The 144,179-nt window shown below is 39.9% G+C and overlaps 1 protein-coding gene across 1 annotated transcript; it reads left to right on the top strand.

Annotated features, from left to right (window-relative positions):
• The first annotated feature begins 36,401 nt into the window (after positions 1-36,401).
• Positions 36,402-122,843, top strand: PREP (prolyl endopeptidase). Its single transcript, XM_071446573.1, has 15 exons — positions 36,402-36,631; positions 37,903-37,977; positions 41,819-41,952; positions 44,781-44,911; positions 48,352-48,561; positions 49,795-49,916; positions 58,727-58,832; positions 74,593-74,784; positions 83,190-83,387; positions 86,890-86,993; positions 106,771-106,907; positions 112,569-112,663; positions 115,764-115,895; positions 120,196-120,352; positions 121,124-122,843. The coding sequence occupies exons 1-15, from the start codon at positions 36,416-36,418 to the stop codon at positions 121,416-121,418; spliced, it is 2,304 nt and encodes a 767-aa protein (XP_071302674.1). The 5' UTR covers positions 36,402-36,415; the 3' UTR covers positions 121,419-122,843.
• The last annotated feature ends 21,336 nt before the right edge of the window (positions 122,844-144,179 follow it).

Raw genomic sequence — 144,179 nt, 5'->3', positions numbered from 1 at the left:
TGAATCCAGCACTACCTCAAGCCAGCGTTCAAATCAGGACTGGCTGTCAGCCAACAGATCTGGAAAAAAGGCATCAGGAAATGCATCTTTGAATAGAAAGACCCTTTTCAAAAAACAGCATCCCCAAGCCCTCCCTATGGCCCATGCTCTTGAACCTGCTGCCCTGACTAGCTAAAGCTCCTAGCTCATTAAAGAACGGTGTGCAAAGAAATTCACTTTGCAGGCTGCCTGAGGCAGCTCTGGGAACATCTCAGACACACTGAAAAACAAAGCCAGTAATCATTTAAATTATTACCAGGAAACCCTGAGCACCATTTTTGCAAATAAAAGAAGCAGTGGCAAAAGGGGTGCAACTCCCAGGGCTGAGGTTTTCCTTCTCAAAGACAACTTCCCAAGACATCTCTTAGGATATCTCCTCAGAGGCATTTCTTAGAAACCAAAAGAGCACAGAAGTGTGACTCCTTCTCAAACACAGCAGCCTGAGTAAGTTAGAGGTCCTGAGAAAGGCCGGTCCAGATGAAGGTATTAGTTAGAGGCATCAAGGGAGTGTTTTGGCTGTAATTTTAAGATGTGGAGGAAGTGGGGGAAAAGGTGAGCCTAGGAAGAGAGCACAAAATAGGTCCAGACCAACTGTTGACAAAGGTCAGAGCACTTCTAGAGGGTAATTCTCAGTCTTTTTAGGTTCTTCCCACCCTCTGATCACCAGATGTGTGCCCCAGCATGCTAGTCCTGGGGGTTTTAGGAGGAACTGAGCCTAGCCCCACCATGCTGGCAGCAGGAGGCCAGCTGGCTTGTGGTTCACCTCTCTGAGATGAGACTCACACCTAATTAAGCCCCAGCAGGGCCTTTTCAGAAACATTAGCATCACTTTAGCCTCTTCAATACCTTCCAGCCTTGGAAAGGCTGATGCCAACACCATGACTACCCAGGTGCAAGCAGTGCAAGCCAGGAGCCAGGCCAGCACCCTGCCCCACTCCTTGGAAGCTGTTCTGGGCAGCTCTCTGTCCTCCTGGCCAGCTCCCTGTCTCTCTAGAGCACAGACAGCTTCAGAGCCTGCTTTTCCCAAAGCAGAGGAATCTGTCTGAACCAAGACAGCTGGGCTTGGCTGGCTGGTGGAGGACACGGGAGGCAGAAAGTGGAACCTCTGCCTAGGAGTGTTTGGCAGGACCTGGGGGAAAAGGATGAGTCCTGTGCTGTCTGGCAAGGAGTGATGGTGTCAGGTTAGGGTGCTCTGGCATGTGCTCATGACAAGTGTCCCCAGGAGCTGGACAATCAGGCTGAAGCACATAGTGTGGGCAAAATTTGTCTCACTCCTCTCCATACCATTCTTGCTGCTGCTCTGGGGGTGAGCTGGAGAGAAAGTACCCAGCATGTCAGAACACCATGTCCCAAAATCCTTACCTCATGGGGTGTATTTTGCATCCATTGAAAAAGCAGACCCTTTTATATATTTTGTTTGCTGCCTGCCTGCTTGCACATGGTGGCTGCAGGCAGTGCTTTTGCATATTCACAACACCAGCCTGATGGGAGCAGCTTCTGCTGGGCCTGAGCAGGGGATGGAGGAGTGTTCTTGACCAGCCCATGCCAGTGGAGCTGCACCAATGCACAGCTGCACCCTGCAAGAGTCATCCTCATCTCCATCCTCGTGTGGCCAGTGGCTCATCAAACGTGGAAGGCCTGGGACTGGTGCAGAAGGGTGTCAGGGAGTCTTTGCAAACCAGGGTCCAGGAGGGGAGTGGGCTTTCTGGCTGTGTGGGTCCCACTCAATGCTAGTGGGGCTGAGGAGAGCCCTGCTCTGATGCATGGACTGCTTTTGCAATGAGACTGGGGCAGCAAGAAGTAAAGTGGGCTGTCAGGGTGATAGTGGTTTTTGGGGTGCTGACAGTGATCCTGGTACACAACAACAGGGACAAACTCTGAAAGTAGCCAATGGTGGACAAGAACTCAACAGTATCTTGCCCATGAATTCACAATAAATAAATCTCCTTTCACTCAGGTGAGAAGGTCTTTTGTTTTAGGCCAGAGGATGAAAATCTATCCATGGTAAGGCCAAGTAAATATGCAATGACTTTCTGTTTTTTATAAAGATGTTTCAAAAATCATATTTGAAAGTACCCAAGAACTTGTGCCAAGAAATTTCCGTGGGGAAAACATTGCTTCATTCATTATTTTAAATTCTAATAAGAAACGTGCCATAAGTTTAATTTATGAATACGACTGATGAACACCAACACAACATTATGTGAACTTTGGCACACATCTGCTGGAGTGCTTAAATTTAGCTCGTCACGCTAGGGATGAGTGAATGGGTAAAACATTTAGGAATATCCCTTCTTCTTACTTCACACCATTAACTTCTGCCTGGATTACCAGTTTATAGAATATTCTGATTGCTCTGATGACTAGCATTTGAGTAAGGATTTTGAGTAAGGATTTGCCTGTTAGGGGAGAGATCAGAGGCTGATCTGCTGACTCATCTCATGAGATCCCTTTTCCAGGCAAATATTTGTCTCATTCTCCAGTGACTAATTGCTCACTGACATTAAGTTCTGGAAATAGTAGATCCAAGCATAACAGCGCTGTTTCATTTTCTTGTGGATGTACCAAAGTTAGGAAAACCACTGCCCATCCACCAGAGCTCTCCACTACTCCTCTAGTGACAGCTGAGGGGTAGTGGGGAGCCTGCTTTTGACCAGAGATCAAGCAAATGGTTTCCAGCATTCTGGATAAAAAAAGTAAGGCTAAAGTCACAAAATAATTGACCAGCAGTGCTTCATGTTGATCTTACTCTGATTTGAGCCCTTAGAAGGCCTTTAGAACAGCAGTCCGAGCATTTTGATGGCAACAGGGATTCCCTGTGAGAGCCCAGAGCAAACCCACTCTGGGAGGCAGAGGAGGCTGGCCCCACATGCCCCCGTCACTGCCACTGCACAAAGAGGCCAGGCTGGCTCAGGGTGGGTTTGCCATGCCAGCCCTGCAGTGCCTCAGAGCAGTGTCAGTGTCACACAGCCCTGCGGGGAACAATGTCACACAGCCCTGCGGGGAACAATGTCAGTGTCACAGCCCTGCCTGGAGCAGTGTCAGTGTCACACAGCCCTGCCTGGAGCAGTGTCAGTGTCACACAGCCTGCCTGGAAAAATGTCAGTGTCACACAGTCTGCCTGGAGCAGTGTCAGTGTCACAGCCCTGCCTGGAGCAGTGTCAGTGTCACACAGCCCTGCCTGGAACAATGTCAGTGTCACACAGCCCTGCCTGGAGCAGTGTCAGTGTCACACAGCCCTGCCTGGAACAATGTCAGTGTCACACAGCCCTGCCTGGAGCAGTGTCAGTGTCACACAGCCTGCCTGGAAAAATGTCAGTGTCACACAGCCTGCCTGGAGCAGTGTCAGTGTCACAGCCCTGCCTGGAGCAGTGTCAGTGTCACACAGCCTGGTCTGGAGCAGTGTCAGTGTCACAGCCCTGCCTGGAGCAGTGTCAGTGTCACAGCCATGCCTAGAGCAGTGTCACAGCCCTGCCTGGAACAATGTCAGTGTCACACAGCCTGGTCTGGAGCAGTGTCAGTGTCACACAGCCCTGCCTGGAACAATGTCAGTGTCACAGCCATGCCTGGAGCAGTGTCAGTGTCACAGCCATGCCTAGAGCAGTGTCACAGCCCTGCCTGGAGCAGTGTCAGTGTCACAGCCCTGCCTGGAACAATGTCAGTGTCACAGCCCTGCCTGGAGCAGTGTCAGTGTCACACAGCCCTGCCTGGAGCAGTGTCAGTGTCACACAGCCCTGCCTGGAGCAGTGTCAGTGTCACAGCCCGGCCTGGAGCAGTGTCAGTGTCACACAGCCCTGCCTGGAGCAGTGTCACAGCCCTGCCTGGAGCAGTGTCAGTGTCACAGCCCTGCCTGGAGCAGTGTCAGTGTCACACAGCCTGGTCTGGAGCAGTGTCAGTGTCACAGCCCTGCCTGGAACAATGTCAGTGTCACAGCCCTGCCTGGAGCAGTGTCACAGCCCTGCCTGGAGCAGTGTCAGTGTCACAGCCCTGCCTGGAACAATGTCAGTGTCACAGCCCTGCCTGGAGCAGTGTCACAGCCTGGTCTGGAGCAGTGTCAGTGTCACACAGCCTGGTCTGGAGCAGTGTCAGTGTCACAGCCATGCCTGGAGCAGTGTCACAGCCCTGCCTGGAGCAGTGTCACACAGCAGCACAGACTCCTTGGGCACAGGCCTGTGTGGCAGGCAGGCAGCTCCTCTGGGGAGGGAAGGGTGTCTGCCTGCTGAGTGCCCTGAGAGCAAGGTGGGTGCGTGACACCCACACCTTGGCATCCCAGGGCCAGACACAGCCTTTAATCATCCCCTGACCTGCCTCTCACCTTGCAGCGTGCATTTACCTGAAGAAACTTTGGTTGATCTGGTAGGACATACTATACCTGGCTAAACAGCGGCTGTCAAAAGAAATGCAATTTCTTCTGAAGGATTTGGTGAAATCAGGGGTGAAATTTGTTGCCAAGCTGTCAGACAGAGAGTAAACACTTGCTTATTTGTTCATGGCTGGATCAAAGATTTGTTAGTTGAGTCCCCAGGGCTGTGTTCCTAACTGTCCTTTCAAAGCTGGGAGAACAAATGTCTGAAGGTAAGATGAACAGTGTGGAGAGTTACACTATTTAAAATGACATGAAATTGTACTCTTTGACTTATGTAACCCTACCTTAGTGATCCCTATGGCATTTACTTGCTTTACTGATGGAGAGTTGCTCAAAACCTGCAAGACAAAAAAGTTGGGTATACCCAGGGTATGTAAAATTACCTTAGAAGAAAGAATCAATGAAGGGAAAAAATGTCTCCTACACAGAAGAGGAAATAGTTTCTGTTAAGTAGCCTTTGGTTAAAGTGTAGAAGTTGCATGTAGTACTTAGAGTTCTTCTTACTATGCATTGTCAATCTGAAAAGCCTGGGGTGTTCATAAAAATGCTTTCCCCCTTCATCAGAAAATAATCTGCTGTTGCCATTAAAAGACTGAATTGTGAGAGCTTTGAAAAATCTTTCCACAGATGAATGAAGCAAATCACAGAGGTAGGCAGGCTGCTGATTTGGATTCAATTTCTTTTATGTGCACATGCTCTGGTGGTGGTTATTCAGGAAGCCAAACAAGAGAGAAGAGACTGTTGAATAACACACCTCATTCAAATTTACATGAATAACCTTCTTTGACCACTATATATTGTAATGACATAAATTTGTGAAGCAGACTTTAATACGGGCAGATTAAAAGAACCCCAGCTTTGAAACGTGCCAGGTATTAGGATTATCTGGTCACCAGTGAGCATGAAAGATTCCACCCAAATACTCTGTTTTCTATGTAAAGGGAAATAGGAGATGCCTTTACAACGTGAAGGTATTTCTAAACATCAAATACATATCAGAGGCTGTTGCTGGCACCTTCTAAAGCCACCCATTTGTTCATTCCCACACAGCTGAGGTCTGTTAAAAATATTGCCTCAGAATAAAATAAACCCCTCTTTCAGCAGATTTAGTTCTTAAAGATGCACTAGGTGAATTTGTCTGAACCATTGACAAAAACTGCTGTAGATCAAATGCATTTATTTAACAGGTTGTTTCACTGAAGAGATGTGCTAATTACCAGAAAGGACATAAGGAACTATGCAGTGTGAACAGGCTTTTAAAATGTTTTTCTTTCAAACTCGGTCAGGAGTGTCTGACACACCACAATCAGCTTATTCGTTTTGAAGGTTTACATCTCATACTGGATAGCTGCTGAAAATCTGCAAATGTTTTTTAACCTAAGGTTGTGCTGGCTATTTTCCTGTAAATCACCTAATTAAGTAAGGCATATTGCCTGCTGACACGGCCATCCTCCATTTCATTGGAACTCCATGCAGGGAGAAGACCTTAGCATCTGGGACCTCTTCATCACTAAGAACATAATTTGCTTTTGCCATTACTCCCACTCTTTTCTCTCATGATCAGTGACAAGACCTAAGGAAACATCATGAAGCTGAATCAGAGGAGGTTAAGATTGGATATCAGTAAAAAGTTTTTCATGCAGAGAGTGACTGAGCACTAGCACAGGCTCCACAGGGAAGTAGTCACAGCACAAGCACAATGATTTGATGTGTCTCCAAAAGAGAATTTTGCTGAAGTGTCCTTGAAGATATTTATCTATACTATCCACAGGCACACATCCTCACTTTGTACCATGGCCATGGCTCCATCTGGCTGTAGCATCTCTCTTTTACTTAAACCAGTGCAGCTTCCATGTTATGAAGCCCAAGCTGCAGCCTTTATGAAGGTGGTTGAAGATCACCCCACCCAAGTTTAGATACCTGCACATGTAATTCCTCTGACTTTAAACACGCACCTGCAAATGAAAAGAGCTGAATCCCAGATGCGCCCATGTCTCTTCACTGCCTCTAAAAAGAGCCTTGAGACCTAACTCAGACATAGATGCCTACATTGTGTACCTCTAACTTTGGACCAGAAGTCCCACCCAGTATTGCAATGCAGCTGATTCCTACGTGGCTCCGTTCTGAGCTAGCCAGGCATACACCAGGTCTGCTTTGAAAGTCATGGGCTGTGCTATCATGGCAGCAAGCCCAGCCCAATAAACCACATTGCTGGAAGAGTATGTGGCAATAATAAAGTGGCTACCTGTCTTCTGGAACAGAGTGAGCTAGGTAGGGTGCTGTCTGCTCTAATTATAAACAGAGGGAAAAGGCAGCTGTCTGCACTTGTTTGTGTACCTTTTCTGCATTTTTCATTCTTTATAAAAACTTGTGATTGGCACTGGATGTGTTATGAATGTAAGATTTTGATTTAAGCATCTGAACCACGCACCTTCTCCAGTGTGCTCATTAGGTAAATTCTACTGTATCATCTTAGTGCAGAGCAAGTCAAGAAGCTTACGCCTTGCCAACTAAAATGTTATCTAGCCTACGACTTAATAACCCTTAAAAGTCTTGCCAGCTTTGTTATAATGTGTGAAAATTCACCTGAAGCACATAGTTATGCCAAAAGGACTCTAATGTAGATATAATTATATCAACAAAAAAATATCCTTCAGCGAGTGTAGTTTATTTACGTCAATAAAAATGATGGTTGCTTATAGGTGTACTTAATATGCATCCTTGTGTACACACTCTTTTATATACCATACATACATCAGCTGCTGTGGTATAGGCAGGCATACAGCACAGTGTCATTAGTGAACACTAAGGTTCTGCTGAAGGAAGATTCCTGGGTATGCTTTTTGCCATGTTTGAAATGTGTGCATTGTGTCTATGGAAAAACTGTATGCTTTTCCTATTTTTTCTTAACATGATGTAGGTATAGTGTTTCCAGGGCAGGTTTTTAACTTGTTGGGGGCTTTTCATAGAAACTAATTCAGTTAAATTTTCCTAAATGAAGGGATCTAAGTTATTCATAGCTTTTCTAGTAAACGTAGAATGAAAACAAAGTATGGTCTGAGATTCAATATAAAACAATTCAAGTATTTGAGTTTATTGGTTTGTCCTAGACTAATTAGGGCCTGATCCAAAGCCCATTTCAGGACAATGGGAGTCTTCCACTGGCATTAGTAGATTTTGGATCAGGATTGGATGGCTATAGAAAAAAAAAATGTTGTCACAATTCAGCCAAATAAATGAAAGCATCTGTCACTTATCATGATTTGAAACTAATTGCATGGAAAATTAGATTTATGTCCCTTAAAGATTTGTTATTGCTTGAATCTGGATTCAAGCATTTTTCTGTAGTTTACAATATTTTATTTTCACTTTGTTTGCTCATTTTCAAGAAAGTATCTCCACCCCTTCCTGTAAAAAGAACAGCTTCATCCTATAAGAGCCAAAACCAGAACCGATATTAAAGGTTTTCCAGAAAACAAATTCAATTCCAGCTTTGTTACTGTGATAATTGCAAGCCTGGTTTTGTGTGTGAGGAGAGGGAAGGGAGAGAGCTGAGTAAACAATGGGCAGGGGTGGCCTTTTGCTGCTCCTGTGCACAGTGGCACAGCACTGGCCCTTCTGGCACCTGTGTCTGAGACCCTGTCCCTTGCTGTGCCATGGGCAGGGACCCCTCTGCTCTGGGCCCCCCCACTCTCTGGGAGCCCCCACATCAAGGGACTCTGGCTGCTGCCTGCAGCCCCAACATGCTGGGGGCACAGTGGAAAATATCTCCCCCTGATGTCTCAGGCTCCAGCACCCTGGCTTTGCTCACTCTGACACTGTTTAAACTACTTTCTAACTAAATAAAATATATTTTGGCCTCAGCTTGGATGTGATTTTTGAAGACAATGAAGGGATGGCACGCGACTTTCTTGGGCAGCCTTAAGAAATTGTTTATAAAAAGCAAGAGAATGAAAACTGGGGAGCCCTTTTAATTTTGTTTTCTCACTCAGGAAAACAAAGCTCTATTTGGTTGTTTGGGTTAGATTTTCAGCTTGGGCCAAGCAGATTTGCCAACTAGTCTATTCATTACCCTAAAAAATTACTCCACTTAAGCAATCAACAAGACTCATCCTGCCATTTCCATGTGCTCACTATCAAAGAAGGTGAGCTGAAAAACCCTGTGCATGAGATGTGTGTGGGGAATCCAGGGTGTCCTTCTAACAAACCATGTTGCAACAGGCTTCTTGGTACCCAGCCACATTCCAGTGTTTCCCTTATGAAAGGGAGACGTGCAGCAGCACATCCTTCTGCACACTAACCCAGGAGGCTACAGCAAGCTGTTCATCAGGGTCCTAAACAAGGGATGGGTGAAATTGTTTTGTCTAATTTCCAACCCACTTGAATGTCATGGGTTTCAAAGTTCACCAGTCTTGAATGGTTATTTGGTTTGCATTCCTCTGAGGTGAGGCTGCAAGGGTGGGGTGAAGCAGAGAGAGGTCCTGGATGAAAAATGGGGCAGAGAAGACAAACAAAAACAGAGAGATAATGAAAACAGGAGAAGAAAAGAGGAAGGAAAACAGTTTAAAAAATGAAGCATAGCCTATAGGTATCCTGTGTATGGCATCTTATTGTGTGGGGCTGATATGTGCTTCAAAGCCAAATGCAATTATATTAATGTTTATAAGCCTTGGAGCCTTAGGGGCAGTTAGGGGGTGAGAGGGAGAAAGAAGAGAGGTAAAAGAGGTTTAGAATAGAAACAGGGAATAATGGGCTTTCCCCACCTCAACAGATTAGGGTTTTTAGTGTATGTAAACAAACTAGAGATGGGGTAAGGGAAAACTAAAGCATAAAGCCAGGGAGAGCAATGATTAATGGATTTGGGAGTCTGGTTCTTGGGATAGGGTTTAATTAGGAAGAGATTAGTTACACAGAAAGAAAAGGAAGGGAGTGAAATCAGAGGAGAAACTCCAAAGGCAAGGGAAAGAATAGGAGGGAATAAGAAGGTAAAAATAGTGAGGGCACTGACTGAAAGTGGATTACCCGGACTGGCAATGAATTGGCAATGAGCTGGACTAGCAATGAATTGACTGCCAGCTAATTACAGTGTCCCCATTTCTGCAAATTCTACTGTCATGTAATGATTGCTACCAGTTTGGGGGCATCATAAGGACTCCTCCATGGATGCTTTTTTACTCTATATCTTCTTCCTCATCTTCTGCAGGAGGAATGAAAGTCTATGCTTAATCAGATGAACAAACAAGGTCAATCTGTGCTTGCAGAAATGGTTTCAAATTCTGGGAAAGGAAAGCTCTAAATCAGTCTCCTGAGCAAGCCTAAAGAACCAGCTCCCAGTGGCTCTTGCTGTCCCACTGCCATGACTGTGATTCTCCAGAAAACAAACAAACAAACAAACAAAACCTTGGAATGCAGGCAAATGCCTTTCTCCTGTTTCCGGGGAACTCCGGAGGGCAGAGCCAGGGACACAGCAGAGCTGTCCTACTGTCGTCTTCCCCTTTGGCTTTCCTGCTCTGGAAGAGCCGTGCAGTGAGTGAGGATGGGGCTGCAGACCCTGCCAGGTCCCCCTGGCAGCTGGTAATGACAAGAGGAGGATCCTCACTCTGCTGCCTCCTTCCCCTGAGCTGCCCCAGGGCCAGCAGAGCCCCACACCACCCTTGCTGCCAGCCTGTTTAAAGAGTACATTGAGTTCCTAGGTACTGGAGAGGGGTCTGTGGGTGCTGAGTGTGCTCTGGGACAAGTGCAGCACGCTGAGTCACTTTCCAGTAAAAGGAGCACCATTCACAGCTGCATGGGTGCTGTGAGGCCATGGAGCACTGAAAGAGCATACAATTCTCTGGTAAGGCCTGAGCAGAGCTCTTGCATCACCAGCAGCACTTGGCTGTGCTGAGAAGGGCGGATCAGGCACCTCTCTGCAGCCTCACCTGCAGCCTGCACTTTTCCCTGGCATGGGAGTGCCCTGACTGACATGCAGCCATCAGCACCTGTCCTCCCTCTGCAGGAGCGGCCGGCATGCAGAGGTGCTGGAGTTACCAGCTAGTCTGTAGCTTTCTGGTAGGATGCTAATGAGAACTGACAGCAAAGTGGGTGCAGTAACAGAACAAATGTTAATGGGATAATGTCCTGCTTTCATTATCTCCACCTGCCTTCTATGTTCCCTTACCTTCAGAGATAATCCCTAGCATTTAATTTAATGAGCTTTTGTGTGTGCATCGTAGCTTTCCATTGTATTTTCAAAGCAGAAAAGCAATCTTATCAGGCAAGATTTTTCAGTCTCTTGCAGCTGCAATTAAAATGTTGCAGAGAAAAAAAGAATAACCAGGTGGTAAATTTCTGATGATATAGTTGTGGTCTGCATTGTTTTCTGGATTAAAAAAAACCACCACTCTCACCTCACATCATAAAACCTGACAGACAAGAAATCTGTGCACGATGTCTTCCATACATTCTCCAGAACAGAGGTTTGAAAGCACTTCATTGGTTTTTTGTTTAGCCTTTTGAATGAAATTTTTAGATTACCTTCACCTACTAAAAACATTTTAGGAGGCACAAAACAAATGATACTAGAGAAACTCTCTCTTATCTTCATCCCACTTATCAATGGATATTTGGGTAATATATGTGTTCGGCTCCTAGCACTTTCCCTTTCTGACATTCCTCTGTGTTCAACAAAGACCTTTGTTTTTTAATCATTAACTTTCAATTAGACATCAGAGAGCCTGGCAAAAGTCTGCCACTAAAAATGAAACTGATTATTTTTCAGATCTAGGGTTTGATAGGTAAGTGCATTAATTAGCAGTAAGGCAGATGGATGTAAGAGTCTGTCTCTGTTATTGTTATGGCAGTGTGAGACCCAGCATTGCTGTGCCATGTGGAGTATTAACACCCAATGTGAGACAGTGCCACAAACCTCTTGCAGCTGAATGTATCATTTAAAGGACAAGGAGAAAGCAAGAATTCTGGTCACAGGTGGAAGCTGAGCATTCCAAGGATGCAGTCAGTGTAATTCTGTATCAACACAAAATCCAGGACAAGTCTTCTAAGTTCCCAGTCAGTGCACCTGGCTTAAGGTCACATGTCTTCTGCTCCCATTAATATTGCTTTAGTGATTTGGGGTTATGGTAGCAAGAATACTACCAAGCACTTTGACATCCTAAAAGCAGACCTAGGCAACTGTAAATGTTATCTGACAATGTTTTCTGAAATCTATGATAGCTCCTGGAGTTATTTTTTGACCAAAGGCGTTGCCTCAGACAGCCCAGAGAGAGGAAAGTGCTCGCTGCTCCTCAAAGGAGCAGATGTCACTGACTGCTGCCCTCTTTGCCTGCTTCCTATTTCTCACAGCAATTGCAGAGGATTGCTCCTGACCTGTCAGGAAGTGTCTGTGGCAGTGTTCCAGGCAACTAAACAACACTGGACAGTTTGGGAATATCAGACCAGGAAGGGTTTAGAAGCACCATCACGGGCTGTCTCCTTCATTGTGTTAGCAACTGAACCACCCAGTGCTTGTTTCCTCCAAATAGCAGCCCTATAATTGTTTCCTCTTGTCCAGTTCATTTTTAGAACTGTTTTAATTTTGCCTATTGTTGACCCTCCTAGTTTAGTCTATTAAGCTTTACATACACATGGAAAAAAATAACAGCACCTAACTTCCTGCCTTCCACTAGCCTCAAGAGTAACTCTCAGGGTAGCAAACATAAGGAACCAGGAAAGATATATTTTAAGCTGTGACATGACCACTGTGGCAATTTAGAAGGGCAGGATTTAAGGTATGAAAGGGCAGCTCACCACATGTGCTGTTGACTTCTGTCACATATTCTGTGGGGCAATCCATCTGGTCTCAGTAGCTGCAGTTCGAGATGATGCCCAAAGACTTGCTTGCTGCAGCATTATACTACAGATTTATCAGTCTGCTCTGGTTTTATTTCACACTCCCTTTTTCCCCAGGACAAAAAAATCCAGGCACCTGGTGAAATTCTTGGAAGACGCTGCCTATTTCAAAATGTTATAATTTAATATTTTATTCAAGCTCTCTTAAAATTTCCTTTAAGGTGTATTCTTACCCCTAATGTAGTGTAGTCAATTTAAAATACTTTCTTTTGATTTCCCAATAATCTTCATATTCGTCTGTTCTAAAGTTTTGACTGTGAAGTGGCTTAATGTTGCTTTTGCACAGCAAGCCTGTCCTGAAGATTTTTTCCCTGTGGCTAATGGAGTGGCTCCTTCACACTGAAGACAGCAATATCTGTTTTGACTCCTACAGGCTTTGGGTTGGATTCTGGTTACTGCAGATCTGAGGTTTTTTTCTTGCAAGAGCTCTGTGTCCAGCTGCATCCAAACCTGCAATCATCCCTACCCTTCCAGGCGACCTCGTGGTGACCTTCAGCACTTGATGGCACATGTTGTCCATGACAGAATGGGAATGCACTGAAGCAGCTGGCTCACACCAGTGCTGAGTGTCTGTTACTTAAGAAGAACCTCGTTGAGGCCAAGGCACCAGAAGGAATTTCAGCCTTTAATAATAATAACCCACACTACAGGCTGGAACACCTGGCTGTGGAGGGGGATTTCTGGGTGAGGTATCTAGCAGGCTGACTGGAGAGGTAAGCACTCAAAAATTCCTGTCTGAGTGCTCTACTCAGCATGATAGGGCTTTCTAAACAAACTACAACGAGCACTGAAAAAAAGAGGTGTCAATAATATTTTTCTCTTGCTTGTGTATGGCACCCTTTTGTAACAGCTTCAGAGCTTCAAATGATTTTCTGTGCTCAGGGAAGAAATGTTATGGCCTCTATTAACTTAAGCTTGGATGAAGAAGAAAGTAGCTGTGCTTACATTGTGCATGATGCCATAGTCCCTTCATCCAGGAAGCAGGAAATCTGGGTAGTATCTTCAGCTGCAGAGAATTTGACTCAAAAATTCCCACATCCCAGAAGAACCCTGTAACCACCAGATCAATTCTTCTGGGACAGAAAAACCTTCACCCTTCCCACTGGAGATGAGCAATGACAGGTCAAGCCAAAGGTCCAAAAGGAGAGCAAATGAGCAAATACCTGATGCTGTGCTCCCTTGAGGAGCACACACACAGGTGAGAGGGGGTGTTCCCATCTGCCAAAGAGCCTTGTGTACAGGGTCCCACAGCACAGAGACCTAGAAGCAGTGGTTCACTGAGAACCTTCTCTGATCAGAGGACTGATTCCAAAGAGAAGCATTTCAGTTGCAAAAATTGTAGTGGGTTTTGTTTTCTTTCCCTGAGTAAAATCTGTTTTCAGTTAACTTCACATAAAAACCCTAGAAGAAGCTGTAAATTTTAGGGGTTTATTATACTCAAACGAGCAAGCATAGAATATATAGACAGCAAGAGCAGGAGATGAAATATGATACATTAACATACTTAGCCCTTTTGTTGACAAAGCAATTTTACTATCAAGAAGAACTCTCATGACTAGTAACCTTAATGACTTTCCTTTTGTGTACAGTAGGGTGGCAAGAAATATACACAAACCCCTGACTTGGGTTTTCCATGCATATTTCTACTTTTATAATTTCATGTCTTTTTGCTTTCCCAAAACCAGCAAGTGAAGCCTCCAGGTCTTTTCCATCTCATTTTTCTGATTCCAATTTAATTTCTAATTTTGTTTTTAAAATGCATCGCAAAAAAAAAAAAAAAAGGGCCAGAAATGTATAAAAATAATCAAGGTCAAATTGGGGTGCACTCTGTGAGCAAAGGCACGGATGGAGAACAGGGACAGGTCTCTCTTCCATGTGACACACCCAGTGCTGGAAGCATGGCTCAGGGGCAGTGGGAAGGAGGCTGAGCACCGTTAGCTGGCAAGAGGAGCAGAGAAAATATTGTGTCACTGCTCTGATTAGGAAATGCAGCAAGTTCCATTCCTGGTTATCTTGGCTACCTAGCTCACTTTGGTCTGCTGCAGCTACTACAAGCTCTTCAGTATTTTCAAAACATGGTTCCAAAAATATTCCTGTAGAAGAAAAGAAGGACACTTCTTTCATGTGTTCCATTGGTATTGATGCCAAGCTCTGATTCAACAGCAATGCAAACACATTTCTGAGAAATGTTTATTTCTATTTCAGGGTGCTACATTAGTTTATCATAAAATATGAATCATATGACACCAACATTAATTTGAAGTACAAGAACAAATCTAATAGCTCCCAAGTGCATTGAGTTATCTTCTCTTTTTTCTGTGTTTATCTCACCAAATATTTCTAAATACTACTCTATACTTCCTCCACAATTTAGATTTGAATGAAACATAGTACTCAATATAACAATGAATTCTAAGTCAACTCTGACATATATTTGGCTGTTATTAAAGAACATGCTATCCACCATATCAGACATCTAAACAATGAAATAAAAATCTGGAAGCTTTCAAGTATTTTAAAACTGCATTCATGAGGCCTTATATTAAAATAGGGACATATGGTTTCTCTGCTCACCAAGAATGCTTCTACCTTCCTTGTAACTACATAGCTCTGAAGAAATCATGACCTCTTAAGCTCTTCATAAAGATAGTTTTTAATAGGTAGGTACTTCATCTGTTTGAAAAATTGCAAGCACTAACAAGTTGCACTCCTGAAACTCCAGTGCCTTATCTATTAACCTGAACAATGTGAGTGATGTATCAGGTAGAACAGAGTGACAGTGTTTGCTGACATTCCCATTAGTAGAAAGCAAGAGGAAACCTAATCCTAAAAAGATCCTGACAACACTGGTTGCCACACTTCTTAATTTTCAAGGAAGGGAGAGCTAGCAGGTGTTAAATTGCACATGCCTGCATGCTGCTCCTTAGAGAGTAATGCATGGAAGAAAATCCATTTATCAAAACTCCAGTTGTAGGTTCATGTGCCCTAAGAAAAAATACATGACAGCTTGTCTCTAGTCTCTGTGCAAGCTGGTACAACTAGAGTTCTGTTTATCCACCTGCACGTGGCTCAGCACGTTGTACAGCCCCTGCCATGATATCATAGCTGGTGCTGTGTCACTTGAATGCCATTCAGTGCATCAAATGACACAATGAAATGAAGCAGAAAGACTGATGTGACATTTCTCAATAGGAAGTGTTTATCTCTGTTCCATCAGTGGTTTAATTGACTTGCAAACCACTCAGGACTCTACAAACATTTAGTGAAGAGATCTTCAGCAGACAGTAACACTTTACACTAAAGTGTCTTTAAGTACACTTATTCATAGTACAAATGGTCAATAAATAACATAATTTAGATACACATGCTGGGAATATTAACAATTACATTTACCTTTGACTCCCTCTATCTATGTAATTGAAGGAAATTTATGCTTAGCATTCTAAAAATACTGAGGGTGCTATACAGTGAAATCTCTGTTTCTCTGTGCTACTTTCCCATACTTTATTCTAGTCTGTGCTTTAGAGTCTTACAGCTCAATCACCAGAAGTTTGCAAGTAATTGTCATTAATGCATTAAGTAGCACAGGTAGTGTTCATCATATATGCACAAAATGTTTTCTTGTCCTCTTCTCCTCCAAGAGGAGAGGCACACAGTGCATTGTTTGGATTTTCTGTTTACAGAATGTGGGACTTTTTCCTTTTTAATATACTGTGAGATCTAAGACTATCACACAGACTGGGGTCCAGACAAAAGGCCTAAAAGGATGCTGAGCACACATATTCCACATGTCTCCATCTACCACAACCCATAAAATTCCCAGCATACCACAGAGAAAAGATTTGTGAAGATTCTTGCAGGACCATGTAGTGCAACAAGAAGGGAGCAAGGGAACTCAAGATCACTGGCCATGTTCTGTTTATGTTTGCTGTTTGGTTTGCTCACAGGGCTGCAGGAATTTATTTATGTGTGCCTCTGTAGAGAAGCCCTCACTCTCTCCAGACACCTATGGGCCTCACCAACTGGGCATGAGGGAAAATCTGTTCCTGATCCCAAATCTGGTGGTTACTTATGCACCCAAGAGCAGATAGGACCCCCAGCATATCCTATGTGATATCCTTTCTTACTGTAGGTAGGTTATTGCTGCAAAAAGGAGCAGGAAGAAATTATCTTCAAACACAAAATAAATTTGCAGTCATGTTTAATATCAAGAAGAAAAAAATCTTTGGTCTCTACTAGTGGCCAGCAGAAAAGTAAAGCCTTTCCTTAAGGTGACACAATTCATTTAATGAACAGAGATCACATTTATTTTAGTGCTGATCAGAAGGTCCAGACATGAAACTAACAAAGCCTAATGGCTTAAATATTAATGTCCATGTTTGGAGATCATCATCATCATAATCTCTTGCTGTTTAATCCCATTGATAAATTTATCTTAGAGGTAATTTTGTATTCTTTCTCCATCAACTCTGGCAGCTGTTTCAGAACCTGTTGTTTCAATGGTTGAAAAATATATTCTAATATTTGTTCCAAATATGATTAGGTAAGGCAAGCAAGTCCAAAAAATGGGCCCCAAGGTGCTAGGCCCTTGGAAGGGAAGTTGGTGGAACTCTTTAGACTGGAGTTCACTCATGGATCTGATCATTTGTCTTCCTCAAAGACCATCATCCTTATTAGACTTAGTTTCATTAGAGCAGGGGAAGGGTTGGCTGCCCATGGTTTGTACATGACATAGGAATCTCTTGGTTTGTGCATGTAATGGTTTGTAGAAGCTGAAAAAGAAAAGTTTTCCAGTTGCTTTAGATAATTTATATGCTGTAGTGTCCCATGCCATCTGATGCTTCAAAATCCTGTGTACATCACATTGCTGTACAATATGTGTACAATATCTATGCTGTACACATAGATAAGCAAAGCTGGGTCATCATCTGCTGAGATTAGATGGAAACTCTTCACTGGAAAGAGATAACAGAAAAGTGGCAGCTGTGATGCCATGTAGGGTGAGCTGGACTTATGACAATATTTCTAGGTTGCAGTCTAAATCAAGCTATCAAAGCCAAGAGAATTATTCACTATGGCCACAAAGCCATTAAATACTTCTACAATTCACTTACACATTTTTTGGCATGACTTTATGTCAAATCAATGACTCCTTACTATGATTTTACCTCTCAAATAAGGGGACTATTCTGGTAGAAATAGTGTAAAAGAAAAGTGGACAAGATGTAAAGATTTGGACTTCCTCCAGTGAGATATTAGTTTAATTTATTGTCCTGAAATCCTACCACTTATCTTTGTTGGAGACAACAATGTCTTGGTCATCATGTTTATAAGATAAACACAGGATTTGGGGTACAGAAATGCATGCATATTCCTATAAGTATGTCTATTCACTGGAGTTATGGAATAATCCATAATTTTAAGAAATTACTATTTGAAAAAGCAGTTCTTTCTGGACCTAAAATATTGTTTTGCAGTAGGTGTTCTTGCAAATGGCATATTCTTCCACCATATTTAGGAGAGGGGTGTTTATCTAATGGCATTTTACAATGGTAGAGTCAGACATCGATGCATTAGTTAAGGGCAAGGAATACTTTTTCTCTGCATGAAAATTGACAATTTCCTTTCAGAGGTCTCCCAGTAAAATTTTCAGGAAGGACACACCATATCTGTAATTCTTGAGCTCAGATCTGCCTTGGGTGTTAGGACCGTCAAAAGTAAATTAAAGAGCAAGCAATGCAGACAAACCACTGACAAATAGATACCATGATGTTTGAGAAGGCAACATGTATGTGTACAGAATTATTTACAAATACACTTATATATGTGTTCAGAGCTTCTATGCCCATCCTGAAAGGCTGCAGGTACTCGGGGCTGAGGAAGAGATTTTATCTTCAGTAGAGTGGCTATAAGGATGCTCCTAAATTGTAACATAGCTTCAGCAATCAGAGTTTATTTTGATTCCTCTGTCTGTACAAGCTGAGATATCTTTTTGAAGTCAGGTACAGCATTGTAGCAAAGTGAATGGAAGTTTTTAGAGATTATCTGTCTGTCCTAGGAACATTTTTAAGGTATTTTACTACAAATGCCTTCCTTTTAAATAGGCCCTACTCTCTTTTTTACTTAATCATAACTGAATTTTCTTGGAGAGTCTGGTCAAATATTTCAGCAGGAACTGGGGAACAGTTAATTACAAAGTCTGTTAAATTCTGTGCACTGCTCATCATATTTCTATTAGGTTAAGAATTTTCATTTTGTTTGCTTGCTTTTTTTCTAATGTGAAACATTCTTCAGGTAGGAACATGATTTGGATGCCACAGATTTTTCCTTGTGTTTATGCTGTATTGCAGCAAAACAATGTAGCAATGCAGGGAAGAGAAGAGGTTGCTGTTCCTCCTCAGTGCCATCAGTGCTGTGGTGTGACAGTGCCCAGGGTGCTTTCTCTGCCACAGGTACCATCGAGAGAAGGGACTCAGCTACTCCCCAAGGTACCTCTGCAGACAGCCATTAATTTGCACAGGATTGGTGTCTGTGAAGAGCAAAGCCCAGCCTGCCTCCCCCTCCCCTGCCAGCCACCAGACTGGTCCCCACCTGAGCAGGTGTTTGGGAGGCCCTGCTAGTGGCAAACACTGCCAGCAGCAAAAGACCCACTGCTGGCACATCTGTGGGAACACGAGACACAGGTGGCTCCGTAGCCCCAAGCACAGCTATTGCAGCAAGGATGGTTTCTTCATTTCTGAAGAAAATTTCATCAAGACTTTATGACCTAAAAGTACATTAGAAATTACTTTTCTTCCAAAGTAAAGTACTGAAACCAAAGTTTCTATTTCAGGTTAGTGAAGTTTCTTGGTACCCGATCTACCACATAACACAGCGTGTTACAGAAGCAATCTGCTTCTTTCAAATACACAGATCCCTCTGAAAAAAATTTGCACTGCAAACTTAAACAATTACTTTTTTATTGCTTAAAACATCCTTTTCAACTTTCATTGTCATCAAGGCAAAACAGCTTCAATCAAAAAAATCCCCTTAAAACAAACAAATGAATGAAGGGTCACGAATACTCAAAAATAACAATGCAGGTCTATTTTGGTAATCCACTTGGCAGAGTAATATGGAAGCTTTTCTCCAATGAACTGCTTCCAAGTTTTCAAGGGTACAGATCATAAATAGATTTTTCAGGAAATTCACAAAGTTTGGGTATGATAAGGAGAGAGTAGATAATTAAGAGCAATTTTTGATTTTACCTATGTGAGTAAATAACAGAGAGAGTGGATTTGTTCCCAAAACAGGGCACCAGCATGTTTCTTTTTCTTAACCCTTTACAGTGTTTTTTTTCCAAATTAAATCTCCTTCTTAGTGGAGACTTTATCTCCAGAGTCAGAGATAGCCTTTGAGCCTGAGAGGAGACAGTACAATAAAGGACATAGAGGTCTTGGTGATGACAACAGGAAAAGCTCTAGGAAGAAAAGAGAGTGGCGCTGAAGGATGTGTGCCAGAGAAGGACCGGGGAGGGAAGGGATGCCGGGGCCCGAGAGGGAAGAAGGTGAAGGAGTCCTGGAAGTCGCTGTTATTTCAAGAGATGGCACAGATAGGCAGAGAGCCGACTGCAGAGCGCGGCCGCTGACCTTTCCCGAGCTTCGTGTTACAGCAGCACCGACAGAGCTGCTCCGAGCCCAGCTCTCGCTGCCTGCCGGGGACTCAGGGCTGCTCCGAGCCCAGCCCCCGCTGCCTGTCGGGGACTCAGAGCTGCTCCGAGCCCGGCTCTCGCTGCCTGCCCGGGACTCAGAGCTGCTCCGAGCCCAGCTCTCGCTGCGTGCCGGGGACTCAGAGCTGCTCCGAGCCCAGCCCTCGCTGCGTGCCGGGGACTCAGAGCTGCTCCGAGCCCGGCCCTCCCTGCGCGCCGGGGACTCAGAGCTGCTCCGAGCCCGGCTCTCGCTGCGTGCCGGGGGCTCAGGGCTGCTCCGTGCCCGGCTCTCGCTGCGTGCCGGGGACTCAGAGCTGCTCCGAGCCCGGCTCTCGCTGCCGGCCGGGGACTCAGAGCTGCTCCGAGCCCGGCCCTCGCTGCGTGCCGGGGACTCAGAGCTGCTCCGAGCCCGGCTCTCGCTGCCGGCCGGGGACTCCGCTCTCCCTGCAGCGCCAAACCCGCGCTCTCCATCCAGCCCGTCCCAAACCCCTGGGCATCTCCCGGCTTTCATGCAGGCTGCGCTCGCCCAGCACAGGGCTGGCAAAAAATTGGACTCCACAGGGTAAAAGGCGATTTCTTTACCAAAACATACCAATTTAGCTTTAATCATTGTCAAAGAAATAAAAATGGATGTCCGAAGCATTTCCAACTTTCCTTTTCTTATCAAGGTGAAAACGCGCGTAGAAATGATTCACAGAATAATTTAAATTGACAAGAATTATTTGGGAATGCTGTTGCTTTCATTTCAAGACTTTTTTTTCTGCTGAAAAAAAATCCACAGTTTTTTTTTTTTTAATAAAAACACGGGAAATAGGCACTGTTCAATTAATTCTCTATTTTAAATTTCATCTGAGCAAGGAAGGCTAGCTTTATTCTGACCATCTCTCCCTATACAGGCATATTAAATGGAGAAAAGACACAACATGATTGGCATTGTAAAGACTTTTTTTTCATTAGTAGTAAAAATAAAATGACAGATTCAAACTTGTAATTTTATTAATAAAATTACAAGTTTGATTAAATTAATAAAACTTGTCATTTTCTTAATAAAGAAAAAATTTGGATTAACCAGGTCACTTTCTCCTAAAGGATCCTAAAGCATTGTAGGAAAAAACTCTAAAGGATAAAGGATGTGCTGTTGACAGTCAATCATTCTTCTGCTGAAAGTCAGCACCTTGTTGGCAGCAGTACTCCCCAGTTATTTAAGACAGGAAGTGAAATGCATTTAATTTAATTGCAGGAATAATGTATGTGGCTAGAACAGTACTTTGATATGGCATTTGGTCACGTCACACATTTAATAGCTGTGTTATTGTGACAACTGCTATGCCATTCTCCACAGCCCAAGTGGTCAGCACCATTACATCTGAATTAAACAGATTGGCACTACCCTAAACATCAGCTGGGACACTGATTCAGAGCTGACTCAGAGGGGATATGCTCACATGCTGGATTACAAACATTGTTCTCCACACAGTGGACATTTTCTCCTCTAAGCAAAATCTTCGTTTCACATTAGTTTTGAGAATTGAAGGGTACTGTAGGGTGTGAAAGCCTCCTTCAGAGAGCTGGAATTACCACTCATTCTTAGTTTGTTCTTCTGATCTAGGTAGGCTGCAAACCAAAACCTGAATAGAAAAAGTGCAAGTTCTGTGACATTTCAGACACTTTGTATTGAAGTCTGGATATAGCCTCAAAACAACTTTCACTCCATTTTCCAGAAATATTTCAAAGAGTTTGCTTTCTTTAAAAGTGGGATAAGCAGGAAGTTAAATTCTGCAGCTTGGCTTGTTCAAACTTGCATGCAACTGTTCACCTCAGTAAATACACACACAGGCACCACAAATAGAGAGTATCACATCAAAAAGGTGCAAGGCAGCTTCTTTTCTCACCAGAAAGCCTGTTGTGCTTGTTGTTTAGGATCTTTTTGTGTCTTTTGGGTGTCTCCTTGTCCTGGAACTGTTTGCCAGGTATGTGAAGAAGCATGGCCTCTTAGTTGTATCCCCCAGCCCATTTTGTGAGAGTAAGACAAGTTAATTGTGCTTGACGATATGGATGACCCTTTCAAGTCATGTAAAGTGATACTGCTCTGCTTATCACAGGTAGATAACCATTAATATTACGTGGACTGTCTATGGGAAGAGAAAGGGTCTTGTTTGTTTTGAATGTTTTCAAAGGTAGGAAACAAAGTGTCCTGTGGGGACACCAGCACCCAGCAGACAGTGCAGCTATACAAATCAAAGTTAAAAGACAGGAACCTGCAGTAAAAAACAGGTGAAAGACAAAAATCTGGCTGTTTCTTTATAATAAGCCTAACACATTTCACTGAGGTGTAGAGTGGTGAAATAAAATATCATATTTAACTCATGCAGAACTCCTAACTGGAGCTCACTCCTGGCCAGTCACTATTTTTACTGAATTAATTCCCCAGTTCTCATTCATTTTAACTGGGTTCATGTGTGTTATATAAAATTCCTTTAAAAAATGGGCATCTCTCAGAGTATGGTTCAGAAAATACTTTGTCATTTTGTTTATAAAAGACCCAAAGAAAAGGGGGTCTAGAGCCTGAAACATTTGCATTATTGTATCATTTACTATTACAGCTTAGGAGCACAGGTCACTAAATCTAACAATGAATAAATTGCCCCAGTACAAGGGTGTTTCTTTGCAAACATGGGCACCAGTCAACTTATTTTCAATAGAAAGGCAAAGCAGCATGAGGAAGGATCTAGTCAGCTGGGTAAGTGATGGGTGCATTTATGAGCTGAATTTTGCCTTAGTGAAATATCAATACTCACAGAACAGAATTTTCAGCTTGATTCAGCCTTCTGAGTCCAGTGGACTTTGGAACTAGCCTTTAAGCTGATTGTTTAAAAATACTCCACACCACAACACCCTAAAAAGCCTGAAAGTAAAATGCACCTATTTCTTTATAACTCATAACATGTTTCACTGAGTCATTCTTAAGTCAGTGGAAAATGTCTCATTAGCTTGAGCTGGCTTTGGATCAAGCTTCTGAAGGTTTTCAAAAGACATTGCCAGCATCTGTGGACTTCAGACAGCCTCACTTTTGGAAGCAGAATATAATAGTTTCTGGTGCTATTTTAGAATTGTATACCATGCACTGCATCATTTGTGGTAAAACAATATGATAAGAAAGATCAAGTATATATCTCATTTGACAGATTTTCTGTTATCTGCAAAACAAGAATGTAAAGTATAGAATTGCTGGGGAGGCAAAGAGCTGATTGAGGAAAGGGATCTCTCAACAGAGCTCAGTGGAAACACTGCATTTTGGAGAATAATGAAGATCCCAGATCCCCAGTGCCTCAGTCTTTTGGAATAATTAGGGGTTCACTTACTAAGGGTCAGATCATCTCGTTGACCTCTAAACTTTCTGATCTTTAAGAAGCTCCTCAAAAGAGGCATAAATCAAACAAGAAAGTACTATCTGCCTTTTAACATGAGTTTCCAGGAAATCAAAAATACATGATTTCTCTGAAGTTAATTAAAAACACTCTAAAAATTTTTGGGTTTGAAGCCTTTCAAAAAGGCAATTATTGCCACAGCTGAGTGAAAACTAAATCTATTTGTTGTATGTTACAGAGAAGAAATGCATTTTAAATTACTCCAAATGAAAATTACCATAGTTTTAGAAGAAAACTTTTTAAAGATGAGTTTTTCTTTACATTTTGATATTCAGGTTTTATGGTGGAAAAGCTGTTAATTTGAAATTTCTTGGAAAAGTGGAAATTTGGGGGAAAGCTATCAAATTATTGGGGCTGATTTGTTTTGAAAATCCTGCTGAAATATCATAGTATTAGTTAGTAGATTTGAAATAGTAGGCACATATTAAATGTATGATTAATAAAATGTGCCACGTAGTGAAAATGGATTAGGATGGTGAAATAGGAGCAAATGAGTGAGTCAAAATATTCAGTACAACTTTCATCTTGGAAATATGGACATTGAAATGCTCTGAATCCTTTTGATTTCAACAAAATATCTATAATTTCTTTTTACCAATAATAGAAAACCTCAACATCATAGTGACTGAAACACTTTTGTAGCATGAAAAAAGAGACATAAAAAATTATGTGGTTGAAAATTAATGTTTTGCTAAAGCTATAAATGCACACAGAAAAATATTTACTAGTTATGAATGGTATGTGTTCACTTTATTTACATAAGGTTGAAAGAAAAAACTATCACAAAGGATCTACAGGGTGATAAAATTCAATATTGATAGCACTGTGTTGTATCTGAGTGTAAACTTACCATATTGGCTGCACAAGTTTAGTTCACTTGCAGTATGAGACACTAAAGATTTTAATTAGGAAGATAATTACACCGTGATGTGCTTATACATCATCCTGTGTTTAACAGAACAAATGGATCTTCTGACTTTCATCTGACCCCTGATACTGCCATGAAACATCTCTTTAAAATATTGCATGGAAACTTCCTTCTTTTCAAAACAAATCCTAACATTGTACTAATTGCTGTAACAGTGTGCTTACCTTTCTCTGCTGTTAAAACAGAATATTAAACCAGCAACTTCAGACATATTAACAATTTCTCTGCTACTCAGAGAAAATCTCTCACAAAAAGAAGTGTCAGAAGCATCACAAAAACCCTTTCACCTTGCTACTGCCCTTGATTTTATGTAGAAGGTACTAAGATTTCAAAGATGCTCATGCACCCAGTCTCTTTGAAATCACAATACTTGTTAGGTACTTAAATACTTCCAAGCATTTAAGCTTTACACTGCAGTGATAGGCTGTAGTGTGCAATTCTTAGACAAACAGCAGTGCTCTTCCAAATTCAACAGGAATAGGAATAATTGATTACTTTCATATTCTGAAGTAAAAGTCCTCCTTCTAATAGTTTTCATGTAAGGTTTCATCTTATCTACATGAAAATCCTCAGATATTTTGCTGAACCCTTTAGGAAAGGCTCTTTTGACCTACATGGAAAACAATTTGCAAGAAAACAGTGCAAGCATAAGTTTTAGAGCTCCCATAAACCATCATGCATGGGACAAGTGAGGCCATGTTACACAGAAGAACGGACTCTGTCCATAGGGTTATCAGTTAGGCCTGTGGTTAATGTGTAATCTTCAATCTACAAACGCTGAAAAACGAACTCTCTGCACTCCATATCACCTCGAAAAATGTGTGGATATAGTCACTTTCCATGATCTCATAACTTAATTGCAGATTTTCTTAACTTCACACTATTAAGCAGAACAAAAGTTCTCCCATCTATCTTTCTGCCACAGAGAAAATTTTCATGCTAAAAACCTACTTTCAAATTCTCCTGATACATGCAGTTTTATTCTAGCATTTTTTACCTAGATAGAGCATGAAAACTATTTTAGATTTTCCTAAGTTATATGATCCATATATGCAACACATAACTATATTAAAAATTAGATGTATTTCAATTAGCTTTTTCAAGGATTTGATACATCACATATAAGAAATGGTACATGCCATTCTAATGAAATTGATCAAGCAAGGTGCCACTAATTTTAACATTTTTGTTAGCATCTTTTTAAAAGCTAATCTGTGTTATGCCAGCCAAGCTTCCATGACAAACATGATTTAAATGCAGATTTTTTTACTACATTTTCTTCTCACAAGCCATGAGATAGACATATAATGCAGAATTATGCAGATACCTTTGTGACTATTTTGTTTGTTGCTACTTCACACTAGAATTAGAAGTCTTACAGAAATACTTTTTGTGCTAGGCAAGAATGGATTTGGCTTTGTTATTTTCCTTTAGCATCATTCATACTCAGAGGAAACTTACTCAAATAGAAATGAGATTCAGGGGGACATTGTGTTTCCTGGAATCCCTAAATAAAGACCCTTTCCCTAAATTATGACCCTGTTCCCTAAATAAATATTCAGCCTTCAGAAGTGACTGAACTTTTATTGAACCCCAAAGTTTTGGCTTATCTCTTAGGCAATGGCCGGGCTGGTTCTTATTTATATCCCTATTTAAAACAAGCTGGTTAATTCTTGGGTTTGCTTTCAAATTTAGTCACACATGGAATGTCTTAATTGTTTGTTAAAGGAACAGCAGGTTGTGGTCAGGGTCAAATGCCCTTGTGCTCAACAGATTTTAACTTTGCATAGCACTTACTCCTGAGACTGTGATAAGCAAACCTAGAGGCAGATCATGCTTTATGTGAGGGAAGTGCTGAGTGTGCAGGTATGCAAGGGCAGGGGAAAGGAGGAGGGCACCTGACTTCATTGGATTGGGCATTTTTTTAACATACCAGACATCATAGTATGTACTGGTAAATGAGCTTTCAGACCACACTTTTTGGACAGCATTGGATTCTGCAAGATTTGTAGCAAAACAATGCAAGATGTCTCTACTTCACAGTTAAATTGGATGTTAGCAGAAAGGTTTAGGTATATGGGCCAGAAACATGGTTATGTGTTCAGTCCTGCTAGTTACTCAGCACCTGCTTTGTAGGTGCAAGCTGGACCATAGACCTGCTGATGGTCCTCCAGTGGTGCCATTCCAGAATTCCATTTTCCCAGACTAGGTGGGGTCCTCCCTGAGTCGCTCCAGAAGGGTCTTCAAGTAGTTTAATCAACACAGCATAAGGTAACATAAGATTTCTGCTCACATGTAGTGAAGATGTCCTTTGATGTACTTGAGGAAAGATAAGGATGTTGTGGAATGACAGAAGCATGAGGTTCCAAGGAAGACCTTCCTATAACCATGATCCCAACAATTTCACTTGGGCAGCTGTGAGCCATGAGCTGGTTGGGTGGTTTCTAAGGCAGACTCCCAGGGAGCTGGGCAATCAAGGCTCTCCTCATTTCCTTGCTTTCATTCCAAACCTGATCTTGCCCATTCAGGGACAGATTATGAGGGGAGTGGAGGAGTTGAATAGCAGTGGGGAAGACACAGATAAATATTATTTTAATGTGATTTGTGAAATGTCAGGCTCAGATGTAACGCTCTGTCTTATCACTGAGTGCCTCTCCTCACTGGTGAGCAAATAATCCTAAAATGGAGAAGTTAAGAGGAGCAAATCAGAGGGAGTTGACCTCCCCTGGCTATGGTGGGCCGTAGGAAGTGGATGGCTCAGCAGGCAAGGCATCTGCTCCAGGCTGGTGGTTGGCACAGAGTCTATTTTGTAGATCAGGCTGCCTCCAGGGAATAAAAAAGGGTTAACTCAGACAACCATGATTTCAGGTCTGTGCTCTGCAAAAAGGAAAAGGAAGACTGCCCTGGATTTCCAACCAAGGGACTTGCTCAGCGTGATTTTCCTTGGAGAACACTGCTTGCCAACTTTTCCACACCCTGGAAAACTAGGGGTCTGGCTGAATTTATTTTCAGCATCCTCCAGGAAATGAGGCTGTTAGGTTTATTAACCTGAAACTAGAAGACAAATTCAGTTTCTTTAGTAGGTGTAGGGGCATGGTTACTAAATTTACTGTGCTTTTTCTGAAGGTTTGAGTCTTGGAGCAAGTCTGTCTGATGCTCCAGTGTGTCTCTGGCTGAAATCCCCCAGCTCAGAGCTGCCAGTGTGAGCAAAGACCTTACATAGGCAGCCACCTTCAGTTAGCTCTGGTAAAAGAGAAATCCTAAGAGCTGTGCAGAAATGTGTCTTTCTCCATGTGAGTAGTATCAGTAAAAGGGCAGTGAGTGCACAAGTGATTAAGAAGGCTGGTTTACAGCAACATGCCAGTCTCCCACGAGACAAAAAGAAAATCCAGGTAGCATTACACAAGAGAAAGGTACATTTCTTTCTCTGATCTCTTTAGTGCTTGCAAGATTTAGATAACATGCTTATCATGAAGCAAAGGGAGATATTTTGCAAGTTTTACTTGGTGTGGTAACAACTGTTACCCTTTATACCTTTGTAAATACCCTGAAGTTCGCAAGAGTAAGCGCATAAATAAAGTGAACAAACACAGCCTAACTCCAAATACCTCTTGGCTTTTCACATACATCATTTAATTAAATGATGAGGATGAATTTTTTTGTGAGGTTGTAATAAAATAAAATTATTTAAATAAATAACTGACAAAATAGTCATACGGTCAGAATAAATTACCATGATGTTTTTAATTACTAAAGTAAGTTTTGGTAGGAGGGAATGAATAATATTAAAAGATTTAATTAGTGAATTCAGAGGGATTATTTACAGCACTAACATCAACAACTTAACATCTAACACAATTAGAGATCAAAGAAAGTCTAGCAGGCAAGCAAGACCCTTCTTGCAGAAGATGTGTCCTTGTCTTTAATTCTTGCTTTTTTCTCATTTAGGTTTCTTTCCCAAGTACTTTTATTTCCTCTGGAATATTTAACTGTAGATAATTAAATAATTTTTGTAAAGGATCAGATAACCCGTAGGAGTTGTCTGTTGGTTCTACAGAAACTAAACATCAGAAATAGGTGAAGAATATTGACATCACAATCCCACTTCATATGAGAGGACAGGGGAGAAGGGGAGCTAAATAACACCACTGTTATTTAGTACAAATGCTTGTTTAAATTTTTTTCTCAAGATTCACAAAGGGCTCTTCTGACCTGGGTAATTTCAGCAGTGCTTTGGAATAGTTGGTCTATGAAATTATAGGGCAGAGGCCTTGTTTTACCTTGGCCCTGTCCTGTGTATTTTGATGACTCTCAGGCATGTGCAGAGTTTAGAACAGGAGGCCTGCCAAGAGACAAAAATAAATTAGATTAATTATATACAATGAATTAGAGAGAAGTTTGTGAGAATTTTTTGTGGAATTTTTTTTCTACTCAAATGTGTCATACTTATTTCTGCAATTTCTCTGATTTGCTCCATGTTTTCTGGCTGTACTCAGGAACTGTTCCAGGCATTGAAAAATATCTTCTCTGTCTAGACTGAATGCAAAGGAAGAACATCTAATAAAAATATTCAGAAGAGGAATTTATTTCCATGAAATCTCTCTCAATTTCTCCTCCTTCACATTTTGTCAGAATTTGAAACCATAGGGTTAAAAAACCAAAAAAAAAGTTTGCAAAAATTGAATTAAAATTTCCAGGTGAAGAAAAATATTCTAATACACATTGGATCATTGAAATTCCTGCACAATTTTCCAAGAGAAGGAAATAACAGAATTAATTAAAGACATTAATTTTCAGTAATATTGTAACTTGAAAAACTTCCAATTCTTCTACAAAAGTTACTATTTACTGAATTAATCACATAGGGCTTCTGTACCAGCCCCACAGTACATCAGAATGTATCTCTTGAAAAATTTTGGTTGTATGGTTTGAAATTAGTTATTAAAAGCTTTTCTTATCAACAAATTGCATATTGGAGCAGGAGAATAACATGACCCCATTTTTCTCCAGCTTTCTGTGAGCTCCAGAGGGCTCTGTCCTTGCTCAGCTTCCCTCCTCCCCCTGGGGAGGGCAGCTCCTCTCTGGAGAAGGTCGTCTGCGCACACGAGCCCAACTGCTCACACCGATGACTCAAATCCACCCGTCTGCTCCAGTCTGTCCAAGCCCAAAGCTCAGTCTGCCTCTCTCAAAAAGTCTCACCATGGGCTCAAGCTCAGGATGGCACACCAGAGCTCTTAATCTGTCTTCTAAGCTCTCCTAGCTACTGCTTTTTCCACTCACTCTGGTTAACATCACTGGCTGTTCTGTTGTTTGGCCCTTGAGCTTTTCCAGCACCCACAGTCTAGGACTCTCAAGGCTTTCTGTAAATTTTGATACACAAAACTTCAAAGCTTTGACCTTCCTCATACTTCCACACAGCTAAAATTACCAGTCCAGCTTTCATCCTTTCACCACAAGATGCTTCTCCCTGATTTGGATGGAGTCCATTTCCTGCTCATTCCTCCATGCCCACAGCTATAAGCAGGCTTCCCCTCTCCTGCCATGTTCCCATCCACTCCCCTGACATCAAGCACAACACAATTCCCCTGTGTACAGACTGCAGCCATGCTGCCATCTTGGACAACCCATCCATGGCACCATCTGTCATCACACATTCAGGAACCTTTGACATCAGTAATGTCCTCTTTCCACATTGCTCTGCCAGTCAAGGTGAAGCTCTCTGTAAAAACATAGAGAACTTTGCCATTATGCACCTTCAACCTTTCCCCGGGAGCTTTCCTTTTTCACAGTCTACAAAACACCAGATTGTGGGCATGCTGCAAGTGTTACATGCACAGTGTAACACATTATTTTCCTCTATGTCTCTGAATGCAAGCTACCTGTTGTCTTGTGTTCTTCACTTTGACTGAAAGTAGTAGATCATAAATGCATGGAGCATCTCTAGCACCTGGCCCTGTGTGGAAAATGGCACAGTGATGACTCAGTCCACATCTGAATTGCACAGAGTCTGAAGTACTAGAAATACAGAGATTTGATATTCAGCATCTTTGGAATGTGTTATTCAGTTTCAGGACTAGGTTTGACTCACACTCCTTCAGAGAGGAGTCTAAAGTTATCCCTAAATATTTAAAAAGTGAATTATAATTATTTTGATTACTTAGCATCTACTGAAATCAGGTGCCTTTCTTTAAAAAGCAATTCTGGAATTGGATTTTTTTCATTCTTCTTATTTTTAAGAAGTATTGTAGGAATTGTAGAAGTAATATTTTAAATGAATTGCTATACAGGGTGGCTAAAGCACTACTTTGTGGGATAACTTTGCACAGTGTTTACGTTGAATTTCAGATTTGGTGATCACTGAATTACATATAGTTTTCTTTCTTTCTCAAGTATTGTGAGGCTCTTCTCAAAGGTTCTTCTCAAGTGCAAGTCCCTCTTGGAAGCACATTTCTGGTGCTCTGACTCCAAAGTTTATTCTTTCTGCAAGGATCTATAGTTTCTATATTTTTATAACCCAAACCAAATGTTTTCTGAGGCATAACAGAAAGTTTTATTTCTAAGTCATTTGAACACATACATTCAAAACATATTAAACGTGGGTAGATGATGACTGCAGAAGATATTTCTAGACGTGGAGTCTTTTAAAAAGAGCTAAAACTGTTTTCCTTTCCAAGAAAAATATATCCGATTCCCTATGTTTAGTGTATTTCAAATTCTGTCATCATGTCATAATCTGTTAACAGGAAGCTGCCTACTGGTTTGCTCACTGCCAAGATTAGGGGTGACATTCCTACACTCTTGAAATCAGTGACAAAACTTCCTTTGACTTCAATAGGCAGAAGGTTTCATCTAAAGCAAGAAAATTTTTATCCTTACATTTTCAAAACGAAAAAGAATGAAAAGCCTTCTTCCAATTCATATTTATTTCCATTTTCAGATACTGCCATGTAAGAATTATTTACACTGCCATCCTTTTCTATATAAAGATTATCTTAGCTGCTTTTGACACTGAAGGCAGGAGTTAGCATATAAGGTGTTTTTGCAGCATACAATAACAACAACAACAAAAGATACTTTGGAAAGGCAAAAGCAAACACTGAAAATTAACACTTATATTTCCATTTTACTAATATGGATTTGCTACCTTTCCACACAAAAGAATGAACATAATTTCTTTAGATAGAAAAATATATTTGTAAAGATAATTTTGTTTTCAGAGTGATGTTTGGTGGGAGGAGGTGGAGGAAGGGCTGATTCAAGATTCAGTGAAATAGGTGCGGGAAAAAAGCAGACACAAAACCTTCTATCGACTTTGTTGGACTTTGTGTCACACCCTAGTCCCCTGTGTGGCAATAAAATACTGTGCAGCAAGAAAATTTCAACTCCTTCTAACTTTTCTTCTGCAAGAGCCTTCTTAAGAAGAATTTGGCAAAATACTTGAGCCATGAGTCCCAGCCAAATTGCATAAGATTAGGATTAATTTCCAGAAATGCTGAAGTAAGTACAATCTAAGTATCAGGAACACAGTGAATTGGTGCATAAGTAGGCACCAGACCTACAAATCTTGCAAACACTGAAGGTCTCTGTGAAAACTTATTAAACAACCCAAGCACACCACATGAAGTGAGACCTGAATATTGACTGTCAACCCAAGGACACAAGGACAGAAGGCCACAGATTTTACTGTGTGATCTCTGTTTTTTGGCAAATCCTTCATGTTAAAATTTAATAATAATAATAAAGAGTCATCAGTCTTGACTAGAATTAGAATTGTATTCGTTCTTTACCTCAGGTCACTGCACAAGGAAAAGGTGAACCTAAAACACCTTAACTTTCATCTGTCTGAAAAAAGTTCCTTCACAGAAAAGTACTTTTGGATTGGGTGTACTTATGCTATGATCTCTGTGTTCATCCTCCTACAACAGTTTAGATATGTTGGTTTAGATTGCAATACCTTTTAATACTACTTTGTAATTGCAATGCCCCGCTAATGCTTTGTGGAATCACTGAACTGACTTCACAGCGGTGTAAGCACAGGTAAGCACACCAATGCACATAGCCAGGACAAGGCAGAGGATGATTCTGCAGTGTGACTGACTGACTTCAATGAACCCATCCTGTCCCATGGTGTACAGAGAAGTTTGCCACAATGAAATACTGTTTTGTTTGATTGTACGTTAAAATATCGGCCAGACCTAGGACATGTAGAAGTTTCTGTGACTGAGATAATAAAACCATATTTTATTATGTAAGCCACTCCATAATTCAGCTCAAAACCGAGCAATCCTTTAATTACCTATAAACAATACAAAATTATCATAATTAATGTGTAGGCTAGATGAACATAATTTAGGAATCAAAGGATCACGGAAAATCAACAGGACTTAGGCTCCTGAGTCAGTGCTTCCAAAATAGAAACCCATCAGGGCAGACAATTTGAGAGTCACATTCCTCCGAAACTGGAGTTATTCGTACACCTCAGCACACGCTCATCGTAGCACAAGACTGAGGTTCTGCTGACACCTGTAGGTAAACGTCTGAACAGCAGAACTGATGTCACACAATTAAGTAAATGAAATAAAAAACATGTATAGAAAACAGGAGTAAAGGTACAGACGTGTCTTCATTCTATAACAGAAAAGTTTCCAGTTATTGGTAAGTCATAGTGCGAGTGAAGTTGGGGAAAGGGCGACAAGGAAAGGTAAAAACAAATTTTGCTGCTAGATTTTTTTGTCAGATCTTCCCTGACCAAGATGATGAGTTCACTTCCTACTGAGTCAATGTACTACTTGCAGTGAGTCATTGTGGAGATGCTGACTAAGCTGAAAGAGATTTGCTAATGACTGGATGATCAGCAGAATTATAATTAATATCAGCAGAGACCGGTATCTGTTTTGCAAATGATCAGAATCACGCTAACACGGGAGTGTGATAAGATGACAAACACTATTGAGAGATTTTCAAACTTTTTATGTTATATATATGGGAAGATAAAATTCTGCTTACTCAGCAATTTATCTTCAAAAGACAGCAAAATATCAAAGATGAACTCTCTTAGTTAGGCCCAAGAAAAGGTAAAATTTTAGTAGAAATTTACTTTCTGCTACAATACCAACAATTAAGATAGGCTTCAAAATTTCAGATATAGCACAGTCCTATTGTGAATAACTTAATTTTGTGTTAGCCAAACAGCTCAAAAAAGGCACAAGAGTGCTACCCCTTTCATAGTAAGGATTTCTGTTATCAGACTGCACACTGCACTCTCTTTCATTTGTACAGGGGGTGCATGGTCTCTGGTAAAAAAAGATATGTTTTGCACAGTGTTTTAGACACGATGTGAACCTGCATTAACTGCTTTCCTGATAAGAAATGATCCAACAGTGTAGATTTGCTCCTTCTGCTGTTGTTTACTTCCTTCTCCCCTCACTACCCACCAAAAAAAACAAGGGAGAAGTTTACAGTACAGAGAAAATTCACTTTCAGTCCCTGGTGCTCATCTTGTAAAATTACACGCCCAAAGATCTTACCCTGGACCGCTATGTACTTGGGGTTTTTTGTATATTCCCACCTTTGTCCTGTATCCAGGAGGAATTGAAAGGTATTGTGATGGATAATTGCTATGCTTACTGGATGCTTGCCAACCATTCAGGAATTGCCGTGCCCTGCTCCGAGAACGCTGCTGGAGCCTGAGGAACTCTGGGCGCTGCTGTGTGGAGCACCCGTGTGCCCAGGCTGCCCTCTCTCGCCAGCGCAGGGAGCTCCAGCTGTGTGGAAGAAGCACAGCTGCCCAAAACTTCCACTGCAACTCAGGCTGGCTGCTTTTACAGCATGAAGCTGATCTTCGGAGGCGTTGTGGAAATGCCCGGGATATTGAGATGTAGGGCTGTTCAGTCAGATATATGACAGACAGCCCTGCCCGAGCTGCTAAACAATCAGGTGTTCTGGATAAACATAAATGCATTCATCCCGGCTGAAAAAGACATTTTCACAAGGCAAACTGCAGCTCTGAATCAAATGCATGGCCTCTACTGTCTACAAAATAAATTCACAGTAAGCTGCCCAAAACTCCCAGACAAGCTGAGGACATATTGTTTGTGTTGCACACTGGCAAGCAGAACGCTTGACAGAGGTATTGAGCTAATAATTCTCCCCATGATGCAAATTTGTGTGCATATACAATTCTGTCTGGGAAGCTTTAGACAGAAACAGCCTTGGCTTGCCAGTATCTACCTAAGCAAGTTGCTCAGACAATTAGCAAGCTTTTATCAGCATCGGGCATGTCAAGGCATTGCCATCAACTTCCTTGCTGGTGGCATGTTCTTGAGCCCCAGAACAAAAGGTGCAGTTGTAGTCAGCAGCCGTCCTGCTGCCTTGCAAAGGGAGAAGATTAACAAAGAAACAAGGTAAGAAGGAAAAATGGCAAAAAGAGAAGGGATAAGAGAAAAGAAGCCACATAGCTGTTGTTTAGGATGTCAGCAAAGATGATGAGCATGGTTACGTCGCTTTGTAATCATGGCCATTGCGGGGCTGGCATATTTCATATGTACACAACCCTCAGTCTCTACAGAGGATGTCCAATTAGAGATGGTAACTCTTTCCATTAAGAGAAGGCAATCAAGACACAGGTCTGAGCTGGTAACTATAAAGGTTTGATGCCATTTCCAAAATGTTTTAGGTGATTGTCATTCCAGGTGGTTATTTTACTAACAACCATGAGCACTCTTTGGGCTTACCAGACCTTTTAAGGCCACACACAAACTTCCATGTCTCCAGCTGGTGCTACTAACCACACATACACATGAGTTTACCCTGGATGAAGAGCTGCAGTGAAGTCCTCCCCAGGCTGACAGAACAGCTTGGAAAAGGCTGTGGGCAGCAGCTTCATTCAGAAGAAAATTGGTTCAGCCATGCTGCCAAACCGCCTCTTGTCTCGTCCATTGTGCAGGAGGAGTACGCCTGGTCTCTCCCTGGAGGAAAAATGTTTGCAAGTTTTCTGACCCAGAAAACCCTATTGTAAAATAAATACCCATAGATGAACCTGAAGCCATTCATTTGAAGCACTTTTACGGGTGCCCTTTCATCCAGCCTGGCTGCACAGGCCAGAGTGGGGGCTGGTGTGGGACTACACACCATGACTCTGGGGGCGAGGGTGACAAGCACCAGCCAGCCAGGCTGGTGTTCTGGAGTTCACTGGGACCACGTGGCCAACTTGTCCTTTGCTTTTAGGGTGAAGGGGAGTCACTGGAAACTTGTAGGGGTATGTTCAATGGAAATGCACTAGAGGTTTGAGTGGACCAAGCCAGGTTTAGCCTGGAGAAGAGAAGGCTCAGGGGTGATCTTATTGCTCTCTACAGCTCCCCAAAAGGAGGTTCTCTCCAGGTGAGGGTCCATCTCTTCTCCCAGGCAAACAGTGACAGATTGAGAGGACTCAGTATTAAGCTGCACTAGGGTAGGTTTAGGTTGGACATCAGGAGGAATTTCTTCACAGAAGGGGTGATTAGACATCAGAATGGGGTGCCCAGAGAGGTGGTGGAGTCACCATTCCTAAAGTGTTTAAGGAAAGACTGGATATGGCACTTAATGCCACGGTTTACTAGACAAGCTAGAGTTCTGTCACAGGTTGATGATCTCAGAAGTCTTTTCCAACCTAATCGATTCTGTGATTCTGTGACCTGGCTTTGAGCTGCCTGAGTCACAGAATCAGAATCAAATAATCAACCCCATCGAGGAATCAGCTCTAATTTCGGGCCAGCGCGGAGGGGACCTCAGCAAGCCAGACCCGAGCCTCTTCCCTCACTGTGTGCCAAGGCTGGGGAGCCGGCCGAGCGGGAAAAGAATGAGAACCTGCGATTTTATTTTTTGGCAAACGTTTACTATAAGGAGGATGAAACCCGGGTGCAGCCGGGTACCGAACCCTGCCTGAGCACCGGGAGCGGGGAGCAGAGACCAAGGCCGGCGGGGCCGCACGGGCAGGCCCGGCTCCTCAGCGGCCGCCATGGCGCCCGGCCCCGCTGCCGCCCGCGCGGCAGGAGCCGGCAGGGGGCGCTGCGCGGCGCACGGCGCTGGCGGGGGGCGGCCGTATGGCGGCAGCGGCGCTGCGCCTGTGCCGCGCCGCGCGCCTGCTGCCGGCTGCTGCCGCCGCGACCCAAAACACGGCCCCAGCCCCGCGGCCGCTTCCGCGCCTCGCCTCCTCCTCCTCCTCTTCCTCCTCCGCCTCCTCTGCTTCCCGGCCCTCTCCGCCGCAGCCCGCCATGCCGGCCTTCCAGTACCCCGAGGTGTACCGCGACGAGACCGCCGTGAGTAGGGCGCTGGCTGGGACAGCACCCGGCGTGCGGCGGCCGCCGGGCCCGGGGCACCCGGCTCGCCATTGCCGGCGGGGCCGCCTCGGGGCGGCGGTGCCGCCTCGGCTCTCGGGGCTTTGTTCGGCTGCGGCCGCGGAACGCCCGGCGTGCTCCGTGCAGAGAGCCTCGGGTTTATCGCGCCCGCGGGCCGCGGCGGCTGCCGAGGGCTTGTTAGGGCGGGATTGGGGCCCTTGCGCCGGTGCCTCCGGGCACGTCCCGCGTGTGCGGGGCCGGGAGCCGGTGCCGGGCGGGCGGCGGGAGCGGGGTGCGGGAGCAGCGGCCCCACGGCGCATCCCGGAGCTTCAGTACTGGTGCTTGTGTCAGGGAAAGCCAGGCCTCCGCCCGGGCTGCAGCAGCGTCAGCAGAGGAACAAATAGTCTGTTTATATAGGATGGCACATCTGTAACATAGTCTCATCTCCCTGTGTTTCCACCGCATCTGGATACACAAGGGATTACAGTGTAAGTTTGGCTAAAATGGGATCGATTTTCTTTCCCTTCCACAAAGCACTGTGCATTGTGCCAGGAAGGATTTACATTGCATTTAAACCAAATTGTTTGCCAGTATGAGCCAAAGCTGGAAAAAATCCTAAAGTATTTACTTTCCTACTTGACTGTAAGGCTGAACTGTGCAAGCCCTTGTAGCAGGTATCTAGTCTTTTTTATGTACTGGAGGAAGGAAGCAGGTAAATTCAACCACGTGGATTAATCTTCTGTGGTTTATTTGTTTTGTTTGTTGTTTTGGGGGTGGGCTTTTGCTTTTCTAAAATAACGATTTATATATATACACATTATGGACATATTTGTGGGCAACAGTAGTAGGGAGGGCTAAACCAGAGATGGTTTGTGTAACCAGGAACCATACCTTGGGTATATCCAGTAATCGGGTTTTATAGTTTGGCTTGAAAACCTTAAGGGTCTCGGTTTGATTGGTGGGGTTTCTTTTTTGCTTATTAATCTATCTTGTGGAAGGAATTTATGTGCATTTCACCATTTTTCTGGTGCTCTGTGTTTTTTTCTGAGAACTACCTGCTGCTGTGGTGTATCACCAAAGAGTGGTAATACTTGTAACTCACCTGGGAGCAATGTGTTCTGTCTTTGCTCCTTAGCAGTGTATGCTTTTGTGAAATTCCAAATGCCCTTCCTCATGCTGACTATCATTCCTTGATGGATAGAGTCTGTTTGTGTGCATGTCTTTTTTTAAATTACTGTCTTTTATAAATTCAGGTGTCGGATTACCATGGATGTAAAATCAGCGATCCGTACTGCTGGCTCGAAGATCCCGACAGTGAGGAGACGAAGGTAACCCTTCTTTGCATAGGAATGGCTGCTTTCACATGCTTCTCTTTTATAGACCAGATGTACTGGTACTCTGCTTCTGAAGAACCTGCCAATACATTTTGAAAACTTGCATAGTAAACAAAGGTGTAGTTCATGTGGTATTTCATGGCACCAACAGCAATGCTATTATTTTCTCCCTGTGTTTTAATGGAGGAAAGGTTGAATGGGGCTTTGAGCAGCCTGATTTACTGGCAAATGTCCCAGCCCATGGCATTGAACTAAAGGATCTTCAAGGTCCTTTCCTACCCAAACCATTCTATGGAATACTTAGTATAACTTAGATCACAGAATTTTTAAAACTAAACCCATGATTATCTTGCCCCCATTTTTCTTGGCCAGTTTGAATGTTCAAGGTGGTGGTGTCATACTGGAGAGAAACATTAATTTTTTTTTCCCTGTGTGTGCTTGGTTGTCAAGGGCACCCAAGCACACAAACCAACTCCTCCAGATATGTAAGGTAACCAAACTCCCTCCTCCAGATATGTAAGGTATATAATGTAATAAAAATGAATCTGTGGTCAGGTGGGGAAGTTCCTATCTCACTTTATGGAAAGGTAGTGCAGAATGTGAGTTCATGGTCTGCTTGGTCTGCTGCTGTTTGGCCGTTGATGTCTGACAGATTGAGGAAACATCCCTGGCACAGCTGAAATGTCCTGCCCTGGTGAAACGCTTCTGGTAATGACATAAGCCACAACTGCAACACTGCACTTTCACTGCTGTTTGGCTTTGGCTTAGTTGGACTTCCAACTTCTTGGTTTGTTGTAACACTTTGTGGGAAATAAGATCACTTTTAAACTACAGCAAAGCCTTCTGCTGCTATTTTAGTCATGTACAGTACCTTAACTCACTGACAGTGTAGGCAGTAATGCTGAGCTTGTTCCAGACATGAGGGATGGACAAGTGATGAAAAAGCAGAGATCATGTGGGGTTGGGTTGTACTGTTCTGAACATGTGTGTATTTGAATTAGGACTAGAACTGAAGCTCTCAAATCTACAATTAAATGTATTTGATTATTATCAAATTGACCAGTGTTTTGTTCATGTTTTGATAAATTTTCCAATTGCCCTTGGAAGTCACAAGAACTCTAATTAATTTTTCTTTGTAACACTTAGGAAAGGTATGTGCTCTCTTGTAGGAGTTCACTGAGCTCCCTTTGGCTGAATATATATATGAACTGTAAATGCTTTGCAGAGTAATAACAAAGACATATTTAAACAATTTCTATTCTGAGGCTTTTGCATGGAAAGTATATACTGTCAGTGGAACAGTTATGTTGATAGAGTAGCTTAGTAGAATGTAGAAAGGTGATAGGTTGTAGAAAAGCATGGTTAAAAAGAATTTAGGGCATGTGTTTCTTAGATGGAATTTAGTTTGACTGTTGTTTTAGAATCACAGTTGGCCTACTTAATGGCCAGACACTTCAGCCTCAAGTAGACCATCTCTACTGGTAGCACAATGCTTTAAAAATTGTTTTGCTTTTCAAATTACCTTAGCTTCCAAAGCAGCCATAAGAAGTTGCTTTACTTGGACCCTTACTCTTTACTTTCTGCTGCTAGCAAAGTCTGCCCTGGTTCAAGGCTTATGATACATTGCAGATACCTACAGGTACAATAAAAATCTTTCTCTCTAGGTTCATGAAGGTGTACAGTTACTGTCAGACCTCTAGCCTGGGTGGCATCTCTTTAGCTCAGCGTGGTGGGTGGAGTTGTTTACTGTGAGAGTTTCTGCTGACATACATTCTTGTACTTTATCTAGAGCAATATTTCAATTATGTATTGCTTTTTAAACATGAGTGTAACTTCACGCTCAAAAGTGTGGAAACAGAAAGTTTCCAAAGTGGACTGTATTCTTCTCTACAAAACTCTTTGAAAAATCTGTAATTTCTTGCTCCTTTCTCATGCAGCTGTGGCATTCCATTTACAAATAATCTAGGAATCTTTGGTGCATACTAATTGGAAATGAGAAAAATACATTAAGTTCCTATAAAAGCAAAATTAAGAGTGATACAGTTGTGAGTGTAATAATTAGTCTGTAAGCATGCTCTTGGGCAACAAATGCTTCTTGTAAGGAAAAGTCTGTGTTTCTCTAAATATCACTAATGAAAGCAGATGTGGTAAGATGTGTCTGTGCAGTTAAAAGTGGGTAACACACAGTTCCAGTATACCCTTGCAGCAATGTTGTCATTTTGGTCATGTTGTAGATGGATGAGACAAAGCTGTGTGCCAGTTTCTGTTCCCTGCATGTAACTGGAAAGTGCTTTTAGCTGTCCAGTACACTAGATGGTCTTACACATGTTTTTAAAATCAACTGTTTCTCTGAAAATGTCACAGGACTGGGAGAAGTTAGTTTATTTGTATAGGATCCACAGTCCATGTTTTTGTGCATGTAGTCTTTGAAATTCACATGTTTCCGTTTAGAGAAACCAATTCAGATACACATAATTTTGGGTAGATTTGATTAAGTTCTTTCACCATCTGATGGGGGGACAGTTATAGTGATACAGTGTGGAGGCTGCATGACTTACCAATGGGATGTGCTGTGCATGTCACCTGAAGAATTAATACACAACTAAACACTGATAGCAGCTGGTAAGTGTGTGCCAGGTACTCTGCCTGTACAGCCACTGGCTTTTCTGAAGATCTGTGGAGCACAAGTTGTGCAATGTGGATTGTAGCCCTGCTGTTCCTGTGGGTCATGCCCTGCAATGAAGGTGTAACTCAGATGTTAGAATGCATTGATCTGATTGCCTGTAACAGATTCAGAACAGGTAGAAACAATAGGCTCTTTCAAACCCTCTCCTGGAAAAGAGCCCCATGTAAGCAAGGGATGAGTGGATGGGATTTTGTGCTGGAGGTGAGGAGCTAGAGGTCGAGGGTGACACTGCAGCTGCCACTGCGACATTTGGCTGTGAGTTACAGCCACACACAGTGTCCTCTCCTACCTGCTTCATGTTAGAGACAGAAAAGCTTTTATGTTAGAGACAGAAAAGCCTGCATGTCTGCTTGTTGACAGCTGTGATTCACCTTAAGATGCTTAGGTATTAATTTTAGGTTAATGTACCATGCTATAAATAGGGATGATGAAACACCAACAGAGCACCAGGTTTTCCATGCATGCAACAAACAGCTGGAGTGGTAATGGTTTTGATCACTGTCCATAAGTGTTTGTGATGGGAGCTGGAGTGTTCTAAAGAAACTAGACTTCCCAGAGTTTGCAGAGATTAGTATTTTTTTCCTAAGGACTGATCTTTGAGCAGTACTTTGGGCTTATCATGAAATACTGACTGGGACTAATTCTGTGTGTTATGTTAATAATATGAACAGATGATGCACATGGCAATTTTGTGTCATCTTAAAGCTCTTCCCAGCTCCTGAAATAATAGTGCAGTCTGTGGGCAGTATTTGACATTTAGGCAAATATGAGAGTTTTTAAATGCATAATGTGCTTTTGGAGATTGTTACCTTAAGTTTTGGGGATTTTTTTGTGTATTTGTTTGGGTTTTTGTTTGCTAAGGTTTTCTTTGGTAGTTGTTTCGGGGTTTTTTAAGGGGAAAGGCAGGACTGTCTTGTCTCTTGGCTGGTTATTCCAGTGTATGCCCTTGAGAGTCATTATTCAAGATATAAATTGAGCCCTATTAAAGAATTGTGGCATAATGCAAATAAGCATGTAAGATTCTTCAGGTGTGACACTGCATAATCTATATGGGGGAAAGATGTCTGTGGTGCATTGCTTCTGAAAATGTTTTCTGTAGAAAATAGGCATTTCTGCTTGAGTTTATATTTTTTGGTTGTTTTCTTTCAGGCATTTGTGGAGGCTCAGAACAAGCTCACAGTACCCTTTCTTGAGCAGTGTCCTGTTAGAGGACTGTTCAAGGAACGAATGACTGAACTCTATGATTATCCTAAGTACAGCTGCCACTTCAAGAAAGGAAAAAGGTATGTGAGGAATGTCTTTGGAGGTGGTGATGAATGTGAAGCAAGTCAGAAGCAACTATTAATTAGGAAAACAAATTATATTTGTGTTTATTTTCTTAGAGTTGCGAAGTAAGACAACTAAGCCAGTGTTAATTTGTGTGGTTGCATGATGCAGAGCAAAAGGTGCTTCACTCTCTCCAGTTCCCAATCATATTATCTTCTTCTTTTATTGTCTTGTCTTTCATAAGAAGAATTTGTGAGTTTATCAGAACTCAGATATTTTGTAGAATAATTATTGTAAAAGAAAAGCTTTGAGGAGTTCCTTTCAGAAAGGCTTGATCACTATCAGTATAGTTAAAGGCATGTTGTCTGAAAACAGCATAAGCCCATCATGTGTGTTCTGTTCCACATACTTGCTAGAACCCTGCTCTTACACTGGTCATTTATTGAGCAGCTGGTAGGCTTTTTTTGTTTAGTCTTAGCCAGTGAAAAGCAGTAGGAATTCCCTTGTGAAAAACTGTTCCTGTAGCTGCAGGGTATACAGGAAAAATCACTTGGAGGACTTAAAGCAACTGATGGAAAAAGATCTGTTTTCTTAGAAACAAAGAAATCTTGCTATATTCCAGTGCCTTACCTACTCATATCCCTGTTTTAAATCTGTGGCTAGGTGAAGAAATGGTGTTTCTGTGTCTTACCCAAGATTTGGAGACTGCAGCTTCTACTGAATTTAATGTGACTTATTTTAGAAATGTTAGCAAGCTTCTAGAGAAAGGGAGTAAAGGGACTTAACTACATCTAAAGGTTGTTCTAGCAGTTAAAAAAGAGGTAGTGCAAACAACCAGCCACTCTTAATCATGGGAAACACAGATAATATTTTTCAATATTTTCAATTTGTTTTATCCTTGTTGAGTGGGCACCCAGGTAAGTCATACATGTGTTCACCATAATCTACAGATAATGAGAAAGAGAAGATATCTTGTTGCCTTAAGATTTCTATACAGATATTGAAAGGGATTTGTTTTAGTGATCTGTGCTGTGAGGAAGGCACTGATACTTATTACCAAGAGAGGCAAATTCTGTATTGTGTGGGGCTTGTTGAAGGTATATGGTGGGGAGTGAACCCAAGCTGTTGATGGATTTAATGTGAATTTTAATCGTCATGGATGTGGCACAACATATCAGTGTATGGAAGTGTGAGGTTTAAGCCCAGAGGCAGTGGAGCTGCTTGGGACAGTGCTGCCTAAACAGCTCCCTGCTGGGGAAGTGTGCCTAACTGAGTGAGTCAGGCAAAGCTTGTTAGTTTGTATGTGATGCTCATGCAGATGTAGCAGGTGACCAGGTCTGGTCAGTGTCTGCTCTGGATTCTCTGACCCATTCTCCCTGTGCAGTGCAAGCATGTCAGGATGTTGTTACCTTCAGTGCTATAAAGGCTTAATGTTGCAGAAGGGCTGGCAGTGATAAATACAGTCTCTGCTAACAGGTACAAATTCTTAATTTAATGCAACTGACTGTCCTCCAGGAAGAACATTTGTGCCAAGAGCTTGATGTGCTTGTAATTCATGACACTTTACTTCAATTTTAATAGATTTTTTTTTAGTCTTTCTGAGGGATACTCTGTTTCTTGGCATGTGCTGGATTTAAATCAGAGCAGTTTAAATATAATACAAATATAATAGAAAAGCCCTATGTTGTGGTATTTGAGGTGATCAAGAGGTCTCTACCAATTTAAATAACAGTTAGTAAGGTGTGGGGAAAGGAACTATTATATTTGAAGAATTTTCTGAACTGCTCATGATGCTTAGAAATCCTTAAATTTCCCCACTCTGGTTTTCTGATGAAGGATAGCTGCTGAAGGACAGTGTCTGAAGAGTTGTTCTGTGGAGTCTGCAGAAAGGAAGGGTGCCCAGGGAGGTGCTGTGTCTGTCTCATTGCTTGACCTTTGCTTCCCAGCTTGTTGCCCAGCATTGCAGAAATGAAATTGGCAAGAAAATGGCTGATCAAATAGAAAATTACTTTTCTTTTTCTTCTATTTCTTTTAATCTTTCAGTTTTGCACTTGCTGAACATTATTGTTATTACTTGAACGTATCACTAGCTGATATTGTTAACCAAGCCCTTGTGAGTATATTTTCCCCTTCTGGCTTTACCAGGTTCCCATGTTTGTACCCAAGTACTTGTCAGTCTTAGGGAATAGATGAACTTATATTTAGATTTGAATGTTGCTCTGTAAATTCTCCTGTTCCCCCAGCAAAGCTGCTGCCTGGTTTTTTAAGACATGTGTTTGTATAGTAAAGTACTGTGAAGATGGGTGTTGATTTCTGTGAGCTCAGTGGTGTCTTAGGATGTGTCTTAGAATGATGAAGAGTATCACTCACTAAAGACAGCTCTTTAATTGTCTGTTCCTACAACTTTTTCAAACACACATTTGTAAGGACATTGAAACAGTTTTGGTTCTATTTGATTTGAACATAAGTCTGTCAGCTAGCATGGACTGAAAGCAGCTGTGTGAATGACAAAGCTGAGAACATAAGGGATGGGAACCTGTGCCAGTGCTTGTAACAGAGAAATGCTGCAGCTGCCAGAGTTGTTTAACATAGACAGTTATGTGGAGTTTATAGTATACTTAGAATTCTTTGAAATGCACTGTGGCAAATGCAACTTTTATTTTTAAAGGATATTTTGGATCTATCCTAGCCATGACTCCTACTCTGCTGTAAAACTTGTGTTTCCCTAACCTGTTGATCTGTCTTTTATTCACTTCATGACAACTTCATACAAGTTTTTTTGTGCTTGCCTAACTGAAAATCAGAGTTCTTCCTACTTATTTTTTCCCTCTTGTGTTCTGTTTAGGTATTTTCACTTCTACAATACCGGGCTCCAGAATCAGCGAGTTTTATATGTACAAGATTCCTTGGATGCTGATGCCAAAGTTTTTCTTGATCCAAATAAGCTTTCTGATGATGGCACAGTGGCCTTACGAGGTTAGTGAGACAGCAGTTCCTGCTGAGTAAGTCTCAGTCTTCAGCAGAAGCTGAAAATTTATTCTAAGTAATTACAGTAGCCCTATGTGGATTTATAGGGCGTTTCAGAAGAACATTTCTAAATCTACATTGTATCCACAATTAACTTGGTTCAGTTTCCCAATGCTTTTTTTGACAACTCTGCAACAGGTTTCCAGTGAAATATGAGCAGCTCTTGAGGCTGTCCATAGCAAAGAAAAAAAGTTTGTTTTTATATTGATTAGTTCTCTCAAAATTGTATTTTGAAGCTTTAACACAAGCCAACAAGTTAAAGTAAGAGACTGTGAAGGAACATAGCATTAACTTCTATGATCACAAAACTGTTTGTGTTCACTAAGGCTGTAACTTCTCTTAGCTGTCAATTTCCACTCCCTACTTGCTCATTTTTAGAAGCAGACTCTTGGACCTAGAGGTCCTCTAAGTCTGTTCAAGATCCGTTAATAAAAACAGCCGTCAGAATTAGTGAATGTTTCTCTAAAAGTGACCTGGCTGAAAAGAATCAATATGGCTTTCTTTATGGTGAAGTCCTGCCTTAATCTGTGTATATTGCATTCATATAATCTCTAGAATTTTCTAGAACTTCTAGAATTTCTAGAAGTCTTAAGGCATAGTCTCCTTCCAAATGCACTTAGAAAACCAACAGCTGTGTAACAAGAGGGAAAACTCCCGGTGTTGATTAATAATTGATTTAAGGGCAAGGAAAGGAAGAACTGAATGGCTGTCAAGTAAAGTCCTGTCAAGGACTGTGCTAGGATTTGCAGTGTTCATCTGCTGAACATACTAGAAAAAGGAGTGAGCAGTGAGGTAGCATAGTTTGGTGACAGTACAAAGTTACTCCTGGTTGAAGCATGACTGAAGAGTTGCAGGAATACCTTAATAATAATTTAAGTGGGCAATAAATTAACAGGTAAAAGTCTTTGTGCAGATAAATTAAGCAATGCACAGGGGATAAACAATCCTAACTTCATGTATGGAGGAATGGATGGAGTGAACTCTTGAGCTCATGATGATCTCTTGGGAACAACGTGTAACACATAATTCCATGAAAATGTTAACTTGGTTCTTGGTAGAAGCCAAACAAGGACATCAAATACCAATTTATTCATCAGGAAGAAATTTCTCCTTGGAAGCGTTCAAGAAAAACTCAGTGTGGCACTCAGTGCTGAGATTTAGTTGACAAGGTGGTGATCAGTCCAAGGTTGATCTCATGGAGGTCTTTTCCAGCCTTCATGATTCTGTGATTATATGAAATAGAGAACAAAACAAGGAGACACCATTACATTAGCAACCCAGGAGTTTATACATTGAACACTAAATCAAGTCCCAGTCTCCTCAGCCTGAAAGGGGCTCTGAAATACAGGTTGGAGGAGGGCAATAGGAACAATCAAAGGAAAAACTGAGTGTGCCTGGATTAATCAGCTTGGAAAAGGGACGGTTTAGCAAGGATGTTAGAGGTCTGCAGAATCATTTGTGGCATGCAATAGGATAGAGAGAAGGAGTAAGGGTTGATCAGTCATTTTTCTATTACTAGCATGAGGGAATATCAAATGAAAGCAGTGGGAGTCAGGTCCCAAGCAAACAGAAGAAGGTGATGGTTCATGCTGCATGAAGTAGATCTGTAGAACCCCTTACCAACGGATGGTGTTGGTGGAAAAAAGCAAGCTGAACATAATCAAGGAGAAGGGAAGCATTCAGGAGTATTAGCCAGCTACTGCATGGAAAAGGAGTCTGCTAAACTAAATATGGTTGGAGGTGATAAGAATATTTGAGGGAAATACTACATGTGCTTGCATTGTTCTTGCATTTGTTCCCGTGTTTTGTTCTTGTGCTTGCATTGCACAGTATCAGCACAGGCTGGGGAATGAAGAGATTGAGAGCATCCTTGCTACCAAGGAGTTGGGGTCCTGGTGGATGAGAGGCTGGACATGAGCCAGCAATGTGAGCTTGCTGCCCAGAAAGTGATTTAATCCTGGGCTGCATCCAAAGCTGTGGGGCCAGCAGGGCAAGGGATGGGATTCTGCCCCTCCACTGGGCTCCTGTGAGACTCTGCCTGGAGCACTGCATCTAGGCCCCCACTGTAGGACCTGTTGGAGGGAATCCAGAAGAGGGCCATGAAAAGATTAGAGGCCTTCACCTATGATGAAGGGCTGAGAGAGCTGAGATTATTCAGGCTGAAAAAGAGAAAGCTGTGGCATGACCCTCTAGTAGCTTACCTGTACCCAAAGGGGGCCTACAAGAAAGCTGGAGAGGGACTTTTTACAAGGGCATGTAGTGATAGGACAAGGGAGAATGGTTTTAAACTGAAAGAGAATGGGTTTAGATTAGATATTATAAAAAAATTATTTATTGTGAAGGTGATGAGGCACTGGAACAGGTTGCCCAGAGAAGTTGTGGATGTCCCATACCTGAAAGTGTTCAAGGCCATGTTAGACAGAGCTTTGAGCAACCTTTGTCTTGTGGAAGGTGTCCCTGTCTACAGCAGGAGGGTAGGAACTAGATGATTTTTAAGATCCCTTCCAACCAAACCATTCCATGATTATGTGGTTGTTCTTACTTGTGTAGGTATCACATTGTGGTTACTCCTGAGGACAACTAGATGGAATTGTGTTCTGAATCAGAATTGCCACTCTTACATTCCTACAGGAGAGAATATATTGGGCTGGCACAGTGCTGCCTCTCAAAACTGCCATGTCTGTGAAATGCAACTTTTTCTTAGGTTGTTTTTTGGTAGATGCTTTCAGGTCTGTACAGGCCTGTGATAATTCAGTCTCTTCGCTTGACTTGATTTGCAAGCATGAATTTGATCTTCATCAACTAAAATGGAAGCTCTTTATTGTCTTACTGTCTTATCACTGTTTGGATAAAGTGAAATATATATCACAGGTCTTAGCTGAGAACACTGGTAATTAACCATTTGCATGCTAGTGGTTTCCCAGTTACTTCAGTTTTCAGGGTTTTAAAGGGTCTAGTTTTCAGTGACTCCATTTTTTAAGTGGTATTTACACTATTTCGATATACAGCTTGCATCTTTGTTAGCTTCTTTGGTACTGTTTCTCTTAAAATTTCACTCAAGTTCTCCGCCTATTTTAATTTTCCAGCTCTTCCTGCCAAGCTTAGGGCAGGCAGTAGAAGAAATATGATTCGAACCATAATTGGTTTGGCACAACTTATGTTACTGAATATGGATACACTTACTGAGTATCTGTGCCTAAACTTGGATCTGCAAATTAATTGAGAATTCCACAGAGTTGGACAAAGTGGTGTGACTCCTAAGTGATAGCAGATGTAGTGTCTTGCAGTGTTTTTAGAAAATAAACCTTCTCTTAGTGTTTGGTGAATGGTTTCTTTAACTAGTATCCCAATTTAATCGCTCTTCATTTTGTTTGTTTCTGATTTCCTAGGTTATGCATTCAGTGAAGATGGTGAATACTTTGCATATGGCCTGAGTTCTAGTGGCTCTGATTGGATTACTATTAAGTTTATGAAAGTAGAAGGTCCTGAGGATCTCCCAGATACACTGGAGAGAGTTAAATTCAGTTGCATGGCATGGACCCATGATGGAAAAGGCATGTTCTATAACTGCTACCCACAGCAAGATGGGAAAAGTGATGGTAGGTATGACCATTCTAATTGCATGCTATGTGGAAGCAAAATCACTTTTGCAGTGAATTGGTGCAACAATTAGCTCTACAAATCTATATTGAAACAAGTGGCTGTATTGGTTCTGCAATTAGAGATCAAATTATGTCTTGTATGTAAGCCTATGTTCAGTTAGTGTGAATCACTTTTTGTCTGCCTGCCCCTCTTTTTCTCAAAGTTTGCTGCTCCCTTTCTTTTCCTCTGGGATGATTTACTTAGGTTCCATATTGTTGGTGGTGTTGATTAGAATTTGATGCCTGCTGGAAGCTTACTTAGATCTTTCCCCTAATGCATTTGTGTGGGCATAGATAAACTACTTTGGGAGATTGACCTGATAAGTAGCAATGTGAAGCATAAGGTTTCTCTTGTTCAAACAGATTAATTCATGTGTGGTTCACAGCAAAGCAAAACAAAATGTTTATGCTAGCAAAATTCAGGGAGCACTGCACAAAGTGGAATAAATTGCGGAGGAGCATCATTAGGGAAGGAATTTAGCAGCTTTTATTATAAGGCAGAGCTACTGAAAAGTTTCTTCTGGAGATGTGCTCTTCATTAAACTGGAGAGAGCCTGAATTTTACCTCTGTATTTGCTTTTGAAGGCTATAATTTTGCCAGACTGGCAATATAGACACCAACCTTGTTGTGTTGAGGTTTTTTTTACTTCCTGTTTGTAGTTCAAAAACTGAGGTGTTGGAAAATATTGCAAGAATGAAATTTTTAAAAAAATTAAATCAAGTGGCACCTCATACAGTGCTTTAAAATACATCACTTTTATATTTTCAGCAAATGGAAGCATGAAAGTTTCTAGGAGTGTAATTAGCAGTAAATCTCCCCTTAATTGCACTGGGTGAAATGGAAAGGAAAATGTCATTAGAGAGTGGCAAGGATTCTTGGTTTTCTTCTCTTTGCTTGCTTTTATTTCTAGAAGGCTAAGCTTGAAATTATACCTTCTTCAAATGTGAAGATTTATTATCAACAATAAAAGGAAAGGGTTACTTTTGAAACAGGTTTCCAGCATGAAGTTTTATCTTGTTTAGTAGGACGGTGTTTGTTTGGAGGGGAATGGTTGTAGCTTGGAACCATTCCTAGTCCTCTCTTCTGAATTTCTCTTTCATATACAAAGGGATACACAAATTTCTAAGGGTTTCATATGATTGTTGCATTTCTTTGAGAACTTACTGGTTGAAATATCTGCATTTCACTAGGTACTGAGACCTCCACTAATCTGCATCAAAAGCTGTATTATCACGTATTAGGAACTAACCAGTCAGAAGATATCCTATGTGCTGAATTTCCTGATGAACCAAAATGGATGGGTGGAGCTGAGGTATGGTAAATATCCTGCACCTTACCATTATCATATTCTGTTTTTCAGATTCTAACAACTGATAGTGGATATTAATTTCAAAACATTTTGTTAAAAGAACACTTTTTATTAGTGTTGTAGAGTTGACAATTGAACTAAGAATCATTGATTAAGAATTCCTGAAAATAAGACTGCCTTCAGCCTGCAATCACAATAAGAAATTACTCCTCCAGCCTGATTATTGACACTGGGGTCATTCTTCCTGATACAAATTCCAAGACAGAGAAGATAATTTGATGGACAGTGTGTAACTGTTCTTGCTTCTTCTTGGTCAGTGTCTAGCCCCAGCTTGTACTTCTGGCACAAAAAGCTTATTCTAATATCCAGTGTCTGTTTATTCCTTGCCTTATGTTTATTTGGTTATATTTAATTTTGCAATGTCTTCCCTGAAAAATAAATATATCTGTTCTGCTTAATTGAGGAACGGAGATACACAGATTAACAAAATCTGTTAATACTCTGGGTATAATTGGGGAACTCTAAATTTCCCTATGAGTTTTATCAGCACACATATGGTACAGACTGTGTTGTTGGAAATGGAATTTATTTCCTTAGCTTATTTTGTTGAACTACTACTAGATAGTGCAAAATCCCAATAAACCTTTTGTAATTAATGTGTTTTATTCCCCATATTAGATTTGGCAATGTGCAGTTGAGCGCCCTTATTTGAAGTGCTGCTGGAATGTAGTGATGGTCATTCTGTTTATCAGGGAACTGACGTTTTCTCTGTGGATGAATGCTTGTAATAATTTGTACTCTCTTGCCTACTATGTTTGATGAGTACATTTTGTTTCTATATTGGTCTCTTTTTTGTCTGATGCTTTTGATGAATATGAAGTGGTTTTAGCCTGGTTTGGGGTGATCAGTTCCTGCAAATACTTTCCTCTGCAAGAATCTCTTTTGAAAAATCATCAGTTTGTGTCACGTTTCAACATATTAACCCATGGAAATGTTAGGGCTGTCTTTGCTGTAGGCTGACAGAAAACAAAGGTACTTCTAATGGTCAGGAGAAAAATATTCTGCAGTTTAAAAAAAAGAAAGATGTGGAAGGGGCTAACAGCGGGCTTGTTAGCTAAAGGAGCGAGAAGAAGCTGAGAAGTAAGAAGAAACTGATAAAGAGCTCTTTCTAAAGCTGTAACTAAAGAGACTGAGAGAAGAAAGATAGAAGAACTTTGCAGCTAGATGAAACATTTTTAGAAAGTTAATTAAGTCATTATAACTTTTCACTAATAGTATTATGTTGATTTATTGTGGCTAATAGTAAAGATAGAAGAAAGATAAACAATTGGAAAGTGTATAAAAATCAGCCATATTCAATAATAAAATGTTGCCAACTGAGACTGCTTGTAGTCTCTGCTTTATGTCGTGACAGCAACAGAAAGAAACAACAAAACCCAAAATAAAACAGTGCAATTGCAAAATGTTGTTTTGTCCTTGTGCAATGGATCAAAAATCTTTGCAGGCCATTTCAATAAGTTTTCTGGTCAGCTTTTTTTAAGTGTCTAAGAAAGTGGAAGACCAGAAAGTAGTGGGGGAAAAATTAAAATATTGTTAGTCAAAATCAGATTATATGGCTGTTTGATGCTATCCTGAATATATTTCCTTGATACTAAGATGCTGCTATAGGTTTTAAAATACAACTTTGCACAGCGCAGCATGTTGTAAAATGCATGTTTTCATGTGTTTCTGTCAGATAAAAAAAAAAAAAATATTTTACCAGCTTTGCTAGTGCTGCTAACTGGAGACATTATGTTTTTACATAAGCTTCCATGAAAACAGTTCATTTGTAGTGTAGGTGTTCTAGTACCAAACTTTTCTCCATGGTGGAGGGAGAGTTGAACTTTCATACCTAGGTTTGAACAGAATTTGCAGGTCTTGCAACCAAGGTCAAGGAAGAGAAATACCTCACTTGCAAGTGAAAAGCACCTGACAAGGAAATTCTTCAGAGACTGCAGAATTAATAATGTTGCCATGATATTTCAGAAAAAATAATCTCAGGTGCACTGTAGGGAGTCAGAGTGGTGTGTATTCTCAATGGAGATAGGAAACTAGGTCATTCATAAGGACAAAAGAGGGTTGTCTAAAATTTTGTCAGCTTAATATTTTTACAAGACAGTATGCAAACAAATAGCTTCAGGGTGCTTTTCCTTATTATACATTCAACACCAACCCCAAGTATGCTTGATTTAAACAAAATCTGTGGTGCTGAAAATGGTGTTGGCAGAGAAATACAGATGCATTTCCAGCTCTTCACTTGAATGGATTGTTTCTGAGGGAAAAAATCTGTTTTTTTTTTTTTAGTCAGATATGTGAGTTTTGAAAAAGAAAATCTTTTCATTAGTCTAGAAAAAGCATAAGCATTTCTGGGAGATTTGTGAAGAGCAGGGATAGAATTTAATTGAATAACAGCCCAGCAGAGGGCAGTCTGGTATGAAGATTTTTAAAGCCTTGGCAATGTCATAGGTATTCTGGGAAAACAGGAGCTTCCTATGCTTTTCTGTTTTAAGTGGCATTTTCTTGCTTCTTTTCCAGACTGACTGAACATATCTCTCTTTCACAGACAGACTGTTATTCTCAAAGTTAAACAATAAGTTATGTAACAGTCTTTCACAGTTGATAGTGCAAGAAGTCCCTGTGGTACCAGCAGGAAAGTAAACAGAACAGAAAGGAGTGGGTGAGAGGAACCCTCCTATCCCAATTCTGCCAGCAGTAAAATAAGTACAATTTTTCATGTTTTCTAACAAACACTGTCTACTGTCTCTGAATTTACAATTTTTTTTTTTTTTAATTCTTCATTTTGTATTTAGAGCTATTAGTTAACATCAGTGGTTCTAACCCAGGTAGGTGATCTTGCACATGAAATGCAGAGCACAGAGGATCAGGCTGTGCCAGATGTGTGCTGGCTATAGTGGTTTCACTGCAGCAACATAGAAGCATCCACTAGGGAAGAGTGAGCAGCATGGAGGGCTGAAAACATTGCCAGTTCACTCAAGTGAGACACACTGCTGGGTAAAACAGGGCTGTGGGAATTTTTCTAAAGCCTTACACTGTCTTAATCAAGAATGAATCTTGAATAGAAGACTAGTATGAATGTCTTCCTGCAGCCCTGGCAGTAGGCCCAGAGAATTGTACTTGTAAGAAAGAGGCAGGTAATCATGGCTGCATGTGGGACTATGGGGGCTGATAATTTCTTACATAGCCAGGTTCCAGATGCTTTGGTGCTTTCATTGCTCAAAAGCAAGCTGAAAGCTACAGTAAATATTCTGTGTGATGTTTGTCACCCCAAAAGGCTACTGATTCTGTTCTGTGCTAGACTTAGGAAAGAGAATGCATGTAAATATGTGTGTGCATATTGCTGTGATGATCTAGGGTCAAAATCCCTGTTCTCTGCCTTTGGTGTGGCTCCTTCAACCCTAAAGGTCACAGAGGCTCAAAAGGATATGATCAGAATAGAAGTGCTGGTTTTACCAGCACATTGTATCTAAAATCCAGGAACAAAAACCCAGCTGGAATAAGAGATTTGAATTAATGCCCAGAGCAAGTTTTCTAACCTGGGGAGTGGGTGGACAGACCACATCAGAATGTTGTTTGCATATAAACGTGTCCACGTCCTGCATAAAGTGTCAGGCCTTTGCCTCAGAATGTAGGAAGGAGATTCTGCTGGACCTCATCCTGAAATTTTGCTTTCCTGTGATCACTCATCATTAGGGCTTCTGAAATCTGCTTGATTCTGAAACCGGTACTCTGCAAACAGAAAACAAAGCGGCACCTTTACAGCCTGAGAGTAGCAGCTTCAGGTGGCTTGGATTGTGCAGGCAGTCCCTGGAGGTTGCTTTGTGAGAGGGAGTTTGTGCCCCAATCCTCAGCATCTTAAAAGACTGCAAGAACATAAAATGTGATATGAGCTATTTGCAAGCTTCAGTGATTTTCTGGCACCGCTGCAAAGATAATATCAGAACATAGCTGTATGTTCCCTTCATTAAAAAAACAACAAACCAGTACAACACCCCACGACTCCATAAAAACCCCACAAAAACCCACAACTCTTTACAAAAGAGTTTCCTATTCTAGGAAAGAAAATAGCTTTGATTTTTCTAATAAATGTGAGATAATAAAAGTGGAATTTGAAAGGCTAGGAGACTACTGTGGGAGTTCTTTGTCATCATGCAGGCAGATCCTTGCAGCACAGGCGCATGTGCACATCTGTAGAACACTTGAGGCTGTTCAGACAGTGTGATTGCTCTTTACTTGCCAAATAGTTTAGCAAATTTTACAGTAATTTTTTTTTCTCTCTGTAGAACCAACATGCTTTGTGGATTTTTGTGCGTAATATTTTTGTTTGTTCATCTGATTAAAAGCTTAAAAATACTCATAAATAACAAAAGAGGTCATTTCTGCAGCAAGTGAAAGGTTTCTTGCATGTAAATTCTTAGTAGAGTCATATCCAGGGTTAGTGGTGTTATGCAAAAGTCTTTGTGCAGCATATATCTAAAGTTAAGGAAGTAACTGCTGTCATTAATCTGTTTTATTGTGGTGACTGGGTACATTCCTAAATAAGTATTTAAAAAAAAAATCTATTCAGTCTCTCGGGGTGGTTTTAAGCTGCTACATCCATGGCATATAGTGAAAATTGTAGCAGTGTTAAAATCCAGCTTATTGATGCAGCGAGTTTTTAGTTCCATGCATTGCACGGTTGCATCTTTATTGCCGCACATCTTTCTTTTTCTGGATGATCTGATCTTTCATGGCTGGATACATTACAGTTAGTAATTTGACCTTTTAGCACTGTTGGAAAGCTTTGATTCTGTCTGTGATTTTTTGGAGCTTTGCTTTTTTTTTTTTTTTGGTACTTGATTCATTTGCTGTGCTTCATTGGAAATGCATTAGATAGCAGTGACAATTGTTCAGTTTCATATGCAAAGGGCACCAGTGCATGAGGAGCTGTAGTTTTTGAAATAACTGCAGATGCAGATCAGGTTGTAGATTACCATAGTGTTAATGCCTGCAGTTAAGAAGAGAGTTTATCTTTTTCTCAATACAGGCATAGGATCTAATAACTGAATTTTATTTATTTTATTTTCAGTACCTTGTTATGCAGAAACAAATTACACAGTGATTAGATTTTTTCCACTTTGATAATAAAAAAGGGCAAAGGTAGTAAAACTTTTATTATCTATAAAGGAATGATGTGTGTATATAGTTGCCTTAATAGAATACAATGTACTCTAAGGGCCCCTCTTTGTGAACTGAATATAGACTGCTCTTCCTTACCCTGAACCTGGCAATTGTGACTGTTCAGGTAGCATTCACAGAACTTGCATTAATATTCACTGTTAGTATGCACATGACTTGAAAGTAGAGCACTCTACTATCTCTCACATTGACATTTTAGTTGAGTAATACATAAAGCCAGGAAGTCTAAAAACTCAACAGCTTTCTCATGGTCATTCTTTTTTGTTGTTGTTTGTTCAATTATGTATGAGTTTTTGGTCTGAAATCTGCTGCTGCTGCTAGACAAAATATTTCACTTTGTTTTTGCTGTGGATTCTCATAACCCTTTGCAGTTCTTTATATGGCTTGTATAATGAATTAGTTGTATTTTGTAACAAAGATGAGATTTGAGTAGTTAGTTTGTTTTTACTGATTAGACTTCATATGATTTTTTTATTTTGGTGTTCATTGATATATTGAAGTTACAGGTTCTTCTCTTAATGTTTGTCTTAGCAGTGGTTACTGTTCATCAAAATGGAGAGAACAGGTAGCATTGAAACCACTAGGCAGAAAAACAGCCCAGAGAAAACACTCCAGTATAAACCAGAATTCTACTATAAAGGAGAATGTGAAGGTTTTGATGCCTGACAGACTAGATAAAATAGTACTTAGGAGTACAGCTGTCTTAGTGATACTGTTGTTTATGTTTGTATGGTGTAATGATGGTCACAACAAATATTTAAGAAATAGTAGGTCTAACAAACTCAAAATTGCCAACCAACAGTAGTAGTGACACTAAAAGCTACATACCAACATCAGTTCTTTGAAATAATCCTTCCTTTACTGGTGCTGTGTTAGGGATTAGTGCTGTGTTATGCCAGTAAAATCATTGTTATGCTGAAGGTTTTCAAAAGCTCCAGTTGCAAGGCTACAGGATTTCTTCTGTCCTGTTTTGACAGATACTAAATGTTGTTTTAAGAGGTGCAATTGCTTTATAGCCTGCTTACCTTTTACCAGTGGGTGTTGTTTGAAATGATAGTAATTATTTTAATGAGGGAAATGTGCACTGACTGGCATTCCAGATCTCTCTCAGACATTTTTGAGATGTTTCCTTTTCATCCTAAATGTGGGAAATCAGGTCTGACATTGCAGCTGTCCCCCTTATGCTGAACCATGAATGCATTCTGAGATTCGAGTGAGGTACTAGCATGAAATTTCAGTTCATAAATTTGTGAGCCAAGAGCAGGGATTGCAGCTCAGCTCATGAAGATGATGTAGCAGTGTAAGAATAATTCAAATGATAGTTGGTAAATCCTATTTCCTTTTGCTGTCCTGAAACCCAGACTCTTGTCTGTTTACAGTGTAGGGTCAGTGGCATTTGGGCTGTGATTACACATTCATCAGTGCTGCAATCTGAGCTGCCTTAAGCAATCTCTACCCCTGTTATTCATGTTTCCAGCTGTTTGGTGCTGTGTGTTAGCTTGGCCATTTGTGCAACTGAACAGTGAACTGATTGAGATACTAATCTGGCAGAGGGGCTTCTTTTATTCTTCTTTGGTTTTTTATTGTGGATTGTTTAAGTATTTTTCCTCTTTCTTTCTCCTTCCCCTCCTGGATTCTTTGTTTCGTTTGGATGTTTTGTTCTTTTGGATTCTTTCTTCTTTTCTGGTTCTTGGAGGTTTAAATTTCTTTGTTGTTGTTGAACATGCCATTTTATCAGTTGGATCAGTTCCCTGAACTGGTGTGCTTCACAAATGGTGGATGCTTGTACTGGCATGACATGGGGATTGAATTTACATGGACACAAGCAACGATAGCAGTAGGAAGAGCTAGAGGTGGAGACTGCATAAGGTGATGCTGCTGCCAAGATTGCTCATCAAACTGTAACTTTGCAGTGTAGATGTCTAAATCTGCAGTATAATACTGAACATTTTAGCATGCTGCAGTCAACCATCTTGTCCTGTTTCTGTCAAAATCCTTTGGGTTGTGGAACTCACTGGTATAAGAATAGCTTTAGTGATAGAGACACACTTAATTGGTATCCCACAAGCAAGATGCTTTGGGAGTTCTTACTTCAAATTAAACATAAACTGCTATCAACTCTTAACTAGTCCAGCTGGGAATATGGAAGGAAAAATTAGATGTACTCAGATTTGCTGTCATCAGAGATCCTGAATTGCCCTTGCAACATCAGAAATTTGCACATCTCTGTTCTTTCTTGGGTAAAGTTATCAGTCTTCTCTTAACTGTTTTACTCACAGAATCAAAGAATAAATTTATGTGGGTTCTGACCGTGACTAAAAGAGTTTTGTGTGACATACTCTTGAATATAACTGAAATCTCTATGTTTATATATAACTTAAAATTATTTGTTATATTTTTTTCAGTTGGTGAGGAAGTGAAGGGAACTTGGTACTTTCACAAGTATGGACAGATGTTTAAGCACTATATTGCAATCATTTTCTTAATTAAAATTTACACCTGCAATTATTGCTTACCTAAAACCACTGAAGATGTATCTTTCAAGAAAGATCACCCAATCTTAGTTTCCATTTTTAGATATACTTGTTTCTAGGTGCAGGGTGCCCTGTAAAAGATGGCTTTGCTGTTTCATATAAGGGAGTGGGTTTTTGGCTACAGTAGGAATCTTTTCTAGAAAAGGTGTTCTTTTCTATTTGTCTTGTGAGCTTTAGGCTGTATAGGCTTTTTTTTTGTGGTATAATTAGATCAGAACAAAATACCTGTAAAAATACAATTTGGAAACATGCATTTGGGGATTGTTTTTGTTTCAAGGAGTGTTTGGTTGTTGGGGTTTTTTTATTAATTTTCATACACTGAGATTTGTTTCTATTCTACTAGGTCCCTTTCTTGTGTCCTTAAGATTGTGGCTCTATTGGAATAGCAGTATAATTAAAACTTAATTATTTTGAAATTTATTTTGCACAACTCATTCTATACATATTTTGCATAACAAATGATACAAATATAAACTGAAATGTATCTAAGAAGAAATTACAATATAAGAATTGTTTTGAAGCTGTGTATAGTGCCAAGTGGAAAATGTCCAGAACCCAGATTTGTATTTTGTGACTTTAAATTCCCATTAGATATGGTCATATAAGAATGTGGACAGTAGGCAGCATTCTATGTCAGCTCTGTTAATAAAACATCAAAATTTGGTAATTTTGGAATATACTCGAAACAGCTCAGTCAGGAGAAGGAGACTTTAAGACTTCTTGTTACTTTCTGCCTTTTCTTGTTGGATTTGCACTTTCAAAAGCTTTGTCAAGAAATGTATGTTTGCAAAGCCTGAGTAGCAAGAAGGATTAATTGATGACTTTCTGTACTAGCAGACACCATTGCAGAAATTCTGTTGTGTGTGTACATGCATGTGCAAAAGCAAACCAAGAAGCTTCATCAGATAATTTATAATGTGGTTATAGCTTGTAGTGTTCTTTTAACAGCAGCACTAGATTTTTCTGCATGTGTGAACTTTTTCATGTTGGAATTCTCTTTTCCAGAGGGTGAATTGTCTTTGATTTTTCTGTTACTTCTTACAGGTGTCGGATGATGGTCGATATGTCTTGCTGTCTATCAGGGAAGGCTGTGATCCAGTGAACAGACTGTGGTACTGTGATCTACAGAAGGAGTCTCAGGGTATATCAGGTATGTGTTGCTTTGTAAGCTTGCTTCCTTTTAAGGCAATATAAAATTTGAAATACTTTATGTTTGAATGGAAAAAAAATATATTTATTGAAATACATATATATATTGAAATACATGTATTGCTTAACCACCTTCATGCAGAAATTAGATAAAATAAGCACTGCTAGCATTCCATTTTCTGTTATGTATCAATAGATGAAAAACTTCATTCTTCATTCTGTAGTTTGTTTAAAAGGTCACAAGGAAAAGTTGGTATAGTAGAAGCAGCTGTACCAGTGTATGTTCAATTTCATTCTACACCACTAATACTTTTCCATGTAAAAACTTTTTTTGTATTTTAAAAATTACATGTATCTCCCTTCAAGCACTGATAGCACTTTTTTACAAAAAGTGACTAACTTATAGATAACATATTTTTTTCTATGTATAGTGCTAGGAAATAAAAATCCTCCAGTGTTATTTGGTAGCACCATTGTTGTTACAGTAGAAGTATCAACTCATATTTCAAATGTGCTCTCCTGAAATGCTCCTTTCTTGCCTTCTAGTTGGAGTAGCCTTTGGCTTTTGTGTATTAGGCTTTGTAGCCACAATGGTGTGAGCTGAAAGTATGGCACTTTCCACCATATGGCTGTTGTTAATTGTTGGCATAGTTAGCTGGTTTACTGATTGGTAGTTTTGTATTTCCAGAGTATTGGATTATGGAAGGGTATTCCTCAATGTGTGTTTTGCATAGAACACAACTTAGCTTTTTTGATTCTTGCAGCTTCTCTCTTCAGAAACTTCAGAAACAGAATAAACACTGCAGTGGCTCTTTGTTGAATATTGGATCTCAAGAAACTTGTTCTCTTGTTTATTAACAGCATATTTCAGGCTAAGGAGGGGACACTACTACTGACTTGTCTACAGCCAAACGTCAGCCAAGGCTGCCAGCAGCTTCCACAGAATTGCACAGCCAATTCTTCATTATTTGTACATACTGGGTCAGGCAGGGCACCTTTCTTTCTTTGGCTCCATTCTAGATTGCTTGACCCTAGATTACATTGTCCTTCCACACAGAAGGCATCACAGTGGCTATAACTTCCACTGTAAGGAGTATGGCCTGTGAACATGAGTCATCTTCCAGCTGTCTGAAGAAGTCATCATCTACTTCTTCCTACATAGGAAGTTCATAGCATGTACTACTACATACAGTAGACTACTACTATGTGCTCTATAGCACATAGTAGTATTTACCACTGCAGTAGTACCCATGCTAGTCTGCCTGTTAATCTTAACCTTTGAGCTACTTACCATCTCCTGAACTGTCCTAAGGCAGAACTCCACAAACTCCAGCTGTTCTTTCACATAAAAGACAACTCACCTCCTCACCTTGCCAACCTATCCTTACTAAACAACCTTTACCTGTCCTTGGTAGCACAGCATTCCTGTGAGCTATCCCACCATGTCTCCATTTTCCCATTGAGGTCATAGTCCAGAAACTGCACGTGGACTTCTAACTCCTCCTGTTTGTTCCCATGTTGTGTGCATCAGTGTACAGACAGTTCAGGCAGGCACCCAAGTGTGCTGGTTCCTCACTACAGGTTTGAAAGCTTTCTCCATGAGGCTGTTCTTCTGGCACTTCCTTCTTCACATGGCCATGCTTGGAGAGACTCCACTTCAGCTCTGTTTTGTGGATTGCTGTGTTCTTTCATTCTTACCACCCAGGACCTTGGCTTGCCTACCCCAGCCATGTCTTCCTTACTTGTTGAGGAAATCACTTTCTCCTGTTTTTTCTAGTTTAAAGCTCTGCTTACTGGGTTGTCTAACCTGCAAGGATCCCTTTTGTCTTGCTTAATCCAGTGGACAACAGAATGGGGTAACCTATAATTGCTGCCAAATCATTGATTTTTCTCTTGGATGTGTATGGATAAATGTCTCCTGTTCCTTATTTGCAGCCTGCTTTCTGTGGAAATAAGAGATGCTTAATCCCACTTTGCTTTTGGAAGCATTGGCTCCCAAATGCAATTAGTGGTAATGGAAAAGCAGGAGTCCCAGTGGTCCAAGCCTAACAAGAGTGTGTGCAAGGTCAGCTGGCCAGGCAGACATGAGACCATAAGCTTGTGGCATAAATTTAATCTTGTTATACCTTGAAGACTCCCTCAAATGGAGGGAACCCTTATGGATTCCTCAGATGTGGAGAATATTTCAGAAGAAATTTTTATCATCTTAGACTTGAGCCACTTTCAGTCAAAGTTCTCTCTCTTGTGGATTCTCAGAGATATGAAAGTCAATGAAGATTTGTCTTCCAACTTTGATATTCATAACAGCTCTCTCCTGTGTGAATTCTTGGATGACACTCTGTTTATGCTGAATCTTGATATAATTAAGTTAGAATGTCAAATGACTTTATACAAACCCATACACCACTAGGTTCTGCTGTTTCCAGTGTTCAGAGACTTGTGTCTCTTTGTTGCATACAAGACTCTGTGTACCCACTTAAGAGGACTTTTAAGATGCACCCTTCCTGTACATCTGTTTATTTGGATCATTACGGTGTTCAGCAGGGCTTTGTCATCACTGGGAGGTTGTGGTGACTTGAGATGATGAAGTTTCAGAACCCATCTGTGGATTAAAAGGAAGAGTTATAAGCATAGCTACATTTCTATAGAGCTCCTTAAACAACCTGTTTTTATTCTGATTTTTCTCAGAAGTGCCATCTGTAAGTCATAGATCAGTTCACAGTTTGTTAGACAAGTGTGCTCTCAGAGTTGAAATAAAGTCTAACAGGGAAGAGTGTTAAATAAATAGGGAAATGCATTGTAATATTGTAGGAAAGTAATGTTGGCTGATAGGGAGGTGTATGATTTAAAGGACCCATAGGGTAGACAAGTGGAGTAATTCTGTTAGGTTTTAAATTTGTAAACCCATCTGCTTGAATGAGCTATTGGGTATGTAATAATAAGGCTAAATTAGTCTAAGCCACATGTTCATCCAACAGCTGTTACATCACTGACTGGTTTGAGATCTAAAGTGGATGAGATGATTAATGAATTTCTTACCTTGTGCTGTAGTGAAGGACTCTGCTTGCTGCCAAATTCTGTGTTGGAGGTAAAGTGAGAATCACCTCCAGAGAATCACACTGTAAGTGTGATAAGGTGATGGACTGAATGTACCTGTTTGGACCATTAGCTGAGGCTCCTGCTCTCCTGTGCTCCCTCAGGATGATTCAGTCCATGTGAAATACAAGTATCTCTCTGGACAGATTTGGATCCCTGTGCTGGTTGCAAAAAGTGGCTTGTAGCTCACATGCTTCTAAGATTAAAGGGAGAAAAAGAAAAGAGAAATACCTCAAAACTGAAAGCAACTTGAAAAAATTAAAGCAGGAAATCTGAAAAAAATGTACAAAGTTGAGGGGAGGGAGAAAATTAACTGATTAAGACACAGATGTGTTTGAAGAAGCTGTCAGAAAAAAGAGAACTAGTTTCAGGACTATCTGAGTGAGTATTGGTTATTTCAGAAATTGTACTGACTGGCAAAGGGGGAATGAGGGAAGCTGAAAAATGAAAGAAAATGGATGATATTATAGGTAGTCTAGGATCTAGCAGATAACACATCTGATATAGATGATGTTTTAAGGACAAAGTGATTTTACAGTGAAGCTTCAATTCAGTAACCATAAAGAAAAAGTGAAATAATATTGGAGAGGCTCTGCTTAATTCAGTCAAAATGCTTTTGCATCCTGGAGATGCTTGCTGTAGGCAGAGGTGCAAATAAGTCTGATTTTGCAACTGAAAGCTGGAAATGACAATTGAATTCTTAGTTACTTTTGTTTTTAGCACCTTATTAAAGTGATATTGACTACACTGCTTCCTGAATTGTTGAAATTAATTGACCAAGGAAAAGTTCTGTTAAGAGGCAGGACTATGGTTTTGTAATGACGAGGAAAAAAGTAACAGAGCTAGTAATCAAGGGAAAGGACCTAATGTATGGAATGTACCTCAGAACTGAAGGGACAGAGCTGGTATTACAAACAATCTTGTAGTAATTTTGCACTTAGGTTGTTCTGTCCTCCTCTTCTTTTTTATCCTTCCTTCTGTAATAGACCTCTTATATCCATGTTCCTTATATCACTTCCAGTGTTTGGACTTGTCCTTGAAAATCCCACAGAGGCTGGTTATAGAAGTGTCCTTTATACTGTTCAATTTCTATGATAGATCAGAATTAAGTCCTGTTTGAGCAGCAGGTCAAGATAAATGCACCTGTGTGTATTTGTGGACTAAAGGCACACAATGCTCATAGAAGCTCCTGTGCTCAATGTACTGACTGTGTCACTCTGCAGCAGCATCCTGGCTGTAGCAGCAAGGATAAATAGGCAGACCTGACTTCCCTTGTCTGGATGGAGCAAAACAAAGATTAGGACTTCCCTCAGCTATGAAGGAATCACAATAATAAACTATTCCTGTATAGGTATTTTATAGGCTAGTTACCTGGTACTAGCTCTTCTTGTACTTGATAGCAATATTGTGGTTTCTAAGTTGAGGTTCTTGGATTCAGTGAAAGCCATTTGTGTTTCCATGAAGTGATTCATAGTTTGGATCCTTTTGATAGTATGATGTACAGCTTATTTAGAAATAGTGATTGTTTTTTATAATTTTCTCATTTCACTGAGACTGAAGAAAAAGATTTTGAAAACTTCATGCAATTTGGTAATATTGCACTGGATATATAGAGTTGGTATGTGGCAGATTTCATATGATCAAATAAAAATTAAGTCTTCTCTTTCATCTATAGACTTTATTGATAGAGTTTTTCATTATTTTCATTTTTGGGGACTTGTTTGATTTAGCTGAACTAGTCTACTTCTGCACACAGCTGGACATGAAATTATATGCTCATTAAATATTTCAAGTCTGGTGTCAGCAAATTTCTCATACTTCTGAGTTTATTTGTATTGTAAGATCATAGTTTAGAATGAGTAAATGTGCTCTACTTAAGGATTGCTAGAATTAAGGTTGGCTAGCTGATTTGTGGGCTTTGCTTCTAACTTTCTGTAGGTAAGAGATGTGGCATAATTTTTAAAAAATATTTCTACCCATATGTTAGGAGACTTTCTTGCTCAGAATAAAGTTCATTTTGTCTGAGGGACAAAAAGAGGACTTTTCCCTCAAAGAGCACAGTAGCTGGTTGAATTATTTTGCTTAAATTTGCAGGGTAGAGTGGGGAAGCAGAGTGAAAAGGGGGGGTATCCATCTTGGGAAAAGAAAGAAGAAACAGGAGTGCAAAATTAAACAGTGTGTTTCATGTGTGGAAATAAAAAGTGGTTAATAAATATCTGCCAACTTGAACTTGGAAGATGGCTGTGAATTTGGGGTGAGTCAGCTACTGTGGGATTCATCAAGCAACACAATATAGCCCATAACAAGCTTGCAGGAGCTCAGATATTTCTTTCCCCAGCAGGTGAAAGGAACGTGTAATCTTCCATTTTTACTCTTATTTATATATGGCACAATTTTATAGCAAGAAATTATTTCCTTTTTAAATTTCAAATTAAACTCAACAGTTTGTGGCTGTTTTGAAAATCTTAATCCAACCAGATAAGCTCATTCAGTTGAAAAAATAAAGCTGTAAAGCCCTTTTTTTTTTGCCTTCTTAAATTGTGAACTTCTTCTATATTTATGCTCAATTACATGCCTGTCCCATTTTTGCTGTCTGTCTAGACAATACAAATAAAAAAGTAAATTTGCACCTTTTCAATCTGAGACACTGAAAGGGATGATCCAGATTGTTCCACAAGAATCATCAAGAAATGGAACAGAATGATTTTGCTCTCAATCTAAAGTAAATTGCTTTGAGGAAGAGGAAGCCTCTGGTTTAACTTTCTCACAATTTATCTTTTTATGAAACATGATTTGTCCGATATTTGCCACTTAATTATTGCTTTAGTAATCTTGAGTTAATGCATTTCATTACCTTCCTGCACAGCATGAGTTGTTGCTCCTTTTTGCCTATTTAAAATAATAAGTGAGATGATAATGATGTCATCAAAGACTCTCTGGAAGAGAGAACATTATATTAGTTTTGTTGTACTGAAGGAAGTTGTGTCCTGTGCATTCATAGATTGTTCATGCATTTCTCAGGCTGTGAGTCAACAGATGTTAACTTGTCCTGTGTTGTGTGGGAAATCATCTTAAGGAGCTGAATGGAGATCACATCTAATAAATGAGAGTAGACTATTTCTAAATGTTCAGGAGACTTAAAAGGATTTAACTTGTCTATTTCTGCATCTAAAAATTTAGGTGCGTCAATAATCTTCCCCCTTTACTGTGTCATGACATTTTTGTCAACAGCTGTAGACCAATCAAATTGGCCGTGCAGTCTCCTGTGATATTCCTTGTCAGATTGTTTTCCTCAGAAGATAATCTACACAACAGTGTTTCTGTTTCTTTCCATGAATGGTACAGGAAGCATCTGAGCATCTTTTCTGTCTCCCAGATTAGCTAAAATGTTCTTCATGCTTTCCTTTCCCCCCTTCACAGGGTTTCTACTGTATACAGACTGAGTCATTTTCCTCTTCAAATGTTCAGGTTTTTAAGGAGGCCATTGTGAGCTACTTGTGCCAAGAATGCTCCTTTTTAGAATAGAAAATCACTGTGCTAAGTAAGCTATGACAAATATGTAATAGCTTCATTTTAATGGAGATTTTAAATTAGTCTGAAAAGATAAGAGATTTGGGGAGATATTGTTTCCCTTCCTCCCCTACTACCATAGGAGTTTTGTGAAACCCACCAGAGTAACCCAGTCCAGTTTTTGTGACAAAGCTCTTTGTGTTAGAAATGACCAGGTTTACCAATTGGAATTTTATATTTACAACTAACTTAACCAAACATACCTTTAAAAATATTTTTATCTCATATCAGTATTTTACAAATACTCTATTTCTCAAGACCTGAGGTCATAATTCACAGTATTGTGGCAAGACAATGCTGTGAGAAGACCCCCTGGGAGCAGACAGCTGGCTGCTCTTTAAGCTTTTGGGGTAACTCCCTTGCTGTACTCTGCTTCAAGTAACTGTGGATATGGATAACTCTTCCCTTTGTGCTTTGTTCTTCCTCTTTAGTTCCTTGTGGGTTTAGAGGTTTAGAAAGATCAGGGACAAAATTATGGGATTTTTGTCTGGATTTGACCACTGTCAGCCAACTGATAAAGTTTAATTTTGCCTTATGAATCAGTAGCAGGAGTGCAGTGCCTGCTGGGTCAGGAAGGACAGCACTGTGGGTTCATGAAGGTTATTCCCTCATTCAGTACTCCAGATTTCCCTACTTATCTTGCTAAGCTGCTCATAGGCTTTTCAACTCTTGGCTCCTGTAACAAACAGTTAAAAGTGATCTAATGCTAAGTCTTTCTTAAAAAACCCACATATTTATCCAGGAGCTGAGCACTGTAAGGCACAATTTTTGGTAGTTATTTTATCAAACTTGGCTTCCACAAGACAGACAGCACTCAGGTTTGTTTGTTTGTTGAACCAGTCAAACAAGAAAACTTCTTTCGTTAATCACTTTGCTTAACTGTTCTTGGTATACCTGAAAATGCCTCATAGTAGCCAAACAGCTGGATACACAGTAATCAAGCAATTATTTATTAGCAAACCTTGTTGTACACCTTACCAAAAAAAAAAAAAAAAAAAAACAAAACAAAAACCAAAAAATCCAACCAACCAAAAAAACCACCAAACAAACCTCAAAAACAGTGCAGTTATTTATGTAGCATGTCTCTTCATGCTCCTGTGCCTGGTAATAATTTTGTTTTTCCCTTTTCTTGAGAAATTAGACTGTTTGTTTCTTTTTTATTAGATTGTCAGCCTTGACTCTTTACTCTTTTGAATATGTGATTTGGTGCTGCGAAGAAGGAATTTAGCACCAATCTGTTGGTGTGAAACAAGAAATAAATGAAAGCTGTTTAATCACCCTTGGCTATGAACATAGACCAGCATGACATGGTCTATTGGTCTTCTTGAAGTTGTCCTTGGTATTGACCTTTTTCTTTACTTTGTATTGTGGTAGCATCTGGGAAGCCTAATGAAAAAATCAGGATCCTCTTGTGAACACTATAGAACTGTTTTATGAGTTACTGACTCAGAACTCTGGCCAGAGCCCCACTTTGCTCTTCCTAGGGGACCTGAAGCATGAGTGCAGAGGGGAGAAAAGAAGGGGTATAAACCAGCATGGGGAGCAGAAGAGGTGGCTCTTCTCATAGCCTTTGGGCATGTAGAAACATAGCCTTAATGAAAACCTGCAGTGATTTCTGGAATGCAAAAAGCTGAGAGGGTTGGCTAATTGGAAAGCACACCTGAGTTGTTGGATTGAAAAGGAAGCTAAACACAGATTTGTTTTAAATAGGAGGTACAGGGGTTTTTTCTGGAGAGAGAACAGTGATAGGGGCTCTTGTGCTTGGGTACTGGGCTGCTTTGGTGGTTTGTGTCTGGTGGGAACTGTGTGAGGTGGTGGGAGGACACATGTACAGGAATAGGAGCTAGAAAAATACTTGAGAACCACTGGCTTGAAAAGATGTGATAAAAATGGAGCAAACACAGAAGTTCACAGCTTAGTCATTTTCAGCTGGAATTGCTTAGTCATTGTCAGCTGGAATTGCTTTGTGTTAGACTGGCAGGGAAGGGTTGCAAGAAAGAATTTAAGAGCAAGGCTATCAGTCAGAATTTTTTTAAAATTTTCTTTCTGTGTTTAGAATGTTGGGTTTTTTTTCCCCCCCCACGAAAAAAGCATGTATATGACTTGAGGGCAGGTGGAAAAAGTTAATGTTTGTCCACTTCAGTGTTGAAAAAAGGCTTGTTTGGCCTTTTGTGTTTTAGTTTAGTATTGCAACTTATCGGGCTCTCTTAATAAATAAATAAGCAATGAAGAATGCTATATACAGTAACATCAAAGGGATGAGTCAGTATGTGCTGTGTAGCCTGAAATAGTGGGTCAAAACCTTTGTAATGAAAATGAACAAGAGACAGTAGACATCAGCTAGAAAGTGGAATGTGGTGAGAGGGAGAATACTCTTCCATGTTTTGAAAAACTTTTCTGTGATTGAAATAACTTTAAAAAAAAAGTTTCAAAAATGAATATCAAAACAAGGCTCTTGTATCCTAACAAATGGGGAGAAAAAAATTAGTTGTCTTGAAAAATATGTGGAAGGATCAATGAGTATTTAAGAAAAACGTTTCATATCCCTTAAATGTTAATTTCAGAGTTTTGCTTTCACTGTATTTTTTTTATTTATTATGCATAAATATAGGTATAAATACATACTTTATGTGTATTTATTTTTGGAGGGAAATTATTGGCAGTAAAAATAAATAAAATTAGTGACAAAAAAAGCACTACAGGGTGTCATCTATTTGAATTTCTGTAAGACCTTTGATGTGATCTCCTACAATATCTCTCTAAATTGGAAAGATAGGATTTGATGGGTGGATTTTTGGGTGGATGAGGTATTTGTGGATGATCACATCCCAAGGGTCAACAGCTCAGTGTCCCAATGGTCAGGGGTGATGAGTGTCTATGGTCCAATGGGTGCTCAGGGGTCCCAGAGTGGGAGCAGTGCTGGACAGGCAATGGGATCGAGTGCACCTTCAGCCAGCCTGCAGACATCACCAAGCTGAGTGTGCTTCGTTCCTGAAGGACAGGATAACATACAGATGGATCTGGACAAGCTCAAGGAATGGACTCATGGGAACCTTAAGAAGTTCCATAGGGTCAAGTGCAAGGTGCTGCACCTGTGTTGGGATAACCCCCTTTATCAAGGCAAGCTGCAGGATGAAGGGGTTGAGAGCAGCCCCTGCTGGGTCTGAGAAGGACTTGGTGTTGGTGGATGAGAGGCTGGACATGACCAGCAATGTGCACTCACAGCCCAGATAGCCAGTTGTATGCTAGGCTGCATCCAAAGCAGCAAGGGCAGCAGGATGAGGGAGGGGTTTCTGTGCCTCAGCTGTGCTCTCATGAGACATCTGGAACACTGCATCCAGCTCTGGGGACCCCAGCACAGAGAGGACATTGACCTCTTGGAGCGGGCTCAGAGGAGGACCATGATGAAGATCAAAAGACTGGAGCAAAGGCTGAAAGAGCTGTGGTTGTTCAGCCTGGAGAAGAGAGGCTTCAGGGAAACCTTGCTGCTGCCTCACAACTTCAAGGCAGTCTGTAAGAAGGGTGGGGACAAACTTTTAGCAGGCCTTGTTCCCATACAAAAAAATAGTAATGGCTTTAAGCTTTAAAAAGGGTAGGTTTAGGTTGGACAAAAGAAAGGAGATTTTTACAAGGAATGTGTTAAAACATTTGAACAGGTTGCCACATCACAAAGAGGTGATGGATTCCCCATTCCTGAAAACATTTAAATTCAGGTGGGATGGGGCTTTGAGCAACTGGATCTAGTTGAAGATGTCTCTGCTCATTGCATGGGGATTGGCATGGATGACTTTAAAGGACCTTTCAAATGCAAACTATTCTATGAAATTAAATAGCTTGCTGTTAATTTGAGCAAGGACATCTTCATGTTGCTGCTCTCTGACTGGACATTACATTTCTAAATCACTGAATCATAGAATGTTGAGGGGTTGGAATGGACCTTAAAGATCATCAGTCCCAACCCTACCTGCCATGGGCAGGGGCAGCTCCCTTTAGACCAGGTTACTCAAAGCCTTATTCAAACTGGCTTTGAACACCACCAGGGTAAATAGTATTCATAATGAAGTTATTTTTTAGGTGAGGTATTTGTGCTTTCATCTGTTTGTATTAGAGAAAGTGTAGTGTGAGGGAGAGAGATTAGCTTTGATGCCTGCTTTTGAGTTGCTATGTTCTGCTGTCTGAGGGCATGAGCTATAACTCTCTCAAAATGAATCATCTATATTCTCTTCTCCTGTCTTTTGAGTGATTATCCCAGTGGAAGTAAAATTGGAGCCTTGAAAGTGATTGAGAAATGTCTGTTCATAAAAGTGCTTGATTTCTTTCTTCTGGATTAATCTTTGAATATAACTTGACACGTCTGAACTTTTTAACTCAAAGGAATGAAGATTGCTCCCTTCCATTTATTTATATTTTAGATGGCAAATACATTAACTTTCCATGATCATTGAGTGGCTGTCATCCATCATCTGCAAGATGAGTTGTACCCTCTCAATACAAATACAAAAGTTGCATTCCTTTAAGAACATCTTAATATCTCCTTTACAGTATTTCCTCCCTCAGATGTTTATAGGTGAAGTCAGGTCCCAAGACATAGAGAGATCTTGCTCTTAAAGAAAGTCCAAATTGTTTGAAAATATCTCTGGCCTTTGGAGATCAGAGTGAGACAATTAAATATTTGTGTCTTTGAAGAAAAAAGGGAAAAAACCTTGAGTTCTTTTCCCTAGCTGCCTTGCTCAGAGCAGGGGCTTGGGAGCAAGCTGAGTCTTGCATGATTCAAGAAGAAATTAGATTTTGATGTGGAAGTAGATGTCTGAGTGAAGGACTCTGCCATTCAGTTCCCAGAATATGTTATGAACATGCCACAGGGGCCCTGAAATAGTCTCTTGATGTATGTATGATATATGTATGTATACAATCTGATGTATGCTGCACACCATGAGATTATCTGTCTTCTACTGAATGTAAAACCTACTGTGGATTAGCACTGTGAAATGCTGTAAAAGGCTGCCTAGAGAGGTATATGCCCCATCCCTGGGGGTTTTCAAACCTGGGTTGGACAGGGCTTTAAGCACCTGGTCTAATGGAACATGACCCTATCCCCATGGCAGGGTGGTTGGAACCAGATGGCTTTTAAGATCCCTTCCAACCCAAACCATTCTGTGATTTTATGAAAATCTAGGAGTTAAAAAATCATGATCTTTCTATAGGTAGAAGTTTATTTACTTAATGTGTGTACTGTAATAAAATGTGGCATCATTCTTTGGATTAGAAAACCTGTCCTGTTGTTACGAGCCAAGCCTCCTGGTTCATTTCCTGAGCTTTCTCAGCACTGCCCCATTTGTAGAAAAGCTGTCTTGCAAAAAATGACGAGACAGAATGGAATTTATGGAGATGAGCATTTATATCTTCACCTGATAATTTTGACTGTTAGAGCACATGAAAAAAGCCAAATGCAAGTGTTTGCCTTTTGAAAACTTTTTTTCCCAGTATCAGACAACCCTAACATTAAACCCTGTCTCTCCAGTAGGCACAGGCAAGAGGTTATTTGCCATTAATTGATTGTTTGGCCTTTCTGTGAAAGATGAAATACAGAAGTATCAAGAGCATTTTGTGAAGTGATTGACAGTGACTCTCAGCTACTCCATCCTTTCTGTATAAAGAGGGTTGGTAAGAAGACTTTGTGATAATTCATGCTCTGACCAATTTGTTCAAATTATCTTTTCCTTCTTCTGTAGTTGTTGTCATTCACAGACCTGCTTCATCACCCAGAGCTCTCAGCAGACCATGGAATATTTTACTATGTTCAAGGCCAGTACAAGATTGAAGGCTTATTCTGTGATGCTTACTGAAAAAAATTTCTCTTTTGATCTTCTGTGGATCCAAGAACTTAGTTTAAAAATTCTGTCTGTAACACTGAATGTTGCTTTTGTTTTTTGCAGAAGCCTAGGATTATGATTTTCTGTTGTGTGGCATGGCTTTATTGTCTACTGAATTCTTCCTGCAGTTCCTATTGTAATGCAGTTATGTGATGATGAATAACTAATTGGTATAAAACATACAGGCAAAACCATCTGTATCTTTTCAGCAATGTATTTTAATAGAAGGATTGGCAGGGTAAAGAATTAGGGTATAGCAGCAGTGTACAGGAAACTGTGATGCTTTTCCTGTATATAATAAATCTATCTCATTGTGTGCTTATGTGGATTAAACTGAAGTCTTCAGTGTTTCAGGTGTTACGAGTAGCCTTAGACTATGCAAATGCCACTTCTCAGTGATTCTTCTCAAAGACACGTGTTCTCAGTGGGCTGGTGGTTAAACGTTTGAATGCCTTATCAAGATCCAGTTCTTCAACTCTTTTCTCTCCTTTTTATGAAGAATGGACTGAATGTCTGTCCTTCACCTTGTTTTTCAAGTACTTTTTGAAGTCATAACTTACAGACATACTGTTCTTTTGTTACTGAGGGGCAAGGCCAGAGTGCTTGACATGGGGGCAGTGCCATTCTAGTGGGCTGTAGTATGGGCTTGTCCCTTCTTTGTGTTACCCCTGGCATGACCTGGGGAGAAATGATTTCTGTCCCCATCACTTTTCAGCCATGTTAGTGCCTGTGTTTGTCATCAGGTTATTTCTAGCCCAAAGGAGAAGGCTAAGCAGGAGGATCTGAAGCAATGCTAGAATATCCCTTTCAGTCACAGCCACAACTAGGTCACCTGCAACCAAGCATGAAGAAGCATCCTCTTATGGCTGATACCTGTGTCATTGCAAAGGATTTGTTCCTCTCACCGAGAACTGCGGCACATGCCCTGTGCAGCACTGATGTGTCTGATGTAAGGGCTGCCTCTAGTTGCCTCTGATCCTGGGTTAGATGTTGGTGTATTTAACCACTTCAGTAAGATAGTGGTTAAGAGGTAATTCAACTGCAATATTTGTCTTCTAAGGACTACATAAAAGCCACTTTACTAAGATGGATGCTCTTGTTTTTGTATAATGACAACTAAGTGTACCCCTGCAGAACATCAACCCTCTCACTTATTTACTAGCTGCTCATTTGGGAGTGGATGAATGAGTTGCAAGGAAGCAATGTAAATCCCTAGTGTCACATTATTGTCCTTTTTTTTCATGGAATCCAAGTTCTGTTGCACTCATGGAGACTACAACTATTGTTCACATTTGCCATTAAAAAAGTGTGTTTTTTCAACAGCCTGAAAATTTCTTTTTATGATGTCTTGTACTTCAGTATGATGGTTTCATTCTGTCAGATACCAGTATTGTTATGGTGTTACTCTGCAGTTAAAGTTTTTATTTACTAAAATGCCATGTGACTTGGGATCTTGAAATGGTTTCATGGTGTTTATTAGGGTTTGCTGCAGGATGGATTTGCTTTGTTTTTACTGGGCATCAAAGCAGGTTTTTTCTGTGGAACTCACAGCAACTGCAGTGACTTAGCAGGATTTTTCTTCAACATGAAATCTCTTGAGAAGGGCTAAACTTTGGATCTCAATAAAAATCAAATTTAAGGGGCAGTGTATTCACTCAGGACACTAAATTGACTGGATTGTGTGGAAAGTCTATACTACAGCAGTACACAAAGTGGAATTTAATCATTTTGCATGAAGAGACAGGGAAGTTTTCTTTAAACCAAAATGGCAATTAAGAGATACAAACTTTATAAATGTACCAGGCCTGACTATACTCTGTTATTACATCTAATGGGTTTAAAATGACCTAGGTCATCTCACTGCTTCCTCAATTATTCTTTTCTTTTTTTAAATTTACAGTAATTACAGCTTGGCTATGATCTCCTTGCTCAGTTTTTAATATTATAAAATAAGCTGAAATGCTTTTTTTATTGATACAAACACTGCATTACAGAGTTTCACAAGCAGATTTATGAACAGTTTATTTGTTTATACTTAAAAGCAAAAACCCAACCTGTAGCTTTAGGAAAGGAGCAGACAGTGCACTAAATGTTATTTTAAGATATAAGAGCTTTAGTTTCACATGTCAATAAGGATTCTGATTTTTCAGCATAGCTAATGTATGATGCTTGCCAGTAGTAAGTTCAGATGATAGCTGAGTTGTACATAAAACAAGTACATCACGTATCTTACCTAGCCTTGCTGCTTTTTCTTCCTACTAGCCTCTCAACCTATTGCAAAACAGGAAAATGTGAATAAAAAGCAGTGGAGTCTTAAAATCCCATCTTCAGGTTGAGTCAATACTACCCACTCTGTACCACAGTCTGAAACTGAGGCAATTCATTTTTGAGAGAAGTCTGCTTCTTTTAGTGAGTGTGGTATTCTAATAGGCAGAATGCAGTTTCTTTCTTCAGAAACCCAGATGTTTTTCCTAAATGTAGTTGTCCTTTGATGGTGACAAATTTCTGCAGAACAGCATTTCAGGAATGTTGTTCCTGAGTTGAAAGAGAAATTCCTCATGTTGAAGTTTATTGTACTCATTCCAATAGCATCATTTCTATTCTGTGGGAAGTTCTGGGCTTTTAAGGAGAATGGAAAGTCAAAGTAAAAATTTACTTCCATTCAAAGTAAATTTTTTTGCAGGAACTAAAATCCCCAAACATTTCTTTATAATTAAATAGTAATTTTAGAAAAGCTGTTAAAAATAAAAGTGCACTTGAAAGCTTAGTGCACTCTTTCAACTCAGCTGCAGCCCTTCATTCTAAGACTGTGGAAGGGGGCACTTGTGAACTCCCTTGAACCTGATGTGCTCCGTGGCATTGGCTTCACAGCAGCCACTGTGGTAGGAGCATTGCTTGGCAAACATCTGAGCTCTCCAGAAGCCCCTTAGGAAAGTGGTGAAACATAAGCCATAATTCTGTCAGTATTTTGCTAGAAATCCCTCCAAACCAGTCATCTTAACACGTCTGTGACCTGGCATTTTTCCACTGCAGCCTATTGATCTGTAGCAGTCTTTGGAAATTCTTTATACCTGGTGCACATTCTGGCCTTTCCCTAACTGTAGTGCTTCTCGTCACCACCATTGTTCAAGAAAGAGCCCACAGCAATTGTCAGGGAGGCCTTGCCCTCCATTGTTGGAAGGTTTTGTTTGAGTAATTGACATTCTGTGTTTGATCTGACAGGAATTCTTCAGTGGGTGAAGCTGATAGATAACTTTGAGGCTGAGTACGAGTATGTGACCAATGAAGGAACAGTGTTCACTTTCAAGACAAACCGCCACTCTCCAAATTATCGGTTAATCAACATTGACTTCAGTGATCCAGAGGAATCCAAATGGAAAGTTCTCGTCCCTGAACATGAAAAAGATGTTCTAGGTAAGAGTTCATGTCAAGTTAAAGACATTAGGTTCTGCTTTTTCCAAATTAATTCAGTAATTAGTCTGTTGAATGATCTTTTACAGACCTTCTTGCTTTTTTTCTGTGTTTAAACTTTGGTTAGGATTTGCAATTTAAAAGACTTGCTGAGATACAAGCGATTCAGAACATCTCTTTCTCTCTCTCTCTCCAACGTCCTGTGTGGCCCTAGTGAAGTTGCTTCATCTGTCCTTGTTTTAATTTGGTGTTTGTAGGAAATGAGGGGAAAGTATTTTCCTGCTTCATGTCAGTGAAATAAATGCTTACTAGATAGTCAGTGATTACAACAAGAGGGACTTTGTAAGCAGAAAGAAGGGAAAGAGCAAATCTGGCAGTACTGCAGCATGCTTTGAACAGAATTGGTCAGAATTTGAGACAGGATTTCTTTTGTTCCTGGAATAAGAGGAGTAAACAATACTTGAAAAAAAAGCCTCAGGAAAGTGTAAGGGCGTGGAATTCTTTAAGTATAGAAGTAAGTTCAAAACATAAACGTTTGGTTTTGATATAATCAAAATAAAGGTGTATTTTTTAATCCTATCATTTTGCAGAAAGTTCTGTGAAAGCTTAGAATTAGTTTCAGATAATGCAGAAGAACCACCTTTGAGCTGTTTTTTGACAGATACCTTGTGTACATTTATGTAGTTTGCTCTCCATACAGTACAAGGTATAATTATGATTTATCTCACTAGCAAATTAGTTATTGAAAAATACTCTGAATTTCTTATTAATCAATTTTTATACAAATTCCTTCATGTTTGCTACTTTTCCAGTGAAGAGCTGCTTTGTAGGATGAGTAGAATTCTCTTTGTTTATCTGATTTCATATGCACATATAGTGTACCTTCTGTCTTTCCTCACTGAGACACACCTATTTTACTACATTTCAAAGTCAGCTTAAGGCTTTTGTCACTTAAAAAAATCTTTATTTCTCTCTGCAGTTCACAATGTGTCCTGTGTGATTTCTGCCCCAGACTAGATGTCCCCAGTGTGACATAAATGTTTATTCTAAACATATCCAAAATTGTAAATAACTGGGGTCTAGAATGTTGAGAGAATTTTAGTGAATGGAAATGTAGCAAATTAGAGTTTGGGGAGGCACAAATCTTTTCTTAAGATTGGAAACTATTTGAATCAGGAGCAACCTACATCTTAAATGAAATATGTTTCAAGTCCTAAGCAGAGAATTAGTAATAGATGTAAGTGAAAAATTGCTTCCAAGTCTTAATTTTGGTCATGTGCAAATTCACTGGCAGTGTGTTCAGCTATGCTTAAGTTATGAGGGACAGCAGTTTATAAAGTGGGACCAAATTGAAGAATTTATGTGGTGAGTGTATAAACAGAATGGGATAGGAACCTGTGACTTACAGGAAATGTGGTTGCCATGTGTGGATTTACATGGAGAGTGGTCTAGGCAGCCAAAGGAGCTTTGACCAGTGGCTCTGTAAGCACTGATTATCTGTTCCTTCCAGTAAGATAAATGCCAGATCTGCTCTTTCCTACAGGGTGGTATTTGACTCAACTCCATTTTGGTTTCATTCTAAAGGCAAAGTTGTGATGAGTTCATGTTCATGCACAAACAAAAAAAAATAATGCATGCAACATTCATTTAATGGCTTATACATGACAGCCTTGACAGTACAGAATTAACAAGAACTGCACTAAAAAAGCTGAAAGCTCAGATGAATGGGTTTGCTGAGGACACTGGCCTTTAGACTGTAAACCCAACAGGCATTCAGCTCTTAAATAGTTGAAAGCAAACATAATCTGTCATATAAAACCATCAGGGTGACTTACAGGAATATGTTGTGTGTCATTTATCTTTTACTGTTGTTGAATGTGAAGCCAGAACAGGCAATCATATGTCTACTTCTCTCTATAGCTTTTTGGGGCAATATGTAAAGAAATTGGATTAAAGTAACAAATGCAAGAGTCTGAGTTTTAACTAGATCTTAATAAATCTATAGTAGATCTTACAGAAAAGTAAATTTAAATTCTTCAGTTGCTTATTTGTTACCAACACTTGCAGATTAATGTTTTATCTTAGCATCAAGATAGAGGAGTTCTATCATGTTCAAGAAGTTGTAGTCCTGAATAAATAAAAAACTTCACTCCTTCACTTGATATAGCCAGCCAGCAAGCCAGTCTCCATGTCAGGCTCTTTTAATCATTACAAGTTTTCTTAAGGAAGACATAATTGTAGCGATGACAGTTAATAATTCGTTCTTGGAAACCTTGGAGTCAAGTGACTTTGATTTGGTTGATAAAGAGATGACAGTGTAATGAAGCTCCTTCTGCAAAAGCTAAGACAGCAGTGATTCAGAGGGTAAATGGGTATTACTGCTTTTTACTTATGTGTGGGAGTGACTTTAACAAGATGTAATTTAGCTGTATTAGTATTTCTTCACAAGCATTATAATTAGCGATACCCTAGGTCACAAATCTGTTTTATTGGGATATATGGATCCTGCTCTGGTATGACCTACCTGGAAGGCATAGCCTGTTCATTTCTGCATCTTAACTTAGATTCAATTTCATGAAAGCTGCAGTTACAGGAATAGATTTATTGACAAATAATAAATTCATGATTGAGAATTAAGAATCTCTACCAGCGTCCATGACTGGCATAAAGAGATGTTCCACAAAGTATTATTGTATTCTTAGAAAGATGCTACAGCTAATACAATCTAACCAAGAAATAAAGGCACATGCCTATATGATGGTGTGAATGTCATTTGGTTTCCTCAACATATTCTTTAAGACAGACTTTTCTATTGGCTTTGACCCTTTCTTTTTCAAGAACTGTTTATAAGTGAGATAATTTGGGAAATAAGGGGAAAAATCAAGCATATTGCTGCAGTGAAGTTGTACATGCACTTCATTTTACAACTGTCAGCAGGGATTTTACACAGGGATGAGGTAAATTTAGATCTCTACTCTGTGAGCTGAGGGGAAGAAATAAATGACAGCTATTTTAAAAGGAAATTGAAGAGGGCACCTCAGAGCATATTGTAGTGTGATGAGGCTAATTTCCTTCCCTTTGGAGTTTGTTTATCAAGTGTTAGTTTTAATTTTCAGGGAGTCTGAAATCAAACCACAGGAGAGATTCACATCTGACATTGAACTTGTGCTTTAAATGACCACATAGCTGCAAGAATTGAAAGGCAGCTATGACACTATAAATGCAGACTGACAGTAACAGACCTGCAACCCTAGTTCTAAGGCACAGGATAGACCTGCTGGGTTTAGAAGGTTAAATGATTTATTTTGAGAACTGTGGCACCCCTCATTGCAGCCAGGATGCTCAGTACTGGTAGAGCAGGGCAACTGGAGAGCAGCAGTTACTATCCAGCCCTTTCCCTCTGGCAATGAAAAGCAAAATAGCTCTCCTGTGTAAGGAGAGCTGAGGAATAAGACAAATTCCTGAATGTGTTGTAGATGAGGAGAGGATCTTGAACAGTTCCTTGAATCTCAGTTGGCCATTTAACAAGCAGAGGCAAAGCTAGTAGTGCTCCCTGTACCTTGTACACATCTGCACACCTAAACTCAGTGCAAGTAAAATGCTTCCCTTGCCTCAGCTACAATTCCCAAGTGGAAAATAGTATTTTTCTTTATACCTTTAACCTGCTAACTAATTCATAAATGTGTGGGAGATGGGGAGGGGAGTTACTGCAGCTGAAATTTGTGTTGTAGTACCATAGTGAAGCCAGGAGGGAAAGTCTGGGAGGAGCACGAAAGCCTTGACTTGTCGAAATTGGTTGAAGCTTTCCCATTAACTTTAACATAGCAGGCTGCCACTGAGGATGGGGTCTCAGTGAGAAGATACATGCTTTATATTGTGAGGGCTTGTCAACATTTACCTACACATTTCAGAATTATTCATGTTTTATTCTGTAAATTGCTCATGCTTTACCTGCAAGTTTAATTGTAAGTAGCCTTGAGTAATGTTTACAGGTCATTGTTGTTGAGGTCAGCATTGGTACCTGTTAATCTGCAGAGACACTGAAGTTTGTGGTCACTGTCTGTGATGACCAAAAAAACCACCGTGACATTCCAGGTCTGTCTTGCAGCTACAGATTTGGCATCCATTGCAATACATTAATTATTCTCACTCAACAATATATGTGTTGAGTGGACACATAAGCACAGCCTTATCGAGTAATTCAGTAATTCCTGCTGAAGCTCTGTGGCTGCTTGGCTCCTCTACTGTGGTGTGTTCTCCATCAGCATTTCAGCCTGCATCTGTCAAAGCATGTTTGTACATTCAGACACTTAACATGCCGTAGTAGTGCTGCAGAAAGGAAAGGTCAAAACTGTTTTAAGACACTAAAGTTAGTGGCACAGATGTTTAGTGTGAGGATTCAACCCCTTTTTTCACTGAAACTGTTTCAAAAAATTGTTCATAGCAGCATTGCAGCTAGCAGCTTTGTGATTAGTGACAGCTGTCAAAATTTTAAAAAGAGTTTTTGGAAAGTAGCAGTATATGAATTTCTGGAAGGTTGAACTAGAAGTTCTCGACACAGTTGAGCTCAGTTTTCTAGGCCTTGTTAAGAATTATATCTCCTCTAGCTCAAATTTAGCTATTGAAGAATTGTATGTAACATATTATCCTCACCTCAGAGAGAACTGGCCAGTACCAAGGATAACTCTTCACACCTGCTTTCACTACTTAGGACTGCCTCCAAGTGTGTTCATCTCTCTCTGATGCCTGAAGCAAGATGCTCAGGTTGGAGAAGGCAACCTCTTAGTGTTTATTGTGTAGAAATATAAATCCTGTGCCTGATGGATGTTGGAAGTCAGTAGGTTGATAAATTTAGGTTATCCCAGAGAGTAACTGCTCTGTTCATTGGTAGTAACTGAACATAAATTGACCTATACATTGGAGAGGTTTTGGATAGTTAGGTTTTTAAAAAACATCACTTGTGTATATGAAAGTGCTCAGCAAGCAATTCACAGTATCCCAGAATGGGTATCCAAAATAAATGGTTCATTTGCACTCTAAAGGTGCTTATTTCTTCTCCCCATTTGTCTGTAAAGGGTGCCTACAGCAATGGTGTCAGGCTTAGACAGGGGATTCGAAATCACACAGTCTTAAAAGTTTCTAGGAAATACAGAGGCATGCAGGATGCATCCTGCACTGCATGAGCAAAACCAAAAGGTTGGCTGCTAATGCAATGCACCCAACAGTATCTGTGGTTCTCAGTGCTGAGCATGGGAATAACAGAGACTCAACTTAAAGCTTGCAGTCAAAAAATAGCTCTTGTTAATAATTCAGCATTGTTTTAGCTTGCTGTGCATATAAGTGTTGGTTCTTAGTGTCTTCTTTTACTTCTGGTCTTTCAAGTCTGGTTCAATGTTTTGCTCTATTTTGATTTTTGCATTTCTTTGTAGCTGCCATTACTGTAAGTTTTGGAGGCAGTTAGCAATGCACCAAACCCAGTTATAATACAGGTACTGTACTCAGAAGCTGTGTTCCTAAATTTCATGGAATGTCTTAAAAACATTTTGCATTGGCTTCTCATCTGTTATCTCCACCTGAGAGCATCTAATTTGTAAACCAGAGAGGTGATGGAGAGTTGATATTGCTGCTTCCTAGGCAAGTTCCTTAGTAACAGAAATCCCCACATAAGCCAGCAGCCTTTCTCCTGAGCAATTGAATCTTTCTAATAAAAAGAGTAATACCTCTTCATAAATATATAAGTCAAAGTAATAATTAACATCAGCTCTTAAAGAAAAAATCCATTAAACTGAATTGTTTAATCAAATAATTAGTGAGGAATTAAAGCATCACCACAACATAATTTTAAAATAAAAATATCTTAAATATTTTTCATGAGGCAAATCTATATATTATATACATTTGAAGTTGATCTGGTAAAGAATACCAGTGGAGTTCATGGGATCCTCTCATTGAAAAGACAATAATTCTGCATGCAAAAAAGGTATGTTGCTGTTGGGATGCTAACTTTTAAATTCATATTTTGTATGAATTTCATAAACCACGTTAAAATGTTGGAAAATTTGCGCAGTGACAGTGTAAAAAATATTTTAAATTACTACATATTCTCTTTGTGTATACAGCCAAGAGTGATTCTCTATTTCAAAATATGTAATTGAATAGAACTATTAACTTGCAATGTTTATTATGTTCTCCAGCCTCACTTCAGAAATTTTAGCCACCCTAGAGCTAAAATTACACATCTATTACTAATTTATAAACAGTGTTATATTATGCTGTACCTTATAATTTCAGGTCATGGCTAAAATTTCAGTTAGTGTTCTCTCTGGAGCTTTGGTTAGAAAATTCCCAAATTTAGACTAGAAGCTCATGAGGGTGTTGGAAAGTTTGAGGGTAAAAAAAAATATGAATGGTGGCAGTTGGGAAGAGGGGAGTAGTAAAGCTTTTATTTAGGTATTTATGAAACATCATTTCACATGTCTAGAAAGACAAGTATTACATTTCAGTGGTCCTTCAGAAACAAGCTAAAAGGATTTGAAAGTCTTTGAGCTCTAGGGGTTCATGAGAGACCTGAACTCTATATGAAAGCATAAATGATGCTTTCAGAATAACGAGTTTTGACCTTCAGTTCCAAAAACTTGTTACCCTTACTGGAAGGGGCACAACATACAACTTGGAACTTTTATTGTGGAATTTGAATATGCAAGGATGCATTTATAAGACTGTCTTCTTTACAGCTCTTTGAATTCAAATTATTTGGTTTTATAGGACATTGAGGAAACTAGAAAAAACTGTTAAGATGTGAATAACATAAAATGGCATAAAACTGAAATTCCATGCTTATGCTCTAATATTTTTTCCTCCAATGTTGTTGCATTAAACTCTCCATCTCACAGTGCTACTTTGGCATTACAGTGTACCTCTGTCTGTCCTATCTAAATTTTCTTCCTCATTTGGTTCCTCTCCTAATTCTTTGCTTCCAGCAGATAAAAAAAGCCATTTTCCAACACTGGTATTTTGCCCATGATTTAGATTTCCAGTCTGCATTGTCAGAGAAGAAGTTGTGTAAATATAGTTGGAAGAGAATAAGAATCACCTCCTCATCTAAAATAAAAATGTCCCACATTACCTCCTTCAGGATACTTTCTTTGATTTTTAACTTTGCTTGTATTTTGTCTTGCTTGTATTCAATTTGTGAATTAATGAGAAATTAAAATACTTTTGTTGCAAAATAATTTCTTAAATGGCAGAAATATTGAGCAAGATTAAGATGTTTTAATCTTTCTCCTGTCTGTAAGAGTAAATAAATAGACTTGTCACTAGAGATCTAAAGCCAATGACACAGGAGACAGGAAAGAGTATGTTACATTATAGATCATGGATGAACTGGAGCTCCAAAGAGTTTCTACACTTTATGGGCTATAGAGATGGAGATTGAAGTGAGATAGTCAGAACCACAGAGATTTTTAGAAATGACAAACCGGATATTTTATTTTAATTCATTTTTAGTCCAATTGGAAAATTGGCATGCCATGAAATAAAGGTTCACATATGTCTAGTAGTTATTCCAAGGAACAGACTCAGGATGGGAAAAGTTCTGTGGAGCAGAAGCTCTCATTCCTGCACAGCTGCACAGACACAGTGGGACTAGAACTAGGACTGCCAGGAGAGACATGAAGGCAATGAACCTCTGCAGAGGGATTTGGTCCTGGATCCTTCAGGATTGAATTCACTGTGCTGCATCCTGCTCCTGTTACCTTACAGTCTCAAGAATGCTGTTTAGCAACATTAGTTGCTATGTTTGAATAAGCACCTGGGTTTTTTTTAATGGCATGATGAGAATATCACCCCAGAATAACCCTTTTCTTACACCCAGTAGGGCTTGCTTGCAAGAATAGTCTCCTGGTTACTTCAGCAATAGAACCAAGAGCAATAGTAACATCTAGGTTCTATACCTCAATGTGCAATACAGGATCATGTCTTTTTTCCTTATGAGTTTAGTTTGAGTATAAATCATAATGATTGTTTTGATTTTCATTACTTTCCATAAGTATTGCTGGCAAAGATAAATGTTTTGCTTGGGTTATGCATTGAAATCTGTGATATTTAAGAGCAGTATTGATCTATAAATATCCTAAATGCATAAGCATATTGATTAAGCAATTCTTTATTCCTGTGTCTGCATAAATTAACTTTAAGCAGCATGGTTAATGCATTTCCAGAGAATGTCAGACTTTACTTTGGGTTCATTTACAAAGATTTAAAAGTTAAAGGCAGTGTGTGTCAGAAATTTTGCTGCATGCATTTAGGTATGCTAAATGCATAGGATCAGAGTATGTCTGATTGTTTTCTTTCTTACTTTTCTAAATTGTATTTTCTGTGGCTTTGTTTTTCTTTTCCGTGCTCTGCAGAATGGGTTGCTTGTGTGAAGTCCAATTTCCTGGTTTTGTGCTACCTGCATGATGTGAAGAATATCCTGCAGCTTCATGACCTAGCCACTGGTGCACATCTCAAGACTTTTCCCCTAGAAGTTGGTAGTATTGTGGGATATAGTGGCCAAAAGAAGGACACTGAAATATTCTACCAGTTTACTTCCTTTTTATCTCCAGGTAAGATTTTTTTGTCTCATGTTATTGTTCCTTTCCCCAAGAACAGTGTCTTTCTCATTTTTTTGTAGTTTCCACCCATATTAGCAGTGATTGTGCACATAAAAATGTATCAGTCTTTGATTCATCAAGCCTAAATAATATGCCTGCTAATATTTGAGACACCTTCATTAAGACTAAAGACTGACGTGTACTGGAGATAAAATTGTAGCATTCTCACAGTTCTTGCTTCATACACCAAGACAGAAGGTGAATACCTCAGTAAAAGATAAATGTTAATGTGTTTAATGTGATTTTTAATCACAATTTTAAAGAACATTAATAAAAGTCACAGAAATTGTTCTCTGATAGTTTTATGATTCATTTATGCATAGCCTTATTTGAGCATCCTTACTGTCTGTCCTTACAGTATTTGGTGTTGTTGGATTGCTGTAGGAATCATCTTTGTACAGTCCTGCAAAGCTGGAGCTGTCCAAAGCATTACATAATACAGGTGTGGCAAAACAGTAAATATTCTAGGATTTTGCATAGGAAGGGAGTTTCTACACAATTGTCAATCTAGTACATGACAAGAAAATATATTTACTGTTCACTCTTTTTTTTCTTTCTTTATGGCCCAAACAATCAATACCTAGTACAAGATGGGATTCAAATATGAAAGGGCAGATAGGTTTCAGCATCTTTATCTCCTTCCAAGGTTTTGTATCATAGGTCAGCATCTGACCTATGTTTTTGCTTGTTTCAGTTAGAGTACAGCAACATTACATTGCAAAATGCCTGTAAAATACTTCAGATAAGTTTGCTGGTTTTGCTAGAAAGGATTATGTCAAATTATCAAAATTAGATTTCGATCGTAGCAGATAAGAAGTGTATGAATTGCCTATTGTCTTACTGTTTACATAAACAGAAATACAATCTATTTTCAGTTCCTCTTTTAAACAACATGCAGATTGTTGCAGCCATTGCAGCTGGAGAGTAGCTTGTGGACACTCTTGCATTTATCTCTAACTTTGTCCAGCTTGATGGTTCATAGTTGAGTTGCCCACATTGTGGGCCAGAAGTTGCCAGTTTTCCAGGCCTGCACCACTCGTCTCAGTTGGTCCAGTAGAGTCTCTGCAGCTGCTAAAAACTTATAGGGGAAGAGCCCAGACCTGTTTTAGCCTGTGGCTTTCCAGCTGGCCACCAATAGCTGCTCTCACTGCCTGCTGGTTGCTTAGGCAGATTATTTTTCTCCTTTTCATTGATTTCCTTAGCATCTACAAAGAATTCACTATAGCATAGCTCTCTTAACTGGGGCAGGGTGACCTGGAATCTGGAAGAAAAAGGGGAGGTGAGAAATGTGGGTAGACGTATGAGGGTAAGGAAAGAATGAGAAAAGCAGATCAGAGAGGTAATTTTTAGGTAGGTTTATTTTAGTTTGTGTGCAACCTCTCTTCACCTCATCAGTGGAATAATCATACAAAAGGTATGGGGCTGATCCTTGGTTAACCTAAATATTCCTACTTTACTATCAATATAATTTGCACCTGTATTAGGTTGGACTATTCTTTTTTTTTCAAATGAGAAACAAATTAACATACTCTTGTTTAATACCTACAACAAAAGTAATAATAACCATACATATGAAATAATGAGTAAAGGAGTTCTAAACCCATATATGTTCACACCATAAAATAATTTCTGTTATTTCCTGAAAAATTTGGCTATCCCTGCTGTCCAGTCTGGTCTGATGCTTAGGTGACCACTGGCATTTTACATTTATTTAGTACCCAGCAAAATAGTTAAAAATACTATAATGGTTTTTTTATATTAACTGCTGTGACACTAAAAATACAACAGAACAAGAGATGCAGTAGCAGGGGTTGAATTGCATGTTAGTGTAACATTAGGTTGATTTGCTCTGGAAGTGCAGTCTGTGACTGCTTATTCTTCATCATGTGGTTTGCAAAGATGTGGGAATTCTGCCTGCTCTGTGTGCAGTGTTTGCCAGTACATTGTCCAGCTTGGGCAGCTGCCTGTGTGTCAAACAGCTGCTCTGCTGTTGCTGCCTGGAGGGCACTTCCACATGATTTTCTGGATCCTGATCTTTAAGGGAAATGCTGCCTTAATGCTGGTTTGGACCTATCAACCTGATTAGATTTGCTATGTCATTTTGTGATAAATAAAAAAAAATCCCAGCAAACTAGGGTAGTCCTACTTTAGTCCCCTGGTAATTCACTGTTATAGGAAAAGGCTTTATCAATTGCTAGAAATGTTTGTTTACATCTGCATTTGTTTACCAATATCTATCTTCCTGATTTTCCAGTCTATAAGACTAACTTCAAGAGGCAATTCCTTGGTATCAAACAAGTTTCCTCATTATTTCATGCTTTAGTCTGTATGAATTTTATAGTTAAAATCTCTGTAGTAATTACTTCTATTTCCTGAATGTATCTATAATACACACAATACATCAGGATTTCAATCAAGTCCTGTCCACCTTGGTTGATTTTATTACATTGAGGATCCCAGTAGAGTGCTTACTGCCATACATTTTAGTGTTATTTTCCCTCATATATGTTCCAAATTTTGCAGGGACCAGCTTGTTGTAAAGGAGAAAAACAAAGAATAATTAACACTCAAGTTAGTTTATGTATCACATGTATCTGTAGTACAGGCATGAATATTAGGATTTTTTAGTATGTTAACCAGTGTGCAAACATGATGGTCATGTTGTATGACACATACTCAAATGTTACAAGGGTTGAATGACAGGAAATCTGTTTTATAGTTTAAATGCAAAATTATTCTTGGTTAATTACACATCTGTGTAGTATCTAGATAGCTGCATTCCCTGTGATTTGGCCTCTGCTGCAACCTAGAAGTTCTATACTATTTATAGACATAAGTTTTCTCCTGGGCACAATCCTTTGGAAATCATACATACAACTCAAGTGAAGTTTTCTTCAAACTTGCAGAATCAAGATGTAAGAAAAGCTACTCAAGACCAGATTTTGTTCAGTTCCATAGGTAACCTGTGCTAGTCTGCCACAATTTCAAGTGGATGTTTAGCTCTTTCTGTTATCTGGGCCATTTCAAATTAAAATTTGAATTTTAATTTCAAATATTTTACCATAAGGAGAAAATTGTTGACCTGAGTGAAATTCTTGATATATTTTAAATTTGATTTTACATTTCTTTCTTCTAACATTATTGTTCTTAATAAGTCCTTTCTAACTTGATGTGAATAGTTTTTTCCTCTATTTTACTTAAGCCCCCCCAGCTTTGTGTGAGTGGTGAGAATTACTCTTTCTGCACAGAAAGCCTTTTCACCCTCCCTAGATGAAATGCATATATGTAAGTGTTAAATTGTATAATAAATGAAAAAATATGTCCAAAACTACTGATTTTCACCCTGCTGAGTTACCTTTCCCTTTCATGATTCCATCACAGTGCCTAAACTGGCATCTTTTTAATGATGGATGTATACTAAGCTGACAAGCTTGCATTGTATTCTGTATTTTAGGTATTATATATCACTGTGATCTGACCAAAGAGGAACTGGAGCCAAGAGTTTTCCGAGAAGTGACTGTTAAAGGATTTGATCCTTCAGTTTACCAGACAATTCAGGTAATAAGCATGAACTCTGCTGTCTTGCTCTAATCACCTATGCAAGAGCTCAAGACAACTGGACTTAGCTATTGGAGAGGAGGCTTCCTTTAGAGCTATGCTTTGGTTTTGAACTGGATACCACTGTAGATGCTCTAAAGGCTCAGACAAGTATCTCAGTGTGGTAGCGTGGAGACTCCTTTGGGGGTGCCTATTACACATAATGAAGATGTATAAGAATTAGCTAAATTTAAGGTTTATAAAGTTAAGAGAAATTACTTCAGTGGAAAACAGTGTTAGCTACAGATTATATGGAACAGGTTCAGGAGAATACAGGGTTCTTCATAGACAACTGCTTTGACCTCATAACAAGTATTGTTACTAAAAAGATTATACAAAATACATATTTTAAGTAGTAAATGATCTTTCTACTAAACACAGCTTTGGTAAGACCCTGATAAAGTACTATGCCCTGGTCAGGACTTTTAAGACAGGTGTGTAACTTGTAGAGAGAGTTCATGGAAATTCATTGAAATCGTAGAATTATTTAGGTTGAAAAGGACCTTTTAAGAGCAAATCCAACCATAAACCTAATATTGCCAAGTCCATCATTAAATGTGTCACTAAGTGCCCATCTGTTTGTCTTTTAAAAACATCCAGGGATAGTGACTCAACTGAAATCATTAGGGGTCTAGAAAAACAGTCATTATATTGGGATGCTTAGCATATTTAAGACCTGCAATTTATAGAATAAATATTGGAGGGTGGATTAATTTTTTTATATGTAGGATGCTTCCATCTTTTGACTAAGAGTAAGAATGGAATAGAGGCTTTTTCTTTCTATAGACAAAGGCATAACAAAGTCTAGTGCCAAAAGTGGAACTTAAATAAGCTTAGCCTGCAAAAAGGTGAAATTGTGTAGAAGGTAAGCAACATAATGCCATGTGACAGCATGGCTTGGAGTCTTTGAAAATAGATTAGATACTTCTTTTAATATGTTATTTTTAATTTTGACACATGCCAAGGCACATTTTCTAAAAGCGTAAAGGCAGTAGTATGTGTACATGAGGTGCTTGTAAACAGCCCCATCTGTTTGTTCTGCATCTCCAGACAGAAATAAGAGTGTGGTAGAGAACAATTTGCTGAAATGTTCTCACAGAGAATGCATTTTTGCTGCTTCACTCAAATTCATTAAGGGTCCTCCTCAGGATAACTTTAGGGCAGAGTGAGCTGGATCAGAAAAAGAAAACTGCATTCTCTTAGGAAAGAACTTGGTACAATTGTGATGCTGCCATCCAACCCAGAAGGATAATAATGAAACACGGATACCCATGTAATTAAAAAGGGTATAGAAGAGGTTGCTGTAAATTAGAAATAAGGTATTCTTCTAGTAAATCAAATTTTATATAATAAATGTCTGGAAAAATAAAATCTCATTTTACACTTAAATCAATAGCATGCTAAATTAAGGTAAAATAGAACAGTACTACAAATCATTTCAAGGAGGAAGCATGCTGTTGCTATGCCCTTGGAAACCTTCACTTTGTAAAGCACTGGCAGAGATTCACTGCTAGGCTGTAATGTGGTGGAAGTCAGTATTTCTGTTTCTGGATTTCTCCTTCCTTGGCTTCTGCTCAGTTCCAGCTCTAGGGAGATGTGACCTGTGTAGTTACACTGGGATCAGTGCTTCTGAAGAGCACTCTTGGCTCACCAGTCATCCAGTTTTGCCTTATACCAACAAATGATCTCAATTTGGCAACCTCTTGGAAATTAGTTTTTGATATGTTTCATTCAGATCCATGGAGAAATCTCAGCTGAGCTGTGAAAAAGGCTGTTTGTCAAGGCCAGGGCTGGGACTGCCTGCTCAAGTTTGTAGTAACTGAGCCTGTCAGTGCTGCACAGGTCAGATGGACTCCAGTCTTTGTTTCCATTTGTGTGGTCCCACTTAGAGCCTTGATGGTGCTTCTGCTTGGAGGAGGGAACGGGGATGGAAGGGTATCAAAGCAGGGAATAAAAGGCTGTCAACCTAAATGAATACATAGCCATTTCAAAACACAGACAACATTGCAGGGAACTGTGAAAAAAAATCTAAAATAAGAATGCAAGAAATATACTGAAGTAGGCAAACCCTGATTATTATAGGAGAATAAACAATGCTTCAGAATCTATTAATTTTAATTTCCATCAGAATTGTGAAGTAGTAGAGGATAATGTTGCTGACTGTGCTAATCCATGTCCTTAATGAAGGGCAGGTCTCCTGCCAAGGTTCTTTCTTTATTCTCATATACCTGAAGAAATACCTACTAATACCAGCAATCTTCCCAGCTTTGCTGTGTAGCATGTATGAAACTGTAATGAGTTCTTCTTCAAAAGTCTTTGAATATAACAGGGTCTAGATTTGAACTAAAATGTAAGGTGTCATGTGTATATGAAACCTGAATTAATGGCAATTGGAAAATTGCCACAGTGCCTGTTTTTTGGTCTTTCAAATCCAATCTACAGTATTTGGCATATGTTGCAAAGTGCAAGGGTAGACTAGTAATAAAGTTTACTACAGTAAGAAAATTTGTAGTAGAGCTGCTGCTTTTCTTGTACCTAGGGCTAAGATCTTAACCTTTTACAGCCCAAACTAAGAGCAAATTAACCAACTTGCACTAAAGGGAGAGCTGTTTCAACACACCTGACTTCTGCACCAGGGTGGGAGCATGTTTGTAAGTTATGGCTCCATGTGACACCCTGCAAGTACAGTCTAGTTTATTGTGCTGTAGCTTGTATTTATGTCCTTACCTTGAAAGACTCTGTGACCTTCATGACAAAGTCAAACAGTTTAAAATGCTTGCCACACATCAAACATTTATCCTCACTGCTTTTGTTAAATGACACATTAGGTTGTATTAATTACTTTTCCTCTGCCAAGCACTTCTTAAATTTGTTTTTTCTTCCCTGTGTACTTCCATCTATCACAATGACAGACTTTTTCAGGAAATAGCCTGGGATGGGCTTTACAGAAGGAAAAAACATTTTTATAGGAGCTTAAAAACAGCACTTGCCCTAAGATGTTTACTGTGTTAATAACTCAACTGTTGCTTTAAATAAAAGCATTTTATTTAAATAAAAGTATTTTATCTCTGTATAGTTGCCAACTATGTTCTTTATATGCCTCTCCATGTTAGCACCTCACAGTGACACTTAATCATGGATAAACAGTCTTCTGGTGTGGCTCACAGCACACCTACTTTTAGGCTGATGTGTAGGCTTTTAAGTGTTAAAATTGCAGCAATAAAAATGTTGATTGGCTCCTTTTACCATTCTTTGAATACCCTCCAATACTTAAAATACTTTGAGATGAGACAAAAATAGATGTTGCTATTGACAGATGCACTTTGGATTAGCTCTTGCAAAAGGTGAAATTCATAATACAGCTTGGTTTTACAACTTAGTTTGATTAAAAAAGCAGCTGTGGTTTAGATATTGCAGCCCAGATGCAAGAAGCACAGGTCTTAAAAAATACATTTCTGTTTGTGCTGGAAGGAATTTCCACCTTTCTTTTGCAAAAATTACTTTTGCAGATGAAGTAATTTTCATGAGAACTACATTCTTTTCTTGCTCACTTTCACTCCCATCACCAAGCCATTGCAGTACTGATTTCAAGTTATGAGGCATTGATAGGGAATATTTGTCTACAGTCATTCTCATTCCAAGTGGAACTTTACACCATACAGTTTGGCACAGTGATTAATCTCTGCTTCAGGAAAATACAACACTCAGAGAAGATGAGTCAGGCTTGAGACTGACTGGCAGAGAAACTTGTGCACAGCACCTGCCCATGCTATTCCTGGATCTTGCTGTTGCTGGTGGTATCATTCCATGAGCATTAGATTCCTTCATTAATATAAAAATAACAGAGGAAAGCAGTGTCCTGAAAACTGTAGTAAGCTCAACCTGCTAAGCAATGCATGAGCTGATACTATAATTATCTCTGTTTTTTTCAGTGTGGTTATAGAGATTGTCTTAACATAGTTTTTTTCCCCCTTACCCACATATATGTCAGAGAATCAAAGAATGGTTTGTGTTGAAAAGGATTTCAGAGATCGTCTAGTTCCAGCCCCACTGCCATGGGCAGAGACATTTCTGCTAGACCAGGTTGCTCAAAGTCCCATCCATCCTGGCCCCAAGGATCATGCATCCACATCTGCTCTGGGCAACCTTTTCCATTGTCTCACCACCCTCACACTAAAGGATTTATTCATAATTTCTCATCTACACTTTCCCTCCTGCAGTTTAAGCCCATTTCCTTTCTTCTATTGCAATATGCCCTTGTAAAAAGTTCCTCCTCAGTTCTTTTATAGGTCTCTCTTAGGTACTGGAAAGCCACAATTAGGCTACCCCAGAGCCTTCTCCTGAGCAACCCCAACTTTCTCAGCCTGTCCTCATAGGAGGGGTGCTCCAGCCCTCTGATCATCTTTGTGTGTCCCCTCTGGCCTTCTCTGACATGGCAGTGTCCCTGTGCTGGGCACCCCAGAGCTGGATGCAGTGCTCCAGGTGGCCTCCCCAGAGGGGTGACCTGCTGGCCACGCTTCTTTGGATGCAGCCCTGGACACAATTGGCTTTCTGAGCTGTGAGTGCACATTGGCTGGGACACATGGAGTGTCTGGCCAGCCAACACCCCAAGCATTTCTCCTCAGGGCTGCTCTCAGTCCACTTCTACCGAGCCTGTATTTGTGCTTGGGATTGTGTCAGTCCAAGTGCAGGAATTTGCACTTGGCCTTGTTGAACTTCATGGGGTTCACACAGTCCCACCTCTCAAGCCTGCCAAGGTCCCTCTAGTTAACATCCCTTCCTTCCAGCATGTCCACAGCTTGGTGCCAGCAAACTTGCTGAGGATACTCTCAATCTGCTGCTCATTTTGCTGACAAAGGTGTTAGGCAGCACCAGCCCAAATGCCAACCCCACTGACCATAACCCAAGTGTGACTTTCTATATTAATAGATCATTGTAAGTTATAAGATCATTTAAATTTATCTGCTGAGACAAAGCACTCTCATACCAGAGAACTGAAGGCATGTACTTGCAACTGATTCTGAGCAGAGACAAATAAGTTTGCCCTTTTCTACAGAGGAATAAGTAATTTTGGCATAATTTTCATCCCTCTCCTAAGAATCCATCACAACCAAAAAGGGGTTGATTTTTGAAGAGTTGAACTTTCTTTCTTCTCACAGTATTTGGGGATTGAATCCTGCCTTGATCTCATGGGATGGGAGGATAGAATTAATGCTTGGGGAAAACAAGTTGCTTATTGTTGTTTGTTTCTATTTATTCCTTTTATTTCCTTGAGGTTTTGTATTGCAGTAAGGAAGAAAATGAGTTCAAGAAGCTTTGGACAATACTTTCAGGCACGTGGTGTGACTCTTGGGGATTGTCCTCTGCAGGGCTAGGAGCTGGACTCGATGCTTGTGGGTCCCTTCCAACTGAGCATATTCTGTGATTCTGTGAAATATTGCTGGGAAGAAGGAATGTGACAAACACCACAGTTTTAGTGCTTGCCACAGTATGGCAGACACCTGCTCTCTTGCATAGGGGCAATAAGCTTTGAGCCACTTCTTTAGAGCTCCCAGGAAGGAGATAGAAGGCTTTGGCTCTGATCTCACTTAGTGCTTTGGCACCAAGGCACCAGTCTCACTCTGGAGGACATCAACAAAATCACAGTGACAACTGTGACAGCATTGGCAAGCTGCCTGTGGAATATAGTGGAATATAGTGGAATATAATATCTTAGAGCCTTGGCATGTGATTGTTACAAACACCACTTTAGTCTGCCATTACCTCTTCTAATTGGAGGTCAGTGAAGAAACACTGAAATACTGAAAATGTAGTGCTCTAGTTTAAAGGCCATTGTAGTTCTTGAAAGCCAAGAGATTGTATATTAAATATGTCAAATATTTGCAGCCACATTACACTCCTTTTTAAGGAAGGAAATTGTCAGAATTTAGGACTTTACATCTAGATAGAGTATCAAGATATGATTTTATGATGACCTTAAATGCTCTCGAGCTTTGAAATCCATATGCTGGAGTAGCAGAATAGCAGTTGGCTCTACATCCATTATAATTTAAGTAGCTCCATCAAATGCAGTTCAGATATTCCTCAAGTATCTAGAGTAGGAACCACATCTCTCTATTCCAAATGAGAGGATGAAGTGATAGACTTTGCATTGCTTTCTTCACCAATCCAGTTCAAATCCTATTTTAAGGTCCTAATGTGTGGATTTGTTCTGTCCCTTGTTATATACCCTGGGAATTGATGCATAGTTAGGAAGCTGGGAGCTTTTGTTCAGCAGAATGCAGAACAATGGAAACGTGGTTTGGGATGCAGGCAAGTGAAAAACTTCTCTTAGGAAGAATTAGTATACTACTAACTACACAATGTGAAAATAATACTAAAATCTTTTATAAATACTCTCTGTGTTCATTTGTATTGTCATATAGGCCTTGAGATTCAATAGTTCCAAGCTTTTAATTGTAAATTGTTTATTTTTCTGTTGAGTGTGTAGGGAGCTGGAGAGCTTCTTAAAATGGAAGTGTCTGTAGAACCATCATGCTCTAGACTTTATAAAAATGTTCATTTGTTTCAAGCATGCAAGAGAAGTGATTGCTTAGTAGTTGAACTAAAGCTCCTTATGAAAGACTATTCCTGCACCTTACTCAGTAGAACTTTGGTTTGAACTTGCAGTGGTTTGTTTTCCACTTTTCTAGTGAAGGGAGATGTTAGTTGGCTTACTTAATCCCAAGCTGCATTCCACACTCTCTCAGAATTCCCCAAAACATGAGGTGAAATAGCACAGACTGACAGACCTGTAAGCATTAAACATAGTGTTTATGGTGAATTGAATTTCTCTTTGCACCCAGGAGTTTTAAACAAGAACTTAAGGAATTGTTGTGGAGCTTAAAGGATTGCCTCACGTGTCTCAAATGATTGCACTGTTGATTGTAAATAAAAAATAGTTTTGATTTTTACAGTAAATAAGAAAATACCTTTGCCATCAAAAAGATTTAAAAAGTCATTCACTCTGACACCTTAAATAAACACATGTGTTGAGGTCTTCAGGAACCTCAGTAGGTAGATTCTTTGCTGATACAGAGATATTAAAGTGATAATGTTGTAGTAAAAATACTTGGGGTTTGTCTTCCTTCTAAAAAGTCACTGAAGAATTTCTTCCCTTCTGTTTTTCCTGGAACTTTCATATTCACTTCTCTGATTGAACTCACCTCCACTAATTAAGCATGAACACATTGCTATTTTAATTAACTCTCTTACTCACAGGGTAAGTAAGAATTCTGTTTAATGTTCCTCAGTGGGAATCTACTTCCAGCTTTTCTTCTCCCATTTGTATAGGCTTATCAGTGTTATTTCTCAAAGGTAGTGAATATTATTAACTTCATTCTACAGGAACAGGAGCGTTCAGGATGAAATTTGTCCATGGCTTCACAGTGATGAGGTGTTGCTCTTGGGATATGGTTTGCTGTTCTAATGGCAGTGGTTTGCTGATCCTCAGAGTTGAGTTTTCAGATGTGGATTGAAAACCTAATCAAGGTGGTTATTAAAATCTTGCACTAATAGTTCAGAGAACTTCAACATCAATAAAAAGCCCCCCTCTTGATATGTCTAATAGTAATAAAGGCTGACAGCACACAGTCTTGGTCATTGCAGTGTTTGTGTGTCTTGTATAGTGCAGATTGAATGGCCAATACCATCCATGATAGAGGGTCAAACACAGAATAGTTCCACAGAAGAAAATGCTCTAAAGCCTCTTTATAGCTGTTTAATTCCTGCTTAAACCAAGTAGTCATAAAAATGGGAAATAGTCCTCTACTGAAAGAAAAGAGTGATAGCTGCCCCTTTTCTCACTAAGAAGATAAATGTCAAACTTTGGCATGCCAGCATTGTTCAGAATGAGAATGCTCCTCTGCAGAATGGGAATATTTCTATCCATCTGCCCACCCATCATTTTGCCTCATGGAGCCTGGCTGGTGGGGTGGGGTTTAATTGTGATGATAATGCTGTATTGAGGACAGATTGCTCTGGGACCACAGTCATTAGTTTTATTCAGCTGGCAAAAGATCATTAGATGATTGCAGTTGCCAGTCATCACTGGCATAGGTCAGCATTTGAGCCACTGCCCTAGCAGGGAGACACACTGGCTGCCTTTACTAGGCCTCCTGGAAAACCAGACTTTTCTGGTTGTATTTTTCAGTACTAGTAGTGTCATGTAAGTGCATTTAATAGTCATTAGGTTTCCTAGGAAGGGGATTTATTCTTAGTAGGAGTTACATACCCAGGTATGTATCTGTCTGTGCCACAGGACAGTGTTTATTGAAACAATATTTCAAAATTCAAACAAATTTCCAGAACAGTAGCAACTATAGTAATTTATTTGTTAGTGAGGCTCATATTACTTGAAAATAAAATGTTGGGCACTCTGTTAATAGGTGTTTGCACATCTGTGTTATACATATGGGCAAGTTTTAAAAATGTTTTCTTTGGTTTTAACATGTAAATGTTTAATACTTAAATTTTTTAACCATTTTCTCAAGATCTGTAATGCAAGTGGTGGATTTTTGAATATATCTCTCTTCTCACCAGCTGTTCCTGTCAATTTTGTTAAGTGTATAAACTCCCTGGATGGCCTTCACATTTCTCAGTTTCATAGTTATATGAAAAGGCAAAAGGCTGTGAGAAGGGAGGCACTTGTTCTGTTTTAGAGTCTGTTCTGCTTTTGAAGCTTCTCTTCTTGAAATCACATAAAATCTGTGTAAGAACAATCTCAGAACTCATGTGTTGGAGTCCCAGGAGGTAGGATACTGGCTTTACCTGCAAGAAGAGAGGAACCAACTTCTACTGCCCAAACAGCTGTGCTGAACAGAAAAACCTGTAGCAGAGCTGCTGTAATAAACAAGGGGCAAAAAGACTGGGAAAAAGAAGAAACTACCATGCCTGAATGTGTTTGGATGTGGTGGTGACAGGGGCATGACTGAGCTGTCATGGGCACTGTGGCAGGTCACTTCTGCCTGTACCACTTCCTGCCTGGTTTCTGTCTGCCTTGTGTTTAAAAGCCTTCACACTCCCTAGGCAATCTGTCCCAGGTTCTCCTGTTAAAAAGCTTTTGCAGGGAATAGGGGTACACCATCTAAAGGTCTTGCCTGAATTCCCTTCTTGAGCTTGAAATGCATTGCTTTGTGTCCCTCAATTTTATTTTCCTTTTGACTAAAAACAATCAAAAGAAAAATCTGCACCTGTTCAGTTTCTCTAGTGGATTGTATTTCCTGGCCTCCTATCACTCTGCATCCTCTTCCTGGAATCTGTTTAGATGCTCAGCATATGGTGTGCCATGGTTTCAGCTGGACACAGCACTCCAGCTGAGGCTTTGCAAATGTGAATGCAACAGGAGGGGTTACTTCATTACACCTTAGGGCTGAGACTTTGGTTTATATGTCCACATGTAGGGTTTGCCTTTTCCCTAACAATTCATTGTTCAGGTTCAGTTTGGCAGGTCTACATCTCCAAGATACTTTTCTAAATTACTTTTTAGTGAGTTGTTCACTGTTCTTTATGTGATTGCATCTGTCAGGTTATATAGTATGTTGTATTTCTGGCCTTGCTGGATTGCATTTTACTATTTCAGGTAGTTTTGGCTTCTCTTTGTTGCTCCTTCCAAAAAGGACTCCCTTGTCCCCTCTTTTCTGCAGTGTCTCCATGTTTCCTGTTAGCAATTAAGCTTCACCACAGCTCCATACTCCCATTTAAATACTTTACAGTGGATGCATCTCTCATTCTGAATAGTGTCTCTGTAGGCAGCTGGGGAACTGGAGTGTTTTCAGAATAGCAGTGGCTCTGGCAGAGCTGGGAGGTTTGTGTTTCAGAGTTGCAGGCCTCCAGGCACACACAAGTTCATAACTAGTTTATGCAGTTATTTATTGGGTTTGGCATGCAACTGTTACCAAGAGGTTTAAGGAGGTAGGGCAGCTGGCAGAGAACAAATGAGAAGGTTGTTGCTCCTTTATTTGCTTGGTTATTGCAGGACTTAAGAGTCTTAATCATAGGCCACATTCAACAGTGTGCTGGGCAGCATGGAAATGCAGACAGGGCCCTTACCAGCCACAGCTTGAAGCAGAACAGAGAAATAAATTACATTTGGAAGATTGATAATGATAGCTATGCATTACCTACCTAAAGGAGACAAAACCAAATTAGAACTGCTAAAAATGCAGATAAACTCTTGATATATATAGACACACATAATCACTGCAGCCCAATAAAATTATACTTGCTGTCTTCATCCAGGGTCAAAACTGCTTGGTAGATTAGGATTTTTCTTGTAGTTAATTAACATTCATCATCATGGTGGAAAGCAGGTTAACAGAGTTGAGAGTGGAAAACAAGAATGTCAGATGTTGGTGAGACCTTACATAGACATATGGAAGATGAAAACCTCTGAAAAATGATTCTGTGTGGCCACTACTTGGAGCAGACTCTGCTATTGGAAGGGGAAAAGAAAGCAAATCATAGTGAGTCTTGTAACCTAAAGTTACAGCTCTTGCATTCACTGTGAGCATGATTACCTCAGAAAAGGATGCATATGAACCAGGATGATCATATAATATTAGGAGCAGTTCAGTTTATAGTGGGAAAATAATTTCTGCTTAATATCAATGAGGAGATTTTGGAGAACCTCTATTCAGTATTAGATGGCACAGTCACACCTCTTAGTAATGCACTGGTGTTGCTGACCACTTTGAAGGGCAGAGCCTCCATTTACTCCATTTATACCAAACACAGAAAAAAATTGCACTAGTAACAACAAGGCAGAGCTTAAAAAGCTTAGTCAATGCTTTGTCAACAGATTTGGTGGGTTGTTTTTTCTTAAATTGGAATCACTCCTGAAAAGGCAAGCTAAACATAAAAGTGCTTTGATAAGTATCCAGAGATGCAAAGTTGCAAAATTGTGTTAAGTGGAACACATGAGTGGAATTGTTCTGCAGACCTCTCTTATTTGTCCTCAGTATAAGAACTGAAGTAGTAAAAACTTAAAAATCACAAAATCTTGGTGAATTCTGAAAGAACATTTTTTAAAGGAAAATAAAGGTAGATAGTTCTTTTTCAGTTCACTTTCTACCCAAAAAACATTTAAATCACTCATTTTCTCTGGGCTTTTGTCTGCTTATGATGCAGCACAAATTCATCAGTGTGCAATTTTATTAATGATAAGCTAGTTTGCATCTTCATTTAGCAGTTGATTTGATTTTATCAACAGTGCTCAGAGGTACTGATAAAATATTATCTTCCCTTAGATTAATTATTTCTTCTCTGTCCTTGAGTTATCTCACAGGAGATTTATGGGACATGGGGAGCCTCTAAGAACTATTATTGTTCACAGTAACTAGTGTTTCAACTGTGTAGATGAAGGGTATAAAGAAAGAGATTATTTCCTTAGTTCCAGCTTCTATTCTCACAGACAGGGAAAAATTGCTACATAAATTCTCCCTGGCAACTCCCTGAACTGCTTGCTCTTCATCCAATTTGTCAATTATTTTTGAAAGAACCAGTGTACAGAGATCCCTGCTAACAGCTAAAAATAGTCTGGATGCAGAAATGTTTCAAAGCATAATGCCTGAAATCACAGAGTCATATTTCACCAGTAAGGACATCCCTGACTTTTTCTTTCTGCTTAGTGGAGGCTTTTGAACTGATAGTGCTCATTCTAGTTGATCTGGTGTCATTAGAAATTTGATCTGTTGATTTATTGAGAGTTGAATATTAGTTGTGAGTTATGATACAAGTTTATTGGCTTTTGCTGTCTTGTTCATGTTTTACCTAAGAAACAAAAGATTGCTGCAAACTGTCCTTAGTCTTAGGGCTTAAAAAAAATGTTCCTCTTTTGTTACTTGTTTTTCTCTGCCCTGCTCCAAGAGTACTACAAGGGTGCTTCATCACACTCCTTGGTGTTCCTGGTATGAAGTCCCTTCAAAGTCTTAGTTCTGACATCTATCTGGAAACTATACCATCACCTGGAATTTTTGCTGGGTTGCTTTATATTAGACTTGGAATCATTTTTTCCCTAAGCATTATTACAACAATGAATGAAAACTCATACTTCTCTTCTGCTTCTTGCTACTCACTGAGTGATTTTTCTTCATTGTACAAATGACTGCTACAAATCTGAAAACAATAGTACTGTCTCCACAGGAAGCTTGAAATCAATACCATCTGAACCTTAGAATTATTTTTTCTAAGATAGCACCTCAGGTATTTTACAGGACTTTAGTTTTTCCTTGACCATTCTCAAGGGATTTTTTTTTTCCCTTCTACCATTTTGGGTTTTTTTAATTCATGTAGGGGTGCAAATGAGTAACTTGAAATTCAAGTTTATCTCAGAAAGTAAATTATATGTAGCTATAATTTGAGTGAGAAAATGCATATGGAACTGCTTCACAGTACTTTTAATGACCTTTTTATTTCAGTTGGTACTTCAGAAAAAATATTCATAGGAAAGTGATTTGAAACTGATTTTGAAACATGCACTGTCTGGTGTAGAAGAACTCTCTTTTCTTTCAAACTAAAAAGCATTAATGATTTTTTTTAATATTCTACTAGCCACATGCAGAATTTTTGTAGGTGTTTAGTGATTGAGCGTGCTTCTAATTTTGGGTACCCAACTTGACATCAGTAAACATGGTATGGGTCTCTAAGGAAGAGAGAGAAGAGCCCTGTGAAATTGCCTGGCCATTGAAAGTCATGAACAAAGCTTCTTGGCCATGTAAGCAAATACATGGATCCTCTTGAGGCTTTGATACAAGCTGACACTTGACATCTCCATTTTTAAGACTGAATTTTCTCTGTGCAAGAATTTTTTGGGTATGAGCTTACAGGTGAAATTTGAGCACCTGAACTGTGCAGATGCCCCAATATTAGGGAGAAAATCCAACAGTAGTTGTGTCATTTTCCTGAAGCTTGTAAACACTCAGCAGTGAGGCTATGTTGAGATGGCCTTCCCTGGTGAATTAGTTACTAATTCTAGTTACTAGTTACTAGTGAATGTTAGTTAGTTAGCTAGTTACTGGCTAGTTTGAGTGAATGCATCTCTCTCATCTCACAGTGTGTCAGATTAGGTGTGTCAGCACATCAGAAAACCATAAATCAAAATAGTTATTGTGAAGTAGCTTGCAAAAAGTCAGTTCTTCCTCTTGCTTACCCCATGGGAAGTTGCATCTATGTTTTTGTTCTTGGAGTGTTTCTCATTACAATTTGAACTGATTTCCAGCATGGTAAAAATGAGTAGTGTTTATTTTCTAATGCCTACACAGTACTGCAGTGAGTTGTCTCTTGTCAGAGCAGTTTACTGAGTGAAGTAAAGCTTGATTTAATGAAAGAAAATGGACTAGCCAGCAGCTGTTATTTATGGTTTTATTCATAATGGTGTGCTACTTCCATCAAGACACCCCTTTGTTTGTCTCATGCTATACTACTTCACAGTAGTACATTTCCTGAATGCATGAGCACAGAGGTAATTCAGAAAAGAGACTGTAACTTACAAAGACCCCTAGGACATTTTTCTATTTAACATGACAAGAGTGTATATTTAAATGAAAAGGTAAATTTATCTGCCTCATATCTGTCTGTCTCTTCACTGTACACTAAGTCATCTTCAAGACAAATTGATGAAAGAAGAGGAATAACTGTACTTGGCAGATTTAAATTATTCTGCTGCAGGAAGCTCTGAGATTGCACTGAAAGGGGCAAAGGATAAACAGAAGAGGCAAGAAGCCTCTCTACAGAGGTACAGGGTGTGTGGGGGTCTCATTGGATCCCATTACAACTAATGCTTTATGTAAGGGGGATGATACCTTTTAACTTATATAGAAAAGAGTGATTTAAGAGCAGTTTCTGCCATGACAGTCTTGCAGGATTTCCCATCTTTCACCTGTATTTTTCTCTTGTCTTCCTCTGCATCCTCCCACCACCCTGTGAGATACCTCCCTGCAGTTAGGCAGCTGAACCTAGTAGCAAGGAGACATTTCCTCTAAGAGACCATCTCCTGGCACTTTGCCTCTGTCAGCATGAGTCTGCTTTTTGTGCTGGTGGGTGGGTGGGTGGTGAAACAATTTCTTCTGAGCAGTTTCTTGATTATTTTCAAAGTGCTTTTGCAAATGTCTGTGGTGGGTGTCCTTCTTTTTGGGTTTTACCTGCATGAATTTTTACTGTACTGAGTTACTTTGGCCCCTCTCCAGCTCAGTGTTAAGCAAGCTTTGCAACCCACACAGAATTGCTTTGAAGCTAATTTAAGAGGCTTAAGAAGATTGATGAGGATTCCCCTCTAAAGAAAGGAAACCTCAGATCCTGTGGATTTGCTCTGTAGTGGTAACAGTTCTCTGTTATTTTTCCTGACTTCTGATTCATGTTCTATATAAGAACACAAAAACTGGTGTTTAGTAAGAGCTGTTTTTATGTGTGGCCATTGGCTGGCTGCCAGAGCTGCCTATGGGGCCACTGCAGATCTTACACTTGGGTCCATGCCACTGCTGCAATAAATGGGGAGTTTTGCTTGTGATGTACAATGATCTTTAACCCCAGACTAGTGTCTGTTTTGTAAGATCAGAGGTGATGAGGGATGGAATGGGCTGTGGACAGATGGGGGGAAGGCAGCACATGATTCTGCTTGAATCAGTGAGTTTTCTGCCCTGGCATCTCAAGAGAGGATTTTTCCCTGCCTGCCAGCACTGATGTTCAGACTTGCTCTTTGTGACTTGCCCTCCTGAAGCAGCCAGTGTTAGCCCTTGTCAGTGGGGGATGTTGCTCTTTGGCATTGTTCTGGCTCTGTTATCTCTGTACCTCAACATAGGTTTGAAAACTTTGATGCCACCATCTGTGAAGGAAGGCTTTCTCTAGGGACTATTCCTCTAAGTTTACTGTTCCAGTCACCTTTCAAAGATACTGGTGTGGGATTTTTAAAACAGCGAACATTTAACAAAGCATTTGTGATATTTGGCAAAATGTGAGCAATGTTATGTGATTTGCTATGAATTCCTTATACTTTTCTTCCCCAAATCTCAAAACATAAATGTTGGTGTCTGATGAGAAATCTTTACTTAACAAGGGGAATACTTTATGTGAAACTGGATGTTTGAAACTCAGTTCCAAGTAGTCATTCCCTGTAGCCCCTGTGCCAGGGGTTGCTGGGACTGAACAAACTGTGTTTTGCCTCCCCAGTGCTGTCTGTAACTTTGTGGTGGCTGCAGCAGTGTGTGAGAGCAGCTGCTCTTAGCTAGAAGTAGAAAAATATTGCTAAATCCTACAAAACTGCTAAATCCTGTGTTTGTTTCAAATGAAAAGGAATTATCTCTGAAAAACTGTATAGGACATATTGGAAAAAATTATTTTAAAGGCATTGTTGTGGCGTTAATCAACCTAAATTATTGAACATGAATTTTTAATAAGAAGCATTCCAGCTTGATTTATATGCCATTTTAGTTGCTCTTTGTAAAATTTTTTGGCATTTCACACAATGGATGTCAATTAATGACAAGTGTGATTCTTACCTGTTTTTAATCAAGTGCACACAGATATGGAAACAATTGCTGTTCCTGGTATGTAATACCTAATCTTGAAAGAGAATTTGGGAGAGATATTATTAAAATAACTACTGGCTTCCTATGAATAATTAGCCTGCTGTGACTTAGAGGGTGTTTTCAAGTCTCAGAAATTAAAGTTTCTACTAGTGTGTAAAATTCATGTTTTATCTACAGGACATAGCTCTTTCTTGACAAGACAAATTATTCACTTTTTAACTGGATTTTAATGCTTTGCCATTAATGAGAAAGTGAGGCAAATGATAAAAATTTGTGAACATTCAGATACTGTTCACAGTTCAGAAAAATATATACATTAGACCCAAATGAACAAAAGTATTCTGGATTTGTGTTTTACAGCTGCATTTCAAAATCTGTGTTGAATCTTACCTTAGAAGGTGAATTTTTTGGGGTTGGTTTTTGTGTAGAAGGATTTTAGGTTTTGTAAAAGCAAGATGAGTTCAGGTGCACTTTTCTTACCCAAACAATTATAATTAATACATCTTTTGATCTCTCCATTATATAAACACATAAAATAGTTCTGAAAGGGAGAAAATGTAAAACTAAATACTCAGAAGTTGGTGAGGTTTTTAATTTTTAAAAATTGAAGTTTCTCTTCAATGTCAGTAATTTTAGGTATTTTTAGTTATGTGGCACAATGTGAGTGTGCAGCAGATTAGTTTTATTTATTTATTGGGATGATTGTGTCAATTTCTTTAAAATTCAAAGGTACTGATTTCATATTTACAAGAGAAGTGCATATTGGATGATTGCCAAAATTATTTTTCGTTCTGTGTGTATCAATGTCTGGCTGTGTTATCTCTGTAGATAAATGAAAGAAAAACTTCATCTGCAGCATCTGTTTTTCAGACCTTTTGGTTTTCTACAATACTTTGTTTTGCCTCCTGGTGACACGAGATGGAGAGGATGTTTCTTGTCATTGCAGAGGTGGATAAATATTGAGCCTTTCTGAATTTAGGTCTGTGTCTACAGTGCCTGCTGGTAGTTCCCCTCTTCCCTAAGTGAAGATTCACCTAATATAAATACTGCACATTTAAAGCAGATGATAATTAGGAGGACAAAGACCTCCCCAGGAATGAATGTATTGAACTTCTTTATCCTGCTTAACCCCTAAGTAAATTTACAAGCCAGAGCACAGAGCTATTAACTGCATTTGCTTGTAAAACTTACTCTGTAAACTGTCTTTGACTAAACATGCATTGTCTTTTCCTCGTGAATACGAAGTCTAAATTGCTTTCAAATGCTAAGTTTAAAAATCAAAAGAAAGTAACACACCACTCTATAAATACATATATATGCACTAAAGAAGAATGATTAAGATTGGGCTCTATTTCACTTATATAGCTTAATTTTAATGTAATTTGTAGCAATGAGTAACTGTGCAAACAGTGTTGCTTTCTCCTTCCATCACAATAAGTAGACTAGGAGCTATAAATGTATACTTCAGGCTCTGCCATCTGAATTTGAAGGTGTTTCTGGCCCTGAGACCCCTCTGCCATGTGACACAGGGACATTAATGTGAGACTGATAGTTACAACTATTCCAGGGCTGCTCTGCTGCTCCAGCACTGTGGTCCTGGAATAGCACCAAGGGCTGCACACAGCAGGAGTGCCCTGTCAACCACACAGCATTGCTCTTGCATTCCTAAAGGCTGAAGGTACTTATTTTTAGCATGTCCCTCTCTGAATGGTGAGTTTCAGCATTCATAATAATCTTTCTGAAGTTTATTTCTCCATCCTTTTCCCTTCAAATTAATTTTCCTAACTTGTCCTCTTCTTATATATGCTGACCTTAGTGACTTAAGACCTTATTGGAAATTATATGAATGATGAGTAATATAATGTGATTGGCACAAGTGGATCTCTCCTATCTGTGATAACACAGGAAAAGGTAGTACCCTTTTATGAGCATTTAGCACTGTAAAAGCTGACAGCATCTAAAGTTAGGCATGAAACACCATCTTGGGAAATCCTTTTTAGGGCTTGCCCTTTGCAGTTTACCTTAATCTTTGAGATAGAAGCACATCCCTTTATTGGTTACATGAATAAACCATTGGACTTGCTTCAGAGATAACAGCTAATTTAAAGGTGAGATTGAATCAGTTGTTGAAAATAGTCTATTTGGAGAAGCTTAAATGCCTTCACATATCTTAGTGTCTCACTGAATTGATTTCTGTCCCCCCTCTCTTGTGTTCTTGGAGGAAGAGGTAATAATTATTTTAGCAAAGATAGTACTGAAAACCCTTAAATTGCAAATTTAACCCTTAAAGAAAACCCTTAAATTGCAAATTTAAGCAATGCCATGGAGCTTGACATGCATCTTTTTTTTTTTTTTTTTTCTGTTGAGATTTCATTTAATGGTATGTTATTTTATCTTAACTGATGACAATAAAAGCCCTACAGCAGTCAGTTTTCAGGGAGTTGTTATATAAAAGATAAAGTCCTCATTCAGAAACCAGCAATAAGATTAGTGGCATACTTTAATCATCAGGAAAGGACTGGCCAACTGCAGTAAGTTTCTGGAAATATAGAAGGGCTGGGTGCTTGCTTCCTGAGAATTTCCAGCAACAGCTGGAGTTGACAGATGATGTTTTAGGGAAGAGTCTCTGGACATCCTCATCATCAGCCTCAGCAATTCTGTTCATCAGTTATTTTATTCGTTTATAGTGTTCAAGTAACTATTTAAAGTAAAAATCCATTATACTCTACTGTTCTGACAAGCACTTTGTCAGTTAAGATACAGTTATGGCAGTTGGAAACAGTGATTTTATCTGTGTAGAAACACCCTTAGGCATTTGGTTTTTTTGTTGTTTTTTTTTTTTCATCCACTGTGGGTGCTGTGAAATACTGAATTTTTATCTGTAATATGTCTAGAGATTTTGGTAAAGCCTTTGGAGGTGTGATTTCATTTGAAATTTCTCACATTTCTTTAGCAACGATTAAACTAAAATTAAATGAGATTACTTTGTTTTCAGCCATGTGGATTTAGATGTTTCACATTACAGGCAATGCTCAGAATAAATGCATTGCATAGGTTCATATTACTGATGAGGTTCATGCTGTAAAAATAGAACCTGTTGATCATGTGCTTTACAAATCACTGTAGGACTATTTCCTTTAAAAGCAGAGATTGTAAACATGAAACTAAATTATAAGAATGTGTCATTTTTCATTTACTACATTTTGTTCTAATTCGAGTCGAAGCTGCAGCGATGTTAAAGCAAGGCAGTGAAAAGGAATCAGCCAGAATTTTAGGACAAGCAACAAACTGCATTCACAGCCACGTGTTTTTCTTGATTGGCACAATATAACACAGTGGATCCCAAATTAGAGTATGCAGGCAGAGACATGCATCAAAACAAGATGTGGGAACTGTGTTAAACAATTGCAGTCTATGTTTGTGTACGTGGGGTTCAGCTTTCAACTTCACACGGTGCTGTGGCAGCAATAGAAAGATGTATGAAAGTGTGTGCTGTGTGGATACTTTGTGTTTTGGGAGCTAGTTTCCTTTCAGGAAGAAAGTCAGTGAGCAGTTCAGTTATCTTATTTGATGGACTGGGCATTCTGCAAGGTTCTACTTGCCTAGTAATGTCTGAAAATGCACCAAAGTGCTACAAAAGTTTCTGTCATGGCTTGTCTTACCACCCTGACAAGGTTGAAGTGTCCCTGAGACAACCTGAAAGAGTGGGCAATGCTTAGTCCACTTTTGCTGGATACAGACTTGCCTTGGTAAATTCATCTGTGCAGGAAATCTGGTTTTAGTTCTGTTTGTTCTCTGTGCCAGCTCAGTCTTTGCTCCTTTCACATGTGATGGACCATGCAGCCCTTGTGTTTTGACAGTCTTCCCTTGAAGAGAGCTGTATTCTTTTTGTAACATTTTCTTGAACCCTCTTGTGTGTAGAATTGAAGGATAAGGTGCCTAAAGGTGATACCATCATACCCTTTGTATTGTCTCTTTTTGATACATTTTCCAGAGCTGCTAAGCAACCAAGCAGGTGGTGCCCAGTACTGAACCTGACCTGGGCAATTGCTGCAAGTTGCTTGGAAGGTTTTACCCATCAGACCCCATAGAAATGGTCACCTCTGATTGTTGTTAACAGCACTTGTGGAAAGTTACAGCACTAAGAGCATTTTGTATTTCTTTTTCTCTTGTCTTAGGTTTTCTACCCTAGCAAAGATGGCACCAAGATCCCAATGTTTATTATTCACAAGAAAGGAATTAAATTAGATGGTTCTCACCCTGCCTTCTTGTATGGATATGGAGGCTTCAACATATCGATTACACCAAGCTACAGGTAAGCAGGGTGATCCACACCTTCTTCTGAAGTATCTGGTATTAGCAGCTGTCACCATGAATCTGACAGGATGCATTTCAGGTTCCTAAGAAGCAAGATGAGGGCTATAAGGGCTGACCAGGCATCATTTGTCTGCTTTGTTAGTTCAGAATTCGAGGGTTTTACCCAGGCTCACAGAAGAAATTATGTCAGAGCAGAGGAGTGCTCTGCTGTCCTGAGGTTTACAGCAGTCACCCTGCCCTTAGGGTTACACCTTAACCTCTTCTTGCTCTGTCACTGAGTTCAACAGAAAAACATGGACAAATATATTAAGGAAATATTTGAGCCCATTGCTGAACTAATACCATAGGAAATTTTCTTTATTCCAAGTGAAACAATTACCTATGTCTAAATATTATGGAAAATCAAGTGTTTGACTAACTTAATATAAATAGTTAAAATTTGGCTGCATTTTCATATTATTCTTTTGAGATTACATCAGAAACAAAATCCTTCTGTGGCCCATATGATCAGGAAAGAGGATTGTGTCTTGAGACACGAATGATACTGTCCTCACAAATGCAAAGCAACACATTGTAAACCAAAAATGCTGTGTTCAGATCAGGCTTTGTAGCTCTCAAAAGCCATAAGCTTTATTGCATAGATGATCTCTTTAAAGAAAAGGCTGATTTCTTAAGCAAGGCAATTTGAATAGACTTGCCAAGAGGCAGTGCTTGAATACTTAAGAAATGCTCCTAGATGAGGCAGAGGAAAGCAGAAATGGAAAGGGCTGAATAGAGAACAGTTTTTTCAGGAAGCAGAAGAGCAGCTCACTACAGAAAGATAATCTATTATAAAACAATACTATTAACTTTAGGTGCTATCAGTCTTGCTTTAGAGTTAGCACATTTCAAGAAATCCTTTCTAGTGCTTGCCTTTCTTATTTCCTGTGATTGTATTTCTGAATAGCATTTACACTTTCTTGTCCTTTTTAGCAAATACCTTGTCTAACAATGGACCTCCCATCTTGTCCTTTGTGATTATTTGTAAGCTTTTTGTCTGCCTCATAAAGCTACACTTCTAATTTCCAGTGGTTCTTGAGAGACACAATTATATAACTAGCATAGTTTCAAAACTCTTTTTTACTTAGGTTTAACCACTGATTTATTACAGTTTATTGTAGATGCTGAGAACTGTTACAAAACTTACCATGTTTTCATTTTTAAAGAATGTAAAATGATTATTACATATTTATTGATTTAAGGTAAAATTTCACATACTGGAGAGCTGGTTGCTGGCAGAAGGAGAAGGTATTTTACAGTCCCTACTTCCACCTCCCATCCATTGGCCCTGGTGATTGCTGCATCCTTTGCTAAGCTGATTTACCTCACAAGAATGACAGAAAACTATCCCAGCAAAACGGAGTGGGTGGGTTTCTGCCATTTTGGCAAGCTAAAAATTGATTCTCGTAGGAGTCCAGCAAACAGCAGCAAAAGGGTGCAGCTGACATTTAGAAGAGAGGAAGATGGGAGGTAGGAGCAGTGACCTATATTTTCCTGAACCCTGTGAAACCTTCATTATACAGTTCATAAATTAAGAATATGAATCTGTAACAGTCCCTTAAAAGTAAATGCACAGAGAACTATCAGTGACCTCCAAATCAAAATATATTATCCCACTGCCAATGTAAATAAAACATGATTGGCCACACCTCCCTCCTTACTCTTTCCTTGTAATATCAAGATAAAATTTCTCAGCTTTCTCTTTCTAAAAAGAAAAAAAAGAAAAGCCAAATCTTTCAAATACGTGTTTATGACTAATAACCTGAGAGTTGAGTACTTGGTGAGGAAATGTTTTCCAAAAGTAGGGAGGAAAAATCAGGGAAAGGAAATTGTAAGAGGGAATTTATGTCAGAAAGGCAGGATGTCCAGTTCAGCCTTTACCTGGCAGATTCCACTAATGTTTTACTCCATCTCTGTTACTACATTCTGCAGTACTCCACGAGGAGTTCCCAAATGCAAGTGCTGTTCTATCCACAGCCCAACACCACGATTTGGTGGTGGGATTTTTTGGTTTGTTTTTGGGGGGGGGTTTATTTGTTTTTTTTTTTTTGGTTGGTTGGTTTTTGTTTTATTTTATGACCACAGGCATGAGTGCTAGAAAGCAGCCAGAGGATGGCCAAGGCTGAGGCTTGCTACATCACTCACCTGATTCTGAGCTGAGATGTAGCCATGGAAATGTAACCAGCAGGAGCCAGCTTACCTTTAAAGAAAAACAAACAAAAAATTCCTGGCTAAATACTCCTAGGCTTTTTTACTTAAAACTTTCCACAAAGCATTCCATCTTCTCCTTTCCAGTGGTTCAATTCTGTCCTGTATGTCTTCCAGCCTGTACAGTATTTTCTTACTGGTATTTCACACCCATGAGCATGAGCCAGCTCTCTGGTTTGGGGAACTTATTTCTGCTTACTTCACAAACTGGTGTTCCTTTTCATATCAAAAATGAAAAAAATCTTTTTCACTGAAAGCAATAGAAACAGAAACAAACCAACAGGTTACAGGATCCAGAAATAACTGCAGGAATGCTAGGCCAAAGTCATTAAGTCAGTTACAGTAGTGGTTTATTTTTGAATGCAAGCATGCATTTTTCATATGCCTTTCTGGACTGGGGAGCTTCATTTGGTGGCATTTTGAGATGGTGCTTGCTAGAGCACTGTCATTAATTATACAGCCCACATAGCAAGTGCAAGTGAAGGCTGATGGAGCTGATACCAGTGGCTTGGCAGATCTGCTGGGGAAATGCCATCACAAACCCACCACTGATGCCTCAGATTTGGCTAACTTCACTGTAGGAACCAACATGTTTGCCTTCAGTGTTGTGCGTGTGCCTGCGTGGGTACAGGAGAAGCAATTTCTAAGTCATCCTGGAATACAGCTGGCTGTGCAGCAGACTGTGAAATTGCTTGTCACTGCCAGGTTGTTCCCAGCCTTTAAGCAAAGAGGTGGTGCAGGGAAGAGAGACTGTGAGCCTGGAGAAGGGTCAGCCCTCAGTGCAGAGTGGAGGATTACTCCTTTTGCTTATTCTGTTATTGCTCTCTTCAGCTCCACAAAAGCTTAAAAAGCAACCAAGTCCAGTGGCTCAGGACTTCTTCCCCATCACCTGTGCACTAGCTTGCATTTTTCTGTCAACTCTAACACCTCACAGCAGATGGTAATTCTGGGGAGGTGTTCTTGGTCTGTGAAGCACTGCTCTTCACATTGTTCTCTACTGTAAAAAAAAACAATATCTGATTTATTATTTCTTGTTTTATGCTCCGTAAGAGTGATTAGAGGGTCTGGAAGGAGCTCTCCTTGTGGGAACTATCTTCTGATTCCTCCACTGACTCCATCTTGACCCTGTTGCCCTTTCCTTTACCCTGCTTCCAGGAGAGAAGGAAGAGCAGGGATAATGAGCAAAGGGCTACAGAGACTGTTGGGAAGGGCAGGGAGCCAGCCTTTGTTTTGCAGAATGAGACATTCCATAGCCATGCAGGCTGACTGGGCAGTTTGCTGTGACTCAGACACCAAACTGACTTGAAATCAAATCTGGAAGCAAGAATCCACCTGGAAAAACACAGCAGGCAGTAATAGGGTTGTGTGTGAAACTTGAGCTTTGTGCTGTCTGATTACTTGGAATTTTCACTTTTTAAAAAATAATAAGTTTGGATTTTATACTTATAAAACCTGGTTCCTTGAACTTAAAGGTCAAGAGAAAAACTTTGAGAAGGTTTGTTACAAATACTCAAAATATTGGTCAAGTTAGGGTCCTGACTCACCATGATTCTTCAGATGGGCACAGTTTCTTTCAGCAGATGGAAGAGGATGGACTCTGTTGTGGAATATTTTCTTTTTTAAAGTATTCTCAGGCAGTATGTTTGGGAAGCAAGCTCTTACCTTACCTTTAATTCTTACTTGCTACTTCTGGTTATTAGGGAATCAAGTAAATTTAGACCAAGAGTTCCAAAGTTTGAGGTAGACAGGGAGAAGAAGTGCAGAATATTTTGGGAGGTTTTGGGACTCTACATACCAAAAATTAAGAAGCATTAAGAAGCCACAGTCTCATGAGGCAACCTCCTGTTAGGTTACACCACATTAGCTGCATAGCAACCTGTTGAAATTAAGAGGCCTGGAGATTGACAGAGTAATACTCTCTGACCTTTGCACAATGTGCTGATAGAATATCAATCTTGCATTTGATCAGCATGTCACAGCAGTCTAAGGAAAATGCAGTTCACAGTGATGGTCTCAAGAATTCATTTTACAGAAGCTGAGATAATTCATGACTCCTGAGCCACATGGTGGGTCGGATAACCAGCCTAGGTGGAAGCTTTTCCTTTGATGGTTATGAAAATGCAGAAATCTCTTACCAGTTATCCTGGTGCTTTCCTTTTCATTTCCATCCTCCTTGATATATACTCTCAAGAACATGTGCCAGTACACAGGTAATTGCTTTGGGAGGTATGAAAACTCCACCTGTTGTGATACTACATCCACAGGAGACACACTGTAAGACTGCCATTTTTCAAACCATTTCTGATAAACAGCAGTGGGACTTAAAGGTAAAAAGACACAGCCCTTGCCCTTGTGGTTGAACAAATTTATTTTCTGCAGACAGTGGTTTCTGGGTGAGCAAAGAATTCAAGTAAATAAGAAATTTAAACCTACTAGAGGGGGAAAAAATACTTGTTGAGGTTAAATGTCAATATTTTACTTGTTTCCTTTGCATATGTGTGGTTGGCCTTCTGCAGCTTCTGCTATGTTAAGCTACTGCCTCAACAGATCAACAGTTAACATTTTAAAATTGTTAAATATAATTTGATTACTTCATTTAAAAAATATAGTAATGTCTTTGATACTTTTGCAATTTGGCATTTTAAAAAAATATGCTATATTAGCTTTCAGACAGTTTCAGGAGATAGTAGGGGAGGCAGAACCTGTAATTTTATGTTACACTATTTGTTTTGTATTTAGCAATGTGAGAGGAAAATGAATAAGAATGGGATTGTCCAGCTGCTGACTTGACTGCTGGCACAAAGGAATGGTAGATACAGAATTTTTCTTTGCAAACACAGTATTGCAAAGGTCCAAAAGAAGTAAATGAAGCAGAAATTAGGTTGAAAATACCTGCTCATAAACAAAAATCAAGTGCTGATCTTAAGTCTTAATTCTTTGATTTCCTCCTTTGGGTTAAATCTTCCTTTCCTCTCTGTAGAAGTGGAGGTCCCATAAAGGAGGAACAATTCAGAAAGCTCTGGAGGTCCAGTGGTACTGCATAACTCTGGTCTGCAGACTAGACTGGACTAGACTGCAGGCTTTGAAGATAATTTTTGTAAATGGTGACACATTCTGAGTTGTCATCTGTTAGGCCAAACCACGGGCCACTCTCCTTCAAAGAGCAGAACTAAGGGAGGAAGAACAGACCAGCACTGGTTCCTTCCTCTCCCAAAGCTGCTGGGAGTTTCATTTCCATGGATAACCATCAAAAAAGCCTCTAACTACTCAGGTTCGCCATCAAGAGGGACTTAATTCACAATTTCATCATTGACTTTGGGAGAGATCTTTCCCTCAAAGTATTTTTGGAGAAGTGGTAGGTGTATAAAAATTGGAAAATAAAAATAATCCTCTTATCTGTTTGCTTTTTCAGCGTGTCAAGGCTTATTTTTGTGCGACACCTGGGAGGAGTTCTAGCAGTGGCAAACATCAGGGGCGGGGGCGAATATGGAGAGACCTGGCACAAAGGTGAGTCAGTCAAAGCACAGGAACAAAACTGCAGGCTTAGCAATGAAAATTGCAACATTTTCTTTTCACTCCTTCTCCCATGTTCACATCTCCTTTTGCATTTTACTTATTCTGCAAAAAATTAAAATTTTTTCCGTACTTACATGTTAGATCTGTACGTTGACCAGTGTTAATTTGATGGTTTTCATTAGATTATTTTTATTTTTGCAGCCTACTTAAAAACAGTTTTTATAAAGACAGTATTTTCCAACAAAATCATTGAGGTTTTTTAAGCAATATCAAGTTCCCTGGAGTTAAACACAGGAAAATGCAGCTATTTATATTGAATTGATCTTATAAAAAATGTCTGCCTATTGCAAAAGATCTGGCTTGCTTTCACATACCTCTTCCATTATTGCAGGTTCCCAATTCTAAATCCCCAAGACAACAACACTGACTATTTAGACTCTCTTGTTATCAAACATGCACACACAAAAAAATTTGCAGAACTTTATGGAAGGTGTGAACTCTTGAGTTCAGAGTATAAACTCTTCTGTATTGTTTTTGCATCATTTATGAATCGACCTTTTTTTTTTTAAATATTTGATGAATATGACTGGAAAAATGTCTTCACCAAAAGGATTTTCAAGGAGTAGAACAGGCTGCCCATGGAAGTGGTTGAGTCACCATCCCTGGAGGTATTTAAAAGACACATGGATGTGTCTTAGGGACATGGCAGTGCTGAGTTAACAGTTGAACTTGGTCTTAAAGGTCTTTTCCAATCTAAATGGTTCTGTGATTGAAGTTCATATGAAAACCGTCAGCTCCAGAAGCGCATTCAGATCATCCCCTCCAAACTCTTGGGGGATCCAACTTGTAGGCAATCATTTGACCTTTTAGGGTTTTCTTTAAGCTGACTGTCATGCCACAGGGAAACCCAGTCAAACACTGAAAAGCTGTCAATCTCTTTTCCCCTTTTCTGAACAGTTTTGATGTATTTCAGTCCATGTTTTTCCCATCTTGTCTTAATCATTTAATTGTCTTTGTCCACTTGCCTTATTGTTGACAACTGTCCACATTCCTCCACCAGGGGAAAAAGCTTGGAAAAGTCCTTCTTATTTCAGGAACATACCTATCCTTATTTAATGGTGACACTTTACTCATATTCCAAGAATCTAGTGCATAAGTTGCTGGGAATGTTGTCAGCAAGGCAAATGTACCAAAACAATGGTGCTTGTGATCTAGCAATTTGCCATGGCAGTAAGCCATAATATCTTTTTATCAGACAAAATGGTATTTCCAGATCATTGCATCTTGATTTTACTATTTCATCTGTGGTAACTATTTGTCTGGGTCATTTCCTCACAATTGAGTTAATTATGTAATAGTTTCATAAATAGAAGCTGTATGTGCTTGCAGATACAGGATATCATTGCTAAAGATGAAGTATCCTTCATTAATTTTAATTTGGAGATTGATTTGTAGTAGATATTAATAAAATTTATTTTAATATGATAATGCTTCTTTGATGCACCTATTTCCTGCTTGATTTTGACCCAAGTCTTTTATTTCAGTTTGAAATAAAATATGTATCTGTTCTTTTTTAATTCCAAAAGCAATTACAGGAGGTTTTTTTGCTTAGGTTTAATTTTATAAATATGATTTTGACCTTACACCAGCCTGGTGTTTTGAGCAAGGAGTAAGATTTATTTCTCCTTTATTGCCACATACTTAAAGACTTTTTTGTTGTCCCAGTATGTCTGTTTATTTGTTAAAAAAAACCAAAAACACAAAAACTTACAAATGTACTGGTTCCAGTTCTACCAGATCTTTATGACTAAATGTCAGACTTACTTTGCTAAACTTCTGTGACACAGAAACAAGGGTTTTACAAAACTCTTGGTTTTTTAAATGGTTTTACAAAACCATTGTAAACTGGTTGTCTAAGGATCACTTGATGGAGAATGGAGATAAAGAGACATCTCAAGACTGTAGCTCATCTAACTTAATTTAGGGTAAAATTAATTGTCCTGTTTCTGGACCATAGGGGGAACCTTAGGTAATAGCTTGGAATAAACATCCAGCTTTTAAAGAAATTAGAAGAAACTGGATTCCATTTCTGCATCCTATAAGCCCCACTTGCCTGGCTGGGCCACTGCCTTTGCCACAGGAATGCAAGGATTTTCTTCCTAGTTCCCATTTCTTACTAGCACTTAATTGGCTGAGATTACCATGGTCTTTAGGTATGATAATGTTTGAGGAGGATCTAGTTTTAATCTCTTGCCAAACAAGCAAGATTTAGACAACTGTGAGTTCTCTAAGCTGATACTCTTCTATTAAAATAATTCAAAGATTGTAGGGAAAACCATCCTTTTCCTTCCCTATTCCACCCTGCAAATTTTTTTTTTCAGACCTAGAAGTCTTATCATTGATGTCATCAGAACCAACAATTTCTGTCATTATTTGTTCCCTTATACATATGATGATATTTGGAATTTCATTCAACATGATGCAGTATCTTGAGCATTTCCATATTGAAAATTAATAAACAAATTTTCAAAGCAAGATGGAACTCTGAAGTCTCTTTTTGACCATAGCTTTATATATCATCTGGTTTGAAAGCAGCTAATAGGAAAAAAAAAGTAAATTACCAGCCACATATTATATATCCAGGAAATTAGAAGTGCTTATTTTATATCTCCTATTTTATAAGCTGAATCTTTATTGCCTTAAGAAACTGTCACTGAGTTTAATGATGTTAAAAGTCCCATTAGCTTAAACCTCAAGTGTGTTGTATTGTGGTCATTTGGTATATATTTTGCTGTGCAAAGCTTTTAGCTTTCCTTTCACTGGTTAGGAACATTACCTGGCACTCACTCCACAGTATAGGTATGTATTATTCAGGGTTTCTGAAAGCATCAGAGGTATTGACAGAACCATCTTATAGCCTCTCTGTCTTGACAGAATCTTTCATTTTTGCTGTTTTTCTGAGCAGCATCAATTATTAAAATGTTCATGAAACTGGAATTATTCCCAGGTATTTTTGGACACGTGTTTTTCTGAAGAGATGGTATCAAAAGGATTTTATGGTATCAACTGACTTGTTTTGTTTCCTTGCTAGGTGGTATCTTGGCCAACAAACAAAATTGCTTTGATGACTTTCAGTGTGCTGCCAAATACCTCATCAAGGAAGGCTACACATCCCCAAAGAAGCTGACTATTAATGGAGGCTCAAATGGGGGCCTCTTAGTTGGTAAGAACTGCTTGTCTATTTCCCAGATTTGGTGCTGGGCTTATTAAAGTAATCAAACAAAATTGATGAGATCTTCTTGTCAAAAGTTGTCAGAATGTCAATGTAATGTATACCAGGTGTTAAATATGTACAGTAGTACTTCATTTGCTGTTTGCATAGGACATTGGAATTCTGCAGTCTCTGGAAAAGCCCCACAGTTTTGTGTGGTAAGAGCTAACCCTGTGGTAGAATCACACAGAAAGTAAAAATGGTTTAAAAAACATATTTTTATCTTTCTTTCTTCAGGTTGACCATTACAAAATAACCACTGAACTATTAATTTATGTAGCATTGGGAAACTGTGTGTGGTCTGTTACAAATGCAACTTTTTCACTTAAAATTCACTGCTGTGTTCTTAAATTCAAGAAAATTAATAGCCTTCTCTTAAACAGAAGTCTTGTCACAGAAAGATCTCATATTCTGAGCAGTCTAGGAGCTACAAAATCTATTTCTAATAAGATCCTTATCTGAAAGTAACAGAAGAAAAAAGAAGGTGATTTTTTGTGCAATTTTGAAAGGAAAATGAGACACAAAGTAATAGTATCAGGGTCTGTTTGCCTTTTTTTAAGCAGTATGAAAGGTGACCATATGACAGATTTGAGCTACTTATGTGAGAAGGGGGTAAAAAAGGCACCTCAAGTTCATAAACCACTGAATTATAGAAGATGAGCAGTTTTCCTAGGCCCACTCTTCTTTTTGTATTTATTAGCTGCTGTATCCTGACTCTATTGATTTTATTCTATTTTTCAGTGAATTAGCATCCAGCATGAGAAACAGAATTTGGAATTATATGGATCTTTGGTCTAAGCCATCTTGGCTAGACCTGCATTATTATTTTTAAAAAGTGATTGTTTTAAAGATTGATTAACAAGTACTTGTAAAGTTGTATTTTGGTTTTTGCTTATATGCTTCTCAATAACAAGTGGCAGAAGGTGTTTGTGCATTTAAAATAGAAATGGGTGAATATGATAAAGGATTAAAGGCTTTGTACTCCATTTGGGAATGCAAACATTGCACAAGTCAGTTTTATGTTGGGCCTAAATACATAGTTGGAAGTGCAGTTAAACTTCTAATATATTGCATATATATAGTCTATACATATTCTATCTATATATATTCTTTACATATTCTATATGTATAGAACATATATTCTATATATTTATACATATATATATATAAATACTTCTTTATTGTTATGTGGACTTCAGCTTCAGTCAGGAGGAGACTCATCCTACCCAGCTTCAGTAATAAAGCTCCCTGGGTTACTGGCTGAACTTTTCAGCTGGGCTCCTGTGTCAATAAGGGGAAGCAAGTGGCAACTGCAGGAAGTACATAATTCTGGTGAGAGACAGGTGTTAGGAATCTAGGCCTCCCTCCTCTAAAAAATCTTGTTAGAATCCTTCCCTTGAATTGACTGGTAGATTACACTCAAGCAGGATTTCCATGCTCTTGATGAGCCAGATAGGGATTTTCCTTGACTGAGTAGAATTAGGTGAATTCAGGAAATTCTTATAAGGTCTTTTTTTATCAAACCAAAAATAAATTTTGCAATAATTATTGATGCAACATTAGAGATCATAACTCATCCTGTAGGTTCAAAGACCCACTGCCACATTTTCTACCTTCTTGTTGATTGAAGAAAAAGCTGACAAGGGAGAGTATTGTCACTCTTCCAAAATACTGTTTGCATTCAGTCAGGCTAACAGGAGGTGACTTTGAGGACTGCAGAGCCCTGAGCTTTCTTGCCTCATTCAACTGCAAAACAAGACTTCCTTGTCCTGCAGTGTGATCCCCAAGCTGAGCAGAGCAGCACAGCTGTGAGCTGAAAACCTCCCTGCAAATGCAGTGTTTGACCTCTCATATTTGCCTAGACAAAACCAGTTCCGACATTTGGAGGGCTTATTTTCATACTGAATTTTAAAACTCAAAGTTATATACAGGGGCATAAAATTCACAAATTAATTGGTGTTCCAGATTACACTTTATTAATGCATATAATTATTATTATGGCTAATTGAAAAGGTGTAGTGTGCATGGATGAGTGTCTCCATAGGTGATTTCTCACTGAAGTAACTACGTAAGGAACTAGCAAGGAGCAATTTCTTCCAAAATCCTGAGCAACAGATGGTGCTTCAAGAGACACTCTGAAATAAATAGTATTAAAATAAAATGTTATGATAGTTGTTTTGGCTTTTGTTCCTACTGCAATACAAGTTATGTTCATAAAAGAAAGTAGCTTCAAGAGGAGGGATCTCATCTTTAGGTTAAAACCTAAAGATCTTTTACATAGCATCTCTTTAAGGCACTATATGTACCTATGGAAATTACTCATAAATCTAGCATAGTTACATATCAGAGATGACCAGAAGTAAAATTTCATTTTTCAGAAAGTAAAAATCATGTTTAAATGAAGAAACTAGGGTGTAGTATAAGCTCTTGGCAGGGACAGACAGACCACAGGAGACTGATGAGCAAATTGGTTCCAGTATTAAGATTAGCAATGACATTTTTCTATGCTCATCAGAGGCAGGAAGCTGGCCAGACGATCTCTGGGACTTGCAGGTTAGTGAGATGTAAAAGGAGCATTAAAGGAAATTAATTGCAAAGCAGAACAACTAAATGGTCTGTTTGTATTGATGTTCCCTCCTGAGGAGAGGGTGGGGGGTTCCCTGCACGGGTCTCTCTTCATGGGGAATATTCTGGGGAGCTGACTCCAGCTGAAGCATCAGCAGGAGAGGCTTTGGAATGAATCAATCCAATGAAAAGTGGTTTGTTGCCAGGACCAGATGGTGCACATGCAGGATCCTAAGTGAACTCTGATATGAAATTGCAGGCTACTAAGCCTGAGTATCTGAGGAACAGAAGGGGGCAAGTGTAATGCCAAGTTTTAAATGGTTCATGGTGATCCACAAGCTGCAGATGAGTAAATCTGACTTCTCTAATGGGCAAGCTAATATATGAATACCAATAAATAATAGCTGACACAAAAGAAAGAATTCTGCAGGCTGAAGTTGCAGCTTTCAAATGTATTAGAGCTATCTGAAGGAGTCAGGCTGTATATGGGGCTTGTAACAGTGATCTAGGTGAGGAGCTATTCTTGGATTTTTAAAAGCTGTGAAAGAAAGTCCTTGCTGAGCTGGAAGCAAAGTCATGTCACAGCAATGTCATGGTTAGCAGGAGGGAAAGAGTGGCAATAATCAATCCATTTTCACAATGGACAAAAACAAGATAAGAATAATTTCGGAAAGATCATACCTACATGTGGATGCACAGTGAATAGTTCTGAATTAATTAAAGGATTCTGGGATCCCTTGTAGTAGTGAAATTTCAGTGCTCTTGTTTCTTAAAATTCAAAAAAGGCAGGGGAATTTGTAAAATCACCAAGGAAAAGGTTTAAATCAAGAAACAGGAATTGGAATTGAAGAACTTACAGGCTATGATAAACACTGAATGAATAAACAGTAAGAGAGGAAACAGTTGTATTTACAGGGGATGTGTGTTTTGATGGCTTTTTTATAGGATGGCTTAACTCCAGCTCGGAGAAAACTGAAGTAACTAGTTCATCAGATAATAATTTACAGGAGAGATCTCCCACTTGCCACTCTTATACCTTGAATACTCAGCTTGATGGGCCTACTGCAGTTGTTTTTAAAATATATGAGGCAAGCATTATGCTTAAAGAAATTGTCCCTTCCTGTTGTAGGAAGATAAAAATCGTAAAACAAGAAAATACAGCAGCAATTCATTTTGTTAATTTGAGGTTGTTGCACTGATTTTGTAACAGTCTGCTTTTAATAAAACTCTTTTCTTATGGGTTTACATAGTAATTATGGAAGACAACCTTCATCAGTAAATGGAGGGCTTTTGATCCTTAATGCCCTTTTCTTTCTTGAAACTAATATTAAAAGTTTCAACAGCGAATGGTTTAGGTACCTTCAGTTCAGTAGTTCAAAATCTCACGTGCTTTAAAAGTTCATTTCTCCTTCAGTCCTAATTTGGTGGTTTGAAAGGCATTTTTCATAGAACAACATGTTTGGTGTCTGAAGAGCACAGAAATGGCTCTTAAGTTCTTTTGCACGTACCATTTTTCAGAGTTGCGTTTTTTATCCATTTGTACATTTGCTTATGGTTTTGCTTGAAACTCTATTTGGCTTCATATTCACTGACAGCCTACTCCCAGTATGACCTGGTAGTGAATCTTTTACTGTTGAACTTGATTCTTTAAGACCTGAATACTAATGGAATTGTTCTCCTGCTGAAGCTGCCTGTGCCAATCAGCGCCCTGACCTGTTTGGCTGTGCTATTGCCCAAGTGGGAGTGATGGACATGCTCAAGTTCCACAAGTACACCATCGGCCATGCCTGGACCACTGACTACGGCTGCTCCGACTGCAAGGAGCAGTTCGAATGGCTGCGCAAGTGAGTGCCTTCAGATCCTTTCTGTGGTTGTTAAAATGCATGGGCTGCTCAACACTTTCCAGTTGTCATGATCAATATCTGTTCTAGTGGTTACTTCATTTCCCACACTGGATTTGAGGAGTTCAGCATTTCCTTACAAGTCAGTTTTGAACCAGACTATCTTCAAAGTCCTGTTGAATCAAGTGGTCCTGTTTTCAAAGACCTTGTTCTAGCAGCTTTTAACAGTTCGTAAGGTTTTCTTTCTGAATAATGACTCTTTTAGGCTATTAGAACAGAATATTCTCAAGTGGACCACTACATAAATTGTATTTTTTACCATGAGGGAGAGGCAGTCACCATTGTGAATTGTATTATACAATGTGGGTTGGATTTATTTGTAGGAATTGAATGGCACTAGACCATAATAGGATCTTAATTAATTTCTCAGCTTCTGTTGAGAGTCTCAATTGCCCTGTTTCCTGCAGGATGGATCCTGCTATGGACTTGACAGGTTTCCCTGCAGTTTCCCTGCTGGCTTCTCCTGATATTTTGGACATTCCTGTGATATGTCTCTCTTGGAAATAAAGAAATGTACTTGCTTCACATTTCAGAGCCAGAGATCTGTGGCCCCTATTGCATGTCAGTTGCCATTAGCACAATTCTGATTAATGTAACTGAGAACTTTTCTATTCTGAGTGCTAACAAACGCCACTGTGATGGTTTCAGTAGGAAAGGGCCTTCTTGTTGGGTCCTGAGGAAAAAGATATGGAAACATGTGTGTGTTTTTCTCAGGTACTCTCCACTTCACAATGTCAAGCTGCCAGAAGAAGATGGCATACAGTATCCCTCCACGCTGCTGCTCACAGCAGACCACGATGACCGTGTGGTCCCTCTGCATTCTCTGAAGTTCATCGCTACCCTGCAGTACATTGTGGGCCGCAGCAGTAAACAAACCAATCCACTTCTCATCCATGTTGACACCAAGGCTGGCCATGGAGCAGGAAAGCCAACTGCTAAAGTTATAGAAGAAGTGTCAGATATGTTTGCCTTTGTAGCACGATGTCTAAATCTTGAGTGGATTGAATAGGAAAAATGTTTATTACTGTCTCCTTTAGAAAACAAGGGCTTTAACATTTAAGAACAGCCACACTACAATATGGTGTAGTACTTACATTTAAGAACTACAGTTTAATATTTTATTGATCCAACCTGCTATGGAGTTTTCATCTTCTGTGCTTCCCTCTTTTTGGCATTTCTTTGATTTTTTTTTCTACTGCATTCCAAATTCCATTTTGAAAAGCATGTTCAAAAAAATAGCTGAGCTACTCTCAGTACTGTTGTGAAAATTTAGATTTCAAAATTAGTGCTATTTGAGCTTATTTCCTGTAAACAGTTTTAATGTATTTCACCTACAAACATATCCAGATCATTTGTAATTAAATGTAAGTACTGTTCACATACAAGATCTCTGAGCATATTTTATTTACTCAGTAATTTATTTAAGAATGTAAATTGAAGGTGTTCAGTGATAACCATGAAAAACTGAAGAGACGGTAATCCAGTTACGTCAAATATTATTAAAAAGCTTATATTACATTCTGTTCATAAACGTGTTACAGTCTATAATAATGATTTTACTAAATTGTTCTTTCTTTCCAAAGAGACTTCAAAATGTCACCAGTATTCTCTTCTGCCATTTATTTCTGCACAGAAGAGAAGACTGGAGGCTGAAAAACTTGATGAAATCTTAGATTCTCACTGTAATCTAAGTCAAGCTATACAGATACTCTCCAACAACCCATATGAAATTATTTCCTTAACTGATTCATTTATTTAAATCAGTGCCTGGTCTTCTCTTTCTACAGAAGAGTAGACCAGGCACTGACTTAAATAAATGAACAAAATATAAACCAACACAAAACAAAATAAAAAAACCCCACTCCAACCCAAAGCCACAGCTTTGTCCAGATTATTCATTTTTTTTCTGATGCTTCTCACAGGACATTCTCTAACAAAGCAAAAAGCAAAATCTGAACATGCATATATAACCTGATTTTGGCTGCAAAACAGCAAGAGCTCGTAGTCAGACTCCCCTATGATTTGACACAGGCACATTATTTGAACTGCCATTTTTCCTATCTAGGCTGTAGAGCTGTGTAGATGTGAGTATTTGCCTGCTGTTTAATCTCTGATGCACTGCAGGAATTACTGTTTGATTTTGCAGGGAAAAAAAAAGTATTCTATCAACTATTATTAGTCTTGCTGCCCCTCCACAAAACATAAGTGTTTCTCATTTTTGGATGAACTGATGTAATCTTCCAGAGTCATGCTTGTCATTACATTAATACTTAGACCCTAAGGACAGTATTTTTACTGTCTTACTCCTTGGGCTCAGGAGTTTTATCTCTAAACAAACAATGTCTTGGTGCAGGAAGAGGAAGGAGTGGTATTGAAAAGAGAGGGCGATGGTCTAAAGGGCAGCAAAATTAAAATAAATTTGTACCAGAGTCACTCTGTGTTCCCCTCATGATCTTGACTTCTTTTGATTCTCTCTGGAGTCCAGGAAAGATCATCCTCTCCAGGCTCTTATTAGGTATGGCTAATTTGATTTTAGGAGAAAATAAAAAATTATTTCTGCTTTCATATGAAATACCACATGTAAAACCTGTATGTGATCTGGGGTTTATTTAGGATCCACAGGCATAAGAGTTGTTTACAAGATACTCTGTAAACTTTTACACTCTGGTCACAGCATTGAATTAAACAGCATTGAATTAAATCAGAGTAGAGAGTTGAGGGAGGGTTGATTGTTTTTCCTTCCAGGCTGTGAAAACAGGGTACAGATTCAGCACCCCCTTTTCCCAGAGGTATATTAACTGTTTTCTTTGATCATCTAGAAATTGTCAACAGCTTTCCCACATGGCAGAAACAAAGCACATAAAGCTGTGCCATCTCCATTTGAAATATTCATAGTTGTGGCATGTAGCCTTCCATTGAATGTACGGTTTCTGTCAAGAGGGCAGGACCCAGTTCACCTCTGATACAGAGCTTTGCAGCATAGGCTGTGTGGAAACATGGTCCTCAGACATTCAAGAAATAGAGCTGAACTGTGTCCATGCACTGAATTGCAAATACCTGAGTACAGCCAGCTCAGTCATCTCTAGGTCTGTTCCTAAAAATGCTTTTCCTTTTTCTCCGGTTGCTCAAGCACAAAACTTCTGGCACAGGTTAAAAGTAACTCCTTTTCCTTCTGAAGCTTTCTGTTGAAGCTGAGTTCCCTGAATGACTCAGTGTCATGACAGATGACCCATAATCAGGGGACTCTGAAAACAAACATATCTCTGAGTGGCAATCAGAAGTACTGAAAGTGGAGCTGCTTGCTGGAGACACCACTCCCAAAGTAAATGTTCCAGAGTACTGGAAAGGCATTGTGTTTCTGTAACAGGGTCATCATGTCAACATTTATTTGACCTTAATCAGCTGTGCCACATTCAGGATTCAGGTGCCAAAAAATGATGTTGCAAAGCTGTCCTGTTACCTGAGTTGCTGCTTTTGAGGCAGAGAGGGTCATACTCCAACTGGAATCTGTAATTAACTCTGAGCAAGTAATGCTCTTGTAATATAGTGGGATTTAAACCTTCAGGGTTTTGATTAAATAGACCTGGAGCCAAACCATTCCTGCTATATAAAACATAATGAAATTTCTATTACTCTAGTTTCAAGGTTATTCTCTCTATAGTGGAAACACTATTTTATGAAGATGCTCTTGTATCTTGTTTTATGGTGTCTATTTCCAGTATGTGAAGCAAAATTCACAGGCTGGGCAAGGTAACCTCCCAAATACCTGCTTTTTCAAAACCACCTTAGAAAAATAAATACTGATGTTTTGCACCAAGATCCAACCCCCCCAAAAAGCCCTGTAAGAGGCTTATGTTGCATGAAAAAAAATCTGGTTTTATGTAGAAATAAATGAACTTTTTACATAATTCTCCTAATAGTCTTCACAACTGATGTAAAGATATCTTAGTTGTCTTTCCTCCCATGAATGTACATTTGCATTAGAGTTGATTTATGTGAAAAAAGTCAGAAGTATTTTTAAAAGCTGAGAGTCTTCATATTCTTTCCAGAGAGAGAGAGATTTGAATTCCTTTGCATTGGAGTTGATTTACATTTTGGTAACTGCAAAAAAGACAGATATATATATATATATATAGATATATAGATATAGATATAGATATAGATATAGATATAGATATAGATAGATATGTGTGTGTGTGTGTGTGTGTGTGTGTATGTATGTACTGATTTCAGGTGGGAGCTGCACTCTATAGTCTAGGGATGGAAGAGGGCAGCTGGCCTGTGGGTATGGAAGAATAAAGGGTGCTGAAGAGGGAGTTTGGAGATAGATACCTGTCCCTGGCACCTAGGGCTTCTGGAGCAGGATTTTCTTGACTTGGCTCTGCTTTGCCATCTGTCTGTAGGAAGGCAGAAAGATGAGCAGCAGCACTTCTGGATTCAGTACAGCCAGCAGCAGCTTTCAAAGATCAATGTTGCCAGGTCATTTATTTATTTTTAGCCTGAGGTTGCCCCTCAGGATTGCCTAAAGATCTGCTTATAGACTTCCTGACAGTCTCTCCTGTGAAAGGGGTTTTCCAAGCTGAGTAGGATTTAGGGGGAAGGCCAAGGGAGGGGCTTGGAAGCCAGGCTAATAAACAACCAGACAATTTTCTGCCAAGCTCTTCTACTTCGAAAATCTTTAGTAGACCACTTTTGTGTAATTGTCTCTTTGTACAGACCTCTCAGAATTTGGATAGGTCCTACTGGTTTGAACAGCCAGGTTTGGTGACTTTGTTCATTTTTCCTTGTGTTAATTACTTCTGCCTTCAGATAAGCCAGGAGAGAAGGAAAAAAAAAAAAAAAAAGCATTGCTCAGGCTTTTTTTAGCTTGCTCTTGCAGGAGAGTGATGTGGGGTAGCCTTCCAGTTCTCATGTCCCTGAAGATAACTATAGTGTGTCCTCAAGATAACATTATCCATGAATAGAAAATTCTGAATAAGCTCATGTCTTCAGTTTATTCACTGGAGAGCAATCCTAGTGACAGAGTCCCTCAATGGAAGCTGGACTAGCTACTGGCACAGAAATTTACTGAAATTCTGGAGTAGGATAGGAGGACTGTGATTTGACTGTTTCTCCTAATTTTCCATAAGAAAAACTGAAAACTCAGCATTTAAAACCAAAGCTAAGCAATAATGTGTTTGTGAGAATCTCTTTTCTGTTGATCCCTCTGCCTTGTTACCAGGAGTAAGGGAGGCAAGGAACAAACTTGGTGCTCATGCCCTTACCCATTGCAGTGGAAGTTTATGCTGAAAGTCTGAATAGCAAGAGTCAGTGTGTGGTGACTTGACTAAACATTTCCAGCTGGCCACATGCTGCTCAGAAAACTGGTATTTGTGTTTGTGCACTGCTTTCAATGCCTCCCAGGCCTTCTGTGTGTAAAAAGGAAGGAGCTGCTATTCTTGAAGCCCCTAAGGTGGGGGAACACATGCTGTTTTAAGCAAGATGTGTCCTAAGTAGGTATTTGGTAGTGCTAACTACCATGAACATACTAAATAACGGAGGAGTTTATTCATTAGTTAGTTTTACACGAGTTAAGGCAAATTTTTACAAGTTTGGGGAGTGCTTAGCTGGTGAAAAACTGTTACCCATGCTGATTTATTATTTTAGGCCATTTCTAGTGTGCAACAAGAGCATGTCATGCACAAAGTGACAAAATGCTGTGACTTGGACTGTTGTTTCCTTCCTGAGGAAGAAACTGAATAAAGGGCTTGGGCATTTCACTCTTCAGAATCCTTTGGAAGAGTAACAGAAGCAGATAAACAATACTTATTGTCTTGTGATTGTTTCAAATGAAACAGTGTCATTTCAAAACAACAAAATCTGTTGTTTTTCTGGTAGGACTGCTGTTTCAGAGGAAGATCTGCTGTAGTAGAACAAACTTTGTGATGTAGGTATGTGCAGATATTTCTTTCAGTAGTTGAGCCAAGCTGTTAAATACTTCCTACTTCATATATTTAGTGTCCAGAATTAACATTCTGCTGCTGAAACTGCTTTTTGGTTTAGTTAGAAGCTTCTCAGCATTAAAACCATGTTTTCATTGTAAGTGGCGTAAAGCTGTAGACCTAAGACCACTGATAGGGGACCCCAGCTTCAGCTCCTGAATGGGTTACCTTTCATTTTGTGTTTCACTGAGCAGACACAGGTAGAATCAGAATGGTTTTGTTTGGAAGGGACCTTAAAGATCATCCAGTTCCAGCTACCCTGCTCTGGGCAGGGACACTTCCCACTCTAGACCAGGGTGCTCAGGATCCCATCCAACATGGTCTTGAACACTAAAGAATGAGGCATTCACAGCTTCTCTGGATGACCTGTTCCAGTGCCTCACAGCCCTCATATGAAGAGTTTATTCCTAATATCTAATCTAAACCTACCCTCTTTTGTTTTGAAGCCATTCCCCCTTGGCCTCTCACTAATGCCCTTGTACAAAGTCTCTCTTCATCCTTCCTGTAGGCTTCCTACCTGTAGGGCACTGAAAGGCCACAATTAGGTCAGCCCAAAGCTGCTTTTTCCCAGACTGAACTAGAAAAACTTCACATAACAGTAAAACAGTGAAATGAGTGAAAGTAGATGATCACTGCCTGTAAATTTAAGATCTTGAGAAACCTCTGTGGTTGACTGTAAACAAGCCTCCAGCTGTTATTTGAAATTAAAGGGATTACTTTTCCTAATTAGAGATGCTCAGCTCTCCTTGAGCTTCAAGGAAGTATGGCTCCAAATCTGAACTTCATAAGAGCACACATCACTCAAAATGCCGAAAAGCAAAAGCAGTTCTTGAAATTCCCTGTCTTTGCAACATGGATATCCTTCAGCAAAGCTCTGGCTGCCAAGGACAAAGTGGAAAACATCCTCCTCTCACAGATGACAGTCACTTGCACAACAACCCAGTCATTAAATAGTTTGCTGCCATGGGCCTGCTGCCCATTCTTCCTGCCTGGTGGAGCCTTCCAGGGCCACTGTGATTGCCAGAGGAAGTCAAATGAGGGGGAGGGGTACCAAATTTACAAAATTGCTTCCAGCTAATGAGTTAGACAGTTATTGAGAACATTTCATTGGAGAATTTGGATTGTTTTCATTATCTTTGATACTTGTTCCATGTTAGGATCTGATTAGTGGGAGATGCCTCTCCTGAATTAAGGTTCAAGAAGGAAGTCTGGTGTTAATCATTTTACTATGGGTGCCATGGTAAAACTCAGAGGTTGTTACCTCAATCTGTGCCAGGGGAGGTTCAAACTGGACATGGGAAACAATTTCTTCACAAAAAGGGTTGTTAAGAATTGGAATGGACTGCCCAGGGGAGTGTTGGAGTCACCATCCCTGGAGGTGTTCAAGAAACAGCTGGACTCAGTGCTATGGTGTTTTCCAACCTAAGTGATTCTGGATGCTTGATTCTGTGACCTGGGTCTTGTCTGTGGAGAAAAATGGGCTTACATAGGAACTCAGGAAATAAATTTGGAATTTGAGGTGTCCAGGACCACCTGCCCTGCCTCAGCAGAGTGCCTGATTACTGCCAAATTACAGAGGCTACCTTTGTCTTCCTTTAAACATCTGCACTCAAAGTTTTTTTTTTCCAAGTTTTTTAGCATGCTCATCTCATTTGTGGGTTTTCTCCACTGTTCAGGATGACAGCAGACATCTAGGGGAGCTAATTACTCTTCTGTCAGGCCCTCGAAGGCTGCACAAGCCTTTTGGGAGACCATGTCATCTTTATCTCCAGCACAGATTTTGATGAAAATACCAGTTTAGCTTAGAAACCAGCTTCCCAGGGGTTTTCCTCCCTGAAAGAGAAGCATGGAGCTGATCTCCCTGCCTTGCCAACCCAGGACAAACACAGACCTAAAGGTAGGGGAGGTGCCACAAGTAAGGAGACCCCTTGGACCAGCAAGAGCAGCCAAGGCAAGGAAAGCTGGGGAGCCCCAGGTTCTACAGGGCTTACCAGAATTCTGCCACTGGCTCATTTGTTTCAGCTGTCCTGCTGTCCTGTAAAGCATGAAGCTGGCAGGAAACTAAGCCTGGCCTGTCATCCTGCCATTCAGTGCAGAGGAGAAGTCCTGCTCAGGTCAGGCCTTTGCCAGAGCAGAAACCTCCGGCGACCAAGAGCGATTTCTGGCCTGCAGGAGAGATATTTTTGGAGGGAAGCAGTGAACTGACAGGGTTTTCTGAATGACAGCTTTAGACTTAAAAACCTAAAGCCTATCTGACACAGATGCTCCTATTGACTCTGAGCCTGTATCTTACAGCCACAGCTTTGTCCTTCTCATTCTCCCATCCCATTCTCTTTACACTGTTTTACATGTAACAGGAATACCTAATTTTCTTTACCTTTGAGCTCCAAAAGGTGTTCTTATATTTCCTAATCACATTACACCTAATAATTTTTCATTCTTCCACCTTCTAGCTTTTTAACTTTATCTACTCTGAATTACCCAGAGCTTCAGCATATAAGAATGTCTACAAAGCTTATGGCAAAACAAACAAGCTGCAGGCTAACACACACACACACACATATGCAGAGAGAGACCTTTCCTTGGGGTTTTGCTTCATTTTCTCTCTTCTTTCTGTTCCAGATCGCTTTTTAGAAATTTAGAAATCCCTTGGGCCAGTTTCTGAGGACTAGCTGTTCTCCTTGAGTGACATATGGTTGCCACAGACATGGCCCTCCTAAGGACTGTTTCACTCAAATGGCAGTTCTGGGATGCAGCAGGGACTGTGACAGGATGCTTATTATCCACAGACCACTGAATCTCCCCCATCAGGAATGTTTGGTACTAGCATTAAAATTCCCATTTTGCCCTCTGGTTGTAATCCCTGCTTTCACTGTGCTTTCACCATCTGTTGCAAACTCCAGCTGTTGATTTTTAAAGAAACACTTTTGGAACATAAGTTGTGGCTCTGAAAAAAACTCTCCAGTTGCTTCTGTGATAATTGGATGTCCTTACTTAACAAACAAGTAATGCCCAAGACATACTGCTGCTCTGAACTTCCTCCTGGTCTGTTTAATCAGCTCCTCTAGCTGGAACTAGCTGTGGTTTAGCTTCTGTTGTTTTTTCCTTTCCCTCATTATTTCACCAGGGCAAGCTGTCCCCACAGACTGCTGCCACCTCTTGTGCATCTCCTCCATCTCATTCCTTGAAATTGCTAATGAAAAGATGTTGCCTGTGCATGCTTTCCACACTGGAAGATGGGAAGCTTGCAGAGCTTTCAGCCCTGATGGTGATTTCACCTCTACAGCAGCCACTTGTCCCACTAATTGTCTCTCAGAGACACAGGGCCCCCAAGACAATGCGGGCTTCTCCTCCTGCAAATTCCGTGCTGTTTTCATTACAGCATCTCCTGCAGGCACACAAATAGTATGTCTGGCATTTCCCTATTCTCATTGCAGGAAAACACAGCCAGCAAGATCTAAATCAAACGAAATCCAACAGAATGGAGGAGTCTGGGGATTCCTCAAAGTGAAACACCATCCCCCCCAACACAAGGCTTTCAGTACTGGAAGCTGAAAAATGACTGGCAGCAGAAGGCAGTCCTCATCCAAAGCACAACAATCTGTGTGAATCTTCCCATTTTGGCAATGAACTTTCAGATCAGATCCAAAAACAGCAGGGAAATTTTCACACTAGAGTAATTGTGAAGTTGCAGCATAGATGCTGTGAAAGAGCCCTCAAATACCTGTTGAGATATTTCAGTGTACCTTACTTGGGTAGTTCTGCCACTGCTAGTTTTGTGCCTATATTTAACTGAGTCCTTGAGCAATCTGGGAACTGCAGGTCATTAATTATCACAGCCACCTGTTGTGTTGTGTCTGTATAAGTTGGACTGTTCTGTTCCCCTATCGTGCAATGGTTCTGCCCTGCTTCTCCCTTCCTCCTTTATGCTGCCAGTTATCCCAACTCCTCCCCAGTTGCCTTGGGGATCAATGTACCCTTTCTCAAATCCCTCCCCAGTGCCCTGTCTGTCACTCAGCGCTCCCACCCTTCTCTCTAGAACTCTCTAGAAACTTCCAGCTAGAGCGTCGAGTGATTGGCTCAGGGGCCGGGGCCCCACCCTCAAGTTATGCCCATTGGTGTTCTCCCTAAGTCAATCTTTTGTATCCCACTCCCCTCTGAAACCCTATTCGTCCAAGGACTGACTCCTCCCCTGTGTCCCTCCCTCCTTATAAGCTGTTGCAACTCGTCCCTTTTTCTCTTTGGCTGTTGGTTTCCCCTGGGACCCAATAAACCTGGATTCACCCCAGCTGGAAAGTGCTCTCTTATTTCTGCTGAGTGTAGCCACAAGCCAAGCCACGTCCTGCCACAAGGTCACGCTGCTGTCACAGCACAGAACATTTGCCTCAGGTGCTGTCCCAAACCATGGAGATCAGGATAGAGCCCCCGTACTGCAAGGGGTGCTGGATAGCCAGCAGGGACATCCCAGAAGGACAATCCTTCTCCAGCTGGACCAGCTCAGCCACCCTCAGTGACAGGGTGGGTCAGAACACATGTTAGGGACGAGGCAAAGGGACGAGGCCAGGGAGCTGTGCCCTATCCCCAGGAAGTCCCCACCTGGTTCCAAGCCAGCAGCACACCCTAGGGAGCCCTGCAGGATTCCTCACAGCATCTCCTCTCAGCCCTGCTGAGAGCAGCAGAGAGCTGGCAGCCTGAGACCCTGCTGCACCTGCTCACTTCAAGTCCTGGGAAGTCTGAGCCTTACCACAAAAGTGTGGACAATCCTCTCTGAACCGGAGCAAATCACTTTCATGTACGATTTACTGTTTAAATCAAAGGGAAAAAAACCTCCAAACATCATGGTTCTCAAGTCTCCATGACACATCCTGAAGATTGTTCACACTAGAAAGATGGTGGGAGACAAGTGAGGAAATGGTTGTAAAAAGGAAATATTTCCCTTCATTCTTAAACCCTTTCCAGCTCTTGCAGTTCTGAAGCCATTTAAGATTTAAAAAGGAGTAAGATTATAAAGATTAAGATCACATGTTCTCTGAAAGTGACACCCTACCACTGCTGGGATTTTTCAGCCGAGGGAATGCCCTTCTGTACTCAGTCCTTGTGTCTTCATCCCCTGTGATGATTTGAGGTGACTTTGCTGGCCCATGGGAAGGTTAAGCAGCAGAGTGTTTTGAAAGAGACACAGGTAAAATGCTCAGAGATGGTTTTATGCAAAGGAATATGTATGTACCTGATCATTACTACTACTCCCTTACTACTTGGATTCATGCAAGGGCTATCAAGGAGTTTCCTGAGCTCTTTGCTTTCTAATCAAAACAAAACAAAGCTTCTGGTGCCAGCTCATTACTAGAAATGCCTTTAAATACCTACACATCCTTTGTTCTACTCACATTTAATTTTAAACTGGCTCGACAACTGACAATTAACCTGATATCCTATCATCCTTTTTCCTTCTCTCTTCTAACTTAACTGACTGTGCTGTAGATACTGACATTGATGCCAGCAGTCTCTGCCTTTTCACTTCCCTTTTCCACCTCTGCTATTTGTGCAAATGTGGTTTTCAGTTTTCTGGTCAAACTCACATATAATGGGTTCAATGTCTTGCTGTTTGGTTTTTTTCCTCACTGAAATGCATGTCCTAAAATTCTTATTTAATTCCAGAAAAATTATCATTTGTCCAGGAAAAAAAAAAAAGGCGAAAAAGCACATCTATTACAAAAGGGAGGAAATTAGAAAATGAAATTACTTGATTTTACCAACATTTTGTGAGACTCTTTTCCAACACTTCACTGAATGCGTCATGAACACATCACTGTGTGGTCCTAAAATATGGAGTCCTGTTTGAGCATATTGTTGTTCACTGCCCTTCATACTCTAAATAATCCTACATTACCCCAAAGCAGTTATATACCTGGAAGAGATTTTTGGTGTGGTTCCACCTTTACTTTTATAAGGTTTCTTCAATGAACAGGTCTGCTGCTGCTCCTCTGGGGTTTTTTTGCCAGATTGTTGCTGAAAACATATAAGCTCTCAACAGGAGCTAGAGCACAATAGCATTAATCAGTGCCTTCTGCCAAATTCTTGCCAGTTCAAAACAGCACTTGGGGGATTATTTCTCAGCCTTGATTCAAAATCAATGACTCTTGCTTATTACTTTAACTGCAGTGACAGTTCTGCTGGATAGAGAGACTTCCCCATGTGTCCTCCGTTGGTTTTGCAGCAGTTACATTCTAGTATTCCGAAATTCATATTTGGGTGCAAGATTTTGCCTTGGTTTAAATCTCATCTTTAAATGCTTCTGCCCAGTGAAAGGGCTTTCTTCTTTTCCGCTTTCTGTGTTGTGCTTTGGTTACTCTTTCTCTGACAGTCTCAGACAGAGGCAGGGGGGAAAACTCTGATCCTCTAGGACAAGTCTGAAACAGTAGTGGGAAACTCAGGGTTTCAACCTCCTTCATGGTTTCCATTGTTCAGGAAACGAAGCCTGGCTCTCAGTGACACAGCAGGAGCAGGGCAGGAGCAGCAGCGTCCCCCGGGCTCTGCCTGCCCAGGCACCCTCCTGGCCTGGGTCCCATCCCTTCCCTTCCCTTCCCTTCCCTTCCCTTCCCTTCCCTTCCCTTCCCTTCCCTTCCCTTCCCTTCCCTTCCCTTCCCTTCCCTTCCCTTCCCTTCCCTTCCCTTCCCTTCCCTTCCCTTCCAACAGTGCCCACCCAACCTCATCCATCAGGGGCTGCCTTTCCTGTCAGGAGCTCTGGGGATGCTGCAGGTGCCATGAACGTGCAGGGAAAGGCAGGAATGATTCCAGCAGTAAAGTGGACTGTGGGATGCTGTTCCTGCTGTGTTTCCCATAACTTTACTGGGAGCCACATGTGCACTGAGCTCAGTTTAAAGGTGCTCAAGAGAAAGGTATGAGGAGCTTACTGGAAGGTTTGTCTTAAGCCCTTCAGACAATTCAGGTTATACCATCCCATTTTCAGTTTCTTCTTGCCTGCTTATCCTAGTGCTGCAATGAATCTCATAGACACATCTTCAGAGGGAAATGGAAAATATATTTTAGTTTGCCAGCTGCAAAAAAAAAAAAAAAAAAAGATTAACGGCTATTGTCAGCTCTGTTAACAATGTCTTCTGCAGATTTGTCCAATCTTGGTATTATTTTCATGCACAGTGAATTATTACCTATTGTCTCTGTCAAAAGCAAAAAATTCCAATTCTTTAGCAATGTGTTAAAACCTGAAAAAGAAAAATTGTGTTTCATAATTCCTGACAAGAATCCATTATGCTGAAAGGAAAAAGTTTTCTTCAATTTTACGTACCCAGATAAATGATGTCTTAAAGGCTGTGATGCCTCTGTTACACAAAGAATATTTTTCCACTTCAGTACAGTTACTCTTGGACCACACATCCATTACTGCCCTCCAAGTCTTTATTTCATCTAATATGGGAGTGTGTTCTATGGAAGACACATGATGACTTTCATATCACAGCAGAATTAATCAAAATATCACAAAGAATTTCTTTCTCTCACAATCTTTAAACATAATCAATTCTGAACAGAAATCTGTGATTTCTAATGAACAGATAAATCATAACCATCTGAATGAACTACACAATACTGTTTCATCATATAAGTTTGCACCCCTCGGGTTTTACAGCAGAGATAGCTGGAGAAACCCATGACAACTGAAGATGAAAAGGCAAAATCCTTCCCTAATAAAAATTCCTTTAACTTCATTAAATTCAAGCAAGCTACAATGATTCACACTTCTCCAGAGTGTTTTCAGCACACTTTCTTTCATAAATAGAACAGGGGGAATGGGAATAGTAAAAGGTAGGATTATAGATAAACAAATCAGAGAATGGAGACTTCATGAAGTCTGCTAGGGAACCCTGTTAAAATGTAATTCAGCTAGCAAGTGTGTGTGCCTTATAGTTCTGTGATGCACAAAAAAAATTAAGGAAAAAGAGAAACAAAAAACTCAACAAAGATACATGTCTTTAAAAGATCACTGCAAAAGTAGCCTATTAAGTCTGGCATAGCCCTTGTGTCAGATGAGCTCATGTGTGACTGCTAAGAAATGCCTGATCAATGGGCTGTCACCAGTGGAGCAGTTCAGTTGCCCACACATGTCTGGTGGCACTCGAGATGCTCCTGTGCATTCCCTGAGCCTCCAGGTTTCCCAGGCCTTGGGAGGTGCCAGCCCTGCTGAGACATCAGAGAGAGGCCTTGGGCATCCCAAACTGAACAACCTTCTTCCATCAGGACCATAATGGGAGCCTCATCTAAGCCCATTTAAGTGCACTTTATGTCCACAACATGGACAGTAAGGCTGATACACTTCTGGAGGAAAGTCTTGAGTCACCCAAGAACTAGCCACACTCCAAAAAAAACTTAGTTATTTTTACCTTCTCTGCCAGAGCAGGGCAGAAAGAGGATGCCCAGCCACATCTCTGACACCAATATCCCTGTTCTGAGGAGATTACTCATAACTTTACAGCCCAAGTGTTTAAATATGGTTTGGTACTACTGTGCTGCCACAAATACAGAATTTATACTCACTCAACTTCAAAAATAGAAACTGTCCAGCAACTACAAATATGAATACAGTCTTTATCAGGTGGCATTTTGTTATTTTCAAATGTTTTTTCTCCCAAGATGACAATGAATTAAAGTGAGATACCAACTTAACTCTTTTCAAGGGCAAGGTCTCAGCATCTGAAACTTTGTTAGGGCAAAGCTTTCTGGCTACTGGTGTGAGTATGGACTTCATGGTGGTTTAGGAGTTACTTCAGAGATTGGCAGCTTAGTTCAACTACTCAGATGCTGCCTCTGCTGTCAGAGTTTATTTCATATGCCCATTTTTCAGTACAACCATCCACAAATGCTTTGAAGACCTGAAAACTGAAGTTGCTATATATTGGCTTCCAAGTGGTAAGTGGGTAAGTGGCTCGAGTTTTTGAACTCATGTTTTCTGCATTCATCTGTTGAATAGGGAAAATATATTTCACTGGATCAGAACTAGAGATCTCATCCTACACCTGGTTAAAAGCCTTGTGTACTCCACACCTGCTTTGATGTGCCTCAGAGCTCCACAAAAGGGATTTGGGCACCAAGCTTTGTCTCTGCAGATCCCCCACATGCAATGCTCAGGGTAGACTGGAAATCTTCACTTGGATTATTTCCAATTCTATCATACAAGCATCTAGATTTAAATGTACAAATTTCTTAAATGTCATCTGTTGGACATGCAAATGCAGGTTCTGAGTTTAGCCCATACCTAAACAGCTGTGTCTTACAAACCTGACACACAAACCCTTGCAGGAAAACACACCTGGGGTGTGGTACCAGAGAGGACACCTGCCTCATCCCAGGTGGAACATGGGTGAGGGCAGCTTCCCAGGCAGCATGCCAGGATTCCCAGCATGGTATATACAGCAGTGATCCCAAAAAGGGATCTGTTTTCAAAGAGATCTGTTTTCTGACTGTTTTCAAAGAGATTGTTTCACAGAGGAGTCATCAGTCTATTTAATAAATAGTGTAAAGTACGTGTAGTCTATACAGAAAAAAACCCCAACAAGCTAATTTTAAACAATTTTGTCTCTATCTCCTATTCCAAATTTCTGTAATTTCTTATCTGATTTAATTTCATTCTAGTATTTTTCTCAGAGAACTGATATCTTTGCTTCAAGTCTTCATTTGCTCCCACTTGTCATAATTTAGAAGCTAATTATCCTCTTCATGACTTCATACACTTCATACTGACTGAAACCCATTATGCCAAGGACAGAGTATGACAGTCTCAGGCGTGGGGAGTAGGAATAACAAATGAGAGACAGCAGCAGATGCAAATTAACTGCTAAAACCAAAGAATAATACTGTACCCTTCCACAGGAAACCTCTGGGAGGAAGGCACACAGCCCAGCAGGGCTCTCTGCACCCTGGGGACGCTTTCTAAAATCCCTCGCCAGCAGCAAAGGAATTGATCAGACCGGAGCTTCTCCTTCACAAAGGAAATGCAGGGGGCTAACAAATGGCAGCTAAAACACAATGTTAAACACAGCCTAGCACTTAGTCTAACCAACTCATGGTTAGCTCTAGGTTGCCTTTAGTTCTAAGTAAAAGCATGGCTTTACTCCAATTCGTGGCTATTCATGGTGTTATCTGTTTTCCTGTGCAGCTTGAAATCACACTCAGTAGTTTTTACACAATTGTATTTTCTTGGCCAATTTCTTAAGGATAGGTAGCACTGTGCACTGAGCTGGGCAGGAGTGCTGAAGTGATAGTGATATTTTGGTAGCTCCCAGGCTGATTCAGTGTCATGTTTAATGTGGCTTTGGCCAAAGGAATCCCACCTTTATTGAAAAACTGAATGCTTTTAGTAACATTGCATTGTACTACAGTCAAGTGGTAGAAACAAGTTCAGGGAACACAGTGGCCACAAAAATGGCTTTTACTCAAATAAGGGATTCCCCATGAGTGCTCACATCTGGTGCAGACAAGGAAGGAAAATAAGTCGGAAGGGTGCAACAGCAGGCTCAAATGTTAAGGGTCAAACAGCATTTGTCTTTTTACTGAAGGTTTCTGTTTCCAAATTTCAGATGAGGAATCACTTCTCCTAGGCAAAAAAAAAAAAAAAAAAAAAAAATCTGTTTTTCTTTTTTGTTTTTTCAGCATTTAAAACTGCTGATTGCAACATAAGACCAGAAAGGTTCTTAAGGTGGTGCCTTGTCTCTAGCTGTGACTGCAAGTGACTCCTAATATGCTGTAATCTTCAGAAAAGCTCTTTTCCATGAGTTTGTCTGTGCCCCTTGAGTGCATGCAAACTTGGACATCCATGTCCAAGGCAGGAGCTCACAGCCCAGGGACACACCAGAGGGTGGAACAACCTCTGGTGCTGTCAGCTGAACTTGTTTCCCACTACTTCCATCTGCCAGTGCCCCATTCCTCTACCAGGAGTGTTCTGTTGATCCTCTCCTTCAATGCTTTTCATGACTTCATTAACTTCTGAGCTGGCTCCCTTCCATGCTATTTCATTGACTCTTTTTCAGACTGTTTTGCTCCCTTCCTCTTGTTGTTTCTCATACAGAAGCAGTTTCATACTTTTGATCATCCTTGTTGGTCTTTTCTGAAACTTTTTCAGCATCTCTACACCTTTTTGAGGAAGAAAAATCAGAACTGCATGCAGAATAGAAGGACATATGAAATGGCATAATGATGATGTCCAGTTTTCTCTTTCTTTCTTTTCTGTCAGTTGTTAATACTTGCTTTTTCTTAGATTCCATACTGATAACAAGCATGAATAGTTTTAGTGCCATTATCTGTCAAAGCCCAGAGCTTTTGCTGTTGAGGGATGCAGTCAACCATCTTTTTATATTTGAAAACAGGATTGGTTTTCCCCCACCTTCATATTTGTCTACATCAAATTTCATCTGTCATTTTATTGCCCACTCAATCTAGCAGGCTCCTTCTGCAAGTCTGCATAATCATCTTTGCTGTCCAGAATAAATTATTAACTTCATATTCTCAGCAAATCCTGCTCCTCACCCTGCTTCCATGTCCTGTATGACAGTGTTGAAAAGCACAAGTGCCAGTAAGAATTTCTTGCAGGACTCCCCTTACAATCTCACTTCACCATGAAGAATGACCATTTCCTCCCACCCTTTAGTTTCTTTCTTCTAATAAATTATTTATTCACACATGAACTTTCCCTTTTGCCCCACAGCTGCTTTGCTTCCTTAAAAGCTTCTGGTGAAAGACCTTGCTGAAAGCTTTTGGAAATTACAGTAGACAGCACAGCCAGCCTTTTCTTATTCAATTGTTGTTGACATTTTCAAAGAACGAAGGTCTGAGAAGGTGATGTTCATCTATAAAAGCTATAACAATTATTCTCTAGCAAAAGGGATTGCTGTTTTTCCAGCCAAGAAAATTTCTTTGGTGAAATGACAATGCAGGGAATCTATCACTGAGGAAACAGATGATTTTCCACATGACTTATTGTCCAGAACTCATTTCCAGAACAAGTCACCCACATCAAGAAGTCAGCAAGATTCCAGAGGAGGCTTGGCAACCACAACTGCAGTTCTTCTGCTTGTTTTCCACTCGTATAGGAAGGGATATCGAAACTCATGAAGGAGGCATTAAATTATTACCTCTGTGTAAAAGATCAGGATGAAATCTAAAGTAAAGGCAATCCTGTTATTTCTGGATGCTCCTCCACTGGAGCCTCCTGTGACACAGAGGAGCACAAAGCTTGCAGGGTTAGCAGGAGAGCTCCCCAGGCAGGGAGCTGCAGGCTGTGGAGCACAGCAATTCCTTCCTGCTGATCACCGGGATGCAGCACTTGGCCTGCACATGAGCAGGGTAAAGACTGAGACGAGATTATCTGCAAATGTTCTCTTATTGAGCTTCGTTTCAATGCCGATGCTTGGGTTATAACATAAGCTAGCTGAGATCTCAACATCTTCATTTAAATGACAAAATATCCAGTTTATAATGATCGTAAAATAACTTGCAGCTCTCTAAATCCAGCCTAATGTTTGTGCTTTGCATGTTTTTCACATTAGTTTGCTCTTCCCTTCCTTTCTCTTCCCTTCCTAGCAATTTGCAGCAGGATGAGATTCTCACACTGTTCAAGCTGAATCTTGTGTTATTCATTGTATTACAGTTAGTGCCACAGTATTGTTTCATGATAAACATGAGCTGATCAGCACACTGGGAAATATTTTGGAGCTCTGCAGCCATATCAGTCTCTCGAGGCTGTTTTTTAGTTTGTTGTTGCTTTACTCCACAGCCCATTTGGTAAAATGCAGTACAGTAAATTGTGTTTCCGCTTCTTATTTTTTCCTGTGGAATGCTTTGTAACCAGTGCAAATAATAACCAAAAGAAGTAAAATATTAACCCCTAGGTTCCATATTGCTTCTTGAAAACTGCTGGACATGATTTGTAGTGCATCTATGTGCCTGCAGGACTAAGCAAGCACAGACAGCTCTGAGCTGGCTTTGCACTAAACCAGCTATGTCTGTTTTACAGCTGTCACACAGAAATAGTGTAGCACAGTAAATTAGCATGCTCAGAGGGCTGTGATTTGAAAATTAACTTGGATAAATCTCTGATACGTATCTGTCCAAACGTTTACTTCACAAAGTAAAGCTCTGAAGCAGGAAAAAGAAAGAATAGCACAGTATTTTTTCTTTATTCCCCTTTGATTTCCATATGCAGCCAACAACTACAGTATTTGAGCATGTCATCCATGCCCAGATACTCTTACAGATGTTGTTTTCTGTGCATGTAGCAGAAAAGCATAGTACAGGTTTTAGTAGCATTTATTAATTTTATGTGTGCAGTGATACACAGCTTGTTGGCATTATGGCAGACAATCCACATTAGTAAGCAGAATTACCTTCCCAAATTTCCAGCCTTCAGGAACACAATTCAGTACTTTGATAAATACTTCTGAACAGCTTCATTTTTTGAGAGCAATCCCAATGAAGCTACATTTTAGCCTATATTTCTGCAATTAGATCTGTGTTACTCTTTTGGCTGAATGTATTTAGCCAAAGCATACACTGCAAATTGTAAAGATAACGCCAGAAAAGACTAAAGAAAAAAATTTCTCAGTTGCTATAAATAAGTGCAGGCAAATATGTCTGACAACAAATCATGAAAAGAGTAATTGAGATCCTCTTTTAAAGTAATTAAGCAACAAGGAGAGTTAACTCAATTGGAAGACAAAATCCTTATTAAGGGAGAGCAAGATAAAGGAATATGTTGAAGTGGATGACACTTTCCAGAAAAAATAAGCCATGAAGTCCCTAACTGAATTTCAATTGTTATCCATTTTCTTATCTAAGCCTGTGTATGTGTGCCTGGTATGAGTACATATATTCTGAGCTCCATCCATCCTCCCTTAATGCATCCATTTTCTCCCCTACTGGGCTGTCTCAGTAATATATTTGTGCAGCTAATACACAGCCAGCAGAGGTGCTTCATGGACATGCTGCTCAGTGAGAACAGCAGCACCTTCCTGTTTGAGGAAAAGAAGTCCCCAAGCTTTGGCATACCAGTACTCACTAATTTTCATATCCTGTTGAACTCGTACCTTCCTGCTGATTTCCATGGCACAGAAATCTGCTTCTGTAGTCACAACAGAGATCATTAACCCAGTAATTGCCTCTGGCTGCTTCCTGTGGCCAGTCTGGTCCTGCACTTGGGCAGAGTCTGGGGGAGCATCTGGAGCTGAGGAGGGGGCAGTGATCTGTGGGAATGGTCCAGGAGCCAGATGCTCTCTGTGCCACGGAAGCCCCGGGTGAGTTTTTCTGAGGAAACAGCAGCTGTCCTGATGCCACACCACCCAGACAATGGGCTGGCTCCCCAGTGCTTCTGTCTTTCTTCATCTGTACCTGAATGAATGAGGAAGGCACGAGCAAATTCATGTGTCAGGAAGCTGGTCACAGATGCTACTTCAGGCTAATGAGCCCAGCCAGCCAGGCACTTCCTGGCAGTATCAGGGAAAAACAGATTTTGCCAGAAATAGCTGAGTAGCTCTTGCAAAGGCTTCTCTGCCCAGCAAACTGGGGAGATGGTACCAGGTCAGGGTGTGGCACCAGGAGAAGGCTGCTCCCTGCATTCAGCACCTCTGCCCTCCCTCTCGTGGCTCCATGCGCAGTAGGGAGGCACTGGCCCAGACAGGACAACCCCAGCAGACTGCAAGGACAGAGCCTTTACTTGGCTCTTCCCTCCTTCCCTCCCTGCCACAAATGCTGCAGGATTTGCTCCCCACCATGCACAGTCCTGGGGGCACCACTGTCCTGCCACCCCCATGGTGAGAGCCTGCCTTGCCCAGGACCTCGCTGCTGAAAGGGACACGTCAGTGCAAGCAGGACATGGTTCTGCCACCTGTGCTTTTCAGCAGTAGCACCTGCCCCAAATCCTTCCTCGTCCAGAGCTACCCCTAAACTCCCCTGAGCACATCAAGAGTCTCCTTCTCCATAATGGATTTGGAGAGGGGTCATCCAAAGGGCTGCTAACTAAATTCGGTGAGATTCATGTGCAAAAACAAAGGTAGGATTGAACCAAGAAAGAGGAATGTTAATAGGTGAAGGAAATTGATTCCTTCTTTGCTGTGGTTTTTTCTTTTAAATGTCATTTTCCCTACATGTAATTGTTGCACTTTGAAGAAAAAGAGCACTATCAAATGCAGTCAGCTGTGGTTCAGGCACTCTGCCTTTCCTTTATCATCCAAAGTATTTACAAAATCCTCACATTTTAAAAACCTTTGCTTTCTTTTTCTGTAAGTTACCAATTTTGTTTTGCTGCAGCCTATGTACAAGGTAACACTGAGCAACTCACTTGAATCAAATGTTTTTAATACATAGAGTTCATAAAAGATGGATTCTTTATGTCTGGGTATTCTTCAAATTGACCTAATTGTATTTTGGTTTTTCTTTTAACTTTCATCAATTTTAGCTAAACCTTATACCTTGAAAGTATGGCACCTCACAGCTACATGTGGTATATTCCTGTCAATACCACCCTTTCTCATTTCCTGTCATTGTAAATTGGTCACTTTGCACTGTGCAAGACAGACCTCACTAAATGAATTCTCCAGTGCTCCTTTCTTTCCATGTAATTGCAGATGTTGAGTTACTAGATAAAAGTAAGCTGCTTCCTGACATCTAAGTATTTGGTCATAAGAAAGAACATTATTAACTGTCTTCACTGACATGAAGCCCATCAGTGTCAAGGACAGCTGGCAGCCAAGGTTTTCCATGTGACTTGTGCTAGGAAGCCAAAGAGGAATACCTAAGTTCAGGAGTGGCTTATTTAAATTCAGTACAAAAGCATTTTTCTCTGCCCATGACCACTTTCATTAAATGAATCCTAATCTTTCAACAATGATGTGAATGCCATTATGCAAATAAGCAACTGCTTTTCAGCCTTGCAGAACGATGTCACTCACCTACACAAAGGTTTCTGAGGCTCTTTCATAGTGGCAGTTGCTGAACTTCACAAATACCAATTTGTAAGTATTGCATTCCGTGATAATGATTTTTTCTGTGAGACTGGCCACTTCTAAAGCTGTATCTTGAAGCTGAGAGCTAATGAAATGTTTAATAATCTGGAATAATTCACCTCTGTGCATCAGAATGTTGTAAAAAGGCTCTCATCTGATGACGCTCACAGCTGGCACAGTACGCTCTGTATTTATCACAGTGCTCCAGATAATATTAGTATTTAATGACTGTGCACTGATAAGCTGAAACTGGATGAATAGACTGTCTTTCATCTCATTCTGCTTAAGGTGACATGAACTTTCATTTCTGTCACAGCCACTTGCAGCTGTTCAGATGCACTCTAAAGATGCTGAAAGGAATACTCTATCAATCCACAACCAAATGAATGACCATAAGAATGAGTCTGTTGTCTTACTGACGTTGGATTGCTTTAACAAAAGCATTTGTATTCCAGGAAGGAGGCAAGAATGTAATTAATCATTGACACAACTGAGTAGGCACATTGTGGAAGTGATTCATTAGGAAGCAATTTCAAGAATATTTATTTTGATGATATACATTTTATAATTCATTAGAAACATAATTAAGTGAATGCTCACTTCCTATTTTTATACCTTTGGATTAAATATAACTGCATCCTTGCTATCTGTGGCTCTCTGCAAAGCTTTGTGTCTGAAGCAGAATGTAAGAACAGTGACCATGATGGAGAGAGTTAATCATGTGGGGAACCTGTTTACAGGGTTGGAGTCCTCTTTGTATTGATGACCACGATTCATACAACCATTGGAATATTTAGGTTGGAAAAGCCCTTTAAGATTATTGAGTTCAACCATTCAGATCAGAAATATGGAATTTGTGGTGGAATTCAGCCCCACATCTCAGTATTACTGACAACCCTTGACAGGTAAGTCTACAACTAAACTAGTGCAAACACATGCAAGAACAGATATTTGCAATGATTTTTCCATACTCCAGCTGCACTTCAATGGGCAGGATTATCCATGTGCCGTGTCACTCTTCTGTATTTACATGGAGCTTGGCATGCTACACGATTTTTCTCTCTTTGAATACTTCAAGATAAAGAGTTTGGTTTGAAGAGGAGGCTTTTGGATGAATATTTGAGTGGCGTTTCTTAAACTTCATAAGCTTTTTATGACAAGCCTGCCCACCAGGGCTCACCTTGGTTCAGTTCATGGCTGGGGTCAGTGACTGATGCTACACAGATTTTCCACCTGCAGTTAATCTGACACATTTCTGTAGATGCACCTCCAGAACACAGAGCTACAGTGGATGAAACAAGAGGTAAATGGCATTTGTGTGTGTCAACTGCATTTGGTGTGACTCTAAGCCAGTCCAAACATGGTTTTAACAAGAACACAGGCTCCCCCAGGCAAACAGATCTCTTGCATTAGCACATCTGGTCATCTGGATCTTTCGAAGTAAAGATAATAATTTATTTAAAAGATCTTTATCTATTGTTAATGACAGTGCTTGTGCAAGTGGCTTGACTGGTAAGGACTGAGGCAGAAGGCTTCTGGGAACAGATGAAGGGTGAGCCAGAAGAAGGTGAAAAAGCAAAATGAGCAGTGAGAGTGTAGAGTTAAAAATAAAAGGTGTAAATCTAACAACTATTGAAAACTTTATGTAACTACTGAAATATTTGACATGCAAGCTTAGGCTGGGAATTAAAGGTTTCCTTCCTTTTTCCAGCAACATCTAGTAGGAGGCTGATGACAGCTCAGAACTTCAGCAAGACAGTATCAGAAACAGAAATAATCTCCACT

The sequence above is a fragment of the Agelaius tricolor genome, unplaced genomic scaffold (genome assembly GCF_023055355.1).
Source record: "Agelaius tricolor isolate 1412-34295 unplaced genomic scaffold, bAgeTri1.0.p SCAF_1, whole genome shotgun sequence".
NCBI classification, from domain to species: domain Eukaryota; kingdom Metazoa; phylum Chordata; class Aves; order Passeriformes; family Icteridae; genus Agelaius; species Agelaius tricolor.
Note: the sequence above shows the minus strand (reverse complement) of the source record. Positions and strands in the feature narration are given on the sequence as shown.

What these genes read in the sequence shown, in the direction of transcription:
- PREP (XM_071446573.1), top strand. Translation starts at nt 36,416, where the DNA reads ATGGCGGCAGCGGCGCTGCGCCTGTGCCGCGCCGCGCGCCTGCTGCCG. An exon ending in TGGCACAGTGGCCTTACGAG is followed by an intron (nt 44,912 to 48,351) that starts GTTAGTGAGACA and finishes CTGATTTCCTAG; the next exon opens with GTTATGCATTCAGTGAAGAT. An exon ending in TACTTCCTTTTTATCTCCAG is followed by an intron (nt 83,388 to 86,889) that starts GTAAGATTTTTT and finishes TCTGTATTTTAG; the next exon opens with GTATTATATATCACTGTGAT.